The sequence below is a fragment of the Drosophila albomicans genome, chromosome 4 (genome assembly GCF_009650485.2).
Source record: "Drosophila albomicans strain 15112-1751.03 chromosome 4, ASM965048v2, whole genome shotgun sequence".
Taxonomy (NCBI): Eukaryota; Metazoa; Arthropoda; class Insecta; order Diptera; family Drosophilidae; genus Drosophila; species Drosophila albomicans.
The window spans coordinates 693,381-800,432 of record NC_047630.2 but is presented as its reverse complement, the minus strand read 5'-3'; the positions used below and the strand labels follow the sequence as shown (position 1 = coordinate 800,432).

General features: G+C 35.1%; 5 protein-coding genes and 1 long non-coding RNA gene across 30 annotated transcripts; 4 read left to right on the top strand and 2 right to left on the bottom strand.

The window, feature by feature from the left end:
• The first annotated feature begins 7,386 nt into the window (after positions 1 to 7,386).
• LOC117573090 (tau-tubulin kinase homolog Asator) lies at positions 7,387 to 20,702 on the top strand. Of its 3 annotated transcripts, XM_034255995.2 has the most exons (16): positions 7,387 to 7,427; positions 8,305 to 8,347; positions 9,886 to 9,991; positions 12,072 to 12,615; positions 12,828 to 13,193; positions 13,515 to 13,904; positions 13,997 to 14,209; positions 14,270 to 14,341; positions 14,615 to 14,968; positions 15,031 to 15,837; positions 16,210 to 16,340; positions 17,237 to 17,381; positions 18,032 to 18,524; positions 18,672 to 19,271; positions 19,948 to 20,047; positions 20,106 to 20,702. In XM_034255995.2, exons 3-16 carry the CDS (start codon positions 9,969 to 9,971, stop codon positions 20,350 to 20,352), a joined length of 4,485 nt encoding a protein of 1,494 aa, XP_034111886.2. In that variant the 5' UTR covers positions 7,387 to 7,427; positions 8,305 to 8,347; positions 9,886 to 9,968; the 3' UTR covers positions 20,353 to 20,702. The 3 variants fall into 3 exon arrangements, with proteins under 3 accessions (XP_034111886.2, XP_034111884.1, XP_051862236.1); XM_034255993.2 differs by lacking the exons at positions 7,387 to 7,427; positions 8,305 to 8,347; positions 9,886 to 9,991; ... (3 more) ...; positions 13,997 to 14,209; positions 14,270 to 14,341 and having other exon boundaries at positions 14,591 to 14,968; positions 18,672 to 19,046; positions 19,104 to 19,271; XM_052006276.1 differs by lacking the exons at positions 7,387 to 7,427; positions 8,305 to 8,347; positions 9,886 to 9,991; ... (5 more) ...; positions 16,210 to 16,340; positions 17,237 to 17,381 and having other exon boundaries at positions 14,591 to 14,968.
• Positions 20,703 to 42,400: 21,698 nt separating this feature from the next.
• LOC117573101 (uncharacterized) lies at positions 42,401 to 44,769 on the top strand. Of its 2 annotated transcripts, none has more exons than XR_007955180.1 (3): positions 42,401 to 42,884; positions 42,955 to 44,054; positions 44,126 to 44,769. It is a non-coding gene; the product is annotated as an uncharacterized LOC117573101 (long non-coding RNA). The 2 variants fall into 2 exon arrangements; XR_007955179.1 differs by having other exon boundaries at positions 42,401 to 43,549; positions 43,629 to 44,054.
• Positions 44,770 to 52,051: 7,282 nt separating this feature from the next.
• On the bottom strand, positions 52,052 to 58,738 carry LOC117573100 (uncharacterized). 2 transcript variants are annotated; one of them, XM_034256014.2, is made up of 4 exons: positions 58,539 to 58,738; positions 52,559 to 53,085; positions 52,293 to 52,487; positions 52,052 to 52,232 (listed from the first exon to the last, which is right to left on the bottom strand). In XM_034256014.2, exons 2-4 carry the CDS (start codon positions 53,015 to 53,017, stop codon positions 52,137 to 52,139), a joined length of 750 nt encoding a protein of 249 aa, XP_034111905.1. In that variant the 5' UTR covers positions 53,018 to 53,085; positions 58,539 to 58,738; the 3' UTR covers positions 52,052 to 52,136. The 2 variants fall into 2 exon arrangements, with proteins under 2 accessions (XP_034111905.1, XP_034111906.1); XM_034256015.2 differs by having other exon boundaries at positions 52,559 to 52,975.
• A 1,910-nt stretch (positions 58,739 to 60,648) lies between these two features.
• LOC117573079 (transcription initiation factor TFIID subunit 3) lies at positions 60,649 to 74,451 on the top strand. 9 transcript variants are annotated; one of them, XM_034255963.2, is made up of 7 exons: positions 60,653 to 60,857; positions 60,967 to 61,515; positions 61,570 to 63,459; positions 64,356 to 65,380; positions 72,899 to 73,307; positions 73,690 to 74,143; positions 74,289 to 74,451. In XM_034255963.2, the coding sequence occupies exons 1-7, from the start codon at positions 60,692 to 60,694 to the stop codon at positions 74,407 to 74,409; spliced, it is 4,614 nt and encodes a 1,537-aa protein (XP_034111854.1). In that variant the 5' UTR covers positions 60,653 to 60,691; the 3' UTR covers positions 74,410 to 74,451. The 9 variants fall into 9 exon arrangements, 8 of the variants coding, with proteins under 8 accessions (XP_051862224.1, XP_034111855.1, XP_034111856.1 ...); XM_034255962.2 differs by having other exon boundaries at positions 60,654 to 60,857; positions 72,896 to 73,307; XR_007955173.1 differs by lacking the exons at positions 72,899 to 73,307; positions 73,690 to 74,143; positions 74,289 to 74,451 and adding exons at positions 72,347 to 72,520; positions 72,648 to 72,713 and having other exon boundaries at positions 60,649 to 60,857.
• Positions 74,452 to 77,149: 2,698 nt separating this feature from the next.
• Positions 77,150 to 90,412, bottom strand: LOC117573211 (calcium/calmodulin-dependent protein kinase type 1). Of its 6 annotated transcripts, none has more exons than XM_034256224.2 (11): positions 90,271 to 90,412; positions 88,219 to 88,305; positions 87,972 to 88,150; positions 87,783 to 87,917; positions 85,167 to 85,211; positions 84,839 to 84,913; positions 84,631 to 84,769; positions 84,296 to 84,560; positions 83,176 to 83,302; positions 82,786 to 82,873; positions 77,150 to 78,629 (listed from the first exon to the last, which is right to left on the bottom strand). In XM_034256224.2, exons 3-11 carry the CDS (start codon positions 88,085 to 88,087, stop codon positions 78,408 to 78,410), a joined length of 1,212 nt encoding a protein of 403 aa, XP_034112115.1. In that variant the 5' UTR covers positions 88,088 to 88,150; positions 88,219 to 88,305; positions 90,271 to 90,412; the 3' UTR covers positions 77,150 to 78,407. The 6 variants fall into 6 exon arrangements, with proteins under 6 accessions (XP_034112115.1, XP_034112112.2, XP_034112113.2 ...); XM_034256221.2 differs by lacking the exons at positions 88,219 to 88,305; positions 90,271 to 90,412 and adding an exon at positions 88,465 to 88,573 and having other exon boundaries at positions 77,150 to 78,460; positions 78,521 to 78,629; XM_034256222.2 differs by lacking the exons at positions 88,219 to 88,305; positions 90,271 to 90,412 and adding an exon at positions 88,465 to 88,572 and having other exon boundaries at positions 77,150 to 78,457; positions 78,521 to 78,629.
• Positions 90,413 to 90,526: 114 nt separating this feature from the next.
• Positions 90,527 to 106,456, top strand: LOC117573209 (ephrin type-B receptor 1-B). 8 transcript variants are annotated; one of them, XM_052006275.1, is made up of 14 exons: positions 90,527 to 90,543; positions 91,900 to 92,119; positions 94,060 to 94,139; positions 99,008 to 99,188; positions 99,393 to 99,878; positions 100,299 to 101,192; positions 101,266 to 101,442; positions 102,015 to 102,062; positions 102,237 to 102,365; positions 102,445 to 102,540; positions 102,604 to 102,974; positions 104,636 to 104,782; positions 104,844 to 105,176; positions 105,246 to 106,454. In XM_052006275.1, exons 2-14 carry the CDS (start codon positions 91,978 to 91,980, stop codon positions 105,348 to 105,350), a joined length of 3,189 nt encoding a protein of 1,062 aa, XP_051862235.1. In that variant the 5' UTR covers positions 90,527 to 90,543; positions 91,900 to 91,977; the 3' UTR covers positions 105,351 to 106,454. The 8 variants fall into 8 exon arrangements, with proteins under 8 accessions (XP_051862235.1, XP_051862234.1, XP_051862233.1 ...); XM_052006274.1 differs by lacking the exon at positions 90,527 to 90,543 and adding an exon at positions 90,727 to 91,012; XM_052006273.1 differs by lacking the exon at positions 90,527 to 90,543 and adding an exon at positions 90,727 to 91,012 and having other exon boundaries at positions 91,895 to 92,119.
• Positions 106,457 to 107,052: the final 596 nt, after the last annotated feature.

The window sequence follows — 107,052 nt, the reverse complement described above, 5'->3', positions numbered from 1 at the left end:
ACACGATCGGCGATTACTTATTTTGACAATTGACTACCACGCTACATCGACTTTCAATTCTCGTCTTACTCCTACACTTCTTAAAAAGGATCTATTAAGTTTGTCGAAAGCGAAATTATTACTTTTTATCACACATTTTCTTTCATTTTGGGGCAAAGGGCCAACCTATAGTTTTTATTATGTCGGTGTTGAATTTCGAGATAAGCAAACAATACGAAAGTCAATTATTGAAATTTTTCAATTCCAGCTTCACCTCCACTTTCATGAATATGCAACCTTCTAGGTTGGGCTAAAGTGGCAACAGCCTGGAATGAACTGTGCTGGAGTTATTTTACTGATGCAGTTAATCGAATATCTTGCACGCACGACTAAAGAGATGTATTGTGACAGAGGGTTGCTAATCCCTTGATACACACAGCCCCAATCTGCAGTCGCCTGCCGGACGCCACTGTCTGAGTACAAATGAAGTTCCTGTAAATTTCCGGTACACACCAAGGTAAATTAAACAAAGGCAATTAAAGCGTTAATGTGCTTCGGAATCCTGCATCAGATACCAACAACAAAAAATCCCAGATATACCCCACGTCTAAGTCTCATTCTCACCTACATTTTTGGTTTCCACACGAAAATTGGACTGAAGCATCTGCAGCAGCAGCAGCAGCAGCGGTCACAAATGTACCTTTATGGCATAGGCCGAGAGCACGTAGTTCACCGAGCAACTGTATAAAAATGGCCTGAGACTATTGACATTGATATCTCTGGCATATCGCATTTGGTGGCTCGGCAATACGTGTCGTTTCCAAATGTGGCTGATGGTGATGGTGGTGTAACACAAACCTGTTTTATTTATTTAATTACTAAACGATTTATAATATCTAAGCACATGTAGTCGTGACAATTCAAATAGGAAAATGTACTCACAAGAAAGTGTTTCTTACATATCCTATACACTTTTTTTACTAGCTCAATTTAAACAAGCCAGTCGAGTGTGCTCTTCTGTGAGATACCCGCTACCCATTTTGAATAAAAGGAAAACATTGCGGTATTATATTCAAAATATACCGAAAATACTACATAAATACTAAAAATATACCAAATGGTATTTTTGTTAAATCGATTCAGTACCACATTCAGAATATACCATCGACGACACAATGTACCAGATTGTCGGCCAAAGCAACTAAGACCCCTAGAAAGTAGGCGTTTTTGCCTATACAAAAGTATTTATTTAATAACTTCCACAATTTTTATCTGATCGCAACCAAATTTACAGGAATCATAAGTACTATTGTTATTATTGCATACACCAGCTCTAGCTTTAAAATTACGCATGTTATTCGATTATTATTTTTGACGGAAGTGGAAGTGGGCGTGGCAAAAATTTGAAACAAACTTGATCTGCGTGCAAACATAACAAATACTGTCGAAGAAAAATTATAGCTCTATCTCATATAGTCTCTGAGATCCAGTGTTTCATACGGACCGACGGACATCGCTAGATCGTCTCGGACAAAAATGAAATAAAATGAGGAATAAGCTTTGTAATACATCAATCAAAAAGTGCCATGAATATTTATGTATATCATTTCAATAAAAACATTAAAATTTCAAATCAAATTTTTTTTTTTATTTTTTGATTACAATTTCAAATATAAATAATTTAGGATTAGTGTTCCTGTACAGCTGTTTTAGATTGAAACGAAAACTAAATAGTTAAGCTGAGGGTTCAAGTAATCTTATCCTACAAGAAATTCTACAAAGTTTCCAGATTTTTGTAATTTTTCGTGCAGAATATATTAGGATTCACATATGGCAAATATATGTAGGTAGAATGTTAAATATACTTGGTAATAAATTGTCAACACAATTAAGAAAGCTACGACCCATAGAGTAGAAGGGTATTCTAATTTTGTGCCGGCAGGAAATGTGTATATTCTTGATCAGCGTTAACAGCAGAGACGATCTGGCCATGTCCGTACTTCTGAATGAACACGCCCACTGACGTCCCCGCAAATTGACAAAACTCGTAATTTTAAAGCTAGAGCCGCGAATACAATAATAACTGTAGTCTTTGTGATTTATAAAAATGTAACTTAACCTTACTGAATCTGAAATAACTAAAAGAGTAAAATTAACTTTTGCTGGAGCATATGCTCACAACATACATTGTTGTGGCTATACTTGGAGGGCACTACAACTATCGCAAAACCCAGCAATATTTTAAATATTATTAATGTTAGTAGTTTAACCAATTTGTCAAAGGAGTGATGCATTTTAATAATTGGCATACATAAAATTGTCACACATACATATATCAAAATACAACACGAAACTAATGGGCAAGTCACATATTTATAAGTTGGAATCTCCAACTTAACTTCATAATACAAAAGTTTTTAATTATTCATACTTCCAATGCTACATCGAGTTCTTATAGGCCGCCATCTACATATATACATACATATGTACATACATATACACAAAAGTACACCCATAGAATGTATGTAATACAAGTATTTTTGCAAGCACACAGGACAACAAAACATAACAAAAAATCGATATTCCATATTTCAATGTTAGAAATTTCAGATGCTAAAATTGCCAAGCGCTTTTTATCCAATTTTTTACGGACCGGCTAAAAAAAATTGGGGGTGTCGTTGTTCTGCGTGTGCTGTAGGCATAAACATTGAGCCATACAAACTAACGAATATCCTACAATCGTATGTTCGTTTATTTTTACATCGAGTGAAGGGTGTAGTCCAAGTCATGAGGCATGCTGACGGCACCATGAGGCGAATAAAGCAAAAAAACTCGTATAGCAACAAAAAATGAAAAGAAATGAAAAAACAACCCCGACAAAATTATAATGAAGTTGGTGGTGGCGCACAAGCAAGAAGAGCAAGCGGAATATGTGTTTCAAAATGAGCTGTAGAAGGGGGCAATTTTTGCCACCTTATGCAGCAGTCTGAACACCACCGGAGAACGCTAGCTTAGGCTTTGGAACAGGCACTGTCAGCAATACCACCCTACACCATAAAAATTAAAAAAAATTGTGTGTACATAAAAAAAACCGAGATCATCCACGGTGATGAACACAAGGAGCGCAAATTCTCATCCCCGGGACATAACTAACTTATGTATGTTTGCATATGCGAGTGTGTGTATGAATGTATACATACTATAAATACATACATATGTATACATATGTACATATGAGTTTCTGAAAGTATGTAGATACTTATTACTATATGCAAACGCGTGCGAAAATCTTAACGAGAGACATCTAATGGAATAATAATTAAAGTATTTAAGTGCTAAAAGAAAAACCGTTTTACTTTTATTCTTGCTTAAAGATTTATAGGTCTTAAAACTAAAGTGCAAGTACAACATTTTATGTTTATAATTTTTTGTCTATAATTTAAAAACTATGTGATCTTCAATAAAGAACGTTCCCATATAAAAAAAGTTCTGAAATAAATAACTTTTTATTTTTGCCATTCAACTGAAAACATATGCAAAATAGCTCATTAGCAAAATTCTATTTTTCTGTTAATTTAATATTAGTTAATTAAACAATTTACTTATTGTCTAAAAGAGATTGTAAATAAATAAGAGAAAACATGTGTTTTTTTTTTAATATCTATGTTATGTATATTGCACATATGTAGTTGATACACCCTTTATATATACAGTATATTCCGGTTATATCGATTTTCAAGGGACCGACGATTTTACGTCGTTATACCCGGAAGACGCACTAACCGAAAAGAGCAAATTTAAGTTGTTTTTTTATGGTTGCCATGTTCGTAATAGGGTTTTAAGATAAAACAAATTAATTTTTAAACAAAACAAAAAAAATGTATAAATTTCATTTAATATCATGGTTTTTCCATAATAAATCGTATACCTGTATGTTCCTTAGCATAAGCTAAGGCGTCAGCTAAAACTAACAGAGATTAGCGAGAATGTAAGAACCTTCCTGTCGCTCCTACGCACCCAACAAGAGTGCCAATCACATACATTTCTAACAGCGTTTGATGCTTAAATTTTTTGGTATTATTTCGCTGATTTTTTTTTTCGTCGCAATATCCGGTTGAATTCTGAAAAATTTCGTCGGTATAAGCGGTTTGTCGCTAAAAGCGGAGACGTTCTAAGCGGAGGCCCTTTCATATAAGTTTGTATGGGGACCAACCAAGCCATCGAGTTTTCGTCGTAATAACCGGTCGGACACTATAAGCGGAGTCGTTATAACCGGATTCTACTGTATATATGTATATTGTGTTAGTTACACTGTTTATAGCTCAAGGAGCGTTTAACCGATATGGCAGAAAATTGGTGAGGAGGTAGCTTAGAGGCAGGAATAGAACATAGGATACCTACCAAAACTGTCTTACGTATGTAGATATACCATTAAAAAGGGGTGCTAAGAATCGTCTTACTAATTGTAGTTAGTATGGCTCGACTTCGTGCTTCTCAGTCTTGTGACTCACAAGAGCTCGATCGATAGTGCAAAGTCGTCGAGCAACCAACAGAGGACAACAAATAGATAATTTGCGACGCAGAACAAGAAATTTATCAAGTTCTGATTCGAATCGAGCAGCGTTTCGATACGATTGCAGCAATGATTACAGCTGGCATCCTAGCGTTTGCATTAGGCAAATGAACATTGTTTGCTTGCATTGTGGTGCATTAAAGTTTTCCAGAGAAACGCCACACCAGGATTATGCTGCCTTAGTGGCAAATTGAAATTGTTGACTCCACTACCTGAGCCATTGTATTCGTTTCTTTGTGGCGAAACACCAGAATCATGCCACTTTCTTGCAAATACTTAAAAATATAATGGTAATAATATAAACGAACCAAAAATGTGCAACGGTACGCGCTTGGTGGTAAGAAAATCGATTAACAATGTAATTTACGCGACGATACTGAATCGAAAAGTCAAAGGTTACGAAGCTCTCATTCCGAGGATCCTGATGATCCCAACCGATTTCCCGTTTGAATTTAAAAGACTTCAATTTCCGATCCGTCTTGACCATGACCATCAACAAATCACAAGGCCAATCCTTAAAAGTTTGTGGTTTGAATCTTAAACATCCATGTTTTTCCCATGGTCAATAATATGTGGCATGTTCACGGTTTGGAAGACCATCTGCGTTGTTTATTTATGCGCCTGATAAAGAAAAAAGTCGTGTAATGTACTAATTTAAGACTAAGATAAGTACTGAAATGCAGAAAATAATAAATGATTAATGCACTTAAATTAAGAAAAAAATTAATTATTTCGAATTATTTAAGTTTTTAATATACTTACAATTTTACCCGGCACCACCGCTTCGGGTCCTAACGTTATATAAAGGGAATTAAAACATTCGTTCTGCCTAGATAACAATTCTGCCGGATTTTTCGAATAGAATCGATTTTAAAGACTAAATCAGAATTATATTACCAAATTTATATATGCCAAAAATATGCCAATTTATATATGCCAAATTAAGATCCGATTATAGCAGGCGTTTTTCCCATACAAAAGTATTTCATAAATATCTTCTACATTGAACTGATCGCAACCAAATTTTTAGGAGTCACAAACACTGCGGCTATAATTGTATGTACTAAAAATTAATTCGAGATACAAAAATACACTTGTTTTTCGATTTTTTTCTACTTGCGAGGCAAAAGTTTAAAACAAACCTGATCTGCGTGTAAAAATGGAAAATATCTTACAATTGTTTACTGGTAACCAAACTTGGTTTTGGTAATTAAACATCCCCTCAAGCTTGTAGGCATCGTTACATTATCCACTTTCAATTTGTATGTGTGCGAATGTGTGTGTGTAAATTGAAGGGTGTACATTTTTGGCACTATCTAAGGGTGACGACTGCTTCGTGGGCTGTGTACATTTTTTTATTTATTGATTTCCATATTGATTTGGTGCACATAAACTCTAGTTTCCGAGTTTCTGAACTGCTTTTTGCCTACCTCTCCTTAATCGCTACCCTTACTTACCACTGATTCCGCTATCCAGTCGTTATTCGAATTGGAATTTGACCGTTTTAACCCTTTGTCTGTTTGATATTTCATGCGGAAGTCGATACGTGGTCGGACTCAAACTTGTATTTTCTATTCTTTCAATCGAATTGAGTACAGTCTTATGGTGTAACGAATTTTTTAATTATAAGCTGTATCCCCTTAAAAAAATGGTCAAACAGAGCTCATGATCAATTCTTATGGTAGAATGGATGATAGAAGTGGGATAAAAAGTTGTAAGCATCCTATATTGCGTTCCAAATTTTATATTATTGCTGAAAATTTAATTACGATCCTTAAGCAAGTAATAAAGCTACAGCTATACAGCTAGATATTTTAGCACAAAATACTAAAATATACCAAAGCCTTTATTTTTTTTATCAATAATGTAAAATATTCAAATTATACCATAAAGAACACAATATACTGGCTTGTCAGCCAAAGCAACTAACACGATTGAAATAAGCGTTTTTTGCTATACAAAAGTATTTCTTAAGTAACTTCTACAACCAGGAATCATAAATACTCTAGTTAGTATTGAATGCTCCAAAAATCACGGCTTTAGTTTTAAAATTACACTTGTACTTTCGAATTTTTCGTATAACGGGGGCAAAAGTGGGTGTTGCATCATTTTTTATCTCTATATTTTATAGTCTTTGAAATCTTCTTGTAGGCGCAAAGTTATAATTCCATATTACCCTATGAGTAGCATGTATAACAAATTAGAGTGTCATAATATGGAACGTACAAAGGCTAGCTGGTCACCTTAAGATAAGGAACGAAAATTAATTAATTCATTTTAGTGTGTTCAATAAATTATTATTTTAATATATTCAATAAATTAAATTATACACCTTTTTTTGATTCAATCAAAACACTAGCTCTAACAGTTTCGTAGCGATTAGCTTTGGTGCATGACCGAGTCATTCACCGTTTTAGAGGCATCACATCACAATTACCACCTACACCTACGTAAACATATGTTAATTTTGCCATTTATTTATACAGCCACACACTTCAAATTTAATTTGGTCACATTTTTATATTTGGAATTTAAATCATTGGATTATTTAATATTACATTTAAAAGCCCGGCGCTATTGAATGACCTATTGTAGTTATTTTCGTAATATATATTATTTGGAAAATTATTTATTATTATTATTCAATTTGTGTGATAAAATGTTATGCGCAATAATAATTTAAATTTATTACTTCTTCACAATCAATATACATATATATATAATTTATATATTAACATGTTCACAAGATAAATGCTTACATATACATATGTACATATATCTGATTGGCGTAGAAAAAATGTTCAATTCTTTAGATACGTTTTTCAGATAGAATCAAGTTCAGTACGTTTTCCGTTTTCTGCGAAGAATCTCATAAGTACGTGAAAGCTCACTAGGAAATATATAGTAAAACTTTAATTTATTTTTCAACTCGCGGATATTTTCAAATGAAACAAATTGACTTTAAAATAGAATAGTCCTTATGAATTATATTTATATATTAAATAAAAATATATTTGTGTTTCATAAATAAAAAAAGATTTATTATCTTTGAGAAATAAATACAAGCTATTAATTGCACGTGCTGCATTGGGTGAAAGTGTTCAACGTTGTGTTCTCTATAATTAAACAAGTAAGAAAGCTTCAATCAAGTGTAGTCGACTTTGAGATACCCGCTACCTCTTGTTAATAAAATCACATTCTAAAAAAATACCAAATTAGTATACCAATAAAATAAAAATATACAGCAAATGCTATATCTTGTATATTAATACAGTAGCACATTCCAAATATACCATAGAGTACATATGCGAGATTGGTAGCTAAAGCCACTAAGACTCGTTTGCAGATTCTTAAATAATTTCTACAATTGTTATCTGATCGCAACCTAGTTTTAAGGAATTCTAAATACTCTAGTTAATTTTTTATATACATACGAAAAATTACATGTCTATATCGTCCGACTATCGCGCTGACCAAGTATGCTTTACGCGGTTTGAGATGTTAGTTAGTTATAATACCCTTCTACCCTATAGGTAGCGGGTATAAAAATACCATAATATGTATTTTTAAAAATAGGCTGTTTCACGCATACAAGCTTGCGCTAGTTAATGAAAAAAGGTGATTATTATAGAAAGCAAACAAAAATATTATGAAGAAACATATATACGTAGAAAACATTCTTTATTTAAATTGCAATAAAGAAATTAAATATTTTAATAAATATCAATATTAAAAAATTATTACAAAACCAGGTGCGGAGAATGAACTGTGATACTGTGTAATATAAAACAAAAGGTAAATAATAATTTTATTTTTATATATTATCTAATAGGTATTATTTATATTATTAAAATGTACTCATTTGTGATAACATCGCTGATCACAAAATAGCCTGTTATCTTGAAATCCGGTGTATATGTTATACATGCCAAATTTATTGTTATTTTATCGAGACGGAGACCTTGTTATTCCTTCTGTTCATCCGTATAAACGCATAGTGTTTGATGTTTTCTTTTACTTAAAAATCGGTTGAAATGCGATATTTAATTATATTTGAGCATATATTAAATATACTGAAATGAAAGTTACTACAAAATACTGAACCAGTCCATAAGTGTAAGCGAGACCGTGACAATCACACCTAATCACATATTTTAATGTTTGTTTGTCAGTATGAATGTGGCTGAATTTTTATTTCTGCTACCTATAGGGTAGAAGGGTATTAAAACTTTGTGTCGCCAGGAAATGTATGTATGTAGAAGGAGGCATCTCCGATCCTATAAAGAATATACATATAAGATATAAACATTTCCGTCTTTCCGTCCGTTTGAACACCTACATCTCAGAGACTATAAATGATAGAGATATAATATTTTATCAACAGCATTTGCTATGTTTGCACGCAGATCAAGTTTGTTTCATATTTTTGCCACGCCCACTTCCGCCCACACCAATTGACAAAACACGAATAACAAGCGTAATTTTAAAGCTAGAGTCGCGATTTTTAGTATATACAATAATAACTATAGTCTTTGTGATTACTGAATTTGGTTGCGATTAGAAAAAAATTGTCAAAGTTATTAAAGAAATACTTTTGAATGGGCAATCTTTGCTTTGGCTGTCAATATGGTATATTTTGCACTCTATGGTATATATTCAAAGTATCAATATTCAAAATATACCATTTAATACATTCGTAGTATTTTTGCGGTATATTATTTTAGTATATTTTAAGAATGAAGCCGCGCGTTTTGTTTTTATTAAAAATGGTTAGCGGGTATTTCACAGGCGAGCACACTCGTAACTTTCTTACTTGTCTTTACAGTGCGACAAAGACCTTAAGTCTATGTTTTTGTCTTTCCATTTGCATGCAAAAAAACTAATAGATAAATAACTTACGGAACTAATCGACGGAACTAAAATTGCATTGTGTTTCTAATGATGATATCAATAACTTAGAACCTTTCTTATCACAGTGTAATTTAAGTTTGAAACAGTGAACTCGAACTCTATAGTGTATAACGTAAAGTCTCTATATTCTACTTACCTCTCTATCTTAAGTTAGATATAAACGCTTATAATAGCTAAAAAAAAAAACATATTATGATGGAAGGACATAAATAGTTTATAATGAAAACAGACGCATACATTCATTCAAAAAATTTTAATTTTAAATAGTAAATAATTATCCAAATAGTAGAAATAGAGAGAATAAAATATTCTTTGATATTTTTCATTTAAATCAAATTGCACCGATTGGACCGAATAGACTTAATATTAAGCATATTTAGAAAATTCTAATTATTCTATTTTTTTCTTTTCTATATTTTTAGTTGTAAATATTTAGCACTGATCTGATGAAGAAGAGGCATTTAAGATTGGATATTCAATTTCCAATAGAAAAATAGGAACACAAATGCATTTACAGGAGTCCCACAAGTAAGTTTTTAAACCAATTAAAACTATGTATGGAAAAATCTATGGATTATGTTTGTCTATCGAGACTACTACAAAATACTTCTTGAGCCTCATTCGTAAGACAAACCAATAGTAAGATACAGTTCAGTGCGATGTACTGTGAGATAACCGGTGCACATTTGCACTTAAAGTAGAACAATGCGATGTGATTAAAAGATACCACACAAGTAAGAAATCTATAGTCGATACCCGCTACCCATTTTAACTAAAAGCAAAATATTGCGGTATTATTCTCAAAATATAGAAAAATACTATAAAAATACTAAAAATGTACCCGCTGGTATATTTGGTATATCGATATAGTACCACATTCAAAATATGTATATATATATATATATGTATATATATAAGTCTTATATATATACATACCATATTGTCAGCCAAAGCAACTAAGACCCCTAGTAACATAAGTAGGCCCATACAAACAAATTTCTTTAATAACTTCGACAATTTTTATCTGATCGCAATTTTTCAGGAATCACAATTACTATTGTTATTATTGTATATACCAAAATTCGTGACTCTAGCTTTAAAATTACGCTTGTTATTCGATTTTTGTCGATTTGCGGTGGACGTGCCAAAAATGTAAACCTTGTTTTGCGTGCAAACATAGCAAATGCTCTATCTCTTATAGTTTCTAAGATCCAGTGTTTCATACGGACAGACGGACATGGCGAATGGTCTCGGCTGTTGACGCTGATCAAAAATATATATTTATATTTACTTTATAGGGTCGAAGTTGCCTCCTTCTACCTGTTACTTTCATTTTCTGCCGGCACAAAGTTATAATGCCCTTTTATAACTATGTTAACTATGTATATAATACATAGATACTCCCAGAGCCTCTTCGGCATTTCGAAATTTGTAGTTCGAGCGCAGCGTACGTCACACACTTAGTTCAGTCGCAGATCAAATGCGGAGCGATAAATATGAGCGTACTTTGTTGCGATATCTGAGATCTACAAATGTATGTTTTTATACTGAAAACCGAACAGACACACATGGTTATATCGTCTTGGGTATTGTAGATCAAGAAAATTCACTTTTTTCATGAACCAAGTTTTATAACTTAATTTGCGTTCTAAGAAACAATGACCGTAAGCATTGTTTAGTTAGTATTTTATTATGCTGTGAATTTTTCAACTGTAGATAGCTGACAAAAATTCATTGCTATAAAAACCCTCATATCCTTGCGCATGCGTTGCAGTAAGGGTGCAGCTGCAAAAACATTTTATAACCATTACAACTGTCATGTAGAAATGTTTCGCATAGATATTCTCAATCTCTCTGGTTCTCTCGCTGGTTTATTCCTTGTGTGTTTTGCTCAGAAAAGCTTTGCTCTTGTGGGTGAAAAATACAAAGCTTACCAATCAATAAGAGTTTTTAATTTAAGGTTGGGTTATAGGGCAAGGCACTCGTTCGTACATCGGTTCATAATCAAAGTAAAGCAAAAATGGTTGAAAACGCGTTTAGACTCTTAATGTAAATTAATGAACATTTAAGCTGCATTCGACCACATTTTATACTTTTTGTGGTGAAGTGAATTTAATAGATCTTAAAAGCTGAAATGGGTACTAATAAATAAGTTCACAGGTAAATGTCTGCAAGTGGAAACACATAACATATAGATTTTTATTGCGTTCGGTCTGTGAAAAATTATCCTTTTATTCTCATCTTGTTTATGTATATCTATGTACTATTTTGTAAATGTATTAGATACATCATTTTCCCCTCTGGGATATACATTTATGTAGTTGAAAAGGAATCATTGTTATAGTTATTGAAGAATAACTCCATTTTTTAAGGCGATGAGTACTTCATATCAGCATTTCGCTGATCTCTATTATTATTATTTTTATTATTATTATTATTATTATTATTATTATTATTATATTATTATTATTATTATTATATTATTATTATTATTATTATTATTATTATTATTATTATTATTATTATTATTATTATTATTATTATTATTATTATTATAAAGATAAAACAGTTTTTACTTCGTTTAATTTCAAACGCCGATGGCAAGCAGTACATTTATGTTATTTCCTTCAAGGAACGACAGAAATGTCACAGAGTCGTCACAAACAATCCCGAGATCAAGCCCTAAAGACAAGCGGCAGCAACAACGCCAAAATGAAATCATATCGAATCAACAGAGAGACTTGTGTCTAAGTTATCGACCCAAATATTGTAGTCAAGAAGTATTACGATTGCAGCGACCACCGCCCCCATCTAAGCCACCACCATCAATTGCGCTCATCTCTTTGGAGGCAAATTTTCACCAAAACCTTCAAGAGGGTAACAATATTGCGGCTGTCGGAGATCCAAGAAACTGTCAACTACAGCGATCAGCAACTTTGCCAGCTAAGCAAAATCGATTAGGATTAAGAAGTCGAGTCACTTTCCAAGTGCCAAAACTAACGCCATCGTCTCCTACTGCTGGTGCTATATTAGAGAAGAGTAGCACTATCGTGAACATCTGCCAACAAGTGCCAGAAAACAAAGAGAAAAATAATAAAATGACGTCTGAAGATCTATTGCAGCCAGGACATGTGGTTAAAGAGCGTTGGAAGGTATTAGATATGTTCTCACTTAACCATATTAACAATATTTTTTACACAATAGAACGTAAAAATTCCAGTTTATTTGATTTGATTTTGCAAAATATCATTGATTTACTATGAGAAGCTTACATAACTAAAATAATAACGAATTTGTTCTAGTACATTTTGCAAATATGCAAAAGATGGTTTGAATTATATTTGTTTTTTGTTGTGCATTTCAGGTTATACGTAAGATTGGTGGTGGAGGCTTTGGTGAAATTTATGAGGGCCAAGACTTAATAACTCGGGAACAGGTGGCACTCAAAGTCGAATCAGCTCGCCAACCGAAACAGGTGCTTAAAATGGAAGTGGCGGTACTGAAAAAGCTGCAAGGCAAGGAACACGTATGCCGTTTTATTGGATGTGGACGGAACGATCGCTTCAATTATGTGGTAATGCAACTCCAAGGTAAAAATTTGGCTGAGTTGCGACGAGCACAGCCACGAGGCGCCTTTTCTCTCAGTACAACCCTTCGACTAGGCTTACAAATATTAAAAGCCATTGAATCTATACATTCTGTTGGCTTCCTTCACCGCGATATTAAGCCGGTAAGTTTCTTTTGTTTGCTACTATGTATATGGTATGAGATCCAGATAAATCTGGACAGACAAACACTACTATCAACGTGAACAATTTCGCCGAGCCAAAAAAATTGAGCGTGAATCGCCCGCTGTTGATAGATAACTCATTTTGATCAAAGTCATAAGTTTAATTAGGGTCAGTCTTTTTTCTAAAACTTTTTAGCAGGATAATTAAACAATTAATAAACGGAAAGATGGCATATACGAGTATTATATAATATAACTAATTTAATATTATGTGAAAACTGCGAGGAATACGTTTAAAATATTAATTCTTTTGTTTTAAAGAGCAATTTTTCAGTTGGCCGTTTGCCTTACAATTGCCGCCGAGTTTATATGCTCGACTTTGGATTGGCTCGTCAATATACCACAGGAACAGGAGAAGTTCGTTGTCCCCGAGCTGCCGCTGGTTTCCGTGGAACAGTGCGCTATGCTTCAATAAATGCACATCGCAATCGAGAGATGGGACGTCACGATGATCTGTGGTCGCTATTCTATATGCTTGTTGAATTTGTAAATGGACAATTGCCGTGGCGAAAAATTAAAGACAAGGAACAAGTCGGGTTAACTAAAGAAAAATATGATCATAGAATATTACTGAAACACTTACCGTCAGACCTAAAGCAATTTTTGGAGCATATACAATCGCTCACTTACGCAGACCGACCAGACTATGCGGTAAGAGTTATTTTATCCTTGTCATATAACTCGAATTTTTTAGTTAAAACTATTTAAAATGAGGAAATATTTATATAGCACTTTAATTACAGATGCTAATTGGCCTTTTTGAGAGATGTATGAAACGACGAGGTGTTAAGGACGCTGATCCTTACGATTGGGAGAAAGTCGATGCCGCCGCAATCGGTAACATTAATTCAGCTTCAAATACCCCAATAGCTCCAGCTGCAATAAAAAATGAATATATTCATGGTAACATCACTCAAATGACGGTAGCTGCTTCCAATGTCAGCGGCAAAGAATATGTAAGCAAATTAGTATATGATTCTATAACAATTTCAATTTATATTTTTTGGTATTAACAGATTCGGAAACGTAACGAAATTGATACTGCTCAGTTGGCGTCAACGGAGCCTCTAAATACTAAGGAAAAGTATGTATTCGCTTTTTATATAAAGTATGTTTGTATTATTTTATTTTTGTATTAAATTGTGATATAATTTATCAGGCCTTTTTTAGTTTTTTGAGTGTTTAATGACATGGTAAACACATTTATGATAAAATAAATTTGTATAAAATAATTGTATTTATTTATTTTAAAATTTATTTCCGTAAGCTTGGAACATACATACAAGATTGTTCCTTTTTTTAAGCTTAAAACACGTTTATTTTATTTTAATGATATTTTTAATTGTTCATGATATTTGTAGGTAGACAAAAATTGCAATGCAACAACAATGACGGCACAAGCTTCAGGGGAAAGCGCAATGCAAAACAGTAATGCAGGTAATCAAAATATATTTTCAAAGCAGCATCAGCAGGAACTGGTGCTCGCTGTAAATAGTTCAGTTGCCATACCAAATTTTCCGAGTGCATTGGTAAAGTCCTCGTCGGTAGTAATTGCCAATCACGAATCAGCTGACGGCGATACCGGGACGACAATGCAAACAAACATGCAGTTTAAGTCAACGCATGCCACAAATAATATGAGACGAAACGCAATTCAGGCTCAAGAACAAGTTCAGGGATCAACATCAATTCACAACAATTCAGCGCCCGTATACGTGAGTCTTTTGTTTTGTTGAACCTGTTTTAGTTTAAAATCCAACCAAACTTCAACTTGCAGTATGCGACAGAAGAGAAACATGTTGTCTCGCATCCGTTGCCACTGTTAGCAAAACTCCTTACCGATGACTCAGCACACAAAGGACGCAATAATGATCTTGTGATCAATTCAACCGAAACTGATTTCGAACGAAACAAAAATAGTCATATTAATGTAGACGGTGCTAATAGTCGCTCTCTAGGTAGAGACAATAGTCACCAACAGTCAGCGAACAAAAAAAATAATGATAATATGATAAAAAACACTGTCGAAGATGCTTATAGCAGTCCACAACAACACCAAAAATCAGCTGAATCAGGCTCCGATAGCAAACGGTTATTTAGCACTACTAATGTTACCGATCAAAAGTCAACATATGGACGATTGCGTGTTTTAAATGTACCACCGCCAATGCAAACTCAAGTCGTTGAGAGTGCAGAGAATTTGCCATTTGATGCAATTTGCGCCAATGAAATATTAATTCCCAGATCAGCAGCGATCTCAGCAACTTCAACTACGACTATACCACCAGCTAATCGACGATCAGTAACTTCGACCAATTTGCGACCATCATCGTCAGGAGCTGGAACTGGCTCGATATCAAGCCATCGTTTGAGCAACACTGTAATTAGTTCTATTCCTGTTAGAAGCAGTGCTACAGCTGGGGATCATTCTGTGACACAATTCGCCTTAATTGATGATGAGAACGTATCGGCGCTTCAACAGGTAACAAGGGGCGGCGGTGCACTTACGCTTGCTTCGCAATGGAAGAGTCAGTTTGATGATTCGGAAGATACAACAGATAACGAATGGAAGCAAGAACCACAGGTAAACCAATAAGGCATGATAGGCGGGTTCTTAATTACGAGTATAGTATGTCCGATCGAATGATCTCAAGTGAATGTTTAAAATGTCCAGAGTATATAATTATTTATCCTTACATTTCAATGTACAAAGGTTTCATATATAGAGTACATATATTTATATGTATATCAAATATTACAAAATTAAACCGCACTCTTTTGTTTTTTCAAAATGGGTAGCGGGTATCTCACAATCGAGCACACTCGACTGTAGCTTTCTTTCTTGTTAAAATTATTTAATGTATTTTTTCACTGTAAATAGTGTCGCCCGCGACAAATTCCGCCATATATATCTAAAGATTGTATGTAAATATTCCAACCTCTTGCCACCTCACAGTCACAACCAAATGTGGATAAATCGACTAAAGCGGATGCGTCCTTGGTATTATTACACGGATTGTCTAGTGTACCAGTTCCTCGAACTAATAATTCAAAATCAAAACTATTCGGAAATGATCATGTTAAAAGGTAAGTAAAAATTACCAAATAAAGCCCTTATTGAAAAGAGGATCGAATTCTACTATGCTCGACTGTGAGGATTCCTGGCTCTCGATTTTCGTAGTTGACAGCGCTCTGTCCATGAGTCCATGAGAATTATCAAGTATCTTCAACTCTTTGCAATGATTGTTCATATTTTGAGAAATAGATTAGAATTTGAGAATTATAATTTTTCATTAGATTTGGTAGGTGGTTTGACGAAATTAAGAGCAAAGAGAAAAGTGGACGAGCTAAAGGATATACTGTCGCTAAGAGTGCCCTGATTCACTTTTAATATCTGTCACCCCGAAACTTTCCAGCAGTGCTGACACACATGTCTAGTGTGACATCTCTCAGTCTGATTACACGGCAATAATTGTGTTTTAAATTAGTTGAAGGGTTTAAAGCTGTTAACATAAATTGACATGTTTCTTGAAGCTGCGTCTAAGGCGTACGACAACTTGACCTCATATGAATTAATATTTATTGAAATATAGATATTCTAAAATATTTATTAAATAACTTCTAACATGGACTTAATTTGTGTGCAAAAATGGCATTCGAATATACGGCTATAGCCGTACGAATACACGACTATATCAGATCATCAGATCAGGCATTAAGACTTATCAAAAATATACATACGGTTGCCTACCATTTGGGTAACGGGCAACAATTACAAATTGGAGGGAAATCAATATTATTTAAACAGTTAATTCCAAGAATCTATTAATATTCGTACCCATCATATTATTTCTATGAGATAACTGATTACATAAAATATCTCGAAAGTTGTTCTCGCGGATAGAGCGTTGTTATATTTTCGAGTAATCGCTAATAAAACATTAAAAGTCTGAGTGTAATTTAATAAATTAACAATTTGTCAGACATACACTTAATATAGCTGGAATTGAGAACTATGAAATGCTGCAGATATCCCTTCCACACTGGTGGTCTGAACCTGCAATGGGTAATGTATTACGTAATAAGTTACAGCCACCTGCTGTGCAACAAGCTGCGTTTGATAACACTGTAAGCCAACAATTTGGAATGATATATAGCTTATAATATATTTGAATTCAATATATGTACCAACTAACATTCTTTTGTGTAGTATTTGTACTATATCATTTCTTAATAGTAGTTTTAGATATAAAAGAAATAATTTAAAAAGCATGATTGTTTTTCGTTCAAAAATTCTTTTTGTTGGTTGTATTTACTTTCTCATGGACATTTTAAGCATTTTACCTTATCAAGAATTCGTGCCTATTGTATACATCGTATTGACCTCTTTTCTCGGATTGACTTTTCTTTAATTAAAAACCTAATATGATCCGAAACTATAATAAAAACACTAATTCATCACCAGCAAAGTATAATATGTTGAAAGTATGCGAATATATTTTAAAACTAATTTGAAACCGAAGGCAAGAATTTTTTTCTATGAGTTGTGCCGAAAATAAAAAATTAATATCCTTGCAAAATAAATAGTAAAATGAAGAAGAAGAGCGAGATACATCAACATCCAACTTTTTTTAAGATATTTTCGAAAAGAGTGGTCTATACATAAATTGATTTTTTATTAATTGACATTATTTATTAAACCGAAAAGATTTAATAATATGACTTCGTAAGTTGTCTTATCTAAATTTCGATTTATGTTTTTTGTCGTCGAAATCTAGGTTTATCGAATGGATATCGCCAGAAACGTTTGTGTACGTGAGTCTAACTCTGAAATTGTACCAATATCAAATAAGAAAAACCATCTGACATCACATATGGCGGCTACAATATCATCATTTAAAGATGCAGCAGTTGATTTAGACAGTAATATGTACTCAAAAAAAATAATAGACGAGCGCTCAATAAGTACCCGGCGACATCGTAATAGCCTTCCAAATGTATGTTTTATTGATGGTTTCGATGAAAAGCCAATAAGTTTCAGAAAAAGTACTCAACCGACTGCAACAGTGCCTTCTTGGGGTGCAAAGACTACAACAAAAACATTTCCCCAGCATCGAAACAACATTAATGATAAAAAGCCCCAGCCAAGTTTAATACACAATCCTTCATGTTTTCATGAAAGTGGAGCACTTGAACTTGACGATGCTGGTAATCAAGGCGAAGATGAAGGCTGTATCAGTGGACGACTGGAGTTTCGTGTCATTTCTAAAGGTAAGAATCGCATGGAACGTATGACCAATGAATTTTAATAACTCAATATTTTCAAATTGTATTGAAAATGTACTGATTAAAATACATTACTTTTTTCATACATTACATATTTCTAATTTACATTTCATTTTATTTATATTGCATTAGAAACCCCACATCTGGACGAGTCTGTTTATTATAAAGCATTAGCAGCCCTTAAAACTCCTAATACAACAATAACAGATGGCATCGTTGCTGCCAAAGAAACAGCTGTGCCTGGTGATATTCGAACTTCAGGTCTAAGTGATAAAGAGGCCATTAACTGTGATGAAAATGATAGAATGGAAACTAATATAAGTGGCTCTAGTCATTTAACAAAAAATTTAATAAACAAAGACCATGATGCGAAAGCCAAGATTAAAAGCAGTACGAATGATGGAAGTCAGCACATTGCCTCTACTGACTACCAAAGTTTAGTGGTAAGAGATATCACCTCAAATGCAGCCTTTACAATGGGTTGCGAACTTGTATTGTCAACGCCAAGTAAGATACCTATATTATCTGCTAATTTGCGACAATCCAAATGTGCATCTTGGACAGGTGTAATCAGTACAGCAGCACAGCCATCTGGTGTTGGGGTAATTGGTCAACAGGAGCTTCTTCAGAACGAATCATTTAATTCACCGAATTGTAAATTTGAGCCCACTGACTCTAATCGTGTTCACAATTACTCACAAATTTCTCCAACTACTACGGATTTAACACCAGGTATGTTTTATGTATAATGTTGTATAATATTGTGTCCACCCTAAACAGATAGGATAACCTTTTAACTTCCAAATTGGATACTGTCATATTCTCTGCAATATCATGATTAAGTTTGTCGCATAATTATTTTTCAATAAAACTAACTTTCAATAAAAGTAAAATATTGCGGTTTTTTAAATATACCAAATTAATGTACCCCAAAAAATAGTGAAATATGCTGCTATTTGGTATATCGATATATATTTTCAAAATATTTTATAGAATAGAAAATATACCAGATTGCCAACCAAAGCAGGCACCAAAAGTACGAACACCTACATATATCTCAGAGACTACAAGAGATATTTTCTAGATTTCTCTTCAAATCTACTTGGTATTGCTGCACACATATCAATTTTGTTTAAGATTGTTTAGATAACACTTAAAAATAAAACATATACTCATACTTCTGCCTATTAAAATAACCTTCTAACCTATGGATAGGGGTATATTAAATAAGTACTATTGAGAAGCGATGTCAACAATCGTATATTAACTAGTTCAAGCTGACAGTTATTTGCACAAAGTGACACAGTTTTATTGACTCATTTTTTTTTATTGATATTTATTTCAAAATCAACAAATAAATTTTTATATTGTTTCTGGTATCATTTTATAATTAATATAATATATATAGGACTACGTCGCCGTCGAGAGTCTACCGAGGGAAAGTATATAACTGATCCAGCCCAGTTAAATCTGCGCTTTCAACGTCCTCGATGTCGGGCCTCTAGCAGGTAAACATTTATTTGAATTTTTAATGACATGATTACACTTATTGTTTAAAATTTGTAGCAATCGATGTGTACTTAACAGTTTTGAAGATCAATTAACCGACAAAAGTGAAGATAAAGATGGCAAAGAATTTGAAGTACCGTTTTGTTGCAATTCAGCAGCAAAGTCAGGTACATTAGAGACCAGCAACGCTGCATGGACTCAAAATACAATCGAGACCTCAATGAGAAATATTTCGCCACCACCAGGCGATCCAAAAATTGAAAACAGTGCGCGATTACGTCGCTACCGACACAATATAGAATAATTGCAATAATGATTACAATATTTATTATATTTTGTAATTATGGCAAGTTAAGCTAATAGATCAAATAGGATAAGAAGTGAAACGGATCTAAGGCACCAAAACTAAATCTTTATAAAAAATATTTAAAATTTCAACCACTTCATTATAATCGAAGTGATGCTGACGTCTTAATAATAAATAATTGGTTACTATGCTTAGATTAATTTATACAATTATATAATATGAAGACAAGGCTCATTAATATTCATTCTGCTGCGATTATTACTAGATGAATAAAGAAAGCTATGCATACATTCATAAATATGTACCCTGGAACATAATATTTCAAAAAATATACAAATATATATACATATATATTTGTAGTCTTATTACATTTTTTCTATCCAATATTATACGTGAATATTTACAACACATTCAAACTTAGACGATTGAATTAAACATTGTGCATTAATGGCTACGTAACATTTGATATTTGAGTTAGTATGGAATTTTTTTCACTGGAACTTATTGTAAATATTAAAAATATGAATTTTAAAATCAAATTAGCATGAATTAACCGTAATAAATAATTAGATTAATTTACCCACACTTTCTGTCCAAAGGCAATTTCATTTTTATTCTGGGACTATAAATAAAATTAACTTGATAGATGTACTCAGGTGATTACTCAATTTTATATCAAGCCTATTACATAAACAAGTAAGAAAGCTACTTTCGAGTGTGCTCGACTGTGGGATACCCGATACCCATTTTGAATAAAAGCGAAATATTGCATTATTCTCAAAATATACCTAACTAAAATACCGCAAAAGTACTCAAAATATACCAGATTGTCAGCCAAAGCAACTAAGACCCCTAGTTAGTAACTTCGACAAGTTCGATAACAAGTAATGTCGAAAAAATTTCTATCTCTTATAGTCTCTGAGATCCTGTGTTTCATACGGACAGACGGACATGGCTGGATCGTCTCGGCTGTTGATGGTAATTAAGAATACATATACTTTATAGGGTAGGAGGTGCCTCCTTATGACTGTCTCATACATTTCCTGCCGGTACAAAGTTATATGTTAATACTCTTCTACCTTATGGGTAGCGGGTATAAAAATATTATAAAATTATTTAAAAAAAAACAAGTGTGAAGGGATTGCTTTGTGTAGGCTTGTATTTTGTATGGATATTTATTTTAATATTGAAATACGATGAAATTATAATTAAGGTACACTTGTTAAAAAAGATCTTGCTTTCGCGTGCTTTCCCTTCGCTCCTTTTTTAGAGTGCCCGCATATCGTACGATATCGATAAACGACAAACGATACCGTAGCAGGGCTCATGTGGCACTGTAAAAGTTACATTGGTAACAGCTTCTTTTACCCGAGCGTTACAGTCGGCCTCTCCTGAAAAACCGCAGCGTCCTCGCAAGAGTCGTTTGCTGTGATCTCGCCATTGTCTTCTTCGTCGTCTGATTCATCCGGCGGCAGCTGACACCAATGCTTTATTTTGTCGGAAGAATAGACTGATTTGTAGTCTCTCTGCTTTCGCTGTGCATGGGGGATATCTTCCACTAGATATCTATCCTTGGGCAGCACTTTGGTGACTATAAACGGTTTACGTGAGGTACCGGTACTGGAAGGGTCATTCTCGACCAAAACAATATCTCCGCTATTGTATGTAGCTGGCTTGGAATGCTTGGCGTCATAGCGTTTCTTAGCTGCGGCTCTATGGTCGTTAATACGCGTTGCAGCGTCTGCTCGAAGGTTTTCCAGCTCAGCATTCGTAAGCATTTATCGATCTTCTCCTTGGATCACACTCGTCAGGGTGTTCTTAAGTACATTTAGTAGTGGTGTTTGTCATGGAATTAACACTCCATTGGATGATGTTCATCCTCTCGTCCCAACGCTTGTCAGTTTCATTCGACGGGAGCAGCATTGACAGTATAGTCCTATTTGTTCGCTCTGCATGACCATGTGCTCTTGGAGTCCGTACGGCATTTAAAATATGCTTTACATGATTTGCTTTGCAAAACTTCTCAAATTCTCTGGAAGTGAAAGCTGTTCCTCTGTCAGTAACAATTTGATGCGGCATTCCAACGTAGCCTGTTATTTCCTGAAGAACATCAATGACATGTTCCGTTGAAGTACTTTTAACAGCTCTCAGTACAGCAAATTTCATGAATGCATCGACTATCACGAGAATGAGCATATCTCATTCCGCTTCGAACTCTTTGGAAATGGTCCCAGGTGGTCCATGTGAACTGTGAAGAACGGTATTGGTCTGATGTCATCGAAGTGATATTGGCCCTTCTGGCGGCCTCCTGGTTTCTTATAAAATGCGCAGCCCACACGGGACTGGACATACGTTTTCACAAAGTTACGCATGCGAGGAAACCAAAATAAGTTCAGAATCCGTGACAGAGTTTTATCAGTGCTCATGTGTCCAGCCTTGTCATGACATTCATGAAGAACATGGAACCTCAACTGTTTTGGGACTACCCACAGGAGCTTGTTATCGTGCTTGCGAAACAGTCTGTTTTGTTCGATCATAAGTCGTCGTTCTCAGATTTCTTGTCGTTTTTCATCTCGGTGACAATGCTTTTCATTTTATCGTCTTGTAGTTGTGTGGCAAATAGCCAATCGGTCTCGTCCAAAAGAGTCTTTGCTATCTTTAGGCTGGCTGTGTCCATATCATGCGCCTCTTCAAACGGAGTACGGCTCAGTGCATCTACGTGATCCATTTGACGTCCAGCTCTATGTACAATTTTGATATCGAACTCCTGGATACGTAACCACCATCTGGCCATGCGAGGGATGAGATCTTTCTTCTCCATAGACGTCTTTAACGCACTACAGTCAGTCACAACTCCGATCTGTTTACCATAAATGTAGTACTTGAATCTCTCCAACGACTCAACAACGGCAAGGGCCTCCAACTCGTAGCTGTGATAGTTTTTCTCGGCTTTTGAAGTTGCTCGACTATAGTACGCAATTGGCTTCATCTGGTCAGCGTCTTTTTGCAGCAATACTCCAGCTAAACCGATTGCACTGGCATCTGTGTGTAGTTCGCATCTTAAGTTCATCGAAGGCATCTTGCTGTAACTTTTCCCATTTGAACGGCTGATCTTTGCACAATAATATACGTATTGGCTCTGATATAATGGCATATCCGGCGACGAATTTCCTGAAGTAACCGCTAAGTCCTAAAAACTTTCTAACATCAGTAATATTCTTTGGCGACGGGAACATGGCAATAGCGTTTGTCTTAATTTCGCCCGGACTGATTCCATCTTCGTGTATTTTGTGACCTAGGAAGTTGATAGACTTTTTAAACAACTCGCATTTGTTCAAGTTTAATGTTAATCCGCATTCTCTCAATACAAGCAGAATTCTTTCAAGTTTCTCGTACATTTCTTCGAACGTCTGGCTGCCAATAAGGATGTCATCCATGTAGTATATAATATCGTCTTTTTGTACACGTTTTTGCATATCTGCCATAAGCCTATTAAAGACGGCTGGAGCATTCTTTAGTCCAAACGGTAAACGTTTGAACTCGTAAAACCCGTCTGTGGTGATGAATGCTTGGTGCTATCTTCACTTGATAATAACCACTGTTTAAGTCCAGTGAAGAAAACCATTTATGACGTTTTGCTTCCTGCAACTTCTTCTCGATGTGTGGCATAGGAAAGTTCTCCTTTTGGATACGTTTGTTCAATCGCCGATAGTCAACGCATAGTCGGCCACTACCATTTGGCTTCTTGATAAGGACAACTGGACTAGTATACTCTGACGTAGACTGCGTGATTATGTCTTGCTTCAAAAGCTCATTAACCATTTGGCTTACTATTTCTTTTTTCGGTTCTGGCACTCTGTATGGGGCTTGCGAAACTATTTTGCCACTTTCGATAATGATGTCTGCCTGCACGACATTTGTTTTGCTAATACCATGCAATCCAACTGAGAAAACTGTAGAATATTTTCCCAACAACTCACGCATTTTGTCCTTCTCTTCTTGTTTCTCGAAATTACCAACATCTGCAACTGCTGACATCGGTACTGCTCGGTTGACACTAGACTGGATCTTCTCAAAATCGAATGATAGTTTAGCACTTACGATGACGTCTTGGCCCAACAGAAAATCTTCTGGGAGTATCTCATCTTCGACAATATAAACTTTGGCAGAAACACTTTTTCCATCGATGACTATTTCCAGCTGTATAGCTTCGGTTAACATACATGTACCTCCACAAATGCCTCTGATTTGCATAGCACACTTGCTGTGAACGGCTTTAATTTTTTTGGCTACTGACCTGCGCACAATACTAGCCTCACTTCCGGAATCAATGAACGCGACGTAACAGTGCGAGCTGACAGTGGTGGCTTTGGACAAGAATTGGTAAAGTGTCCCGATTTTCCGCTATTATAGCATTTCAAAGCTTCCTTCTGCTTTGCTGTCTTAGCATTGACCTCGCCTTTTTGATTGTCGCTGTAATCTTTTGGTGGCATACTCCTCTTATTCTCGCCAAAACGGCTTCGGTTCATGAAGAAGTTTTCAGTTGCATCCCGTAGCTGCTTCATACTATAAAACTGAATCGCTGCAATGCTATTTTGCAACTCTCGATGCTGTAGACCGGCTTTGATGTACCTGATGACCGCAGCTTCACTAAGCTTATACCGAACACCAAGGGCTGACATACGAAAACAATATTCTTTAACAGTTTCGTTCGACTTTCTCGTTGCGTTGGCCATAGTGAAGTGAATCTCTGCTTTGTCTGGTTCGATACCAAACTCGTCGTTTAAAGCTTCGGCAAAGTTACTCCATCGGGTATGCACCACTGGTGATGAGTCGAGCCACATCTTGGCAGAACCCTTGAGGCGAGTGTAGATGGCGAGCAGCAAAAATTTCTGATCCCAATTGTAGGCATCAACTACTTTGTTTACCAGATCAATGAATTGTTTGGCAGTGATGGCGTTTTTGTCACTGGGGTCGAACTCTGGCAAGGTATTCGCTATTTCTTTCACTGACGTTTGCCTCGCTATGTTAATTACTTGCTGACCTTGACTGCATACATTGCTTGAATCTGGTGATTGAATTTCACTATTCATTGCTAGCGGTTGCTGGCTAGAACTGTCGATGTATTCTGTCTATGAACGCTAATAAACTGGGACATCATCTCCATTAGCTGTCTCATTTCGCCTTTTAGTTTCGAAATAGCTGTTGCCTGTGACGCAATTGCATCTTCTTGTTGACTGGCAAGACTAGCTGCTTGCGGCATCTCAATCTCTGTCGAACCCTCATGCTCGATCAGTCTCTGGATTAATTCAGCACGCGTTCCTGATGTTGGCAAATCCACACCGCGAAGAAGGAATTTCAACTGATCAACCTTAAGATCAGTTATTTTGTGCATATTTTGCCTTTCCTGTTTAGTTCTCTTATTGCGTTTTAATAATTCTGCAGACACTCACACACGTACACTTCTGCTATGAATTTCACAATGCCTTGTATTTCGCAAATACACACACGTACACTGCTGCTATGTATGTATTTCACAATGTCTTGTATTTCGCAAATAGCATGTACTTCTAGTATGTTTTTTAAGACTCCACCGTCTCTTGGTGTAACCACGACTTTGAATCCGCCTGCCACGAAGAAAAGGAACTAATCCGTTATTTGCAGTTTTCTTTGTCACACAGACCTTGAGAACACATCTCCATGCAAACTTTCAACGCCGACTATTCTTGCTGGTTTTCTCTGTCTCAATTTTGTTAACTGCGCAATGTCTTTTCCTATTTCATCATCCTCAATTTTCACGCTTTCAAATCCATACAACTTATCAGATCCCACTTCTGAACTGTGAAGGGATGGCTTTGTGGCTTGTATTTGGTATGGATATTTATTTTAATATTGAAATACGATGAAATTATAATTAAGGTACACTTGTTAAAAAAGATCTTGCTTTCGCGTGCTTTCCCTTCTTCGCTCCTTTTTTATCGTACGATATCGATAAGCGATAAACGATACCGTAGCACTCACTGCAGGGCTCATGTTGCACTGTAAAAGTTACATTGGTAACAGCTTCTGTTACCCGAGCGTTACACAAGTAAGAAAACTACGGTCAAAATCTGACTGCAAGACTCGTCCATTACTATTATTATGTTATAATTTCCTAAGTCCGCAAAAAGTTGTGTAGAAATTAACGGTCCATTCAGCGACAGATCCACATTATTCCGGTTAATCTGATTAGACACTCAATCTAATCGTCTAACCACAACTACAATGATAAATTCACTAAGGCCGCGAGGTGGCAGTCACCTTGGCATATTACATAACATACAAAGTTAAATATGAAGTTCTTTGTCAACATTCATTTATTCAACACGTCTGCTGGCCTTCGTGAAGGGGCACCGCGCCGTACCCTACCTACATTGTACATTATTGATGCCCAACCTGGTGCAAGTTTCGTACGAATTATGAAGTGTATGAATTATAATATGACTCTTACCACAAATTTTGGATGAAATAAAAAAGAAAAGCAGTTAAAACATCCTTTTTATAAATTCTTATAGCAATTCGTTCAAATTGTGCTAATTATACCCACTACTCATATACCCACTACTCATATCTGCAGGAAATAAATCTCCGATTCTATAAAGTGTATATATTCGTGATCGCCGTCAATAGTCGAGACGATATAGCCATGTCTGTCAGTCCGTCCGTATGAACACCGAAATTTCAGAGACTATAAGAAATATAAATTGTAATTTTAAAAAGCTAGAAAAGATTTTTTGTACATAAAATAATAACTAGATTTTTTATGAATTATGAAAGTTTGGTTAGTTGATCAAATGTATGTGTCTACTACGTGTCTACTTTGAATGTGTACTCTATGGTATATATTGAATGTATGGTACTATAACAACTATAGCCTTAGGTTTTATTACTTTCGACAAAATTTAAATGCCGGAAATCTTGAGCCGCAACAAGAAGGATGTTTAGCCGTTATGCAGCATTGGGAGCATCTTTGCTAGTTTTCCAAAGCAGATATTACACCCAAGTTAGATTAAGATTAAGATCATGCCTTTCGGATTGTGTAAAGTCTCTGCAAAAATTAACTGAATAATGGATTTTATTTATTGTTATTAATTATTGAAAAATTTGTAGCAGTTAGAAGATTAGCAACTTTAGGAAAACTTTAAAACAAAATTTGATTAATTTATTAAACGCCAAATAAGTCCTAAGAACTTATATTATAATATATACAAAATATCTGCAAGGAAGATATTTGAATATTTCATTCCAGAGTAATTCGGAAAAGATGCTCGTTAATCTTCTGCATAGTTATTGGGTGCTGTAATGGTTCAAGTACTAACGGATGGCTTAACGGACCTCGTTTTTGATTTGTACTTTTAAAGCGAGAGCTTTCGCTTTTCTAATGAGCATCGAAGCTTTAGAACTCACTGTCGTCAACTCTAATTATTTTTATTGAGTAATTGATAGCGGTCTACTGCAATTGGTGTTATTATTGGTTATCTCGCAATATGTGAGCATAAATTTTTCTTGTTGTCTAAACAAAGTCGAAGACACTTCCAAGCTAAGAAAGCTGCTGTCCTAACAGTCTTCTAGTCCAAGTCTGCTCAAGACGAGCAATAGAGTGTGAATCGAGCAGTGGGATTTTGCGGAACATGAAGTTGTGATTAGCAGATCTTATGAAGTTTGGAGGCTATAAAAAAAAATAATTTGGGCAACTGACTCCATTGTGACTGTCAAGTCTTGATGAACTATTGCCATCAGGAGACCTGTATCTGGCAAAAAAGATCCTTAGCTTCGCAGAGAACCTTTCATCCACTATTATGCGGACGCTATACATCTGGGTTGTCCGCCCCATCCTCACTCACGTGTGGTGGCTGGCTACAAATAAAAAAAACTTACCTTGTGGAAAGGACACAGACGCCAATTTAAGTTTTCAAAGTGGTTGGTACGATCCTCTGGATATATACGCATTTACCATCGCTAAGAAAGATGGTCAATGGATGTGGGGTTAATAGGCTATGGTAACAGTACCATAGGCAGGAAGGACAGCATGACCCCTGATTATACTATCCCACTCAGCTGCACTGACCACAATAACACTATTTTTCTGGAACCTATCTGTTGTCGAAATGGGCGTGGCATGCCCCACGTCACTGCTCATGTAAATATGTAATTCAAATAAGGTTCACTTAACCTTCGGCATATAGCCCAGCTAATGCTTGGCATATCAACTGCATCAAGGGTGGAGTCACGGAAATACTGAAACACCTCCTCAGAGAATGTCCGGTGATATCCAGGCTCCGGCTGATACTTAGAATGTGATATTTGTGATCTTAGAGTGCGGTATAATATGATTGTATTTATATCCGCTACCCATAGAATAGCAAGGTTTTATTGAAAATGTCACAATAATAGGAATTCAAAATAACAGTGAATTGCAAAGAGCAGCGCAAAAGAAGCGGGACCTTATCCACGTTCATCTTTCTTTTGCATTCATTTATTGCATGTGATGCTCTCGTTTGATTTCCCTCGTTCACTTTTTTGACAGCAAGTGTAATGTACCCGTCCCACTACACTACGCAAATTCTTAATGTATTATTGTTATGTAGTGGTGCGTCTCATCAGTTGGCCCTTTTTTGTTAACCCCATGCTTACTGAGCAAAAGCCGGAGAAGCCGAATGAACCGCGTCCTGTGCGTGCTTTTAATGCGTCAAGTACAGACAGCATTGCACCAGCACAGACTTTGAAAAGGATTCTGCACCAGATAGGCGCAATACTAGAAAAAAGAAAAAAACATCACATGTCTGGATTCTAGACAGAATGCCTTGACTGCGGCAAAGAATGCAAGACAAGCGACAATACGTCAAAAGTTGTATGTCGAGGGATATTATCGGCGAAAATCGATGGCACTATCGACCCTATCGAAGGCTCAAAATTTACTATCGTCGCATATGGCTGGCCCACTATCAATATTTGTCCACCTCTACCACCTCTATCATGTTATTGCAGCATATACATATAATTTGTGATGTCCACTGTGTTGAGGCACTATCGATGGTTGGGCGCCAGCTCTTCCGATTGCTACCAAAACCATTGATAGTGCATTCGACTGCTGCAAACGTGTTCTGTGACTGCATAAAAAAATTGTCTTAAATCTTTAATCGTATATCCTTGCTGTGAAAGACTTCTAATTCATAGGCGTTGGTATCTACACCTCAAACGATAAGGTATTTGACAAACAAGATGTTCCTTCAGTTGACTCAGGATGATGGCCTGTCTATCCTGGGCTTCTAGGTCATATATATTGTGATCCTATAATGATTTCAGCTTCCTGGCCATATTGTATTGATGTCCGTTCAAATACAAGTGTTGGCCGAACACAGTGACAAACAGAGTCACTCCAGTAGCGGTACGGACGGCATTACGTATCGCTACTTCGATTTCCCATTCCCGGTGGTCGTTTTCTAAATACGCTCTTATACCATCTATTACGGTTCGGTTTACGCGTTCAGCGGCATTGTTCTGGGGGTGAATATACCGGCGTGCGTTGTCGGAGTGTAACACAGCTTCCAACTCGCCTGGGTTGTTACCTGGGCGTTACCTGGGCGTTGCCACTCTGCACTTTTTATACCCATAGGTTAGAAGGGTATTATAACTTTGTGCCGACAGGAGATGTATGTAACAGGTAGAAGACGGCATCTCCGACCCTATAAAGTATATATATTCTTGATCAGCGTCAACAGCCGAGACAATCTAGCCATGCCCTGTCCGTCTGTCTGTCTGTCCGTCCGTCCGTGTGAACACCTAAATCTCAGAGACTATAAGAGATAGAGCTTTCAACAACATTTGTAATGTTTGAACTAGGGTTGTTGATAATATATCAAAATATCAATATATCGATATTTTTTCTAAAAATGATATATTTATATCGTGATATTTTTTTTGCCCAAATATCGAAATCACGATATTTTTTTTTTGATATTTTTTCCTTGGTCACTCTAAATTCAAAACGTCGATTGAAACTTTCAATTTAAACTTAAATTAAATTTGAAATTTGACAGAAGAATAAAGGGAAAAATTAATGTTAAATCAAATTACACAAACATAACAGGCGGCACCGCGAAGTGCATTCAATCTCAATCTCATTCAACTCAATCACAAAAGAATTGAGCGGTGTGTCGGAGCAAAATAAGGAGCTGAAACTATACTTTAGTTTGCCCCAAACTGCGTGGGAATGTAACCCGCTGGAGGTGTGGAAATCCCATAGGGCGACCATGCCGGGCCTTTACAAGGCTATGCGACATTTTATCACTCCAGGCAGCTCGGTGCCTTCAGAGCGGTTGGCATCCGCAATAAAATGTGTAGTTTGCGATGCTAGAGTGTTTTTAAAATCTTTAAATTCTGCCAATTGGGCTTGATGTTAAATTTAGATACATATAAGACATAAGACATGTATATATATATATATTGATTAAAAATATAATTAAAAAATGTAAGTTTATAAATCTTGTTTTCTTTTTATTATCCAAGAAAAACCATTTTTATTAAAAAAAAATCAAAAATATCAAATATATCGATATTTTTCGGTGATATGTAGAAATATTATTATCATATTATTTGATAAAAAAAAATATCATCGATACGATATTTTTTAAAATTTTCGACAACCCTAGTTTGAACGCAGATCAAGTTTGTTTCAAATTTTTACCACCCCCCGCACCCGCAAATCAAAAACATCGAAAAAATTTAAAGCTAGAGCTGCGAATTTTGGTGTATACAACAATAACGATAGTATTTATGAGTCCTGAAAATTCGATTGCGATCAGATACAAATTGTGGAAGGTATTAAAGGCCGACAATCTGGTACATTGTGCTGTCTATGGTATATTTTGAATGTGGTACTATATCGATATACCACATATACAATTCGGTATATTTTTAGTATTTTTGTAGTATTTTCGGTATATTTTCAAAATATTACCGCAATATTTTGCTTTTATTCAAAATGGGTAGTTGGTATCGAGTGTGCTCGACTGTAGCTTTCTAACTTGTTTGTGTTGGCTGGTGACCTCGCTGATCAGCTGCTTATAGTCGGTTGACTCGAACTTCGTCGTCTCGATCCCAAGAAGATCCTCCGGCGTCACACCCAACTCCTGTACGCTTCTTGATAGCGTGTCCGCAACGACATTCTCGGTCCCCTTTTTAATCTGGATGGTGAACGGAAAAGCCTGGAGTTTGTAGTGGTCGCTTGGACCGCCAACATTTATTGGTTGGGCCTAAAAGTAGGCAAAGGTTTTTTTTGCCAAGTAGAAAAAAAACATGCCAGCGCCACGGCACTAGTTGTAGAAAATAGTAGTTAATGTAATATATTTATTAAAGTTATGTTTATATATGTTAATAATCCAATTTTTGTTAGTTAAATGTTAGATGTATAATAATTGTTTAGTGTTAGTATAAACTTGTAGGATATATGTATTTTGTTAGGAAATATTAAATAGCGCCCTCTGTGTGTGGGGCTTAGCAACATTGCTGAAAGATTTTCGCGATAGATGCATCTTAAGGCAGCGAATGGCAAAGAACGGGGAGATAAGAATGCATCAAAGTTTAATGTCCGTTTGACAAGGCTTAGATGATTCATTCGTGCTAGTCATTCTCTCGCAAGTCACCTGTTTATTTGTTTTATGGCAGTTCTCAGAAACTAGAGAAAAAAATATATTATACACATATATCGCCAAAAATAAGACAAAAGTGACATACATAAATAAATAGTGAACAGTGCGGGAAAAAGTAAAAAAAAAAATATAATATATACATATTTGTGAAATCACCCCCCCCATTTCGGCCAGCAGCCAACCGGCGACAGGCGGATAGAATTTTTGGAGTTTTATATGGTGCCGTCCAATAAGGCAGGGTAAATATTACTGACGGCAAATGTAACATTTACAAAAATCATATTAACGCTCTGATTTTTCTCTTAAAATCAGACGGCACGCAGTGTAAAAATTTTCTTTTGGATGTTGTTGGTGTAGGCGTTAATTTAAGCCACCCAAACAATTTACATCCACGCCACATCGTCACCCGGCAGCCAAAAGTTTGGGCGAAAGCTTTGAAAGCTTTCGCACGATCGCTTCGAAAACTACAGCGGATCAGCTGATAGCTACCAGCGAAAGGCAAGCTCTGCGTCTGGCAGGAATTAGGAGGAGCGTTTTGCAGCGATACTGCGCAGCCGCCACCTGAAATTCCGTTGAGATTTGTCCCTGAGAGGACTAGCAAGGAGGACGCCAGCATCACCACAGATGCTGGATTGGTGCTAGTGACCGTGCGACCACCTGCGAAAGTGTCGTAGCACAACCCAGAGAGAGTTGGCGCAGCTGATGTCCGCGCCTATAGATGTTTTGCTTTGTTAGTTAATATATATCTACGTTATATCTTTTGGGCCTTCTGCCATTTAATTAGTGCGTTTTTTTTTTGTATTATATTTTGTTCATTTAATGTATTGGTTGCGTACATGTATATATGTTGAATAACAAACTGTGTTGTAAATTTACTTATGATTACGTGGTATAACATACTATGTATCAGAGGTAAATAAACTTCATGAGTTACAATAAGTTGTCCTACATATATCTTGGCCGTCAATATTTATGTTCTCTGTCAAGATTTGCAATTTTTAAAAATTAAGTCATATTTGTTTATCAAAACAATGGAACATCTGGCATAAAAGCTCAGATCACCATGCTAGCATAAAGCTTTTGTTAGGGCTTTAAACTTTTGCTCCACAGCTGAAACAACAACAACAATAACAACACACACACACATATCACCGGCTGTGAAAGATCTTTCGTCGCTGGAGAATGATGTAAGTGAGCTTTTTCTTATGCATAACTTTTTATTGAAATATTGTACGCATTAGAGCTTTTTGTATTGCATCTGTTGAATGCAGAATTTATATAGCCCAAACGAAGTTTATTTTCATTTGTTTTGCTGGCAGCTTCGTTTCGCTGCGCCTGAGAAACCTTAAGTTTCTTAGGGCTGGGCTTTTGCCGATGGTCCATTGCCATATAATGATATGGATTACTAATTAAATAGTTTTTATAGTGCATAAAAACTATCTATTATTAGCGATCCATATAAAAATTGCAATACGAAATATTGGCTAATCATTTCTATTAATCATATTTATTTCTATTTATGTATTTATTTAGTTTTTAAGTATTTATGAAATAGATTTAAATTAGCTTTAATATTTCAACGTCTTTATTTCATATTCCGTCCATGTTATCTTTTGTTTATTTGCCTTTTCTTTATGTTTCTTAATTTAAATAAATTTGTTATAATGTTTAGTATGTGCGAGTAAGTTTGCAAATTTGGAACCATGCAGCATTTGTATGGGGAGGGTTGAGTAACGAGGAGCTTCTCCAAGGGATCCTGTCATCTAAATTGATTTTTACATTGGCCTTGCAGGATCATGGTAGGGTGGGCGTCTGCACCAATGAGTGCACCGTAAAGGAGAAGTGTTCCAAGTCGAAGGTAGATCCCTAACTTGTCTTTCTTCTAGTTTACTTTCAACTCTTTTGTTTACTGTCCTTGTATGTCTCTTCCCCATTTTCCCCCTTCCTTCAGTACGCGAATTTTTCTAATAGTATAATTAATCTACGGAAGCACGTAGCGGAAAGGATTTTTTCTCTTTAGCCCACTCCCATCCGACCAGACAACAGCCGTAGCGATCGCGTACACCTTTCGTAGCGTTACAAGTACACCAGCTTCTAAAACGAACAAGCTTCGTTACCCGTTACAGTTTAATTATATTATTTGGCGCCCAAACGTGAGGCCAGGTTAGCGTAATTGTTTTATTGTACTGTTGTATGTTAGCTAGCCTGTCTTCGAAAAAAAAGTAATATTTGAAATACCCTCCCATCTATCCTTTTTCACTCATTCCTATTCCTTTTCCTTGTTGTGAATATCTTGAGCTTGGATGCCTGATGGTTCCAATCAAACTTTAGGCAAAGTGTGCAGAATTTTCATGACGAAAGCTGCAGTGTAACTTGTCTTTCGAGAGAAATACTAGCTTCAAACGAGCTGTATGGCGAAAACAAGAGAGAAAACATTGTCAGCGAACCAAAGTGTATTGGTGCTTATGTGGAGTCTTAGCTGGAGCCAAGTCTTCTTGCGGATAAAAATGCAACTTGCCGATAGACAGAAACATAGCAATCAATGCAAAGTAAACAATGGAGTTCTTCCGCTTTTCGATTTTGTGTTGATCACAACACATAATCTTTCTGTATTTGGATATTGTTCCTAGATATTCGCTTGGAACAAGTAAGTGGTTTCGAACTATTTAACTTGCCGCTATATCTGGAGCAATTTTTCAGATTCCCTATTTTCTTTGTTTTCAGTATCTACTTTCGACTATTAGTTAGCAACTCTTCCTTCGATAAGTGTTGCATGGTTCCAAATTTATTCATGTTATATTGGTATATTTTTTGTTCGAGTTTGAATTCAAGTACTGTTTATTTATTTAATATTGTTTTGTGTTTCATAAGTTATTTTTTTTGTAAGCAATTTATAAATATTCAAGATGGCCAGACCCGTTAGTGAAAAGTCTAACCCGCTATATCAAAGAATGGCGGGAGAAACTTTTTGTTGTGTATGCTCAAAAGAAGTAGAGTATCCAGCTCAACTGCTAGCAACCGGATGTAATCACTATTTCCATCATGTGTGCTTCAGTACTGCGACTGGAAATAGTAAAGTGTGTCCAATTTGTAAGACTGCTTTAAGCAAATCAACTTTGAGTCTGGCAGAAGAACTAAGTGCAGCTCAGAGTTCAGGCATACAAACACGATCAAAGTCCAAGAGCAGGACAGTAGCGCAAGATCTGTTAGTCGCAGGTTCTAGCAATAGTATACAGACAGGTATACCAGAACCAGTACAGCAGAGTTGTAATGATAATCCAGCATTGGTTGCCGGGCCAGCACCAGTTGTGCAACCAATGTTTAGCTTGCAGCAAAGTATTGCTGAGGCGGTGGCAGCCGCTCTGACGCAGCAGACGCATGTGTTGTCGAAAGCGATCGAAGATGGCTTCCACAGGATGTCATTTAATTCAGTGGCTCAAGGTGGAAATGATCAAGTTCACTCTGCTCCTAGGCAATCGTCTCCAGCCAGGCAACAGCAGCATCAATCATTTGAGCAGCTGTTTGGAATCTCTAACAGAGATGGGGTGGATAGACGAAATCCAGTGCCCGAGATGGTGGCGCCGCAGGCAGAGTTTCGAGAGATGCACAACTTACGGCCTGATAGAATTAGTCAGACCATTTATAACTGGAAGGTACGCTTTTCTGGTCATTCGTCCATGACTGTAGAGGATTTTCTTTATCGCGTCGAAGCGCTAACAAATCAGACACTAGGTGGTGATTTTGAAATGCTAGCTCGGTATGCAAGCAATCTTTTTGAAGGTAGTGCAAGCGAGTGGTTTTGGAGGTATCACCGTAGTGTAACGCGTGTGCGGTGGATTGATTTGAGTATAGCGCTCAGAACGCAGTTTTCAGACGGACGAACGGACCTGGAAATTAGAACTGCTATTTCACATCGCAAACAAAAGCCGAATGAAACATTTGACAATTTTTATGAGGCGATTGTTAATCTGGCTGATAGGCTCGAACAGCCCATGTCTGAACAGTCATTGTTAGAGGTGCTGCGAGCCAATCTTTTAATCGAAGTCCAGCACGAGTTATTGTATGTCCCAATCAATAATGTAGTGCAATTGCGGCAATTCGTACGGAAGCGAGAGAGATTTTTGCTAAGTACGACTAGATCAATACCAGCTACACGACGTTTTGGTCCACGCCCGCAGATTAATGAAGTCTCAGTGCAAGCGGAATTGGCTACTGGCTCTGACAGGGAAGAGGATGAATCATTTGCTGTTGAGGCGGTGATTATATCCTGCTGGAATTGTCGAAAGCCAGGTCACCACTACCAAGACTGCAAAGCCGAGCGCACTGTGTTTTGCTATGGGTGTGGTGATGCTGATACGTACAGGCCATCTTGCAGAAAATGTATAAGTTCTGCGTCAAAAAACGGGGGTGGTCTCGTGCACCATTGACAGGTGCACGCAAACTAATATCGAAAGCGACCAATACGGAGTAGTTGATCGTGTAACGACTCCTGAAAATATCCCGGACTTTCTCCACATTCCAGCGATTCCCTTACACAAACGTGCGCAGCAGACTTTGTCGAAAGTTCACGAACATGTAAAAGCACGGCCACGCGACCAAAAACGTAAAAAGACCTTCATTAAGTTAAATAAAGATACTCGCAGAGCACTATTGGCATCTGTGGTAAATAGTTGTAAGGATTTGCGGCCATATGCTGATGTCATCATATTTGACAGAACCATGAGTGGTTTGATGGACACTGGTGCCTCCATAAGCTGCATTGGTGGCAGATTTGCGCAAGAATTGGCAGAAACGCACATTGGTTTTAAACCGATACGTGCAGCTGTACGAACTGCAGATGGCCAAAGCCAAAAATATAGTAGGTCGAATTAACACGTCTATCTGTTTTCGTGGTGAATCCAAGAGAATATGGGGTGTATATATCGTACCGTCATTAACTCAAGAGTTATATTTAGGCATCGATTTTTGGCGAAGTTTTAATCTCTTGCCATTGTTTTTAATGAATAAAGCAAGTGCACACAGGTTAGCAGCGTTAAATTTCGATGACCCATTACAAATACCTTTGACTGATTTGCAGCAAAAGGAATTAGTATCCACTATTAAGGTATTTCCGTCATTTGCTGAAAAAGGTTTAGGCAAGACGAACTGGCTTATGCACGACATAGAGGTGACCGAGTCGAAACCAATTAAACAACGCCATTATGCAGTGTCACCGGCCATCGAAAAACTAATGTATGATGAGCTTGACAGAATGTTAGCACTTGGTGTGATTGAGGAATCCGAAAGTCCTTGGTCCTCTCCAGTTGTTATTGTACGCAAGCCAGGCAAGGTTCGCCTTTGTTTAGATAGTCGCAAGGTGAATGACATAACAGTCAAAAATGCGTATCCCATGCCTCTCATTGACGGCATCTTGAGTAGGTTGCCAAAGGCGAAATTTATCTCAAGTATCGACTTGAAGGATGCGTATTGGCAGATTCCGCTAACTCCAAGAGCGCGCGAGAAAACCGCATTTACAGTGCCGGGAAGACCACTGTATCATTTTACGGTTATGCCATTTGGGCTATCCAATGCTCCACAGACGATGTCAAAATTGATGGACAAAGTTATTCCACCAGATCTGAGAAATGAAATATTCATTTATCTAGACGATTTGCTGGTAATTTCGGAGTCATTTGACAAACACGTCTCAGTGTTGAGAGCTTTAGCCGATAGGTTAACTCAAGCCGGACTCACCATAAAGGTGGAGAAAAGCAAATTCTGTCTGAAAGAGGTTAAATATTTAGGACATGTTATTGGTCATGGTACAATCCAAACGGATCCCGATAAAGTGGCAGCCATTCGTGAGTTTCCTGTTCCGCGATCGTGCAAGCAGGTGCGAAGGTTTTTAGGAACCACTGGGTGGTACCACAAGTTCATAAAAAATTATGCAGAAATTGCTGCTCCAATTTCAGATACCCTTAAGCAGCGAAAATCATTTACTTGGTCCGACGAAGCGCAAAAGGCTTTTGAGAATTTGAAAGAGCAACTTTGTATGGCCCCTGTACTCCATAGTCCTGATTTTGCTACACCATTTGAGATACATTGTGATGCCAGTCACTCAGGTGTTGGTGGAGTATTGATGCAGAAAGATAAGGATGGTAATGACGTTCCAATCGCATTTATGTCTCGTAAATTGAATCGATGTCAGAGAAATTATTCAGTCACTGAGAAGGAGTGTTTGGCAGCGATCATGTGCGTAAAAAAATTTCGAGCATATGTTGAAGGGCATGAATTTGCCATTCATACCGATCATGCTTCATTGAAGTGGCTCATGTCTCAAACAGACTTAAGCTCCAGATTGGCTCGCTGGGCACTCAAGCTGCAAGGTTTTTGCTTTTAAGATCGTTCATCGCAAAGGCAGCCAGAACATTGTTCCCGACGCCTTATCACGTGTGCACACTGAAGATTTGTCATCCTTAGGTGTGGATACCTTGATAGATTTACAGTCTGAGCAGTTCGAGTCAAAAGAGTACCAAGAGCTTAAGGACAAAATAAAATCAAACCCGTCTCAGCTACCTGACGTTAAAGTCATCGATAAATATATTTATCGTCGTGCAGAGCACGCGTCCGGCGATCAAGTCGCTGATGATTTGCACTGGAAGTTGTGGGTTCCAAAAGATCTTGTGATAGAGGTATTAAAACAAAGTCATGAGCCTCCTTTAGCGTCTCATTGTGGAATCAATAAAATGTTGGAAAAAATTCGGCGATATTATTATTGGCCAAATTTAGTGTGTGATGTTAAGTCATTTGTAAACGGTTGTGTGGTGTGCAAATGTACCAAACATCCCAATCGTTCGTTACGCCCACCATTAGCTCCAGTAAAAGAAACGCAGCGAATATTTCAAAAGATTTTTATTGATTTCTTGGGACCCTATCCTCGAAGTAAGTCCGGAAATGTTGGTATATTCGTAGTGTTAGATCATTTGTCCAAATACCCATTTTTAAAACCTGTAAAAAAATTCACCACTGATGCTATTATTCGCTTCATGGAAGAGGATTTATTTCATTGTTTTGGTGTACCTGAAACCATTGTATCAGATAACGGTGTCCAATTTAAGTCACATAAGTTCAAGGCTTTGCTCACCAAATACAATGTGCAACATTTTTATACGGCTGTACACGCTCCGCAAGCTAATGCGTCAGAGCGCGTAAATCGATCAGTAATTGCTGCAATCAAGGCTTACGTTAGACCCGATCAAACAAATTGGGATGAGCAACTTAGCCATATCAGTTGCGCATTACGGTCCAGCAGACATTCAGCAATCAATGACAGTCCCTATCGTGTTGCTTTTGGACAACACATGATAGTTAATGGTAATACCTATCCTCTTCTACGAAATTTAGAACTTCTAGAAGACCGTACAGTTAGTTTTGATCGAGAAGATTCCTTTGATATAATAAGGAAAACTGCACAACAGAGTATACAACGGCAGCACGAACAAAACGAAAAACAGTACAATCTTAGAAGTCGAGAAGTAGATTTTAGAGTTGGTCAAGAAGTTTATAGGCGTAATTTTCAGCAAAGTAATTTTGCAAAAGGCTTTAATGCAAAACTGGCCCCAACTTTTGTAAAATCTCGTATTAAGCGTAAGCTTGGCAATAGTTATTACGAGTTAGAAGATACCCAAGGGCGATTCATTGGAAAATATCATGCTAAAGATATAAAACAATAAATCGGGTAGCCAGGAAATTCGTCCAAGCGAGTATCACTCTTTGGAGTGATGACCCCAAAGTGTGATTTTGGCAGGGGGGATTGTAGTGGTCGCTTGGACCGCCAACATTTATTGGTTGGGCCTAAAAGTAGGCAAAGGTTTTTTTTGCCAAGTAGAAAAAAAACATGCCAGCGCCACGGCACTAGTTGTAGAAAATAGTAGTTAATGTAATATATTTATTAAAGTTATGTTTATATATGTTAATAATCCAATTTTTGTTAGTTAAATGTTAGATGTATAATAATTGTTTAGTGTTAGTATAAACTTGTAGGATATATGTATTTTGTTAGGAAATATTAAATAGCGCCCTCTGTGTGTGGGGCTTAGCAACATTGCTGAAAGATTTTCGCGATAGATGCATCTTAAGGCAGCGAATGGCAAAGAACGGGGAGATAAGAATGCATCAAAGTTTAATGTCCGTTTGACAAGGCTTAGATGATTCATTCGTGCTAGTCATTCTCTCGCAAGTCACCTGTTTATTTGTTTTATGGCAGTTCTCAGAAACTAGAGAAAAAAATATATTATACACATATATCGCCAAAAATAAGACAAAAGTGACATACATAAATAAATAGTGAACAGTGCGGGAAAAAGTAAAAAAAAAATATAATATATACATATTTGTGAAATCACCCCCCCCATTTCGGCCAGCAGCCAACCGGCGACAGGCGGATAGAATTTTTGGAGTTTTATATGGTGCCGTCCAATAAGGCAGGGTAAATATTACTGACGGCAAATGTAACATTTACAAAAATCATATTAACGCTCTGATTTTTCTCTTAAAATCAGACGGCACGCAGTGTAAAAATTTTCTTTTGGATGTTGTTGGTGTAGGCGTTAATTTAAGCCACCCAAACAATTTACATCCACGCCACATCGTCACCCGGCAGCCAAAAGTTTGGGCGAAAGCTTTGAAAGCTTTCGCACGATCGCTTCGAAAACTACAGCGGATCAGCTGATAGCTACCAGCGAAAGGCAAGCTCTGCGTCTGGCAGGAATTAGGAGGAGCGTTTTGCAGCGATACTGCGCAGCCGCCACCTGAAATTCCGTTGAGATTTGTCCCTGAGAGGACTAGCAAGGAGGACGCCAGCATCACCACAGATGCTGGATTGGTGCTAGTGACCGTGCGACCACCTGCGAAAGTGTCGTAGCACAACCCAGAGAGAGTTGGCGCAGCTGATGTCCGCGCCTATAGATGTTTTGCTTTGTTAGTTAATATATATCTACGTTATATCTTTTGGGCCTTCTGCCATTTAATTAGTGCGTTTTTTTTTGTATTATATTTTGTTCATTTAATGTATTGGTTGCGTACATGTATATATGTTGAATAACAAACTGTGTTGTAAATTTACTTATGATTACGTGGTATAACATACTATGTATCAGAGGTAAATAAACTTCATGAGTTACAATAAGTTGTCCTACATATATCTTGGCCGTCAATATTTATGTTCTCTGTCAAGATTTGCAATTTTTAAAAATTAAGTCATATTTGTTTATCAAAACAATGGAACATCTGGCATAAAAGCTCAGATCACCATGCTAGCATAAAGCTTTTGTTAGGGCTTTAAACTTTTGCTCCACAGCTGAAACAACAACAACAATAACAACACACACACACATATCACCGGCTGTGAAAGATCTTTCGTCGCTGGAGAATGATGTAAGTGAGCTTTTTCTTATGCATAACTTTTTATTGAAATATTGTACGCATTAGAGCTTTTTGTATTGCATCTGTTGAATGCAGAATTTATAGCCCAAACGAAGTTTATTTTCATTTGTTTTGCTGGCAGCTTCGTTTCGCTGCGCCTGAGAAACCTTAAGTTTCTTAGGGCTGGGCTTTTGCCGATGGTCCATTGCCATATAATGATATGGATTACTAATTAAATAGTTTTTATAGTGCATAAAAACTATCTATTATTAGCGATCCATATAAAAATTGCAATACGAAATATTGGCTAATCATTTCTATTAATCATATTTATTTCTATTTATGTATTTATTTAGTTTTTAAGTATTTATGAAATAGATTTAAATTAGCTTTAATATTTCAACGTCTTTATTTCATATTCCGTCCATGTTATCTTTTGTTTATTTGCCTTTTCTTTATGTTTCTTAATTTAAATAAATTTGTTATAATGTTTAGTATGTGCGAGTAAGTTTGCAAATTTGGAACCATGCAGCATTTGTATGGGGAGGGTTGAGTAACGAGGAGCTTCTCCAAGGGATCCTGTCATCTAAATTGATTTTTACATTGGCCTTGCAGGATCATGGTAGGGTGGGCGTCTGCACCAATGAGTGCACCGTAAAGGAGAAGTGTTCCAAGTCGAAGGTAGATCCCTAACTTGTCTTTCTTCTAGTTTACTTTCAACTCTTTTGTTTACTGTCCTTGTATGTCTCTTCCCCATTTTCCCCCTTCCTTCAGTACGCGAATTTTCTAATAGTATAATTAATCTACGGAAGCACGTAGCGGAAAGGATTTTTTCTCTTTAGCCCACTCCCATCCGACCAGACAACAGCCGTAGCGATCGCGTACACCTTTCGTAGCGTTACAAGTACACCAGCTTCTAAAACGAACAAGCTTCGTTACCCGTTACAAGTTCCATTGACCATCTGGCCAGACTCCTAAACCTAAAGCTATGGTAAGTGACTTCTTTATTTGCTCCACAGCGTTGACGGCTACCTCACTTAACTGAAACTTCCCATTATTTTTCCTCGGAGCATTTGTCAGTGGTACCGAGATACCAAGAAGCTACGCAGTTTCTTGACCGTCATTGGAGCAGGCATGTTATTGATGGCCTCCACTCTGCTCGAATCTATGATGAAACCTAAATAATTGAGGTTCCGAAAACAGAATTTGGATTTGGTTTCCTCCAGCTCAATCTGTCAGAAGGCACACTTCAAATCGACGCATGAGATGAAGTGCGTCTCATCGATTTACAAGAGAATCCCTTGGATGCATGGAATAGGATACGCATATTTCATCGATTTTTGCAGGGCTTCATGACGACCGTCGTTCTCCATGAACTGTGGTTCTCTTTTATGATGGTTCGGTTCCCTCAATTGGCTGTATCCCATGTTGTAACAAGTGAGTCTTGCCCAATTTCAAATTGGAGAAACTCACTTTTCACGGCCTCCAACTGATTCATCTCTTCCAGGTCCCACAATTCCGGATCAGATACGACAACATCCTCGCCCCGGTAATATTCCACTTCGACAGTTGTTACATCAGTTGTCTCTCTGTGGTACAAGTCTCAAACAGATTCGGAGCGATGTCGAAAGCTCTCCAGAAGTCCATGCCCAAATAAACCACCTGTTTTAAGTCGGCGCACATGAAGAAAACTATCTGCTTCGAATTGCCGCCATATGGTACTGACAGATTGACTCGTCCCAGGATCGGGCGACTGGCTCCTGCAGAAATTGTGACCATGGACGTGTACGGGGGCACATTCCAATTCATCTTGCTGACAAGCTCTCGGCATCCTCGACCCAGCAGACTAACGGACGCGTCAGACTCAAGAAGGCTTTTCAGAGCATGTCCACCGATGATTATATCTGCAAAGAGTCGAGGATCGGTGGTCTCCACACTTCGAACTCCTTCATCGACTTATCTCCTCGTTAGCCACCGCCGACGAAAACGAGCGCGTGCCTTTATAACGCGTTTCGTGGCCAGCATCATCTCTCCAATCTGCCGCTCACCAAAAATTCTATTTCGAGCCGACATGTATTCCCGAACACGATCTTAACACTATGGTAAGACTCTTACTGTCGTTCCTTTTACTAGTGTATCCACGATATTTAACCTTAACTTAGGTGTAATTTTCGCTTACAGTATTGTCCTCCAATTGTTTTTGTTGGTAAGCCACTCCAGTTTCTGATCGGGTCTTGCCTCCAATGCGCCTGCCCCGGTCTCATCGCGTTCGCCCAGGAGTTTCCCGGACAATTGACGCATTGCGGGCTAAACGTGTCGGGCTTGCCGCACCGAAAGCAAAAGATGCTCCTCGTCCCGGACATACAATCCCGGAAACCGTGACCAGGTTGCCTGCAGTTCCAGCAGTTCCAACCGTCTCGCGGTTCTACGCAACCGTTTCCTCCACTTCCTTTGGTTGGACTCTTTTCGCGCAGAGGTGGGTTTTCAACCTCGTTAACTACTAGTTTGACTCCGTGCGGATACCGAATTCGTTGTCCCTGTGATGAGCGCCCTCGACGACTCATCTATCGCCCCACTTCGATACATTCTTGGCGTAACTCGTCCACCGTGGGTATTTCCATGGCATATATGTATCTTGCCAAACTTTCCTTTAATCCACGCTTTATTATTTTCACCAGCTCAAGGTCCCGGAGATGTTTCTGGAAGCGCGAGGCTAGCCGCCGCATGTTATGAATGTAGTCATCGATATCTTCGCCAGACTGTTATTTCTTCTGCAGTAGCTCCTGCATGATGTCATGCTCAGTTTGGTAACCTCGAAACCGGATCACCATTGCTTGATGCAAATGGGTCCAGCTGGCCCATTGGGACTGCTCCTTTGTTAGATATCGATTTTTGCTGCGAAGAGGCGGGTCGACTGCCACTACTACCGTCCTTCTGCGGGCGGATGAGCTCCTGCATTAGCTTTATCATCTCCATGAAGCCTGCGCTAATCTCATCGCGTATCGGTGCCGCAATCCCCTCCTGCAGTAAACTCCTTCATCCTCGACTATAGGACAGAATCTGTCGACTCCGTTGGATAGCTTTTCGGCCCTTATCCGATGCTTCAACCACAGAGCATCGAGGAGGAGCAGTAGCAAGGCCTTCTTCTTAAATTCTACGGTTGCCTTAGCCGATGGAAACAGCACTTCCGGGAATCCACAAATAAAGTCTCATACTCCAGCAGCGAGCGTAATGCTAAATTGGTTACTGTTTCAGTTATACAGTCGGGCTCCTCCTCGTTGGCTGCGTCGTCTGACGTTCGCTGTCCCACGTCGTTGGTGCTGCTCCGGCTGGTGGTGAGTGGCGTCTGTCGATGCGACGGCTATCGGCACTCGGGCCTTGCTCCAACGGTGATAACTGCCCGTTGAGTGTCCCGCGCCATTATATTTTTAAATGTTGCCTTCGCAATATGAAAAAAGAGTACAAAAATCGTCCAGCACGATCTTCAGACCGACATCGCTCGCGATTCGACTCCTCAATCAAAAATTCCATATGCTAATCTCTAGTGAAAAATTTTGACGCTCCTTTTTACTCTCCTTGCTACGTGAAGAGCAGCTCAAAAAAACCTCTATTATCGCCTTGCGATACTCCAGATATCAATATCTCCCCAATACCAAAATAAGCAACACTGCTGGCACAAACGATAAACAAAAACGTAACAGTTTTCCCAGCTCTAATACAGATAGTATTTTCGTTATGTTCTTACAATTATTTGTAAGGGTCCAGCGATTCTGTGTGTTGCTTATTTTTTATGCACATGTCTTCGATATTTATATCCTGTTTGGGCTAGGCTGCATCATTGAAAATTTCCGTTTCTTGGAATCTTCCGTCGTCATCCACACGCGGTTATGTTGCCATCGATAACACTCATTTTTCGATTTAAAAAAATACCACTATCATATGTTATTCAATTTGTAGTCACAGTTTCCGAATAATTGAAGATGCGACTCATACTCTATTTTGACCCGCGCATTTGCTTTAATTATGCGATTCTAAGATGCATTTGTTTTTACCAAAGTCCCGTCTTTCGAAGAGCTTATTAGGGGTACATAAGTAAACCAAATCAAGCGGCAGCGCGCCGCATAAGTCTCGTACTCAGTTCAGTCACAGATCGCATGCGGAACGATGAGCACGGTCGTATTTCGTCGCCCTGTGCTGTCGCTTGCATGAATGCATATATGAAACTACATTTTCGCCAATATTGGTATGCACGTAAAGTTTTTCTGCTGCGCGACCTGAAAACCTGCCCAAGGTTGGGTCTGGCCAATATAGTGTGGTGTGCAGGTTTCAATATATTTATATTTTTATACCCGCTACCCATATGATGTATCACACAGCCAGAAGGCTTCTCCGACCGTGTAAAGCATACTTGATCAGCGTCAAAAGCCGAGACAATATAGCCATGCCCGATCTCACCTAGATCTCAGAGACTATAAGAGATAGAGATATATTGTAGGCAAATCAAGTTTGTTTTATATTTTGCCACACCCACTTCCGCCCCTGCAAAACGACAAAAATCGAATAAAACGTGTAATTTTAGTACAAACAATAATATCTATAGTCTTAAAGTTTGGTTGCGATCAGATTAAAAATATCGATAATATTTTTATAGCCGCTACGCATAAGGGTAGAAGGGAATTATAACTTTGTGCCGGCAGGAAATGCATGTAACAGGTAGAAGGATGCATCTCTGACCCTATAAAGTATATATTCTTGATCAGCATCAACAGCCGATGCGATCTAGCCATGTCCGTCTGTCCGTATGAAACACGGGATCCCAGAGAAATAGAGCAATAGTTTTAACGCACATTAAGTCTGTTTCAAATTTTCGCCACGCCCACTTCCGCCCCAACAACAATCAACAAAAATCGAATAATAAGCGTAATTTTAAAGCTAGAATTATGATATATACAATAATAATTATGGTAATTATAATTCCTAAAAATTTGGTTGCGATTAAAAAAAAATTGTCGATGTTATTAAAAAAAATACTTTTGTATGGGCAAAAACGCCTACTTACTAGGGGACTTAGTTGCTTTGGCCGATAATCTGGTATATTGCGCCGTCTATGGTATATTTTGATTGTGGTACTATATCGATATACCAAAAATACCGTTTGGTATATTTTTAGTATTTATGTAGTATTTTCGGTATATTTTGAAAATAAAACCGCAATATTTTGCTTTTATTCAAAATGGGTTGCCGGTATCTCATAGTCGAGCACAATCGGCTGTAGCTTTCTTACTTGTTTAAAGATGCTTTCGATGTCGGTCTTCCACGAGTAAGAAATTATCGGCCTTTTAGCTCAATAGTCTCATGATCGCTGTGCGACAAAACGTGACGAGGTGTGTCCCTTGGACCGATATATTCGTTGATTGCCAACATGCTGATAAATGTATTTTATTTCAATTTCTTTGAGTAATCTATTCTAATTCTTTCAAAGTCTGACGCATCTAGGGTACCCGCCACTAATGTCAATATAATACCTACTAGGCGTAATTTGTCATACAAAAGTTTTTCTTTAATAACTTCTACAATTTATCCGATCACAACAAAATTCTCTGGAATCTTACATACTAGAGTTATTATTGTCTGTACCAAAATTCTATGTTTGTTACATACATTTCCTGCCGACACACGTGGAAAAAACAGAGATTTTTTTGAGTTTTTAAATGAGTCAAATGTAGCATTTGAACTGAACTGAAAAGAACCAAGAAATACATAGCTTTTTGGTGCTGTGCAAACAGGGCATTAGCCTTTCGAACGCGTCATATTCTGTCTCACTAAAGCTAAACGAGGTTTACAAGTTGTTATTTCTGACAAAGTTGTTATTTCTTTTTTTCGAACGCTGAAGGAGAGACTAAATAGAAAAATTATACTGTTAGAACCATGTATGCTATTAACTGTAAATTGGGAGCTAACTTGTACTACTCTTTTTAGATCCTTTACGGGCTTAACTACGTTTTGACTACTGCTGTTGTCTTTCGATAAAAGGCAAGCGGAACCAGTTCCGAAAAATAAGGCGACTCATCTTCAACGGCTACAGCTGCCGAAATCAGCTCTTGACAAGATTGAAAGCTTTGTTCCTCTGATGATTATGCTACCTATTGCCTTCTGAAGCTGTACTCACCTCCATGGCTTTAGCATAGAAGTTCTCGAAAAAACTTCTCTCAAAGCTTGCCTCGGCTTCTATGGCTAAGGCCAACGCACTTGGTAAGCCTTTGACCCTCGCTGGGAAAAACTATTGCTTTGACCTTTAGAGTTCTGAAATAAAAGCATGAAGGACATCATTTCTGACCTCATTATTGAGCAAAGCGGCCTCGTTCATAACAATTTTTAGTTGTGTCCATAATCAGTCTCTTTTCTACCTCATCATAGTATTGCATTAGGCTGAGGCCGCCTTGTTTCGCCATCTCAAAGCTCTATTGAAAGACACGCAACGAAGTTTTGTCAGCATAAGTGCAATCTTGTCTAGCAATCATGGAATCAAAATGTAATACTGTGTTATGAGATACTAGTAGCGCTCCTGCTGTTCCTCTGATCTTGTTTCGTAAGATTGTCACTGCTTCAAAATTATTCTTGCTAACCAAAGCATAAAAGTATCAGGTTACCGCTGATGAATTTTTAGTTCGGTACTGACTCTACCTATTTGTTGTGTTGACGCTTAAGTCTTAGACTACGTACGTATATACATATAACAGTGTTACATATAAAAGTGTTAAAGCTAAAAAAAAAGTGTCTTTACTCATCAAAGCCACCACCAAAACATTGAGCCGGATTTCTTGAACGTATACGGATTTTCACGCCCCAGCTACACTTCATTGGCAAAGAATTATGCACTTTGTTTTCTACTGTACATGAGAAAGGATCGGCAATTGTTCCCGCCATTTTTTCTCCTATGTGCATACAAGTCAACTGATCCATTTCAATTAACACATACACTAGTAGCCGCTAACAAATTCAAAGTCCGCCAACTGCAAAAAATACAATTTTCGCCAAATAAATATCTTACTTATTTATTGGCATATATATATTCATTCTCTACCGAATTATTTCATCCTAAATAATGTTCGTGGTGTTCTGTGCTGGGTTGATCCTATTGCGAAACGTACTTTTCTGCAACATATGTACATATCTACGCATATTGGTTCCGATTTATTTATATGTATGTATGTAATAACACTAACACATACAATTCAAAATAAAAGTAAATTGTTCAAAATTTCACTTAAAATACACAAAATCCAACACTTACTCCTACACTAATGTACACTGCACATTAAACATACATAAAATTGTACATTTACTCGTTCCATTCCATTCAATACAATAAAGATTCACGCTGTACAAAACTGTGGTTGGTGTTTTGTTTCACAGTTGTTAGCGTTGCTTCCTACTGCTGCTAATGTATTTTCTTTCTTTAGGGTCCTTATTACTATTCTGTGAAATGGTCAAACTTTTTGCTACTTTGCCTTTGCTCAACGGCTATTTGCCTATTTTGTACGTCTCACTGATTCGTCCTATCCTTGAGTACGGATCTCTTGTCTGGAATCCCCAGAATAGGGTTTATCAAGATAGGATTGAATCGGTGCAGAAACAATTTTTATTATTTGCTTTTCGTAGTTTAAATTGGAATCCTAATATTAGATTACCACTGTATCGCAGTAGACTTTTATTACTAAACCTTCCTTCTCTTTCTGACCGTAGAACTATGCAAGGTGCTGTTTTTATACAGACACTAATTAATGGTGAAATAGACACTTTGGAGCTGTTAAGTCAAATTAGTTTTGCAGTTCCTGTCAGGATCACTAGGAATTTTCTTCCTCTTCTCATATCACGTAGATCTACTAACTTTGCTTGCCATAATCCCTTCCGTATTCTGTGTGTGAACTATAATAATCTCAATAACGTAGTTTGCTCTAGTAAATCTTGATGCTCTTAGTACGTCAACGTCCAAAATAAAAATAAAAAAAAATAAAAATATCTCTTCGTTGTAAACTCTGAAGCTTAGATTCCGCACAGCATGTACGCTCTGCAAATCGTAACGCTGGCGTTTTCCCGCTCCGCCAGGTTTCTCCTTAATTCGTCATCAATCATCGAGTCAGATGAACCTTCGCCGAAGAGAGCATACGTATTCACCCCTCGATTGCCAAATCCGAATATCGTCGGGGTTCAACGCAGCTCAAATTCCGCTCCGTGGACTCTTAGACTGCTCTTGGCGGGGTCCTGCTTGAGCTCGCTGACCGCTGCTCATTCTTACTTCTGTTTTCGTCCACTGGTGGCGGCCTTCTCCTGGAGGAATACTACATCTAGTGCAGCAATCTTTGATGTCGTCCTTGACATCCATCCACCTGATACTTGTTGTCCGGAAACTCCTGATCATATGGCGACAGGTTGCTCAAAAGGATTTCTCCATTAGGTGGCGATTAAAGAGATGATGCCAGGTTATTCACGATCTAGGCACGATCTTTTCCAAGTGCTGTTCGTGAATAGCCTGCAGATCTAGCACTCTTTGCAACTGCCTTCGTATGAGCTGTTCAGGTCGTTTATACCTGAACCGTAGCTGCTCTATCACTGCGTTTACGTTGCTCGGGTGGTAGCAATGACTTGACAGTGACACGTGTATCACCTTTCAGGGCCTTTAGCAGACGCAGATTGTTCTCCAGGTTTGTGCAACCATAGGCCGCTGTGGTTTCCGTAAACGCGCAAACAAATATCGGCCATTCTTCTGGTTTGCCTTCAAACACTTGATACTGCAGATCCGAGAACCATAGTCGACGGTGTCGGTACAGAGATCTCTCTTGGGCTGTAGTATGGTGCAAATCCAGCGACTTATGTGTAATGAGGCCTCGAATTTCTGGCGGTCATAAAGCCAGATGGCACTGATGATGCGCATAAATTAGGCGGCAACAATTCACTCAAAAGCACTGGGCGGTTTTCTCTCATGAGCACCGTTTGATTCGCACTCGTATTTGGCGGCAGATTTCCACTCAAGTGTGTCGACGAGGACGCGCCATTGTCGATTGGCTGTTGATCGCGTCTCACTTACACTTAAATTCCACTCAATAATGAATCACTTAACAGCACTTGAGTCTGCTCCATCTTGAGTTGCGCTTCCAGATCAGCAATTTTCTTCATAAAACTCGCAACCAGAGTCTCAATGATAGTGCTTCGCTACCGCTATCTTGGCTTTGCGAACGCACTGAATCGAACGTCGATTTTGCAAGGCCGACCAATTGCCGGTATGCGAATATCAGAAAATAATTGTCGTCAACAGAATTAGAAAATTTGTTTTACCGCAGTGACTTCCTCTAAATCTATACAATTATCAATTATCTGCTTAAATACTCTAGCATGTGACCGTCACAATGATCATTAATTCTTTCAACTGTCGAATACAAAATACGAAAAACTACTTATCGAAATTAAACTTATTTAAATTCCAACAACCAGAATAGAAGTTTGTGACCAAAAAATTTTACAGTTCTATCTCTTAAAGTCTCTGATATCTAAGTGTTCATACTGACAAACGGATGTGACAATATCGTCTCGGCTGTTGATGCTGAAGAAAAATATATATACCTTATAGAGTCGGAAATGCATTCTTCTGCCTGTTACATACATTTCCAGCCGGCACAAAGTTGTAAAACCTCTCTAAGCTAGTTCGCTAATGATGACTTAGTAATTTGTCGATCAACTTTTTTTTAAACATTGGATTTTTATACCCGCTACTTATAGGGTAGAAGGGCCTTTGTGCCGGCAGAAAATGTACATATGTAACAGGCATCTCCGACCCTATAAAGTAGATATATTCTTGATCAGTGTCAACAGCCGAATGTCTGTCCGTATAAAAATAAAACCTATAGTATTTCTGTACAATTGTAGAAGTTATTAATGAAATACTTTTGTATGCGCAAAAACGCCAACTTACTAGTGGTCTTGGTTGCTTTGGTTGACAATGTATTATATTTTGCACTCTATGGTATGTGAATGATATTTTTTTTTAAGTATTTTTGTGATATGCTAATTTGGTATTTTTTATTATTTTTGGTATTTGGTATTATTTTGTTACACACAATTCTTTTTGTAACAAATAATGGGTAGGATATATATAAGATTATAAAAATCATTCATGCACTTCAGAGATAAGCCCTAACAAATATTTTTAGAGTATAAGTTTATAGTAAAGATTAAGTTAATATTTGATTAATTTGTAGTCAAACAAATTTAACACCAATGAAAAAAAACAAAAATACTAAACAAAGGCCACGTGCGGTACGTCAACATAAACTAAGTAATCAGCACTCTCGGACCGGCGATCACCTCTTTACATATAACAAACCGACTTTCAACCAACTGACACCCTAAACCAGCGACAACGGCTGCAGCGAAAACTTTAGTATAATTTTCCTAGATTTTAATTCTTAATTTATGAAGTTAGTTTTAATTGGATTCAGTAAATACACAGATCCTTTTTTTTATACAAAAACTTCCTTGTTTTTATTAATAGACACTCATTTTTTATTTCAATCTGTTGAATTAGAAATGTTTGGATTACATCAGTTCGACAGGTATACACTTGAGCCATTTGAAAATGTTGTACGTCAGCGTTCATCAAAAAAGGTTATATATTATTTAAAAAAAATTGCATTAATATTTAACACAGAAATCACAAAGATTGGGGATCTCCGCAGATATTTGCTTTCGAATTGGGGAGTGTGCATATATAATTTCCTGTAGTACACTCTGAAAAAAATATATTGTTCAAGCTAGAAAAAATGAAATGTTAACAATTTAGATAATTACCCTCATTTTATTGACTTCAGCTCGTAACATAATTATTTTGGATTCCCCTGTTTCGATTATAGCTCTTAAGTTGTAAATTTGCATTCTCATATTATTTAATTGTAAATCATTTGAATCTTCAAAATTTTCCTTAAGTTGTGGGGTGTATTCTTCACGAACATTTTTATATCGTAGACACATAGAGGTTTTACGTATCTATATTTCAAGAAACAAACTAAAATTACATTAAAATCATATCCGTAACACATAGTTCATATTAAAATTACCTGACTTTTTAGACCATGATCAATATGAATTCTGGATGTTTTTTTTATCAAATCACACGATTTGCTCAAATTTAGTGGTCCCAAAATTCCACTTTTAACAAAAAATTCTTTAGCTTTATCAATGCTTCTTGTAACTTTGATATTCATATCGCTCATTTGAGTGTTTTTTTTGTTGCATTGTTGACTTATGTCAATTTTAGATGTATATGATCTATTCGAGAACCAATCATATAATTGTGGAATTGAAATATTTTCTATTTCATTATGTTTTCCAATTGAAAATGCAGGCCGATATTCAAAAGAAGAAATACAATTGATTTCTGGATGCGAAAAAGATCTGACATATTTCCAATTTGTAATTGCCTCTTTCATGTCATTTTGCTGAAATATTTGGGTCCCTTCTGAATCTAAACGACTCTTAGAGGGATATACTGATTGTGAATATTCAATATTTTCCATGATATTTAAATACAATTTTTTAAATTAAAAATATCATATAAAATATAAATTTTTTCCGCAATGAGTACCTGTAAGTAAAAGAAACTCATTAATCGATTTTTAAACCCTTTCATGTAGATTTATCGAAATCCTAAGCATAAGTTAAGGCCACACATTACCAAAGCCCACTGTCGGTGAATACTATTCACTGCATAGTTTGAGCCAAGGCAGTATAGAATAGAGGTGGGCGCGGGCCTGTATTTTAAGGCCCGGGCCCGCACGAAAACAAACTCTTTTTTGAGAGGCCCGGCCCGGCCGAACACGAAACTTTTTCACTAAGGGCCGGCCCGGCCCGGCACGAAACTTATTTACACATATAAGGAAATTCAAAAGACATGTAATTTATATATACATATATATATTTATTAAGGTATTTATATTGAATATTGTTATGTATTTAATGAAAAACAAATTAATTCATATTTTTATTTAAAAATAAAATTTTTTTCTACATTTTTGCTTTTAGCCTAGTGCGTTTTTCATTTAAACCATGGCCCACAGATTTGATAATTTCACAATAGGCCGCCAATTTTTAATTAGTGGTGTGCAAACAAGTAAAATATTGTATAACCAAATCAATAGTAGCATCGATAAGCAATTAAAATGCGATAAATGGAGGTTCTAATTCGATCAAATCAAAATTGTTTCAGGCCTACTTCGGGCTTTTACGGGCCTATTTCGGGTTTTTACGGGCCGGGCCTTTTTTCTAAGGCCTGGGCCCGCACGAAGCCCGTACGAATCTTAATTATAAGGCCCGGGCCCGCCCGAACCCGCTCCGGGCCTGTGTAAGCCCGCGGGCCACGAAAAAAAGCCCGGCCCGTTCCCACCTCTACCTTGGTGCCCAGTTAATAATTTATTCTTCACAAAGGTCTTCCTCCAACTCCAGGGAACTTTGCCTGAAAATTTCGAGTTCATTATCTCCGCCTTCTTCTACCTGATTATCATTATTGTCTACATGCCCATGTTATTGGAGGCTCAATATCAGGAGATTCCAAAAGAACTATAACATCTCTTGGTAGGCTTTTTTATAGTTTAATCTTTGGCCTTTCTTTAGATTTATAGTTGAAAGCAGTGGGTCAGAGGAATCCAATGCTCTATTGAACACATCTGATATAGTATTCAGACGGCTGTTTTTCCCTGCATGAGAAAACATGTCGAGTTTGTACAATTTTTTGCGCTCTTCTGACGCCTTTTTCGGAGAGCCCCTAGAAAAGTACGGAAGTTGCTGAACATCACTTAATTCATTTTCATCGAAATTTTGCAAAACAAACTGCTTCACAGCAGTTTGTTGGCGGTTGATGTTGATCCAAAAATCAAGCAACGTTGAATAACAAGACGTAAATACAACTGCAACATTAAGTTTTGCTGTAAATCGGGCAAAAACGGGCAAAAATGTTAGCCACTATTTGATTGTTAACAGTTTGGTTAATAACATTCAGCTTTAATATTGCCTCGACCGGCTTAGACTCCACAGAAACACAGATACATTTGTTACCAGGAACCTAAAAACATACCAACAACACATTGCACGATTGGACAATATATCACATGTAATAAAAATTTAATGCCAATAATTAATATTACATACCTTGACGATTAAATTCCATATTCAAGCTTTTTTGTTTGATTTAATATTTGAATATAAAACTGACAGAAACAAGTAAGAAAGTTACAGTCGAGTGTGCTCGACTGTGAGATACCCGCTACCCATTTTTAATAAGGGCAAAATATTGCGGTATTATTTTCAAAATATACCGAAAATACTAAAAAAATAGTAAAAATATACCAAATGGTATGTTTGGTATATCGATACAGCACACCATTCAAAATATACCATAGACGGCACAATGTACCAGATTGTCGGCCAAAGCAACTAAGAGCCCTAGTAAGTAGGCGTTTTTGCCCATACAAAAGTATTTCTTTAATAACTTCCACAATTTTTATCTGATCGCAACCAAATTTTCAGGAATCATAACTACTACAGTAGTTATAGTATATACCAAAATTCGCAGCTCTAGCTTGTTATTCGATTTATTTGATTTCTGGGAACGGAAGTGGGCGTGGCAAAAATTTAAAACAAACGTGATATGCGTGCACACATAACAAATGCTGTCGAAAATTATAGCTCTATCTCTTATAGTCTCTGAGATCCAGTGTTTCATACGGACGGACACACAGACGGATATGGCTAGATCGTCTCGGCTATTGATGCTGATCAAGAATATATATACTTTATAGGGTCGGAGATGCCTCGTTCTACCTGTTACATACATTTCCTGCCGGCACAAAGTTATAATACCCTTCTACCCTATGGGTAGCGGGTATAAAAATCATAAATTTTCCCGCCAATTTTTTTTTCAGAGGGTCCAGACCATAGTCTTTAAATATGGGCGAATAACAAATTACCAACGAAGTCTTAATTTTTTTAAAAATATGTTTCAGTATTCTTGAAGTATTCTAATTCAAAAAATAAAGTCAATTTAATAATACCGAACACAAAAAAAAATGTAAAAATGCCGGCTTTGCGACTTTTTGCCCATAGTGCAGTGGTGAAACTCTTGGCGTACTAAAAATTTTGAAGAAGCAACTTGATATGCACTCTGTTGGCCCAATCCCAACCAGCATGCATACACGAAGGGCAAGTCCATCAAGACGGCTCTCCATGCTCTTGTAGCCTCCATTGAAAAAGCAGACCACTTCAAAGAATATGCCTTGGGATCTTTCCGCCTTTCAGCGACACGCGGGTGGTTGCCACGTGGGTCAATTCGACCATTACAAAGGAAGTGCGAGGTAGCACTCCCCAGGATGGGGCTCTCTCGCCTCTTCTTTGGAACCTGGTTGTGAATAGCCTATCACAAAAATTCACTAGACGAGCTCCCAAGTTAATTGCCTATGGCGATGACATAGCATTCTGATAACTGGGAAATGCCCTACAACCCTTCCGTAATGGAACTTACTTTGCGGGAAGTTAAGGCATGGGCTGTAGCAGCCGGGCTCATCATTAACGCGGACAAAACGGATCTTATTCTCTTCACTAAGAGATATAAGGTACATGTGTGGTCCCCTCCCAAAATAGGCTGCACTACGCTAAGACCAAGCCAAGCAGTAAAGTACCTAGAGGTGGTCCTGGAGAGCAAACTGACATGGAAGCTCAATGTGTTAGAAAGGGTGAAGAAGGCCACCGGAGCCTTGTATATGGCAAAAAAGATGCGTAGGTGTACTTGGGGCCTCTCTCCTCATCTTATGCGTTGGACAACCTGGGTCTATTAGGCTATGGCCACAGCGTCATTGGTAGGGAGACTAGTACAGACTTGGACTATACTATCTCCCTTACCTGTACTGAGTCAGTACTACTGACCACATTAACACGATATATGTGGAACCGGGCTGCTGGCGGGAAGGGTTGCATTCCGGAAGCCCTCAACCTCTTCACCGACGGGTCGAAGATGGACGAATGAGTCGATGCGGCCGTACACTGCCCCAACCCGGTTTCAAAACACTCTTACAAACTTCCTGACCATTGCAGCATCAGGTGGTAGAGTGCAAGCCGCGCATGTTGTGGTGCCCGGGTTCGAACCCGCTCGAAGTACAAACTTTTTTTTTTTAACCACCCGGTCGGTGGTGTTCGAGTTCAAATCCCGATCAAAAATACATGCATATTTATTTTTAATATTTTGAGATTATTACCGTAATATTTTGCTTTTATTCAAAATGGGTAGCGGGTATTTCACAGTCGAGCACACTCGACTGTAGCTTTCTTACTTGTTTTATTTTTTCAGACTGCCCTGTTGAATTTGTATGGGCAACAGGCTAAAATCAAAAAAAAATGAAAATTTTTTGAATTCGGCAAAATTTTGAAATTCTAAAGAATGGGCAAACGAAAATAGCGAATGGCAGTCTGAAAAAGTAAAAAAAATTTGAAAAATTTTGAAATTTGGCAAAAATTTGAGACTTTGAAACTTGGGCAAACGATGAATTTGTATGGGCAATAGGCTGAAATCAAAAAAGTATGAACATTTTTTGAATTCGGCAAAATTTTAAAATTCTAAAGGGTGGGCAAACGAAAATCGCGAATGAGCAGTCTGAAAAAGTACAAAAAATTTGAAAAATTTTGAAATTTGACAAAATTTTGAGACTTTGAAACTTGGGCAAACGATGAATTTGTATGGACAATAAAAAAAGTTGAAAACCTTCAAATTTTTAAAAATTTTGAAATTCTAAGATATGGGCAGACTTGAAGAAACTTGAGGCTACCGTTGTAGAGTTTTAGTTTTCATAATTTCGTGGTGTGGGCGATCGATTTTGAGTCATTCATGCCGAAAAAATGTCAAAATTTTTCAAAATTCAAAATTTCCAAAACGAAAAATTTTTTCGAAAAACTAAAAGATGGGCAAACATGGGCAAACGATTTTAAAGCGATTTCTGTAAAAATATTTAAAAAAAACAAATTTTTGAATTTTTCAAAAAAAAAAATTTTTTCATAAATTTGAAACTAAGGGTTTGCAAAAAAAATTTTCCCTGGGCAAACATGGGCAAACGATTTAAAGCAATGGGCACCAATTTTTTTTGAATATCTCAATTCACTGGACCCAGCTTCTCTGAGCTGGTTCGAAACGTAAAAAAACTGAGTGGCAGAGGAAATATTATTACATAAAAAATATCTTAAACCCTTACCAATCGTTATTTAATAAACAAAAAAATATAAAAAAAAACGTGGTTCTTTTCTATATTTTGTAACTATATTTTTTCCGCCTGGAACAGTAACAAAAGCTGAGGTCTAGCTCTAAGTTTTATGTTAAAAATAAAAAAAACAGGATAAATAAATAAATAATAACAAAACAAATAATATTTAAAATTATGAAAAAAACAAAAAGTAAAGTATACAGTAAAATATCTGGATAAAATAAAAATGTTTGCATTAAATTATTAATGATTAATATAACAAATCGCAACACGGGCCAAGTTTCGGATAGAGCTGGCTAGTACATACATATGTATGAACATACCTAAACAATGTGCGTATGGATATAAGCGTGTACATACATACATATATCCATTGTAAATATATATGTAACTTTTGTTTTTTGTATTTACGATAAAAAAAATATTTTAACATACTTAAACTATTGTAACGTTTATTGTGTCACCTTGTTACACTTGTACAACTTCTTAGCGATGGTGTGCGTTCGTACACGTAGTATATACATACATACATACATACATATGTGTACTTAAGTAGGCAGTGTGGTATCTATTATCAATGTTCATGATTTTTCAAACAGAGTTCTATATTTGTAGGGGTTGCGAGGGTGTAATGTTAATACTTATGTTTCCATATTTCCACAACACCAAAAAACTTGATTTCTCTCGGTTCTTTTCCATTCAGTTCAAATGTTACATTTGCACCATATAAAAAACCAGTAGTTAAAAAATTCTCGGCTTGACTACGTACATAAGCTATGTAATAATATCAATAACAAACCTTCAAATATCGAACACACTTTCTGGGTATACGCGTCATTTGATCGATATGAAACCATAACGGAGCTCACCATAGCAAAAAATTTAATATAGATATGCGTGGGAAGCTATGTATTACAGAACTGATTTTTTAAAACCATTGTTTTAATTTTTTAATTATGATCGCTTTTTTATAGATAATTTGGTGACATGTGCATCAGAGCGGGACGACTAGAAGATTTACCGTTGCCTATTTTTTTCCATTCGGAGCTGTGGAAACGTCAAAACTTGATCAAATGTGAATGAATGATCAAACTGTGGCTGTGGAAATGTACTTAAGATAGCTTCGCAGCTTTAGCGTCACATATCGATATAAAAACATCGGATAAAAAAACTCTTTATATTCGTCTTTTTATGTTATATTTAATCTTAAATTAAAAAGGTTTAAATGCAAAAAAAATTATCTTTCTATTAAATCCATGTTCGTCCAATTGCATGCAGTACTTATGCACTAAAATCGTGAATGAAAAATTGGGGTAGCAACATTTTTGCCAATAACCTCAGCTCCAGCCCCATACAATATGAGCACAAAAAATCAATGTTGCCGATTAATGGCATAACTTTTTTTGACTTTCTTGTCGGCCATAGTGCGCATTATGCGTTCGTACATCCAACTATAAGGAAGGTATGTAGCAATTTTGGTTGAAATCCTTGGAGTTTTTGAGAAAATTGACCTTTTGTTAACCCGCAAAAACAAGTTCATTTCGCAGGTGCATCTAGAACCAGCGTGAAACCAGTCTGGCCAGAGCCAACTCAAATTGGAAAACTTTAGTGTTAAGTAACACCCTTTGGACTTTGGCGGGACTTTAAATAATTGCAGATAATAACTAAATAACTACTCTATTTACATATATATTGATTTATTATAATTAATAAATATACGCAATTTTACATTCTTCTTTCAATTGTAATTTTGCAGTTTATTTGACCACTGTTAGCAGCAAAACAATATGTTAACACAATCATTGAATTATTTTTAATATTTGCAGAACTTGTCGGCCATGTCGCGCTATTTCATTCTATTCGAATCAAATAGACAAATATTATATAATCAGGCATGCTCCGGTATTCACTTTTGGTTTTCGTTTTCGTTTTGGGAACAAAATCGAGATTTTCGTATTTATTTATTTTTTACTGCTGAAACAGCTGACTTGTGTTTTGGTCAATAGTAAACAACGCGAAAAAATGTCTTTCGTATGTTCAATTTCCAGCGTGGATGGAACTCACATAAGGATATTTGTATCCAGCATAGTTTATTTATTCTTCCCCTGAATGAAATATATTTGCCTTTTGTCTTTTTTGCAAAGAAAGATTTGAAACTTTCTTTAAAAAAATCAGTTGAACGGCAATCAGCTGTTTCCCACAAAAAATGGGGATGCCACCTTTTTAATGCATTTTAATCCGGTTATTCCAACAATTTTTTTTATAAAATTTTAACATATAAGTAATTAAATTAAATAAATTAATTTTTAAAAAACATATTTTACCCAACTTCAACAAATTTATCGCCATCTGTTTGATTATACAAGTATTTTTAACTTGCTTTTTCATTCTATCAAAAGTATGGCAGCTTAGGCGATAACTCATAGTGTCGGACTTATCGGTTGCTCACCAAAACGAAAATTGTTTTTGCCGACGGCAAAATTTGATATCCAAATTTGAGGTGGGTTCAGAAATTAGTCGGTTTAAAAATAATTACAAGCCTAATTGATCTGCTGGCGGCCTTAAAAGAACGGTAATAAACCAATGAGTCAACTACTTTTTTTCCTTTTGCAAATAAGATCCGATTTAATATAGAAAAAGGCATTTATTTTTCAATTCTACAAGACAAATTTTCTCGTTTTGGAATTCGAAAAAATCTTGTGAAAGTGAAAACGGGAGCGCCAATTTTTTCGTTTTCGTTTTCAAAACGAATGGAACGAATGGTTCAATGGAAACACCAAAACGGGACTTGGACGAACGTAAATAAACTGAGTGCAGTGGAAAAAGGGTATAAGTTAATCTGGCATCACTGGCATGCTGTAATAATATTGCAATATAATCGATATATTGAGGTTTTGCTCATCCCCAGAAGTAGTTTCACAGAAACAATTCAATTGCAATTCTTGCAAAGTTATGGCGGAGATATATTCGTCTGATATTTTACGCATTGTAATAGCAGAAATAGCCCAAACTATTGGGTACAGCAATACTCAAAATGCTTCTTTGGAGTTATTAGAAGATATATTATTACGGTTTGTGAAGGAACTGTCTCGTGATCTACACAGTCAAGTTGAACATGGTAAGTACACATAGCCAGATTGATATACTTATACATACATAACATTTTTGTAGTGATGTGCATATATTATTAATTCGCGAGTGCATATTTAATTCTCTTTCCCATAAAGCAAATCGTATTGAACCAAGTATTAAGGATGTTCAGCTGTGCTTTGGCAATCTTGCAATCGACATTCACGAATTACTCGATTATGTGGGAAATGTTGAGCCAGTGCCATTCGTTAGAGAAGTCCCCGAATATCCAGTAAAGAGAAACTCAAATATGAATTTTCTTAAACCTGGTAGCGCAGAGACTCTGACACGACCAGTTCACATATTTGAATATCTTCCTGCCGTGCTGCCCTCTTCGGGACGAATTTCAGCATCCTCTTCCGCATGCCATAATCCGTCTGAAATCGATCATTTATCCCTCAATTATCAGCAAAAATGTGCAGATAATTTGTTATCAGCGGAAGGAGAGCAAGGCGCTCCAAACATGCATAATTGGTGCAGGCAAATGGAATCATCCATATCATTAAAACAACCAACCGTAGATAACACTGATAGCATTGATGGTCATGCAGTGCGGACAATCAACAGCGTTGTAATGACAACTGGAGGTTTTATTTCACCGGCCATTGAAGGAAAGATGCCAGAAGCCTTTATTCCTCCTATTATTGGTAAGACTAAAACTTTAACTGTTCCCTTTTTTACATAATATAATATTTTTTCAGAAAAATTAAAAGGCTTAGACGCTCCGCCTATTTTGCCGCCCCTTGTTATTCTGGATACTAAAAATTCTATTACATTAGAAATTGGGCTTAACGAAAAGAATCAAGCAGCAAAAGACAATGCTGTTGTGGAACACAAACCCCTAACTGAAGACATATTTCTTTTACATGAAATTTCGACAGTTAAAAAAACTGAAAGCAAAAATCTGGATGAAGAAGCTATTGGTTCAGTACAAGGCAATCAATCCAAACCCACAAAGAGCCAAAAGAAACATTTATTTGGTGCGGAATTAAATAATAGTAAAGCACAAGAAAAAGCCCATCGTAAAGCATTAAAAATATATCAAAGATTATCGAAATCTCAGGTTGAAGATGAGGCTGGACTTAAAAAATCTTTGAAGCATTTAAATCGCGCAGGGATGTTGTCGACATTATCATCAGACACCAGGACAACGGCAGCGGACCGAACTTATGTAGAAAAAATCTTAAAGAAGCAAACAAAGCGACATAAACAACTAAAAAGCCAGAAACAACAGCAACATATACAATTTATGTCTAAGCAGCTCTCATTAGCAACTACTGATGAATTTTCCAATGCCAGACTCAATCATCCAGTGGTGATGGCAGCTTCTATGCCTTCTCAATCCATACCAATGCTATCCATTGAATCATCAACGGTTGGGAATATGTTTGGCAGTTCGACTGTGGAACCATTAAGCGCCGATATATTGTCATCAGATGTTGGTCAAAGTCAACAGATGCACTCACCGAATGATTTACTCTCCGATGATGTCAAACTTGGCAACGAACCAGACCGCAATAAATTAAATATTTTTAAAAAATTATCAAAGTCAAAGCCAACGAAGTCTCTCTCACCAAGTGCATTACACACAATGGCATCGCATTTATTAAGTGATACAGGCAATGGCTCATCAACCATAAATTTGCCGTCTGGAACAACTATAACCCCAGAACCGGCTTTGAATTTCACCGAAAATTATGTGACATCAAATTTAACATCAACAACACTGAAGGAGCAAACAATTACAACTCAATCTGTGTTGACATCTAGTCTAACTGAACTTACTATACCTAAAAAACGTGGACGTAAGCCAGGTGTAAAGAATATTTCTGCACGGTCAAAAATTCCCAATGAGCATGTTTTAGCCAAAAAAATCAGGTCTAGCAAATTGAATGCTACTACCACAGTATCATATCCACCAGAGAATTCATCCATAAACACAGCTCATCTATCAATACAAACGGAAACGACAAATTCGATTCCATCACAACACCCTGAAAAATTATCAAATATATTGCCACACAATTTAGATAAACTAATTGGCGAAGAAGATCGGGAACAATCAATTACCTTTTTACCTATTAGCAATGAGACTGCTAAAAATATGAAATTAAAAAAAATTAAAGAAAAGCAAGAGAAAAAAAAGCGAAAGACCAAATATAATCATCTAGTACCTAGTGAAAATTCAATTCAAAATAATGGTGAACTTGAAGGAAATAAGAAGTTTCCTTTTATGGATGTTGATATAAAAAACACACAAACACTTTCGATTACTAAGGAGTCTGTTGAATTTCATCAAATTCCATCATCAAAGTCACCTACAAATGCGAATGCAATTAAACATTTCTCATCGAATTTGTTGTCACCAGCAAGTAGTGTTCATGGCTATATGACCGGTATAGGCACGTTGCCTATTCTATCTTTTCCACCTCGGCCGGGTCTTATACCTTCCGGAATCTTTTCACCCACAAGTCTCGCAAATTTGAACAAAAATAACAAAATATCGCATTCATTCATGACCTTACCGGACACAATAAGCAGGTCATCATCAGCAATTGGATACGGATCGTCATTACATGAAACAACGTCAGGTAAATAATATTGTGAACGAATTTGTATAGGGTAGAAGAGTATTATAACATTGTGCCGGCAGGAAATGTATGTAACAGGTAGAATGAGTCATCTCCGACCCCATAAAGTATATATATTCTTGTTCAGCGTCAACAGCCGAGACGATCTAGCCATGTCTGTCTGTCCGTATGAACACCTAGATCTCAGAGACTAGAAGAGATAGAGCTAAATTGTTTCTCGACAGCATTTGTTATGTTTGCATGCAGATCAAGTTTGTTTCAAATTATGGCTACGCCCACTTCCGTCCCCGATAATCAAAAAATCGAATAACAAGCGTAATTTTAAAGCTGGAGTCGCAAATTTTGGTATATACAATAATAACTATAGTAGTTGTGATTCCTAAATTTGGTTACGATCAGATAAAAATTGTCGAAGTTATTAAAGAAATACTTTTGTGTGAGCAAAAACGCCTACTTACTAGGGGTCTTAGTAGCTTTGGCTGACAAAAAAGAAATTAAATCGACTAACATATTTTAAAGAATTTTACATCACCCTAAAGTCGGAAGTGTCAAACAATTATCTACTTTTGGTCGCCAATGTTCATGCAAACCAGTGAAGATATTTTTTCTTGTGGCTGTAAGTCGCGTTTCCTTTTGGCAAAAAGTTCTAAATCGTATGTTTAGGGCTCTAAATTGCGAACCCTTTTTTTTAAGCAAGATTTCACATCTTGCAGAGAATGCCAACCACCCGTACACTCTTACCAATATTAGTTTGTGGCTTTGGTGTTAGAGAGTGCAATGCAAAGCAAACGGTCCGGAGTTAAAATGCATATAAACTTTAACAAATTATTATTTAAAAATGGTATGCATTTACATACATACTAATTAAAAAATAACTATATTTATTACATTTATAGAAAAAAAATCAACCGAAATATCCATGCTTCCGCTGAGTGATTCGCATACGGAGCGCAGCTATTGCAATGTGGCTCCTTTAGTGCCAGAATCAATGAAAATGACAGTTTTATCTACTGATGGACATAAACTCAAATCGGCGAATGCTTCAATAGAGGGGGAAGGTATGGAAATCAAATCTGGAAAAAACGTCCAGGGTTTATCAAAAAGTGCGCACTTTAATCAACGCCTTGGAATTCGATCAAAGGGCCAGCATGATAAGCTATTGATTAACAAATTGGAGAAATCGAAAACAACAAAAGTTGGCACTGGCAAACTTGGAGATCCTATAGAAGTTTCCGATGATTCAAATGATAATGATGAATCCAATATCCAACAAAAAACGGACAAAATCAATAGTGATGGATTCTTACACAGTTCAAAAAAATTTGATATCCCACATCCACACTCAGTAATCTCAAACCCCTCTTCTATTGCCGCCGACTTTAACCAATTTAAAAAATTGGCCACAATTAAAGTAAATCCACTTGAATGTTCGAGTCCATTGTCTGTCATACCGCCATCCTCATCATCAGCTTTCAATATTAATTTTATGGGCAATGACAAGTTTAGCTTGGCCGGCGGTGCAGATCTGATACCATTATCATGTGTCGATAGCGGCTTGGCATACTCTTCAAGAACTGTACCAGTTACTAGTCTAACGGCAGGTGCTACATCTGAGTCATCCATACAAACTCATGGTCTGTCTTCTGAACATAGCTTTGTATGTAATATGGTTAATTCCATTAATTATGATGATATAACGATAACTCCAACAAACAATTTAAACAACAGTTTAAGTGATTTGAAGCTCCACAAACTGCACAAGAAACCAAAGAAAACGAAGGAGGGTAAGAGCAAAAAAAAGAAAGACAAAAAGGATAAAACTAAGAGTAAAGATAAAGGTGATGACAAGAGTATGTCAATGGTTGAGAAACCTAAAAGTGTGGATAAGAAACAAAAAAAGGACAAGAAAAAAGATAAATTGGTAAGTTCATTGCAAATTTTATTACATCAAACTAGAAAATTAGATACTATTTTTTATGTACTTTACTTATTATTCATTGGATTTTCTCTTTGCTTAATGCTAACAAATAGTCGAAACTTATAATTGACATTATCGCTTTGCAAATTGTTTCATCTTTGACAGACTTTTGACTAGATACTCTGAATGAAATCGATATTTCCCCATAAATGACAGTCATAGGAGCATAACGGTTTTAGTACTGAATTATATAGCAGGATCTTATAGTTAACACTGAGAGAAGACCGTCCGTTGATTAGTCAATGGAGCTTTTTCGCTTTTAGTTTTAGTTTAGTTTACTTTTCGTGCCTTTGATGTGCTTGCGCCATGTGAGTTCTTGCTTGCTCAGGCTTGCTTGAATTTTGTTCGTTTATTTTTATTCTTCACTTGGACAAACATTTTTCTACTTTGGTAGTTAAATAATGATATTTGTAAATTTGTTACTCAAGCTGGAAGATGTGGAGAAGCAAAATCAATGTAAAATGAATGCTTAATGCAATTTCTTATCAGGATTCTAGTCTAAAGCAAGTCACGGATTTGGAAATTGTTTATTTTTATACCCGCTACCCATAGGGTAGAAGGGTATTATAACTTTGTGACGGCAGGAAATGTGTGTAACAGGTAGAACGAGGCATCTCCGACCCTATAAAGTATATATATTCTTGATCAGCATCAATAGCCGAGACGATCTAGCCATATCCGTCTGTGTGTCCGTCCGTATGAAACACTGGATCTCAGAGACTATAAAAGATAGAGCTATAATTTTCGACAGCATTTGTTATGTGTGCACGCATATCACGTTTGTTTTAAATTTTTGCCACGCCCACTTCCGTTCCCAGAAATCAAAAAAATCGAATAACAAGCGAATTTTGGTATATACAATAATTACTATAGTAGTTATGATTCCTTAAAATTTGGTTGCGATCAGATAAAAATTGTCGAAGTTATTAAAGAAATACTTTTGTATGGGCAAAAACGCCTACTTACTAGGGGTCTTAGTTGCTTTGGCTGACAATCTGGTATATTGTGCCGTCTATAGTATTTTTTGAATGCGTTAATAGTACCATATACCATTTGGTATATTTTTAGTATTTTTGCAGTATAGTCGGTATATTTTGAGAAAAATGCCGCAAAATATATTTCTTTTATTCAAAATGGGTAGCGGGTATCTTACAGTCGAGTACACTGTAGCTTTCTTACCTGTTTTGTTTAGCGGAAAGCCTGAAGTCAATATGATTACCATTTAAGAATTGACCTTACTTAAGGTTGCGACGTGTTACGCTTAACTAACACTCCCCTTCGTATATGACTATGGAATTGATAATTTTGAATGTTCCTGCGAGACAAGCAACTCCATTAAGATATATAAGATATTGGCTAGTTACGCTCCATCATACTTCGATTTTTCTTCCATTCTGGTAGTCTAATGTTGTCCCGGATGTTGGACGAATTCAGTCTTAATATTGACTTTTGTTTCGCTTTATTAAGGGAATTATGTGAAAGTTGTCATTTCAAATAAGATCTATATAATCAGCCGTGCTCCGGTATTCACTTTTCGTTTTGGGACCAAAACCGAGATTTTCGTTTTAGTCCTCCTATTTTCACAAGTTTTTGCTATCGAAACGTTTAATTTCTTACTTCTGAAACAGCTGACTTGTGTTTTGATCAGAAGTAAACAAAGCGAAAAAATGTCTTTCGTATGTCCAAATTTTCTGCGTGCATAAAACTCACATAAGGATAATTTTATCACGCATATATGATTTATGTTTTCCCTTGAAAGAAATATATATTTTTTTTGTCCAGTTCGCATGGTCAAACGTTGCAAAAAAGCTGAAAAATTAAAAAAAAAAAAAAAAAAAAAAGAGCTATAAAAAAGCTGGTTTTTCAAATCATTGGATTCTCTATATATTTCTGTTAGAGGGCTACAGGGAGAGCGCACGATATCGGTTTTATTGAAACATATGTATAGAATTTGAGCAACAGTTATTCACAATATTTTGGGAATTTCATTACTACTGTGCTCATTTTTATTTTTATATTTTCATTTTTATGAATTTATTAGGAAGCTTATATGTATGTATAGCAGCATTTGTCTGCGCAAGCCATAACTGTAAATTCCTGATTTAGAATAAAATGTATTTTCATTTAAAGTAGAAAACAAAGAGTAGAAAAACGAATAGTAACGTCGTCTTCAAAGTATTTAACGGCTAGGTTTCCTAAATGTTTTAAAAAGCCAAAAATGTATGCTCGGCCACAAAACGCATAGCGCTGCTTCTTGCTCCGTCATCTTGACCGGCAAAGTTACAAAATCTATTTTGTTTGTTTGCATAAAGCCGCCACTAGCACTTTTATGCTTTTTGGTCAAAGCATGGGCGCGCAAATCAGAGTGCTTTGCTCTTCTTTTGACATTTGTTAAAACAATCAAAAAAAAATCACAACTTAAGATCAATTCACTTTTGCCTTTAGTGACGCTACGATAAGAATTGGCTTGTTCTTTGAGGTTGCTTTACAACACTATACAATCGATATGTCACTAAAAGTGATGGCAAGCATCGACAGAACAGCTTCAGCATATATTGTTCCATAATTTTGGGATATAGAAAAATAATCTAAAACAAGTAAGAAAGCTACAGTCGAGTGTGGTCGTTTGTGAGATATCCGCTATCCATTTTGAATAAAAGCAAAATATTCCGGTATTATTCTCAAAATATACCAAAAATACTATAAAAATATACCAACGGTATATAGTAGGTAGGCGTTTTTGCTTCCCTAAATACTTCTTCATAAATACTATAGTATATCCTCTAGCTTTAAAATTACGCTTGTTATTCGATTTTTTTTATTTATAGGGGCAGAAGTGGGTGTGGCAAATATTTGAAACAAACTTGATCTGCGTGCAAACATTACAAATGCCGACTAAAATTATAGCTCTATCTCTTATAGTCTCTGAGATCTAGGTGTTCATACAGACAGACGGACATGGCAAGATCTTCTCGGCTGTTGATGCTGATCAAGAATATATAAACTTTATAGGGTCGGAGATGCATCCTTCTACCTGTTACATACATTTCCTGTCTCGCTCTCACTCTGACCAAGAGATTCTTGCTATCTTCATTTATGTTTTCTGTTAAGCGCTTTTGGTTGATCTCTTAATATTTCGCTCTTTCAATGAGCAGTGCGTAAAGATCGGAACGAGAAACGCTTGCTCAATGAGAGTCAGCAAAAGACCGATTGACCGAAAAACTCAACGCAAACGGTCTTCACATTTGCTATCGTTGTTGTTGCAATTAATATATGTATTTCGTCTGCAAAACAGACGCTTAACGAATTGCTTGCCTATGCGTGTGAATGTATACCAATACATACGCAAAAGACTTTTTGCTTCACTGAACACGACAAAACGGTCTTGGAACAACAGAACAAAACAGAATCGAAAAAAAGGTTTCGCTCTGAGCGCGAGCGATCTCATTCAAGAACCCAAAAATCGGTTGCTATCTGAGTCTTTTCGAAGAGTCAGGAAAAGACACTTATTTGCAGACAACGAGAAACGATCGACAGTTATTTGCCAGCTCTGAAAAAAAGCATTAAAGTAAAAAAAAAGCCAGAATTCCCGCTGCCCGCAGTTTGCAATTTTTTTAAGCAAATTGCATTTATCATCATACAAATTTTATAGCAAAAGGCTTCATTATTGGCAGGATATAAATCCTAGTCCGGATGTGCTCTGAAAATTTTGTGTTGATTAGATAAAACATAGAAGAATAATAATAAACAAAGAATAATCAACATTGTTGCATAACGAGACACTACCGCAAAAGTTTGCTAAACTCTTTCAAAATGCGTTCCAAAGTTGAAAATTTTTCCCCAAAATCCAACTTTTATGTTTTGACATTACATGTTAGTATAGCCACGCACAATTTGAACAATTAATTTCCTTGAGCATACAGTACAATCCGGAATAATTAATATTCGTGATTTTTTTTGTTATTAAAAATCACAAATAAATGAATCACAAAGTTCAATAAAAAACAAATATGCAAACCTAGCATTCATTCCTCATTCCACAGTGAACGGTCCCATAGGCCAAAAATTAAAAGTAATGTTTGAATTTTAAGTTCATATGTTCGGCGTCTAGTTGTCCATAAAAAATGCTTTAAATTTGATTATTTGTTTTGTTTTGCCTCACACATTCGCGAAGAAAATGACAGGTAAAGCGATAGGACAAACTGTGGGGCCAATATTAAGCGTGTGCATCGAAGTTGTAAGCCCTGCAGACATACATTAAAAAACTATAGAAAAGTACTTAAATGAACATATATGTTGAGGAATTGTGTTTTTGTAATTTTTATTTGAATTGCATTGTTTGTGTGTTTTTAACAAAACTTGTGCGTAAACCCTAATTGTTCTTGTAAAACCTAAAATAAAAAAAAATCAATTTTCAGATGTAGTAAAAATTGTTTTTGCCAATGACGCCCTTCAACGAAACTTTTTTTTAAAAATTGTTCAATCGTTATTCTAAGTTATGAATATAAGCTGCTACAATTTGCTACACTTAATGTAATCAAGCATTCAATATCTCCATCTCGCCCTATGATGCTGCTCATTTGCTGCAGTTGACAATGGTTGACGGCAAACTTAGTAAAGCACTTTCCCAATCGTCGTCAGCCAAATGTTATGTTTGTGATGCCAAACCAACCGAAATGAATGATATAAAAATCTGCTTAGAAAGAACAGTTCATAAAGATCGTTATGATTTTGGGTTATCTCCGCTGCATGGCTTATATTCGCTTTTTTGAATACTTCATACATATGGCTTACAGACTTCCAATAAAACAATGGCAAATAAGATCAGATGAAAGAAAATCAACAATGCGGGAGCGAAAAATTGTAATACAGAAACAATTTCTACAAAAAATGGGACTCATCGTTGACAAACCAAAAGTTGGACGAAGCGGGCGGATCGTCCAATGATTGAAACACAGCCCGGGAATTTAACAAAAACAGTATATTGTCAGCCGAAATAACAGGGTTATATTGTCACTTGATAGATATATGTGGCACAATATCGAGAGCTTTGTCATCAGGCTATCGAAATAATCCCGAAAAGTTTAGACATTACGCATTAGATACGTACCCCTATATATCTGGACAAAAAATATTTAAAAGCAAAAAATCCATTTTAGACAAATCAGTTTACGATTTGCTTGAGTAATGGCTCTTTGTTTGAATTAACAGTTTTTTTATAATTCATAATTAATAATTCCTTTATTCTGGTGTATTATTATATTTTGCATATTTATTTTTATTTTTTTGTATTGCATTATTAATTGTTTATTAAAAGTTAAGCGTTTAGTAAGTTCACGTTGGAAATAACTACAAAAATAATGTTGCATAACCTTAGGGGTCTGCTTTAATTTGATATTTTAAATTGGCGCGAAAATAAATCTTATATACTTGCCAATATTATAAATATAGCATTAATATGGAATTATTTAGATACAAAAAACATTTCAAGCTGATATCTCTATTGGAAGTATTTTTGGCCGTCTTCTCCATACAAGACCGTCCGCTGTGCATGATAAGCTTTGACTTCACAAATCACACTTGCTTGCGCAAGCAACGTAATATATATCGATAATACAAACCTAGTGTAAGTCCATTGAAGCTAGTACGAAATGCTCATGGTTTTGGATTAAATTTTTCAATTAAACACTCGTCAACATGGCTTGGGTCTATACGAAAAATAACATATACGACACTTTAAAAATGAAATAATTATCTAAAATGGTGTCAGCGGGGCTCCGGTTTTCACATTCGTATTTATACCTGCTACCCATAGGGTAGAAGGGTATTATAACTTTGTGCCGGCAGGAAATGCATGTAACAGGAGGCGTCTCCGACCCTATAAGTATATATATTCTTGATCAGCGTCAACAGCCGAGATGAGCTTGCCATGTCTGTCTGTCCGTATGAACACCTAGATCTCAGAGACTATAAGAAATAGAGCTATAATTTTTTTCGACAGAATTTTTAATGGTTGCCCGCAAATCGACAAAAATCGAATAATAAGCGTAATTTTAAAGCTAGATCTTTGGTCTATACAATAATAAGTATAAGTATGCGATCAGATAAAAATTGTCGAAGTTATTAAAGAAATATTTTTGTATGGGCAAAAACGGCTTTGGTCGCACAACAAAAACGAAATGAAAATGAAATGAGTGTAACCACAGCCTTCGCGTTCTCTAGAGATGTGTCATTTTTCACTTGGAAAATAAAGTATTTAATTTTATTACATTGCAAAGAATGTGCCCATTCTCAGTCGAAAGAGCCGTGACTCCTTTCCTGCAAACAACAGTTTTTAGACATTGCAATGTTATTTTTTACGAAAATGTTTTCCAAATAAGCAGCTAAAGAAAGCAGTTCATCGAAGACTTTGTAGCTTTGATTTTTATGTATGTATAAAACTGTGTGCGATTGTGAATAGCTTCTATGATGAAGTGATATATATGTAAATATAAAACAAATAAGAAACCTACAGTCAAGTGTGCTCGACTGCGAGATATCCGCTACCCATTGTAAATAAAAGCAAAACTGCAGCATTAATTTTTAAATATACCACAAAAATACTAAAAATATACACACGACCATATTTGATATATTTGTATAGCACTAACTTTAAAATATACTAAAGAATGCAAAATATCCCAGCTTGTCAGCCAAACCATTTAAGACCCGTTGTAAGTCGGCGTTTATTGTCTATACAAAAATATTTCATAAAATACTTCTAAAATTATAGTTATTATTGAATGTACAATAAATTGAGACTATCGATATGCAGGGCGAAAGTAAAGAAGCAAAAATTTGAAACTATCATGATCTGCGTGTAGACATAACAAGTGCTGTCGAAAAAATGATGATCTCTATCTCCTACAGTATCAAGGTGTTTATACGGACGGACAGACATTGATATATCTCGGCTACTAAGGATGATCAAAAATATACAGTGACGAGCAAATGTGGACACATACTTTACATTTTTTAAAATAATCAATAATTCAAAATATAATCAACTTATTTCAGTATTTGTTCCTTTTATATATAAAAATAGTAAGTAGCAAATAATAAAGATTATTGGAAAAAAGAAATTAGCATTTTCTGCGAATTTTTCAACACCTTGAATTCAGAAGTGAGAAATATGTATCTACATGTGTTCGGTACTGCATATTTTTTATAGGGTCGGAAATGGTTGCGTGTTACATATATTTCCTGGTGGTACAAATTATAATATCCTTCTGCCCTATGGATAGCGGGTATAAATACAAGTACAGCTTACATTTAGCCATTACATTTCATTTTGGAAAACAATCATGATTATAAATTTGGTATGTCCTAAATTTAGCATTAGCTTTGGCTTTTGATTTTTTTTTTTAAATAATGGACATATTTTAAATTGAAATAATTCATTTTTCTTAAATTCGTTAGCAGGTCCAAACGAATGTTTTTATGCAACTATCGAAGGATAATCTAGACTGCAGTAACAAAGAAACTCCGTTAAATTCTGGTCTTTTTGTCGGATCCGTTGAAGTCGCCGATTCAGGGACAATTCCCCAAACAACCATCCAAGAAGTAGCGACACTAACACATCATTTGCCCTTACCCAAGTTAGATTTGTCACCCAACCAGGTGCCAAAGCTTACACTTAAGCTAGGTGGAAAATCAAATCCAACTTCTCCCAATCAATTTGATGACGTTCAGCAAGATTCACAAATATCAATGATACCGACGCATCCAATTGCTTTGACTCTAATTCCAACGAAGACTACAAAAAAGGAGCATTCGCCAGAATTGGCACGGTTTTCGCCACTTGTCACTGGACCGCCGAAACCCAAGCAATGTATGAACTTCAATACGTAACCCAATAATAATCTATATCTTAATTAATTACCTTTAGGCCGCATAATTTTATTGCACGTTTATGCTCATTAGACTTATAATTTTTGTCTTTATTTAATCCATGGATATCTTAAAATATCTGTTAATGCTTTTGAATTCGAAGCCGTCTTACCTTTCACAATTGATTAATATAGAAAAAGTAATAAACCACAATTTGGCGTATTTTTGATTGACATGTTAAAGAACAAAAAAAAATTGTGTTGTAATATTTTGTGTAAATTAATGTTATACGTATTTCGTTGAACGCGTGAAATTAAATTAATCGTCTAAAGGTGATCATGGACTCTTTTGGTTTAATCCATTTTTATTCAATCCAATTTTAGGTGAAACACAAGCTGTAGTTTCGACTACGGCGCCTCCGCCTCCGCCTGTGTCTGGTTTTCTTTCATCGGATGTTATGCTGGAAAATACAAATATGATATCAAATGATCCGGCTCCAAGCAACTGGTTGATAACAGCAGCAGATACGACCGCTTCTCCAAACTGTTCGGCAACACTATCAGCAAGTTCTGTCTTATTGCCTCAGCAATTGCTGCAAGCTGTACCAAAAACGACATCATTCCCCCCTCCCTTTAGTCAGAAAGCAGTTTCGTCATCTATAAAGAATATCGAAGAAGAACCATCTGCATCTGTGTCTTCGCAAAGTGTTGAATCCAATAGACCTTCCTCTTATGTTGACGCAGAGGGCTATCGCATTTGGATTTGCCCAGCATGTGGCAAAGTCGACGACGGGTCCGCAATGATTGGTTGTGATGGATGTGATGCTTGGTATCATTGGTAAGTGCTTCCAAGTTTACATTATAGAACTTCATAGCATACTGAATAGATTAATTAAAACCATATATTTAAACTCCTCAATATCATTAAATTATCATTGAATACGAATTAGAAAATTGTATAATAATTTAATTTAAACTTATAGGATTTGTGTAGGCATATTTGTGGCACCGAACGATAATGAGGATTGGTTTTGTCGCGTCTGCATCACTAAAAAAAAGGGCCAAGGATCGGAAAAGAAGAAAAGGCGTAACAAAAAAAAATAAAATCTATATTAATTGAATATAATACTTATGTTTTATATTAAACGGTACTTTTATTACAAAAACATAATAAATAATAATCTTATACAATGTAAAGCCAGCTTAAGCGTAACTTACAGCTGAGCTTATAAGCGATCTAACCATCTCGCAGAAACAAACGCACACTACTTGTAACATATGAAGTGGCGCAAACTAATAAGCTTAACTCATTTGTATGAAAGTATGTAGTGCGTTTGTTTTTGCAAGTTGCTTATCTCGCTTATAATTAATATTATTACTTTATTCGATTGAAGGTTAAACACCTAATTATTATGACAGTGGTGTCATAAGCAAAAAGTTCAGAATTTTTTCAATAAATATCATTTATTTGTGTTCTGATACCTAATAATTTGTTAATTTTGTTTAAATTTATATATATTGGAAACAATCTTCATATTGTCAATAATTAATAAAAAATATTTTATTTTGTACCTGTACATTAAACAATTTGAAAAATAATGTTACATTAATTAATACTAAGGATATTATGCTACTCAAAACAGAATTCTGTCAGACCAATAAATGTTCTAAACTAAAGCTGAAATTTTACATACGACTTAAAAACATTTAAAAATATAAATCTACTAGGTCTTCGACGTAATCTGATCACTGTTAAATGTTGAAGTTAAAAAGTTATATAAGAAATGCTTTTGTATATATGACAAAACGCCTTCTGCTGCTTATTTAGTTGCTTTTGGTGACAATCTGGTATGTTAAGTACTCTATGGTATTTGTCTAAAAATGTTGTGTGCTTTTGGTAATAGAATAGATTTTGATTGAAGAATGTTAAATTTTATTGGAGCAACTCACAATTTCACCTCAGTAAATGAAAATTACACACTGGTTATCTTTTTAAATTTATTGATGGAATTATGAAGTCTTGCTATCTTTATAAGGTTTCGCTAAATGCATGCTTTAGCATGCACTCAAACCAATTGTCGCAGCACTTTTTCCACTCCGATTAAGGCACCTCCAAAACAAGGTTTTTGAACGGTTTAACAGTATCTTCTGGCGACAAAAATCGTTGACCAGAAGGGTATTATAACTTTGTCCCAACAGGAAATGTATGTAACAGGTAGAAAGTAGAGGCATCTCCGACCCTATAAAATATATATATATTCTTGATCAGCGTCAACAGCCGAGACGATCTAGCCATGTCCATCTGTGTGTTTGTGTGTCTGTCCGTATGAACACCTAGACTTCAGAGACTATACGAGATAGAGCTATAATTTTTTTTCGACAGCATTTATTATGTTTGCACGCAGATAAAGTTTGTTTCAAATTTGTGCCACGCTCTCTTCCGCCCCGCAAATCAAAAAAATCGAATAACAAGCGTAATTTAAAAGCTAGAGTTGCGGTATATACAATAATAACTATAGTAGTTATGATTCCTGAGAATTTGGTTGCGATCAGATAAAAATTTGGGAAGTTATTAAAGATATACTTTTGTATGGGCAAAAACGCGTACTTACGTGGGTCTCAGTTGCTTTGGCCGACAATTTGGTATATTGTGCCTTCTATGTTGTATTTTGAATGCGGTACTATATCGATATGCTAAATATACCATTTGGTAAATTTTTAGTATTTTTTTGTAGTATATTCGATATATTTTGAAAATAATACTGCAATATTTTGCTTTTATTCAAAATGGGTAGCGGGTATCTCACAGTCGAGCACACTCGACTGTAACTTTCTTACTTGTTTCTTGTTCGTTTTTCGAATATCTCCAAGGACTTAAGGCAAACAAATTGTGATGTACCACTCAGAATTGACCGTCCTACATCTTCAAAGAGATAATTCCATGATTCGTCACCTGTGACTATCTTATAAATTTCTTTTGAAGCACGGCGAATGTATTTTTTCAAAATTTCTTTGAACCAGTCCACCCAACCTTTTTTTTGGGCAATTGTCAAATTGTGCGGGATCCAACGAGAACAAACCTTTTTTACGACCAGGTGTTCATGCAACATCGAATGTATTCTGGACGAAATGTCCAAGGATCTATCTCACGATATGTCATATGAGATCTTGCATTATCAGTTCCCGCACGGGATCAATGGTTTCTGGCACAACGACTGTTTTTGGACGACCTTCGTCTTCGAGCGAGCATCGGCCACGATAGAATTCATAAAACCAGTTTTTCACAGGGCTATAGGATGGCGCTTCATTGCCATACAAAGATTTAAGTTCATCGATGCACTCTTGTCGTGATAATCCACGTCGAAAGTTGAGAAGAAATCGGCCTCAATAAGAAAATATTTAGTCTATTAATATAACTCCTTAAAAAATAACTTTGGGAATAATCTCTAAAATTGGCAATTGAAATCACTACATAAGTAGTCAACCATTTTTACAATTTTGGAACAACCATTTCGACAAAGATTTAAGAACATCATATTAATTACTCTACTCTTTATTGCTTAAGTTTTTAAATATGTTCATGCCTGTAGCTTTAACTATTTTTAGCGCCTTCAATCATGGACTTTCTGGATATTTCAATAAAAATTATTATTCACACGCCATTTGAATTTTATAATTTGTCAGTGCAGAGACATATAGATTGTCGAACGCAAATTTAATCTGTGAGATCAGTTTTAACAAGCGTTGTATAATAATTAGTCGTCGAATGGACGAACTCTTTTAAACTTTTCAATGTATTTGTGTTTATACAACTGTATTTTTTATTTATTAAAAAAAAAAAACGATTACTTACCTTGACCGATCGCTTACCAGCACGTATTCGTAAATTTTAAAATAAGAGTTTGAGTTTTGCTGTGAAACTTGGGACCATGTAATTTACATTATTTCTAGCATAAAATAATATGTACATATGTATGTAATAGATAAATAATAGCATCTTCCATGGATTTAACTAATTACCATAAAATGTTTGTCCCTATGGTTTGATTAACGTAGTTTTTTAAAATGCGAAATCTTTTACTTCCAATTTATTTATAATAAAAATAAAAAATAATACAAACCGCTACTTGATTTATGTTAACGTGATGTTTTAGCTATTTCGAATATATTAAAAAATTGTAATACCATCTAATATTTACAAATTTCAAAAGTAACATCTGTTGGCTAATTGTTTAAATAATCTAATTTACAGAAAATGTTTCATTAAGTGCTTCTAGAAAAATATCTATAATAATTATATTGTATTAGCATAAATTCATAGTCTATGTTGAAAGCCAGTCACGGACTTGTATATTCAGTATAAAGGTCGTTTTCTTAATCCCATATTGGAGTAAGGTTTAATTAATTAATATGCCGAAGGTTATTTATATATTAAAACGACTTAGCTTAATAAAAATAACATTCGATTAACATTCATAACTTTTTAATTTCGTGACCATATATTTTTCATATTAAATATCAAAAAGGATAAAAAAAATATTTTGAAGGGTATTTAAACAATTTTTATTATTAAATTTCAAAATGTTTTAGAATATTTATATAAGTAGTTCAAATTTACAAATATTAAGTTGTGAAATTAATAGGAAAATGTACAATTTCAGGTTATCTAGCATTTAAGTCAGAGGTGTCCCCGCCAAATTGCTGCCAATCGTTGTCATATACACAACACTCTCTCTGTAGTAAGCACTACAAAAAGAAAATACAAATCTAACAAACAAATATAATATAATTATGGTCTTATTTATGTGTATTGCTTATTATTCTGTCGTAATCAAAGCTTGGGTACCTCTAACTTAAATTATGATGAACATGTGCTGATTTCTGCCTCGTAAATCAAAACAAATTTTGAATAAATTAAAATTGAGTTGAAAACGACTTAATAGCATTCCGATTTTAATTAATTTATAGGGATGAGGTTTGTAAACAATTCAGTATATTATCTTGCTATAGACGAACTTAGTTGGTTCGGTTTGGCCACGGACACTACAATTTGGCGAGATTCTTTGAAGAGGATTGTTCATGTCGCTATGGGTCTCCGATGATTATTGCGCTGATTCCTCCAAATTCAAATCGGTTGAAGTGCTTAATTGCGCTGCTTTAAAAGATGCATCTACATTACTAGGAGTCTCCTTTGCAACAGAATTTCGTTGGTTACCATTGCCAGTTATACTATTAGATGGCGTTTCATCAATTACATTAGCCGTACTACTACTTAACGCCATTCGCTGCATTTGTCGGATGACGGTGGCAGCATAATAAGCTTGCTAAATAATTAAAAACAATGTTGACTGTAAGATAAGTACATATAATAAAAGATTTGCTGTGGGTATTTGTATTTTTAGTATCCGTATTCACTAAAATGTTTGTAAAATTAGCAATATTAGAGTTCAAATTTTAGATTATGGTTTAGAAATACTACAGCATACGATTTTAAGTTTTTTGGTACGTTTACAATTTTCACAATACATGGTGATTAGAGGTGGAGAACTATCTATCTGTGCCACCGATAGTTATTGATAGTTTCCATAAACTATCGACTATCGACGATAGCAAGGAAAAACTATATAGAGCAGTAAAAGAAAATAATTTAATAATTTTTTAAAATAATCCATATTTGTTTAAAGTATGAGAGTATAAAATTGGTTTTCCAATCTTTATCTAAAAATAATAAATAATTATTATTCAAATAATATAAATTTTTAATTTTTAGGTTTACCTTAACTGCTATTTATATATTTATTTCAAAAAATAATTTTGTACGCCTATAGAGATTTGTCACGCTTTTCTGAAGACCCTCTCCGACTCTACGGAGGAAGCGGGTATACAACGAAATTTGAAAAAATATCGACCACTATCGACGATAGCGATTGACCACTATCGAGAGTGGGTGCCGTTATCGAAAGCGTGTCGATAGTGGCCAACCATCGATAGTCCCGATAGTGCCATCGATAGTTCTCCACCTCTAATGCTGATGCTTTTTTAGTAGGGACCTAGCTGTGAGTTTTCATGATATTAAAGCAAAATTCTCAGTCGCTTTATTATCAAAAAGCAATTGTCACTATCGATCATTATCGATATCAATTTTAGGCTCCCCCCCTGGTAACCAAAAGTAATCCCCAATTATGTTTCGTGTCATGCCATGCCCGTGACTGACAGACAGTCCAGTAGATCGCTGAATGACTCGTCATGCAGACAGGGTCCGCTATTGTGACTGCTGTAAGCGCCCTCTCTTGCGCAACGCGTAATTTCCCTAACGCCTTTTCTCAAAAAACTCTGAAAATTTACGTAAACATGACCAGTTCCTGCTAGAAGTCTAGTTTTAGACTCGGGATTATTTTTCGAGCATGTGCAATTTTGTGCAGCATGCATCATTTGTTTTGTGAGTGCTGTACGAAAAAGTTGATTTTTTCTGCACATCTTTTATAAAACAAGTAAGAAAGTTACAGTCGAGTGTGCTCGACTGTGAGATACCCGCTACCCATTTTTAATAAGGGCAAAATATTGCGGTATTATTTTCAAAATATACCGAAAATACTTAAAAAATACTAAAACTATACCAAATGGTATATTTGGTATATCGATATAGTACACCATTCAAAATATACCATAGACGGCACAATGTGCCAGATTGTCGGCCAAAGCAACTAAGAGCCCTAGTAAGTAGGCGTTTTTGCCCATACAAAAGTATTTCTTTAATAACTTCCACAATTTTTATCTGATCGCAACCAAATTTTCAGGAATCATAACTACTATAGTAATTATAGTATATACCAAAATGCACAGCTCTAGCTTTAAATTTACGCTTGTTATTCGATTTTTTTGATTTGCGGGAGCGGAAGTGGGCGTGGCAAAAATTTGAAACAAACTTGATCTGCGTGCAAACATAACAAATGCTGTCGGAAAAAATTATAGCTCTATCTCTTATAGTCTCTGAGATCTAGGTGTTCATACGGACAGACGGACAGACACACAGACGGACATGGCTATATCGTCTCGGCTGTTGACGCTGATCAAGAATATATATACTTTATAGGGTCGGAGATGCCTCCTTCTACCTGTTACATACATTTCCTGTCGGCACAAAGTTATAATACCCTTCTACCCTATGGGTAGCGGGTATAACAATCGGAGGTAAGTTGTTAATATTTATGAACTATTATTTTAATCTGATTTAAATTAAGAAATATATTTTAATTTTAATTTACAGTTTTAGGGACTACGAAAGAGCTGTGTGGGATGTCTCCTCAGAAATTAAAAATATAAACTACAAGGCATTGTCCAGGGCGAAGAAAATAGAAAACGGCGGAATAAATCAATTTTTTCATTTAGCTATTAGATTATTTAGTTATCAAGTAAAACTGTATAAACTGTAAGTACACATTGGATTAGTTTAAAAAAATTTTGATTAGAAATACAATAAACATTTTATTTACTGCATATATGTATTTTTGAACGTATTTTTATTTTGCGTATTCCGAACAATTTTCTATTTAAGTTTCCCTTTGGCTGACTTGATACTTGACGAGTCTTGTAAACTATCAGTCCTGCGTATACGGCAAAACGAAGTGGAAATGTGCACACATGACGTGACTGGTGGACAACCGTTATGTTGTCTGCTATTAAAACACAATTGGGTCATTTAATGGACACCCTCCCCCATAATGATTACGTAATCACAAAAAAAGAAAAACATGCATTTTTTTTCTTTCAATCTATATTTTCAAAAGGAGATTCCAGCCAATCTTTAATATTATTTATTACTGGAAGTAAATATATGGACTTAATTATAGAGTTGCATTCGGTACTTATTGACGGAATAATCGGCGCGAAACCAATTTTTGAATAAATACTTTTAACAATAAAATTTTTATAAAATGATTACGTAATCATTGTCTCTCCCCATGTAATCAAACATAATCATTTCCTTGACAAATTGAGCAAATGCTATCGGCATTTTTTGCGTCAACTTACATACATACATACTAATTTTTCATTTGTGTAAATTATTTTTATTTTATGTGGTTTATCAACTGTCTTTTTAATTCCGCCACCCGTAGGGTATGAACCTATTATAAGTCATAATACGTTATCATAATTTATAAATAATTTATCTATTGCGCCTACAAGAAATGTATGTAATAGGCTGAAGGAATCAATTCGAAAAAATATAGCATATGTGTTTTAAAAGTTAAAGTTGTGAATTTGGGCACACACTAATTACAGCCTTGGTTAAACATTTTACAAGTATTTAAAAAATAAAATTTATATAGGAAAAAAGGACTGCGACTGTCAAGTTTAAGTAACTAAGTAGATAAGTGGTCAGTTACATAATATATAATTTGGTAGACAATTGATATCGATATCTGAGAACGGCACGGGTATACACACTCAATCGGGTATTCATGTGCTCTTTTGACACATTTGTACTCATTAGTATGAGTATCAAAAAATACACATGCTTATGAGTAAGGGTGTCAAAGAAGACACGATACTTATGCGAGTGCCGAAAAGGCACAAGACTTTTGTGATGTGCGTCTTCTTCCTGTGCCGGAGGTTATGGGTGTGTGTATCTGGTAAAGCACAAACACTCCGTATGAATATATGAGTGGATAGGCACGCACATATGTTCATATGTTTGTTTGTATATTTATTTATGCATGTTGCGCTGCAAGAAATGCGGACGGCATTTGCTCATTAGCGATCAAGATCTATATATTTCTATACAATTTAAATTATACAACTATTGCTTGGCGTATGCATGATGACTTATGTAATCACTTATTTGTATAATTAATTAAAATTAAATTTTAATCCAAATTTTTAACGAACTTGCAAATATGTCTATTTTTTAATTAATTTCAAGAAAAACCACCTATTATTTTTTTATCCACTTGTCAAAGTATCAACTCGCCAAAACTCAAAGTCATGAAATTTAATCGCGAGCAGCGACACACAAGCATCAATTGCGGCGGTAGGGGAAAAACACTCGAGTGCCTGTGAAAATACTCGGACGTCTGAGGAAACACCAGGGTGTCTGAGCAAGCACCCGGGTATGGTATATGTTAGGAAAATTCTGTATAGTATATTTAAGTAATTTATAGCTATATTTATTTGGAATATTTTAGCGATAACAGTTAGCGATAAAAATTAGGCTGCAGTCTACATTCACCGTTATATTATACATACATCGAATTTCTTTATGGTCTTTCATTAACTCAATGATTAAAGCTTAAATACCCAATCCAAATGGTAAGTAGTAAGGAACATATTTATTTGTTTATTTTTATGTTTTCTTATTCCTTCTTCTGTTGGATTATTATTTGTCGAAACTCATGGAAAAACTTTTAATTAAAAATTATACCTTTTTTTTATTAATTTTGAGTAGGAAAATACAAATACCCCTAGCTCTGGATTACATACCTTCCAACGCGACTTAGCAAAGTTTTTCTTAAGTTGTTCCGAAACAGTGCCGTGAATGTTTTTGCTGCTGGCTTCATTACCCGAGATCCTTAAATTTTAGAAAAACTCTAGTTATTAAGAAATTCAAAACAAATGTATTTCCCAAAATTTTAAGATATTAAAAATAATTTAAATTAATTTATAAAGAAAAAAAATTTTTTTTAAATAAATTAAAAAATTAAATTTAAAAAAAAAAATTGAAATTTAACAATTATAAGACATGTTTATTGGTTTTTGGATCGTAAGACTTCATTTTAGTCCAAGTCACTATAACGTTCAACATAGTTATGCCTGAGATTTTTCAAGAACGCCCGTGCTAAACGAGTGCCAAGTGTATTAGGTATTACTCACCAAGGATGGCATAATGCTTGTTTGCATGTGTATCGCTTTTCAACTGTAACACACATTAAGTTTTTGATGAAATGTTTCGCTGATTCACTAATTTCATCCCAGTAAGGCGAATCAAATTCAAATTCACCTAAAAACAATAAAATTTCATTAAATTTTTTAAAATAGATTTTCAATTCTAAAAAATTGAATAAGGGAAATCATAAAAAAAATAAGAGCACTTCACGTTTATTACAATAAGAAGCGCATAACTGAGTTGCGTATGTATTTAATATTATGTTAATATCGAAGAACTTAAAATTATTAAGAAAAACCATCATTGCATTTCGACATTTTGCGTCACTTTTTTTTAAACTTAAGATAAATGACTATAGAACGATATTAAAATAATTAAACATAGAAAAACTAAATTTTCAAGGTCCCGTAAAACACATTTAATCTAAAGAGAATTGTATTTGAATTATTCCAATATGTTGAGTATTTTATTCACAATCTTGCTCCATAAGTTGAACTAATATTCCAAAATTTAAAATAAACAAGTAAGAAAGCTACAGTCGAGTGTGCTCGAAATAATTGCGAAATAATTTTCAAAATATACCGAAAATACTATAAAATACTGAAAATATACCAAATAGTGTATTTGGTAGATCTATATAGTAGCACATTCAAAATAGAAGGAGGCATCTATAAACGCACATGGCTAGATCGTCTTGGCTACTGTTGCTGATCAACAATATACATATATACTTTTTAGGGTCGTAGATGCCTCCTTCTGCCTGTTACATATATTTCCTGCACAAAGTTATAATACACTTGTACCCTATGGTTAGCTGGTATAAAAAATACATTCAATGTTTACGTTGCGTGTTGATAAAAAAAAGCAAGTACTTACAGTGCTACCTCTTCACAAATATTTTTAATTATCCCCTAAAAATTTGGGGAGATATTCTTATTCTTTAAGCCCTTACTTGAATATTCCTCCCCCTACCACCAAATTAACGTAAAATTATATTATCGATTTATGTGGAAAACCACTTATATATATGTACGTATATGTACATATATATAATTATTATTTTCTTTACATATTACATATTTAAAAATGAAAATTGGTCAATCGTACCTTTAAGAATCTGTGCAAATAAATTGGCATCATTTTCATCGTAAAATGGGGGGTAGCCACAGAGCAGTATATAAGATATCACCCCTATACTCCAGACATCAACAGCCTTCCCATATGGTTTTTGGGCTAGAACTTCAGGTGCAACATATCCAGGAGTTCCACAAGCTGTTGCCATAATACCGGAATCTTCCATTTTCGATAATCCGAAATCGCTTATCATTATTTTACTATCATCTTGTGGACTGTAATATAATAGATTTTCGGGCTAAAAATGAAAAAAAAAAAACACACAAAAATTCAAAAATTACTGAAACCAAAATTTTAAGGAAACTTACCTTTAGATCCCTATGTACAACGCCCTGTTCATGCATATAGTCGACAGCCTCTAAGATTTGCCTTATTAAATGTGATGCGTCTTTTTCTGTGTACGAGCCCTTCTCTACAATCCGGTCGAATAATTCTCCACCAGTTACTCTAGAAATAAATAATGTTAAAATCCTTTTATTCATTCAAAATTTAATAATAAAAATTACTTAAACTTACAATTCCATAACCAGATACACTTTTGCCTTATCTTCATAAGTTTCTAGTAGCTGCACAATATTAGGATGTGTAAGTCTGCAAAATTAAATATAAAAAAGCATAATGGATTCATATGCTAATATACGGAGATCTGACAATAATAATTTAATTTAATAAGGGTCAGCTCATTTAAATTCGTTACAATATTTATACTAATGTAACTTATTTTCATCGAGTCGGAAATGTTGCAATGTTCGAGCCATACTTAAGATACTGACTGACTATTTTGAAATCAATAAAATTATATCTCCAAAGCGGTATTGGGGATCGGGGTCATTTCTTAACTCACCGCTCTCCATTCGAACTGTTGCCATCGAAATGATTTGCACTGAACCTAGAAAAAAGCCAATTTAAACGAAGATATTCAAATCAAACAAAATGATAGAAAAAAAAAACAAACATACATAATCCCAGAATAAGAAAAAATATATATCTTCGGAACACCAAAGTTTAGGTAACTAATCAAAGTCTGATCATCATCCATTTTTTACATTGCGCAAATTCGACATTCACATACATTCCAGTATCGCAGTATCGATACCCTTTATTTATTTTGTGCTGCGTACTTCGCCACGAAATACCGTCCCTAACATTTTTTGACGGACGTTTTTGTGAAGTGAACTAACATAAACATAAAGATTTAAAATTTAATTTCAAAATTCTAAAAAGAATGCAAGGAGAGAAAGTAGCATACATATATATAATATATAAAATTTAAAACCAAAATAAAATTTTATTGGGATGTTGCAAAGAAAGTGAGTTCATGTTTCTTTTAATAATTCTATTTATTTAATAGGTTAATGTTTCAGTGGTGTAGCCACGAAAGGTTGCTAAAAACGGTCGCTACAAAATGTGGGGAATATAATATGTATATATTGTTCATCGCGTTCAGCGTTGACGCACGATTTAAGCCCTGGTGGCAGATAAACTAAATCGAATACTTTATTACGAACATTTTTTTTATTTGGAGATCAGCAAAAATAATGTGATTCAGTGTGTTTAGGCGCTTTAGTTATCCTCACTTTCGATTGTGAGTACTACACTACAAGTACAAGTGTACAAGTGTACAAGTGTACAAGAAAATATAATAAATCCGATCATTATTTTCAGTTCAAATGTTATTTGCGGAACAACAAGCATTTATAGTACACATATGTATAGATTTACTGTTCAACTACATTTAAAAAAGTCGTTGCCAAGTTTGGAGATAAAAATAAGTTCTTAGAAAAGTGTAAACAAATATTTCAACAAAAATTTCGACTTTTGTTTTGCATAAATTGGACACAATAAATATATATGGTACACAAGAGACCATATCACATTTTTTGCCACACCAAAATAAAAATTTTATAACATAAAAGCAATGTCGGAGAATATTGACTGAATTTGTTTGTGACTTTGCTTTTCATTCACTCTTCTCGTGCGAGGTATTTCACGAAGAGAATATAAGATTATACAAAATATAGATTAACTAAAACTAAATTGCGTAAAACGAAAACGCAGGGCAGCATCAGAACATTCCAACAGAAAATGTATGATGAAGAATAAGGCTCTTAAAATTTTGATTCCGATCGGATAATAAGTTTTTGACGCAATGTAACAGGCATTCAAAATTCTGATCATCACATAAATAAAAATATTTGTATTCCCTAAAAGCTGGGCAAATTTGTTGGCCTGGGCACAGTTCTTCAGGTTTACTTCCTAAATCAGGACATTAATTTGATATTTTATTTTAGCTTATAGGATTAACCTAGATGCAACAACCAAACATGCGTACATCTAAAGTAATCGGTAAAATAATGTATTAAAAAAAAAAAAGTATAATAAAAGATATAAGTAAAAACTAAATAAAATTCTTTACTCTTATGCCTAACTCAAAGTTATGTTAATCTTTTCATTAATAATTATTTAACACATTTCCAATATATTTACTTATAGTTAGCCATATATGAAATGAAAAGCATCAGATTACCAAAATTACTACCATATGAAACAGGAATTACAAGTGCGAGGTAAATGAAACCAGATCATTTTTATACCCGCTACCCATATGGTAGAAGGGTATTATAACTTTGTGCCGGCAGGAAATGTATGTAACAGATATAAGGAGGCAACTCCGACCCTATAAAGTATATATATTCTTGATCAGCATCAATAGCGTAGACGATCTAGCCATGTCCGTCTGTGTGTCTGTCCGTATGAAACACTGGATCTCAGAGACTATAAGAAATAGAGCTATAATTTTTTTTCGATAGCATTTGTTATGTTTGCATGCAGATCAAGTTTGTTTCCAATTTTTGCCACGCCCACTTCCGCCCCCGCAAATCAAAATCGAATAACAGGCGTAACTTAAGAGCTATAGCTGCGAATTTTGGTATGTACAATAATAACTATAGTAATTGTGATTCCTGGTTGCGATCAGATAAAAATTGTGGAAGTTATTAAAGAAATACTTTTGCATGGGCAAAAACGCCTACATACTAGGGGTTTTCGTTGCATTGGCCGACAATCTGGTGTATTATGCCGTCTATGGTGTATTTTGAATGTGGTACTATATCGATATAACAAATGTGCAGTTTGGTATATTTTTAGTATTTTTGTAATTTTGATATATTTTGAAAAAATACCGCAATATTTTGCTTTTATTCAAAATGGGTAGCGGGTATCTCACAGTCGAGCACACTCGACTGTAACTTTCTTACTTGTTAAAACTGAATCGGACATCAAGTGTAGCTAACATACATATATATATATATATATACATTATATATATATATACATTATATATATATGTACATTATATTTTATATTTATATTTATATATTTTTATTTATATTTATATTTATTTATTTATATATTTATATAGGTATATTATTTCATATATACATTCAAAAAGACAACATACCTTCGAAGTACTCGTATCTCATTTTCCAACGATTCTTCTTTACCCTTTAGAGCTTTTTTATCAATTATCTTCACGGCAAAATGATCACCAGGTGTCTCTTTACTTTCAGCCAAGCGCACCTCAGAAAAAGCTCCCCTGGGAATTATTAATTTATGTATGTTTATAATACATATTCCTAAAGTTACTTACGTTCCTAATAGACCGTGGAGGTTATATTTCTCTTCAATCGAAATCTGTTTGTTTAACTCTTTTGTGTCTTTTGATTTGGCCTTCTTGCCCGAGTCCTTTTTGCCAAACAGTGGCATAGCTGTGAAATGGCCAGATGCAATTTTCAGTAGGCAAATGTTGCTATGTACGTTTTTATATTTCTGTGGAAAGAAAAGATGCATAGTTTTAAGCAGAATAGGATAGTAAAAAAAAAAATTGGCGAACTAACCTCTAACAAGCACAATTAATGAATGTGTCGAAACAATTCGGTTTATATTTAAATTTGCGCAGTCATATTGGATTTGTTTTAAGTAACCTATTTTAATTTTTGAAAATGAGTATATATACACATAAGTACACATACATATATATAACATGAACACAATATTTCTTGTAAGCAAACAGAAAATTTTTCCAGAAAGCCGCAAATTGAGTACTCTAGAATATGTCGAATAGGATTCAACGTATTGCTTACCATATATATATACATTAGTGATACTATTAATTATTTTCCGCATTGATATAGATGGGATAAAGCTTTTACCCACGCCACGATCTAAGCATTAATGCAGGCAATAAGTCTCACTAAATTGGATTTGTTTTTATTTATTTTGATATTTTATATGATCAGAGTGCAACTTGCTACATACATTTTAGCAAATCTATAATACTCTTCTGTACACAGTGTAATCAGCTCAAGAAACCAGACGTTAAACAAGTAAGGAAACTACACTCTACTTATACCAAAAATGTTCTAATCTTTTGAACAAAGTGACCTTTAGCTATGTATATATATACATATGTATATTTGAGAATATTATTTTGATGTATTAAAAACTCTAGATTAAATATAAGCATACCAAAATACATTTCATTGATATTCGATTAAAATAAAACAATTCAGAAAGGTACAGTCGTGCGTGTTAGAGTGTGAAAAGCGGGTATTTCACAGTCTAACATGCACATAACATATTTTGAATAAAAACAAAATATTGCGGTATTAATTTTAAAATTTACCATATTAATATACCGCGAAAAGGCTAAAAATATATATGTGGCTACTTTAAGTATATTCAAAATACACCATAGAGTCCAAAATATACCAGATTGTCAGCCAAAGCAACTAAGACCCGTAGTAAGTACGCGTGTTCCCCACACAAAAGTTGTTATACCCGCTACCCATAGGATAGAAGGGTACTACAAGTTTGATCCGCCAGGAAATGTATGTAAAAGGCAGAAGGAGGCCTCTCCGACCCTATAAATTATATACATATGTACATTCTTGATCAGCGTTAACAGTCATGTTCGTCTGTCCGAATGAACCCCTAGAATTATATCGCTATCTCGTATAATCAGTCTAAGATATCTAGGTGTTCATACAGACTATAGGGCTATATCATCTCAGCTATTAAAGATAATAAAAAAATATATATTCTTTATCGCTGTTGCCTCCTTCTGCCTTCCAAACGGGTATAAAAAATCCTTTCGATCACAACAAAAAATAAGAATGCTACAGTCGAGATTTCAAATATACAGAAATCAACATTATATGTACTGATATACTACTACATTGAAAATAAACCAGATATTGTAAAACTTGCGAATCTTAACTTTGAATTTAGGCTTGCTTGGGTATATCGTCTCGGCCCTTGACGCTGATCGATAATATATATGTACATACACATATAGTTACATATGTATGTACATATGTACATATATAGAATCTGAGGAGGCTCCTTCTTATTGTTAGAATTTTATTTTTCTAAGTTAATCCGTAGATTTTTACATTATTGTATTACAGCTTTAGGCCAAAAAACAAAATATAATATTCTGAAATTATACGATATCGGCATTATGCGTTTTCTAAACAGTTTTAGATTTTTTTGACCAACTTTTTTGGGTATTCCATTCATAGCGGCTTTTTCTTAATATTATATTATCCTATGCCGAACTATGTATGTATATTACATTTGAATAATTAATACACATATGCACATAATAGGTACAAACATATGTATATGACTTGCTTACTTACGTATACAATACTCATATACATATGTATGACATACATACAATTACATATTAGGTCGTACTTGTTATCTATAAACTTAACATAGTGGGTTTAAACTTTAAAGCCACATTGTGTACATGTGTGTTAATTAAATGATTTTGAATCATATTACGCAAACTTGTAAATAATTGAAAAACAATAAATTTGTATTAGCCACTGTAAAGTAAAGTACATACATCTAAGCTTATTTTAAAAATATTTGTCACTTACGTAGTGAGCGCGACCTAATGTATTTTTTCCCAATTTTAAAAAACGTATACATTGACAACGCAGTATAATCTAAAATAGAAAGAATGTTTTGACAAGCAATTTCCGTATTCAAGTTATGAAAGATCCAAGCGATTCACTATTGCATTACAATATAAATTCTATTGATTTTCCAAGCCCGGGTCCACTTTATGCAGTATTTTGCCACTTACCACGATTTGGTCACATTTAAAGTCGCGAGTTTCAAGTTGGATGCTAATAAACTGAACGAAATATGTACGTCATTAAATTATTGTATGATTTTACGGTTACAATTAATTTGGTTTATAAGTGTACAAAAACTATTATTGTGAATGCTTTTTATTCATATTATAATTTCGATTTTCCAAAGTGAATGTTGGAAAAAGTTCCAGATCAACCCAGTCAAAAAAATATTTAGAAAGCAAAGTGTGGCAACGCTAACAGTTTACTTTAGAAGTGTATATATACATACCTGTCTACTAAAGAAAAATGCAAAAAGTCAAACGAACATTAAAGAAATTTATTTGCTTGTGTGATAAATTAACTTCACACATAAATTAAAATTCTAGATTAGTGTTTTCTTAACTTATTGAAATATACGGCGTTAGTTTAATGCTAACAACTGAGCCGTGGAGAATGCCCATACATATGTATGTGTGTATGTACAGTATTGTAGGTCCGTGATTGTGTGCTGGAGATCATTTGTGGAAAATGAAATACATATGTATGTATGTAAATACATTAACTAATTAATAACAACATAATTTAATCAGTTTGTAATGTGAAGTATGGTACAAAAAGACAAGTAAACTGGCCCAATGTAATTACTTTCAAAATGCTTTCGCTTATTCGATATATTTATATGTAGATACATATGTATGCAAGTTATGTGTGTGCGCGTGTGAGTGTAGGAGTACAACATATGGACATCTGTTTGGACATATCTATCCTATGCGTATATATGTATACATACATATATCATAAATAAATAATATATACACATTTATCACATAAATCATAAATATATATACATTCATACATACATATGTGCAATAAGGCTGGGACTTTAACACTATATTAGTACAAAAAAATCTCCTAAGCAAGGTTTTAAAACTGAAATAAAGTGGGCAAAGCACATGGCCAAGAAATAGTGCGTTGAATTATCAGCAGAGGAATTCCACTCAAATTTTAGATTGACATTAAAGAAAGTATATTACGATTTTCAAATAAAGAAAGTGTTTCACCATAGGACGCGGGAAGTCATACAAATTATGCATATACATATGTACGTATGTATGTATGTATAAGCAACAGGAAGCTGCATTTACACAATAAAAAAGCTCGTAAGCAAACAAAAAATTGTTCTATTAATATTTTTTTTATTGTTAGTACGCAAATGTACATATACTCATTATACTTAATACTTAATATCTAAGGAAACCGTTAAAGTATTTATTTTTTCATATTCAGAAAAGAAAATTAGAAAAAATAGGATAGTCATTGATATGAACTATCTAAAAACTAAACTAAATTATCGTCACCATGGTTTTAAGCAGAAGCCCTATGTATTTGTGATTAATGCATTTTTGTAATGTTATTCTAAAAGTATAGAAAGTGCTTTTAATAAAAACGTGATGCAATTGAAGCATTTGCAACGATTTGAGGACCGCAGCATAAAAAAGGATAGTTATGATACTTCTTCCAAAACACAAAATGGCTTCCACACAAATCCATACTGATGTAATACGACATAAGCTGCCAATTTTCCATTTAATTTGTTCAATAGCAATTGCAATTACGAACAACTTAAATAACACCAAAGCAGATCAAGGTAAGTTAACACTTGGACAAAAAAAGTGACATTTATTTTTATCCATAATTATTCACGGAGGCCTCATATGTACACTTACGAGCAAAACTGTAACACGAGTTCATTGTTGCAACTTCAAAGGTCTGTAACTTTTTTTCTAATGCACGCATTTTAAAAATCTTAGTCTTGTTTTATTGGTTATATCATTTACTATTATTAAGCAACTTTGGGTATACCGTTGTACCATTTCCGGGGGAATAGCATACCATACGTCCTGTGTCCGTTCCCACAACTTATTCATTCCACTTGGAGGAACTGCATATTTCGCCAGCTGCGATTTCACGTGACTCCACAAGTTTTCAATCGGATTCATATCGGGAGATTGTGGTGGCCACTTCATAAATTGAAATTTCTGTTTTGAAATCCAATTTTTAACTAATATGGACGTTGTCTTGCTGAAAAAACGCATTTTTCGACAGAAAGACCCATATTCCCAATAACTTTCGGAAGATTTTCTTGCAATATTGCTAGATATTGCTCCTTTCGCATAATTCCATCGATTAGCACCAAGAGACCAACTCCATTTAAGTGAATGCACCCCCAAACCATGATGGAACCGCCACCGTGCTTGACGGTTTGTCGCACATTCCTTGGTGACTGGATCGTAGGATCTCTAGTCCAATACCAGGAGCGTCCATCTGACTCGAACCGATTAATTTTGGTTTCATCCGACCATATAACCTTGGAAACAAAAATATTTTGGAATTGTTTGCTTTTTTAGACACTGGTAGCAAGGACTTACAGTATCCCAATCCGCTAATGTCCAATTTGTGTATGTTGCGGCAAAGTCCTGACGCAGCATTATGTGTCTTTTTGTAAGAAATGATTTTTTTTTTTCATTTCTTTAGCTTTTAGACCCAATTTGTTGAGGCTACGGCTAACTGTCCAAGCACTGGCACTCAAATTAAGCATTGGCGCCGCATTTATTGGTGTGATATCAGGATTGCCTGCTACCAAGTTAGCGTCGTGGCGTGTGACGTTCACTCAAAACTCTGGGTCGGCCTCCTGGATTTATTGGAAAGTTTCCTAGACTGTGTCTTTTTAGTCGCTGCACAGTCATATGGCTAACACCGAATTTTTTAGCCACTTTTCGGACAGATTCACCAGCTTCTAGTAAATCAAGAATGATCTTATTTTAAAATATCAAAGCTCAGCGAGTAAAATGTAAACAAATAAACATTAATGGTTAACTTAGCTTTAGAGTTAAAAACCAAAGCTTTGCCATTGTGAGTGCAAAACTGTAACATTTGACTTTTTTACAGTTTGGGGTGTCATTTTCTTTAACAGAAAACAAATGGCTTTAAATTTTGCTTAATAATAGTAAATGATATAACCAATTAAACAAGGTTAAGATTTTTAAAATGCGTGCATTAGAAAAGTTACAGACCTTTGAAGTTGCAACAATGAACTCGTGTTACAGTTTTGCTCGTCAGTGTTGTTTTCGGAAAACTCGTTGAGCAGTTCATTTTAGAAATCATTAATTGTTTTTGATTGAAAGTATTTAATTTAAGAATTATCAAAACAGCCAAATTATCAAATATTAATATTAAATTGTTTAAAGTAGTTTTTGGTTTAATAAAAAATAGGTTGACAAAAAATAAGTGGAAAAAATCAAATTAAAAACCAAAAAAAAAAACAACGTTTCCAGTTGGAGATTTTTGCATTTGGGGGAAAAATAGAACTAATGTACCTATAATAAATCTAAATCCAATCTGATCTTCGGGAAAACACAAAAGTTGTGTTCGGCACACGAACATGGCTATTGATGCTGATCAAGAATTTTTATACTTCTTCCTTATACATTTTTCCGGTGAAAAATATAATATCCCTTTATATATATTTTAATATGTATTTAGGACAATCACTAATATATTATTAATTCATTTTAATAATCTTTTTAGTTATTTTGTTGGATACAACGAGAGAAGCCACATTGGAATGGACCAGATACCCGTATGGGCCTCAAGCGCAAACTCCAGGAGTAAGTCTATTTTGTGCGAGTATAATGCATACAGGCATGCTCCGGTATTCACTTTTCGTTTTGAACACGAAAACGAAAAAATTGGTACTGCCGTTTTCACTTTCACAAGATTCTTGCGAATTGCAAAACGAGCAAATTTGTCTGAAATTAAAAGTAAATGTATTTCTACATTAAATCGGATCTTATTTGCAAAAGGAATAAAAATAGTTGACTCATTGGTGTATTGTCGTTCTTTTAAGACCGCCAGAAGATCAATTAGGCTTGTAATTATTTTTAAAACGACTAATTTTTGACCCCACCTCAAATTGGGAAAAAATTTTGCCGTCGGCAACAACAATTTTCGTTTTGGTGAGCGACCGATAAATCGCGCACCGTGAGTTATCTCCTAAGCTGTCGTACTTTTGGTGGAATGAAAAACCCAAGTTAAAAATACTTGTATAATGAAACGAATGGCATTAAATTTGTTCAAGTTGGGTAAAATATGTTTTTTAAAAATTAATTTATTTAATTTAATTATTTAAGTGCTAAAATTGTAAAAAAAAATTGTTGAAATCACTTGAATTTAATTGATTAAAAAGGTGGCATCCCCTTTTTTGTGGCAAACATCTGATTGCCGCAGTAGAATCCGGTTGTAACGACGCCGCTTATAGCGTCCGTCCGGATTTTGTGACGAAAACTCGATGACTTGCTGGGTCCCCATACAAATTAAATTGATTGAAAAATTAATAATTTGTATTTTAAAAGCCTATGGCAACGATAAAATAAACAAAACTTTATTTTTTACATTTTTGGTTAGTGGGTCTTCCGGATATAACGACGGTCCCTTGAAAGTCGCTATAACCGGATTCTACTGTATACAGTGGCGTGCAAGTGTGAGTACATGTTTGCAACTACTGACTTTGGGTTCGCATAAAAAAGTTATTAGTAAAGTAAATGAGTCCAAATTTTTTGTGTTTATTCTTTTAATATTTATTAACAAAATCTTATACAAAATATACCAAAAAAAATCTAATTGGTTTATTTACGAAATAAAAAACAAAAAAAAACTCGCATGTACTCAGTTATGCTCATTTTGAACACTTTTCAACAAACGTTTTTTTTTTAATACTTGGTCCAAAGACCGATATTTGTAATTGTGATATTTATTCATTCTGGCATATTTTCTAACAAATTTGGTATTATTTCTTTTAGAATAGCTCTCCATTCTTGCTGGACTCGTTGCTGCATCTCGCGCTAGCTTGCTGGTACTGATTCGTAGTGTCCCAATCATCTTCTCATTATCGACCACAAATTTTCGATCGGATTAGGATCAGGACTCTGTGCTGGTCACTCTTTTAACTTAAAATGTTGTTTTGCGATCCATTCCTTGAAGATTTTGGACGTCTGTTTTGGATCTCCATCTTAAAGAAATGTGATGTCTCTCTCTTTATATGCGCATTTGTCAACAAAATGGCAAATATGGGTCTGCAAAATATCTAGAAAGTCTTCCTTTTGCATCCATTCGACTCTTCAGGCTTCTTCCATAAAACTTGGGAACTGGACGACTGGAAAATAGTTATATGGTCTGATGAAACGAAATTGAATCGATTCCAGTCGGATTGTAAACAATATTGTTGGAAGAAGCCTGAAGAGTCGCTGCAGGGACGCCACGTACAAGGAACTGCGAAACACTGAGGAGGAAATGTCATGGTCTGGAGCTGTTCTACTTGGTGGAGCGTTGGACCAATTAAAAAAATAGATGATACTATGCAAAAGGAAGACTTTCTAGATATTTTGCAGACCCATATTTGCAATTTTGTTGACAAATGCGCATATAAAGAGAGAGACATCACATTTCTTTAAGATGGAGATCCAAAACAGACGTCCAAAATCTTCAAGGAATGGATCGCAAAACAACATTTTAAGTTAAAAGAGTGACCAGCACAGAGTCCTGATCCTAATCCGATCGAAAATTTGTGGTCGATAATGAGAAGATGATTGGGACACTACGAATCAGTACCAGCAAGCTAGCGCGAGATGCAGCAACGAGTCCAGCAAGAATGGAGAGCTATTCTAAAAGAAATAATACCAAATTTGTTAGAAAATATGCCAGAATGAATAAATATCACAATTACAAATATCGGTCTTTGGACCAAGTATTAAAAAAAAAACGTTTGTTGAAAAGTGTTCAAAATGAGCATAACTGAGTACATGCGAGTTTTTTTTTATTTTTATTTCGTAAATAAACCAATTAGATTTTTTTGGTATATTTTGTATAAGATTTTGTTAATAAATATCAAAAGAATAAACACAAAAAATTTGGACTCATTTACTTTACTAATAACTTTTTTATGCGAACCCAAAATCAGTAGTTGCAAACATATACTCACACTTGCACGCCACTGTATATCATTCAGGGGAATCATAAATCTATGCAGAATAAAATTATCCTTACGTGAGTTTTATCCACGCAGCAAATTGGACATGCGAAAGGCATTTTTCGCGTTGTTTACTTCTAACCAAAACACAAAAACGAAAATCTCTTTTTTGGTCCCAAAAAGAAAACGAAAAGTGAATACCGGAGCATGCATAATAATTAATTTTTAAGTCAAGTTGTTGAAAAAAAAATGTCAGCAACATAAAAATTTGATTTGAATTGTTCTTTAATCTTAAAATACTTGACATATCTTTCGAAATGAAAGTTTATGTTAATTTGTTATTGAACATGAAATTGTTTCTTAAATTTTGTTAAATTTAATTTAATTTATTTAATTTATTTTTATACCCGCTACCCATAGGGTAGAAGGGTATTATAAGTTTGTGCCGGCAGGAAATGTATGTAACAGGTAGAAGGAGGCATCTCCAACCCTATAAATTATATATATTCTTAATCAGCGTCAACAGCCGAGACGATCTAGCCATGTCCGTCTGTGTGTCTGTCTATCTATCTGTCTGTCCGTCTGTCCGTATGAAACACTGGATCTCAGAGACTATAAGAGAGCTAAGAGCTATATTTTTTTTTTCGACAGCATTTGTTATGTTTGCACGCAGGTCAAGTTTGTTTCCAATTTTTGCCACGCCCACTTCCGCCCCCGCAAATCACAATCGAATAACAAAAGTAATTTTAAAGCTAGAGTTGCGAATTTTGGTATATACAATAATTACTATAGTTGTTATGATTCCTGAAAATTGCAATTGGTTGCGAAGTTATTAAAGAAATACTTTTGTATGGGCAAAACGCCTACTTACTAGGGGTCTTAGTTGCTTTGGCTGACAATCTGTATATTGTACCGTCTATGGTATATTTTGAATGCGGTACTATACCGATATACCAAATATGTCATTTGGTATATTTTTAGTAGTTTTGCAGTATATTCGTTTTTTTTTTTTTTTTTTTTTTTTAAATAACGCAAAATACATTTCTTTTATTCAAAATGGGTAGCGGGCATTTCACAGTCGAGTACACTCGACTGTAGCTTTCTTACTTGTTTCATTTAGGGTGCAACAGAAAAGCCTTCTTTTTGCTTTTCTCTTTTTATTTATTCAGGGCTGAGCAGATGTGGTTACATCTTTGCCTCTTCTGACTTCAAGATGATGTTAAGATTGTAAAAATGTGATATTAAATTTATATTTTCCAGTAATCATTATTATTTTCTACTATATATAAAAGGAACAAAAATTTTAATAATAAGTTGCTTATATTTTGTATAATTTTTTATTTAAAAAAAAGTTAGTATCAATTTCTATTTCCTGGTTGGGCTTCATGTTTTAATATTTGGATCAAAGAGACTTGTCTTTAATTACACTTTTAATGGAAATAAACATATTATGAATCTACATCATGTCGAACTAAAATCTACCCATTTCGGTGAATTTTCATACTTTACCAGCCTTTTTTTTTAGCAGATCTCTGACTCTGAGCAAGTTACTGCATTAACTGAACATTTTTTTTATGGGGTGAGAACTTTTGTCAACGAAATCTGAGAATTTGGTCTTCAAAATATTAAAATAATGCTCTTTTCTAATAATGCCAATGGGCAACTGGTTTAACCACGTAACACCACCCCACATCATAAAGCCTCGTCCTCCATGCCTCATAGTTCACTTAGCCTGATGTTTTTCAATTTTTCCTGTGGCCGGTGTCAGTCTCCATGCCAATGGTCGGAAAGTGATTTATTTTGGTTTCTTATGACCATATCCGCATCCATATATGATGACATGTGTTAGCAGAATATTATGTTGACTTGACCTGAAAATATCTTTCATAAATTTGATTCTTCAATTTTCTAACGCGTTTCTTAAGTGAAAAAATCATTTCGTACTTTCATATGTATTGTAACGGTAAATTTTGTCTGTGCCTCTTTTGAGCGAACACAATATTGACTCAACGTAGATACTACTATATGAACAACTACAAAAATTTTCTAAAATTGTAAAACTTAAAGAATATATATGTATGTACTTGCGAGTTTTAAGATATCACCAATTTTTATGTCAACCGTTATCTTAATGTAACACAAGTTTAATTGGGATTCGTTTAGTGTAAAAGTGTTGCATTTACAATAATTGTACGACTGTACGGACAATAGGGATTTCACAAACTTTATCGTCAATATATAGATATATATGTATACTTGAATATATAATAGTAAGCAAAAAGTGATGGCAAACTTATTTTGGAAGAACACTTTTTTGTTTAAATCAATAAAAAATTAAATTTAGAAAAAATAATCTAATATTATTAATTAATTAATTAATTTAAATTAAAAAAATGTTTATAAAAAAAACATGTCCAGCAACTACGAAATATGTATTGATATCGCATGATGTTACGTTAACCGAATAATTGTTTGTGCTTGGTATTGAATTAATTCAAATCCTTTTTGCAGTGGGTGGAAGAGTCGTTTACAGACTTCGTCAAAGGCATTAATTGGCGTAGCTATGTGGTATGCGATGTTGCCTACCACAATGTTAATAATTGGCTATGGTCGCCATTTATTGACCGTGGACCCGCGAATCGTCTTTACATCGAAATTCAATTTACAATTCGAGATTGTTCACTCTTTCCAGGTAAATAAAATAGTATATATGTATAATCAAAATCGTTGATTTTTACTTTTAATTTAAACTAAAATTAAGCGCTTTTTAATAATTTAATCTGCAATTTTATTTTGCCTGTGCACTTTGGTGATTATAAACGATTTCGACGATATATATTTTAAATATATATTTTAAATACATACATACATATTAATCATTTATCATATTTTAAAGGAAATGCTTTGTCGTGCAAGGAAACGTTTAGTTTGTTATTCTACGAATTTGATGCAGCTACCCGAGAGCCGCCTCCGTGGCAAACGGACAGTTACAAATTAATTGCTCGTATTGCAGCTGGTGAAGGCCGATTTAATCAAAACTCTGATGTAGATATTAATACGGAAGTGAAAAGTATAGCTGTCAACAAAAAAGGCGTTTATTTTGCATTTCGTGATCAGGGAGCTTGCATCAGTGTACTTGCTGTTAAAGTATATTATATAACCTGTCCGGCGGTTACCGAAAATTTCGCTCACTTTAATGAGACGCCTACGGGTCGTGAAATTACCATAATTGAGAAACAAAACGGAACATGCGTTGAAAACTCTGAGCCATATGAAACCCCGACATACCTTTGTAAGGGTGACGGCAAGTGGACCATTCTAACTGGCGGATGTCGTTGTAAGGTGGGCTTTGAGCCTAATGAAATCAACAACACTTGCACTGGTAAGTTATTTTATTTTTTTATATGGTATCATAAAGTAACTCAGGACAGGGCGTTTTTAATCTAACTTAGGTTTGCTTAAAACTTTGAGAAAACCGAAAAATTGATTTTTCAAATTAAATTTTAATTAAATATGTGTACATTTTTAAAACTGGGACATGTTAAAGTCACACAGGCGTGTATTTTTCCAACCCAACAATTATGGGACACCAATTAATAAAATGCAAAAATGTATTTTGTTATATTAATGCGGGTATTATTTGAAATATTTTTTTTTTGTATAACAATATTATATTTATTTGGAATACTGCATGAAAATTAAAATATTTTAAGCTTAATCCAGAAGTTAGCGAGCAAAGCAAGCAATGGATGGGGATCGTCGCATATTTATTAATTAATATCTGTAACTAATATATTTGCAGAATGCCCAGCTGGTATGTTTAGATCGGCTGAAGTGCGTAAGTGTGTGCCTTGCCCCCCAAATTCGAATAGCTCCAAAGCGGGCTCACCGTTGTGCAAATGCAAATCCGGATACTATAGACATCCAATTGATGGAGGTTTCATGCCCTGCTATAAACCACCCGGCCCTCCCACGAATTTAACGCTGTTATTTATTGATCAAACTAGCGCTATCATTTCATGGAGTGCTCCCGCAAAAGATTTAGATTTTATGGCAAACGGAATGGATAAATTTCGCAGTGAAATTTTATACAAAATACGTTGCACAATGTGCAGCTCGAATGTAATGTTCAATCCGTCAACGGATACGTTTAATGAAACAAAAGTAACGCTTACGAATTTGGATCCAGTTACTACATATACGGTGCAAATTCATGCAGCAAATGGAATTTCGCATATAGTTGAAAGCGCTATCTTCGGCAATGAAACATTTTTTAATAGTGAAAGTCAATTTAACAATGCTTCTTCAGCATTTGCAAGTATTAATATTCATCAATTTGATCTAAACGAAATCAAAACCAATTATTCTGAAATTATGTTTACTACGGAGTCTGTAATGTTTTCAACCGTATTTAATTTACGTGTCGTCGCTATTACAAATAATGATGTCGATCTTGTTTGGGAAAAACCCGTTCAGAGTGACACACCAATTGAGTTGTATGAAGTTCGCTGGTTTCCAAAATCCGATATGGATTTGATCAATAAAACTGCATTGAACACGAAGGACACCAAAGTCCATATAGATGGATTAATCGATAATACCGAATATGGATTTCAAGTGCGCTGTAAAACAAATAATGGTTTTGGTTCATACAGCAATATGGTGTATGCTCAAACGCATCTTTCAGTTGAATCAGGTATTTTTTTTAAGCATTGAAGTTTTTAAGTATTTTAAAGTATTTTCTTTTCATTTGCGAATATTTAATTTAGTTTACGAGGACACTATGCAAATACGATTTATTGCTGGTGCAATTGTCACGGGTGTTTTCTTCTTGGTGGTTATTATTGTGGCGACGGTTTATTTTATGCGATCCAAACATCAAGATGAACTTGACAAAAAGTCCACAAATCATCTGCCATTGCCAATAGACTACACTAGTAATGAAGGTAAATATGTTTTAAAATTTATCTATATATATACATATATTCAGTTAGGGTCAACAAGAATTGTGAAAGTGACTAAGAACTTAACGAATAATGTCTCGGAGTTATTTGCTATACATTTTCAAACTAAATTTCCATAAAATTGCAACTTACATATTATTGTTACTTTATCCCAGCTAATCATATTTTTAAACTACAATCACATAAATCTGTTTGTATCCCAATCCCTTTATTACTAAATCAATATCCGATATTTAAGGACTCGTTGTGACATATAGTAAGTTTTTCGATTGTATATTTTATCGAAAGTTAAAAATTAATTGTGTATACTATATAAGAGATGTTTTGTACATTTAAACAAATTTGCATTAATTATTTAAGCGCAAATATATTGAAAAATTTGCAATGAAAGGGAGGAAGACTATCAGATTGTAAAATCTAACAATCAAATAAAGTCAAAACAATTGCCTGCTGAATTATCGACATATGCTGTTATCTTTTTTAAAAGTTCAAATTAATTTTAATAGTCCAAATTAAGATTCAAAGTACAACTTTATTTTTATCTTTATTTTTAGTACATGCTATGGATACAACTCCAATTGTTAAGACTCTACATTCGAATGGTATATAATTTATTTTCTGGTGGTGGAGGGGTTTTAATGCATGTTTCATAATAAATTACAATTTAAATATACTTTGCTTTCATTTTCAATGTCATTTTAGAAGAAATTAATAAATTGATATACATAAGGAAAACCTTTCCAATTTTAATGATTCTATATGTATTGCATTTGCAGTGACGACTCCTTTGTTTGGCAATAGTCGCAGCTATGTAGATCCCCATACATACGAAGATCCAAATCAAGCAATTCGGGAATTTGCACGTGAAATCGATGCAAACTACATTACAATTGAAGCAATTATTGGTACACTTAAACATATACATAAAATTGTATTAAATTATCGGATTTTTTAATTTATGTCAATATCTGATGAATATTTTAGGTGGCGGCGAGTTTGGGGATGTGTGTCGGGGACGTCTTAAAATTCCTCCCAACTTTGTACAGGACATTGATGTTGCAATTAAGACTTTAAAACCAGGTACATTTTATACCCTTTGATAACATAACTATTACTATCTTTCTCTGTTTTCTTCTGTCTAAGGCTCATCGGAAAAAGCACGTTGTGACTTTTTGACAGAGGCTTCAATTATGGGGCAGTTCGATCATCCAAACGTAATATACCTTCAAGGTGTTGTCACACGCTCCAATCCCGTTATGATTATCACAGAATATATGGAAAATGGCAGTTTGGATACTTTCCTTCGTGTTAATGATGGCAAATTTCAAACTTTACAATTGATAGTGATGCTGCGTGGTATCTCAAGTGGCATGTCGTATCTGAGTGATATGAATTATGTACATCGGGACTTAGCAGCACGCAACGTTCTAGTCGATGCACAACTCATTTGCAAAATTGCCGATTTCGGATTGTCTCGTGAAATTGAAAATGCCAGTGATGCTTATACAACTCGAGTGAGTATTATAAGTAAAGGAAATAAAGATTTTTGGCAAAAAAAATTAGTAGTAACATTGGAAGTAAGAAAGATACAGCTGTGAGAAACCCGCTACCCATTTTGAATACTAGCAAAACAGCGCGGCTTTATTCTTAAAATGTACCATAATAATATACCTCAAAAATACTACAAATGAAACTTGCAGATTGCACTGTAGATTGTAGCTTCGAATTATAAAAATGACAGTTTGTGAAAAAACAGTTTTACAGGCATGCTCCGGTATTCACTTTTTGTTTTCGTTTTGAAAACAATCGATAAGTCCGACACCATGAGTTATCGCCTAAGCTGCCAAACTTTTAATGGAATGAAAAAGCACGTAAAACACTTGTGTATTCAAACAGATGGCATTAAATTTGTTGAAGTTGGGTAAAATATGTTTTTAAGAAATTAATTTATTTAATTTAATTGCTTATGTGCTAAAATTGTATAAAAAAAATTGTTGAAATCACCGGAATGAAATCCATTAAAAAGATGGCATCCCCTTTTTTTGTGGGAAACAGCTAATTTGCCGTTCAACTATTCTTTTTAAAGAAAGTTTTAAATATTTCTTTGCAAAAAGACAAAAGGCAAATATATTTCATTTAGGGAAAGCATAAATAAACTATGCAGGATAAAAATATTCTTATGTGAGTTCTATCCACGCAGGAAATGGGAAATACAAAAGACATTTTTTCGCGTTGTTTACTTGTGAAAACTTGTGAAAACCGGAGCATCTAAAAACGAAAATCTCGGTTTTGGTCCCAAAACGAAAACCAAAAGTGAATACCGGAGCATGCCTGTTAGATACTCTTTGCAAATATAACTGAATTGAATTTCAATACAAATTTGGTCTAATCTCTAAAAATGGTTTGTTTTAATGGTTTGTTTGAACTTAAATAAAAAGTTTAATATACAGGCATGCCCCGGTGTTCACTTTTAGTTTTCGGTTTGGAACCAAAACCGATATTTTCGTTTATAGGTGCTTCGGTTTGCACAAGTTTTTAGTCATTGTTTTGCTATCGGAACGTTTCATTTTTTACTGCTGAAACAGCTGATTTGTGTTTTGGTCAGTAGTAAACAACGTGAAAAAGAGGTGATATCAACAACTTTTTTATACAATTTTAGCACTTAAATAATTAAATTAAATAAATTAATTTTTAAAAAACATATTTTAGCCAACTTCAACAAATTTAATGCCATCCGTTTCACCATAAGTATGGCAGCTTAGGCGATAACTCAAGATTTATCGGTCATCAAAACGAAAATTGTTGTTGCCGACGGCAAAATTTTATTTCCAAATTTTACAAGCCTAATTGATCTTCTGGCGGTCTTAAAATAACGATAAAAAACCAACGAGTCAACTTTTTTTCCCCCTTTTGCAAATAGGATCCGACCTAATGTAGGGAAAGGCATTTACTTTTCATTTCGGCAAGACAAATTTGCTTGTTTTGCAATTCGAAAAAAATCTTGTTCAAAAAGAACCCGAAAAGTGAATACCGGAGCATGCCTGATAAAAATTTAATTCATTAAAGGAGTACTTTTAATTTCATATTATTTTTCTAACATGTGAAATAGTTATAAATCATGAAAATCGCATAAAAATTATAAAAATTACCTAATATCTTCTTATAAATATTCTAGGGTGGAAAAATTCCTGTTCGATGGACTGCACCGGAAGCTATTGCGTTTCGTAAATTTACATCTGCATCAGATGTTTGGTCATATGGAGTTGTTTTATGGGAAGTGATGTCTTATGGTGAACGCCCTTATTGGAATTGGTCAAATCAGGTATGTTATTTAATCTTCAGCATCAATAGTAAGTGTAAATTAAAATTTGAATTGTATAAAGGATGTTATCAAAAGCATTGAGAAGGGCTATCGCTTGCCTGCCCCTATGGATTGTCCAGAAGCTCTATACCAGCTAATGTTGGATTGCTGGCAAAAACAGAGAACACATAGACCAACATTTGCAAGCATTGTATCAACCTTAGATAATTTAGCAAGACAACCACAGTCTCTGCTAACCACAAGAAGTTCACCAGAGAATGATTCAACACAGCATATTCTGGATACACAACGTGGTCATAACATTTTTATTAGCACCGATTTATGGCTAGAGAATATCAAAATGTCTAGATATTGTCAACACTTCAAAGAGGCTAATTTAGTGAGTGCTCAACAGGTAAGTAAAGTTTGAGCAAAAGATAACCCAATCCTTTTTTTGATTATTCATAAATTTTTGTATTAACAGATCTCAAGATTAACAGCTCAACAGTTATCCGATATGGGTATAACTTTAGTTGGACATCAAAAGAAGATTTTACATCAAGCTCGTCAGCTTGACACAATAATATAATAGCCGATTAGGTTTAAGATGTACAGACATGAAAACCCATATAATCAATACGTACCATTAAGTTGTTTCACACTCAAGAATAAGATAAACACCCTTTGAATTAAGTAACATTTGTAGTCTATTAACTGTAAGTATTTCTGATATATACAATATATAATACTTAACCACAATATAAATTAAGAATATATAGGCTTTTCTTATTTTATAAAAAATGTTAGTTTCGTAATTGATTTATTTTAAATTCAGTGTATAAGTTCAACTCATTCAAATATTATTGTTCAACACAATGTGAAGCTTTTAAATTTTACTGTATGAAATTGAGTTAAGGTTTAAATTAGACGAACGAATGACGATATTTAAAATACATTTGTCGCTTTGGCAATAGTACAACAGTATTAATTATGACTAACGGCAATTCACATTTCTCTTAAAATTAATATATATATATATATATTAATGAATAGATTTAACTATACGATACAATAAATTAGAGATTGGTATATTCGGAGTATACCTATCGCTTTTTGAAAAATTCCAATTAGAGATTTTTTACCCATGTCGCACTACACATTTCATTTATCTGGGTGTTACAACTTTAAGTGCATCGATACAAATGAGAATATGTAAATCTTAATAGAGGCAAGATCGCAATATATCTTCGAAGTACAAATTTGAATCGGGCAATTCATGAACTTTACACATTCTTATAGTAATTTCGAAACATTTATAATGCACTGATGAAGTGGACATACAGTACTGTAGATGAGGCTGAAAACATTATTTAATATCATTTATACTCATTAATAAGAGCATACATGTATATACATACATACATATCTATTGCTTCATTAAACATGCATCCATTCTTTCAGAGAAAGGTTCATTATAATAAGTACGAATAATGATTAATATTTATAAAAATATATCAGTCCAAAAGGTAAATATTTACCTTCATAAATAAAACAGAATTATGAACCTTTATATATAGTATTTACTTATAGTTTAAAGCAAATCCATTGCATTTATTGTAGGTTAATTGTATCATGAAATTTAATAAGTATTATTTATACACAAAAGTCGCAAATATTTTATTTCTACTGTCATTGCTTTGTCATTCATTATCAAATGGAGTTAAACATAAAAACAAATATGCAATAAATGAAACCCTAAATAAAATTATTTTAGCTCTACCTTCCATTTGTTAACATATAAATGCAATTGGCTGTAACCTATAAATATTGAATACCATGTCCTGACATTCCGAGCTTCAAGTCATTGAATACTTAAACTCTGACGGTCAAATTAATGATAACAGGAACCGGTGCAAGAACCTTTCGCGTTTGGGCAAGATAGAGGACATTCAGAAACCAAGAGAGCAAACTATAGTCGATTGTGCTCGATTTTGAGATATCCTCACCCATTTTAAATAGACGCAACAGAAGCTGTTTTGTGTAAAAGCGGCTTTATCGTTTATGTGTGGTGCGAAACTGTGGTATACGAAATATATCAATATATCAATATACCAAAAAAAAAATAACTTTAGAATATTTTCAGTATTTTATTGAAATATTAATTTGGTCTGTTTTAAAATTACAATGACAATATTTTGATTTTACTCAAAATGGGTAGTGGGTAGCTTTCTGAATAATCGTTTCTTTTAATGTGGAGCGTCTGTCTCTTACGAATCGCAAAGTTGGAATAG

Bases quoted from the DNA above. Each gene is read 5' to 3' on its own strand.
- LOC117573090 (XM_034255995.2), top strand. From the start codon at position 9,969: ATGCATTTACAGGAGTCCCACAA. The intron at 9,992-12,071 runs GTAAGTTTTTAA...GATGGCAAGCAG, and splicing joins CATTTACAGGAGTCCCACAA to TACATTTATGTTATTTCCTT. The intron at 13,194-13,514 runs GTAAGTTTCTTT...TTTGTTTTAAAG, and splicing joins TTCACCGCGATATTAAGCCG to AGCAATTTTTCAGTTGGCCG.
- LOC117573100 (XM_034256014.2), bottom strand. From the start codon at position 53,017: ATGGAAAATATTGAATATTCACAATCAGTATATCCCTCTAAGAGTCGT. The intron at 52,488-52,558 runs GTAATTTTAATA...CTTGAAATATAG, and splicing joins ATCATGGTCTAAAAAGTCAG to ATACGTAAAACCTCTATGTG. The intron at 52,233-52,292 runs GTAATTATCTAA...TATTTTTTTCAG, and splicing joins CTGAAGTCAATAAAATGAGG to AGTGTACTACAGGAAATTAT.
- LOC117573079 (XM_034255962.2), top strand. From the start codon at position 60,692: ATGGCGGAGATATATTCGTCTGATATTTTACGCATTGTAATAGCAGAA. The intron at 61,516-61,569 runs GTAAGACTAAAA...ATATTTTTTCAG, and splicing joins CTTTATTCCTCCTATTATTG to AAAAATTAAAAGGCTTAGAC. The intron at 63,460-64,355 runs GTAAATAATATT...TTACATTTATAG, and splicing joins ATTACATGAAACAACGTCAG to AAAAAAAATCAACCGAAATA.
- LOC117573211 (XM_052006284.1), bottom strand. The intron at 85,212-87,782 runs GTATGTTGTCTT...GCTTTTTTCTAG, and splicing joins GAGATACGAGTACTTCGAAG to GTTCAGTGCAAATCATTTCG. The intron at 84,914-85,166 runs GTGAGTTAAGAA...TTAATTTTGCAG, and splicing joins AACAGTTCGAATGGAGAGCG to ACTTACACATCCTAATATTG.
- LOC117573209 (XM_052006275.1), top strand. From the start codon at position 91,978: ATGATACTTCTTCCAAAACACAAAATGGCTTCCACACAAATCCATACT. The intron at 92,120-94,059 runs GTAAGTTAACAC...TAATCTTTTTAG, and splicing joins TAACACCAAAGCAGATCAAG to TTATTTTGTTGGATACAACG. The intron at 105,177-105,245 runs GTAAGTAAAGTT...TTGTATTAACAG, and splicing joins ATTTAGTGAGTGCTCAACAG to ATCTCAAGATTAACAGCTCA.